Source organism: Amblyomma americanum, chromosome 5, assembly GCF_052857255.1.
Source record: "Amblyomma americanum isolate KBUSLIRL-KWMA chromosome 5, ASM5285725v1, whole genome shotgun sequence".
Taxonomy (NCBI): Eukaryota; Metazoa; Arthropoda; class Arachnida; order Ixodida; family Ixodidae; genus Amblyomma; species Amblyomma americanum.
Window position 1 is genome coordinate 158,881,307 of NC_135501.1, and position 144,179 is coordinate 159,025,485.

The window sequence follows — 144,179 nt, forward strand, 5'->3', positions numbered from 1 at the left end:
ACCTTGTATCTGGATAACTATTCCTAGCACAGCAGGAGGAAGCCCAACAGGAAGCGATATCGATCGTCGAATCCTTCGCCGCCAGTAAAGGCCTTTTTTGTGCTCCTAGTAAGTAAGAAGTAATCGGGTACATAGCTTAAATTACAAAAACCCCGAATCAATACCACTCTCCCAACCATTTTTGATAAAAAAGAGGTGTCTAGACTCACCCTACTAGCCATTTTTCCTGTCAGAAACGTCACGCAACCTTCTTCATTTCATTTAGGAAATATGAAGCTTTTGTCGATATCTACGAAGTCTGGTATCCCTCTGAAGAAAATGAAATTTTTTAAATCTTTTTTTCCTGACTGTCTGGTTACAGATAACGACACGATGTTCTATTTCCGCATCTCCGACGAGACGTGCCACAAACCCAGGGGAGACGCCAAGCCGTGAATGAGTTAGTCTGCACTAAATAACACCACCAATTATTGTGCACAGGATTCATATTGCCGCAGAGAGCTAATCGATACCGAAGTAGTTCTCTGGCCATTATTAAAGCTCGATCCTGCATTTTTTAGATTAAGGTCACAGACATAAAGAGATCATGGGAACGGAACTCTCCTTTGTGATGCGCGGACAGGACCGTGCTGTTTATTGATCGGTGCAGACCATTGTCCGGCTCACGTCTATTCAAGCAAATGCGACACAGAGCTGCAGAGCATTTCATGCATGGAGCGTGTCAAAACGTGGATCGTTTACGTTCTGTGAAGTGCATCGTCTCGCTGCGTTCCTTGTGAAAGTGAGTGAACTGCGATTTGCCCATGCTTTGCTATTTCGTGCCCGTCATGGTTACCCCAGTGCATCCACAGTGAATCCGGCCTAGCAAGACTTTAAAGAATCTTTAATAGTAGTACCGTTGAGGCCAAAGTGCACAAGGTGATTGAACGTATTCTTTCGACCTCACTATGAGAAGCTGCCTTTTCTGTATGCCTCGAATATCGGGACCTTCCCAGTTGCTGTGTCGCTCAGCCTTTACCCAGAACACCTGAAGGCGATCGCTTACTGCCGGATTAGCCTTTAGCACCGCCAGCCTGTCATCGTGAAAAACAGAAACTAATCCTGATCCGCATCTTCGGCAGCTCTGCCGTTTCTGCAGACTGATATCTCCTGGACTGAAACAATTTGTGCTCATGCGTGCGCTTGCGTGTGTGTACATAATAAGCACTCTATCACTCGAAGCTAGCGAACGAAGGATCCTCTTGGGTGTTATAACAATCAGACAACTTCTTACGGCCGTATATTCACCGGAGGCTTTCTCTCCGACGCATTGAGTCTGTGGGCCATTTAAATAAGTCAGGAGCACGACAAACAAGTATAAACTGATCGCTCTTATTGCCAGCTAAAAGTACGATAGCTGCATTTCTCTAAAAAACTCGAGAAGCAGAGGTTACTTTTTGGAGTCCACTTGACGCGTTAAAGCCGCTTTTACTTTTTCCACCTCGGAGAGGCTGTCTCTGCCATCCTCCGAAAACGTCAATGTCAATGTCATGATTGCTTCGCGAATTTCTATGTCAATTGCTCTGGTACTTCATTCTTCATTACGTGTAAACACAGGCGAAAAATATGGTGAGCTCATTGCCGACGCGCTCCTTTCACGCATTGCAAAAAATAATCACCTAGCCATAGCAACGTGCAATGGATTCTGGGAGCCCTCTGATAATGACTGGATGCAGCACCTCCAGTTGCCATCGAGTCGGTGGCAGCTACCGGATTTTAAATTCCAAAACATGATCGAACAGAACGTATTCCGCAGCGTTAAAACGATTGTCGTAGTACCAGCACTTGGGAGGCATGCATCAGCGTGCCTTGAGGAAACGTTGAGAAATGAAAGATCCTTTTACCTCGTCGACTGGATACTAATCGACGACGATGCCCACGTTAGAGCAAGCATGAATAGCGCCATGTCATTCTCTTATGGCAAAAGCTTCGCCTGTACGGAACGCGCTCAGGACGATTACGTCGACCGCGAGCCAATTAGACTTGCGTCGAGCACCAAGATGAAACTGTCGTTTTACTCTCAGGACTGTGCGGAAACCTATCAGAAGCGAGAAAATACGAAGAATCGCGAGATGGCGTTCAGGAATAACGTTGTGCATGCAGCCTGTTATGACCTAACCTTGACCAAATTACCTCGCCCCTGCGATCATAGCCAATCTGACGTCATTAAGAGTGCTCTGAATTTTTATAATGCCACGATTTCAGTGTCTACGTACGCCGATCTAGCCAGCCTCTTTAGAAGTATATCCACAGGGGATGCCGACATATTGTTGGACATTTGCGCCGCCAATGAACATGCCTCGCGCAGATGGGGCATCCCACCTGTGGTCGTCTACACCTACGAAACCTTTTACTCCCAAAGAGGCGAAAGACAACCTGTGTCATTGTTACACATCGTTATAGAATCAAAGTGCACTTTCTACCTAGTGCTCATAGTTCTATCGTTCTCGCTGTTTGTGATAGGCATAGCAGATGTTATGGAATTCCGGTTCTTTTCAGTCGCCACAATGATGGACTCCGCTTTGTTTCTCGTGGCTTCGTTTTTCGCTACTACGTCGGCAATACCCGTTACTAAGCGCTGGGCTTTGACCAGGGCTCTCGTGTACGGATTCTGGATAATCGCCATTCTGCCGCTCTCAAACTACATTCGAAGCGAGTTGACGTCACGGCTCAGTATCCGTTCACCACCGGGAAGTCTCGACTCGATCGGTGAGTTGGAAGATGCCCTCGACCGAAACAGTATCTCGCTATGTTTGGCTTCAAACTCAGCCTCAGAGCACGACCTGAAACAAAACTACACGGGCCACGTGCTTTACTCCAAGCTCAACTCACTCTTCTGGAAACAACAGAAGAAAAAGGCTTCACGCAGAATTAACGACATACAATGCCTCCACTGTGCCCAAAGGAAGGACCACATTTGCTTGATCGACCACTTCAGCGAATGGAAGGTCAACATGGAGGCGCCGACAGTTGTGGAATCGGTGGACACGTTGAAGCCCATCTTCGGCATAACGCCTGTTCGAAAGAACTACCCCTTTCTGAAGGCCTATGCAGATCTGCTACGAAGGACATTTGAAGCGTCACTGCGTATAGTTGACAAAGAAGACATCTTGAACGAGCTGCGGTATGGCACACCCAATGCCAGCTGGGCGAGCAGTCAGCGCTCGGAGCAGATTGAGGACTTTCGTATCTTTTTTTCGTGCTTCCTGGTCATCCTAGGAGTTGCGGTGGTAGTTCTGGTTATTGAGATCCTTATTGGTCGGTGTATGAAATATAAAAAGGTGAGTACCCGATTTGTCCAAATTTCAAGCTCCAGCTTGTCCGCCCCGTTGTTGCTGCTGAAAAAAAATTCCTTGAATGATGTGAAAGTCATCATAGGTGATGGCAGCGTGCATAACAAAAATTACAAGGACGGCAGATTGGGCGAGTTGGTGTTCCATGGTAACAAGAAAATTCAAACAGCGCTAGACAACAGGACCAGCTTAGACAACAGTTCGTCTCCTCCTCTTTCTGGTCCTGTTGCCTAGCGCTGTTGGAATTTTCTTGTAAAAATTACAAGATGTGTCGATGAAAAATGTTGAACATTAAGTTGAAATTTGACGGAATCACGTATGGCCAGATGCGTATATTTCAAACAGACACACCGACGCCAAGCGCAAGTGCCTTGTTTACAATATAAGTACAATCAGAAGCGTGTTCTTTTTAAATAGGCTTGGAAAACCGCGGCAATTGAACAAGGCCTCCGAGCTGTGTGCCGGAACGCCGAAGATCTTTCACGCATTGAACCGGAACGAGAGACATCTAAATAGATGTACGCACACTCTTTGCAGCAATTATTCAAGCCTGTTTAAAAACGACCTACTTCTGGCGATGCTTTTATTGCGAACAAGGCCCCCGCGCTGGGCGCCGAAACGTCAATGATATTTTTTACTGGTCGACCTCCCTGTTTTTGTTTCAAATGTTTAAGATTGTGTGTAATTTTGAGGCTTTTAATTTCCGGTTCCTTGTTACCCTAGTGATCCGCTACCAGGTGGAGGTGGTGGATCACTCTACAGCGTTACCGTCATTTTAAGGTGTACGTTATTTTTACGAGTACTTGTAGGAGAAACGAGTGTTGCACAGGTTGAGACTGTCAAGTTTGGATTAGTGTTGGCTACACAAGGAATTAGGCTTCCCTCAATTCTACCAGCATTTCTATACCTCCGAAAAACATTATATATTATTTAAAGACATTAGTTTTGGAAACGTTCTTTTGCCTTGCATTAGACGAGCACCCCGAACAGTCGTGAACTAGCACTGTTACCATCTGAAATCGCACTCGGTGTCCTGAAGAAATCACAGGCGACGGCGGTAAGTCTGACTCGCAATTGTACGGTGTCCACACGGGTAAACCATACCTAGCAGAGAGCCGTATGGCCCCCCTCTTTGCCTTGATCAGAGAGGCAAATAGGATGGTGTGCGCCAGTCCGTTCGCGATCTCGGTCACACGCGAGTTGATGATGAACACAACCTCAAATCAACAGGAGGAACGCAGCTGAGAAGATGTCGCTTCTGTCTTGTACATCCACGCCGGAGTACTAACAAAAGTGTGCGAACGAGTTGTACAGTGACATGAGCTCTTTTAGCCCCCTGGCGACACAAGCTGGTATTTCGGACGCCACAGTCGTCTCAAATTACTTACGAGTGTCTCTAAAGAATTGCTTCTAATATTAAGAGACACCTCTTGATGGCTCAGCAGAAAGCGCTTCTTCGGCGAAGCTGTCAACCAAACTGCTTCTCAAGAGGCCTCCGCTGCAAGCGCATAGGAAGTAACCAGCTGTACGGTTGTAGCACCGTGCACAGAGAAATGAGGCATAACTAAGGCAGAGCCCTTGAAAAAGTTTGAGTTTGTGTTCATGTTCATTTCAAAATGGTGAAGCACCAACGAACGTGTTTCCACCGTAGCAGCAGGCTTCTAGCGCGAACCAGAGGATTCATCACTGTGTGATCTAGGCTCTCAAATGACCAAGGCGGGCTCATGCGCCTACGGCGGATTGACATCTAAGTCCGATTTCAAGAACGACAGCGAGAAAGCGCATTTATCGAAAGTCGCAAATGAAAAAGGTGCGAATCTCGATCAATCTGCCGAGGAAGTCTAAGGCTTAAAGCAGGGCTCCTTGTGCGACTCAGTTGTAATCAACACTGTTGTTGGTCACTATACCTGCACGCCAAAAAGATTTCTATGCAGTTTTCGATCTATTTATAGGCTGAAATCGCCCGTCACATGCATAACTAAAGAGTGCTTTTCATACACTTAGGGCTAGAAAGCCAGAACTGATTTGAATGAAAAAGCTTGCTGCGTTAGATACAGCGACATTATAAAGTATTATTAATATGGTTTTAAGTGCTTTTCATACACTTAGGGCTAGAAAGCCAGAACTGATTTGAATGAAAAAGCTTGCTGCGTTAGATACAGCGACATTATAAAGTATTATTAATATGGTTTTAAATAAAGTGACATTAACATGCACAAACTCGTTTACTAGACGCTTATCGCATTAAGGAATTTCCTCGTCATGGTGAAGCGGTGGCACCTTTTTGTCCTTAGATAGAAAGCTTGTCGTAAAGCGACGGTCGAAGCGCCTCGTAACATACCGTAGAGGTGGCCGCTAAGAGTTTCTTTTAATCTTAACATAATGGACGTTTTCGTCTCTTATTTTCTTAGCCTCCTCGGAGCCGCACCGCAGAAACCTACACCAGACCCACGGCCTCCACCCAGCCTTCGGTGAGCCTCGTTCAGTGAGACCATCGGGTGAGAGACCACGGCCAAGTGGTGACTTCTCTGGGAGTGAGCTCGGTGGACATTCGGAAAATTTTCGGTTGCGGCTTTTCTACGCCCAACCGCCGAGAGAACCCATCACACTTTTGAGCAGCCCCTCTGCCGAGCCGGTTAGAAGTCTGAAGACTGCCACAATGGCGGGTAAAAGACGGAGCCTGGGTACTCATTGCGCTGACTCCAAATTGCGTCGACCACACACGGACCAAATCTCGGCATTCGGGAGCACCGTGCCCTTGTGGTGGAGAGGGCATCGGCTACAAGAGCAACAATAAGGTCATGAAGTAACGGCTTTACCGCGGCCTCGTGAACAAAGAGGCGGGAACGTCACTGGTGTCTACAGACTGAAAAAGAGGGCATTCTCCTCTCGGGAAGCAATAACCCTCGGAAGACAAGAGAGATGATTTGTTTTCAGTGCATGTAGAGGAACAGGTGCGGAAATGAGAATGATGAAATGGAGGTGCTGAGGAGTAAGCAGTTATGCCGAATCAATATCACATTGACAGTAGGCGAACGCCTGCGAAGGCTTAATTGCTATCAATGTGCAGCGGTTCTGTGGGCTACAAGGCTAAGGCATCTCCAAATCTCCAATAGACAGCTGGCAGCGTATGTCTTGCGTAACGTATTTATTGTTTCCGGAATATAAGGAAGCTGCTGTAATTATATAGAGTCCCAGAGGACCACTCCATAGTAAGATTGGCTCCCTTGAAGCCTCCTTTAAATGCCCCGATGTTACGAGTATACTCTGCAGTAATGTACGAGTAATAGCATTAATACTGTTACTAGAGAAGCAGTGGAGCGTTTTTACCAGAACAAAAGGGAAGTAAGCTGAAATATCGGCCCTGGTCGCGGCAAGCAGCACTAAGGCTTAAAATCCAAATCAGGGCGTCCGCTAAGTTCGAAAGGAGACCGAAACAGGTTCGCCGTAGTGAGGGTGTCGGTGACATGCACCCCTGCAAAAAATTTGGTATTCCACGGTGTGGAATTCCGCCTTTGGCAGCTGCGTAGCGAGCGTCCTGAGGGGCATGGGTAGGGGCAGGCAACGAATGCAACACCATCGAACTAAGCCAGGCTCTCAACGTGGAAGCACATCGAACGAGGAGAGAGTCCACGTAGGTGTGAGGCACCCGCTATGCGATGGAAAGGAACCAAATGCATGCGCATAGACGTACCACCATGTGTCTCTAGTGTATTTGGGACAGCCGAAGCATTGAGCGCAGAGCCTTTCTGTGGTTTAGGAGGACAAGCAAATCTAGCACATCGGCGACTCTCCGATCACTTGAATTGAAGCGGAAGAAATGCGATAGCATTGTTCTTTCATTTGTCAATCTATTCCATTTCGGATTCCAATATTCTGCACACACCAGTTTATTCGATATGTGATTTTATTATATTTTACAATTCTACTCCAATTCTGATTATATTGTTATTCTGTTTGTATTATTAGCCGCTTCTTTTATTCATTTTTGCTGAGTCATTCTTGGTAAGGCCATCTCCCTCCTCTCTCCTGCAATTGGAGAGGGAAACCTCCCTAAACGCCAGCTGCAACCTGCAGCAGTTGCCAGGCGGAGGGTTAACACACGCCAATGCCGGTCAGTTTTCGCCTTCGTAACGCTCCTAATGCTATCACATTAAAGCCATTCTATATCGCACGTGACCTGATAGCTTTCCGACGAAGCGAGTTTAATCAGAGGCACGTATCTGCATATTTTGGATCCCATAAACTGTAATAGATCTCTCCTCTTCTCTGAACGGGTCTTCTGGCGGTCACAAAAGACGACTATACGGTGGTGATGTCATTAGGCACAGGGTTCCGCTAATCGTGACGCAATTCGCATCTGATGCTCTCTACGACAGCGATGAAGAAACAGAAGGACACTAGAGCGCGTACAGGGGTTGAAGCAGTTCGAAAATATGCTGAAGACCTAAAGGAAAGGCTGCAGCGTTCCGAGAATATTTTATGCTTAGCTGAAAAGCCGGGTTGCCAGCGCGGCAAGGCTGTCTCTTCAGGGACCCATCTTCGCCGCTCGAAACGGCAAAGTCAAGCTGGTCACACAACTTTATGAGACTATTACACGTAAACAAGGGTGTTGTTTGTGTCGCGGTATAATAAGGCAATCTAAATGAACAGTAAACCGCCTTATCTTCATGCAACATGCTTGCAGTCAGGATATGTTGAACCTCTCAGATTTTGCCCCTTCAGAATTCCGCCATTTCTGTCGCAGAACTATCAGTGACATGACTATAGATGTTGCTTCGGCATCCTCACATCACCATGATGCTTATCTGCTGAAAATAAGGTTCCCTCATTTCTGCTTGCGTTCACGGTTCCTCGTCACCTTTCTTTGAAAGAATCTCTATATTCTATTCAGTGCGTATAGGCAGCCACGAAGCATCTCAAACATTTCTACAAAAAGTTGCAAAACGAGCTATCTCCGGGGATGGTTTCGACTCAGCTAACGCAGCCATTTTTCCTTCCTAAGAGGGGAAAGTATGCCAGGACATTTGTAGCCTGCACTCCGCGGTGCGCTTCAATATGTTGGCGGGAACGTGGTCGCGAAGCCCTATTCGTAGATTTTACTGTCACGCCGAAGCAGCGTTTGCACAAGTTCGCGGTAGTTGAAAAGATACGTCGCTTCTCTTAAAGCTACATTTATGTTAAGATATGTCATGTTCTTAGCACACTGCACTTCACGGACTGACACAGTTGAGTTGCAGCGATACGTCCATAGTATAAACCGCGTGCGTAGTTCCACATTGGGTGATGCCTGAGGTATTCTTAGAATTAAGACCAAAATGAATGCTGAAAGTCTAACTTAGATCACACTGTAGCCGCACCGCTAGCTCTACTTCCTTTAGGAACGCACTGCAATTAACATCCCTTGCTTCCCGTCTAAAGTATACACTCATCTTTGTTTATTTCACACGAGAACTTGCCACAACCCCCGACTATGAGCCGGTCTCGTACCCATCCGTCACACCGCAAGTTCATCATTCCCACCGAGTTGGCGTTTTCTTCTTTAAAATAAAATCTGCTGCATACTCTTTAATACCTCGGACAGCAAAGGACTGGAACGACCTGCCCGGACCTACGGCTGCCATCACTGATCATTAATGCTTTCATGCTGGTTGGCTAAAATTGTAAAATCAGGATTGTAAGAACCCTGTACACAAGCTCATTATATTTAACAGCATTCTTCATTCCGAAGCTACCGGCTTTGGTAACAAAATAAATAAATATTCGCCAAATATTCGAACTCTTCAAGTGTATTATCAACTTGAAAGAGCGTCTCGGTAGGAGTTGCTCTCCGTTTCCACGCAGCATAAAGGTAAGTCCCGATATTTTTATCGCACGATGCACTCCTTGCCGGGCAGTGCATTGCAGTCAGCTGACGCATTTGCACACTATAAGAAGGTCCGAAACCCACGTTTCGTCTCCCATTTTGCTGAATCGATTGCTACATTTTTTTTCGCAAACTTCTCTTCAACAAAGGGGAAAAAAATATGCGCGCTTTGAATCACGCGAGATCTTCATCGCCGAGCTCGTTTACCCGGGATATTTATGTCTTGAAAATCAGATCGCCCACCGACCACCGCCTTGTGTCTACGTGTTATGCGGGAAAAACCGGAATAACGCAAACAAAACTAGGTACAAGCGGCGACACAGATGTAATGGTAGCGGTAGAAAAGTGTGGGCCAAAGGCGTTCAAGTTTTCCATGGTTTGATAGCACCATGCCCCGTGCAATCCGTTCTTCCTTTCAGTAACACCATAGAGCCTGCTTTTTTTTATTTCACACCCCACGCAATAATGAACCAGGGTGTTGAAATACGCCCCTTTTCACAGCTTTGTTTATAAATCGCGTAGCCATAAATGTGCGACATCACTTCTCAAGTAACTGCAAAAACACGTATGATAAATCAGCGCCTCTATTTTTTAATGCCAGCCGCATCGCCCGCTTCGCAATGGGATCCGAAGGTACGCCTCGCTTCAGTAAGTTGCCGCGCTGCGGCGCTACCAAGATGGTTGGACTGCTTGCGTCACGCTTGCCAACGGTCACGCGGTGATGGCGTTACCTCTCCTACTCCTATACTACAGACCTACGTCACGCGTCTGTCAGATTCCTGCCTCGTACCCCTTCTTGCGTAGCTTTCGATTCATCCGCGGCGCAGAGCTTTTTCTATAACGACAATCGGCTGGAGCAGCAGCTTAGCTCGCCGTTTCCAGAGGTGGGCTCAGGCGTTCGCTTCGCCTGTTACTTGAGGATAGAGGAGGCGCTGGATAAATGTACACTTTCTGGCAGGCACGTCACCAAAGTCACGGTGAAACCGTGAGTGAATTTGCCTCAAATGGATTTTGCATTCGGCTTGTGTGTACAGCCCTATTCATTATCGCTGGTAGCTTGCCGATAATCAAAAGTGCTGCGGCCATTTCTAACGACAGCCGGTGCAGTTCATCGATCAGTGACAGACTCAGTTTACAACTCTGATTAATTAGGCTCCGACAGGTTGGTGGAGTTTATCTTCTCGGTGCAGAGGTTCTCGTAGCGAAAAGAGTTTACGTACGTCGCCTTTCGACCGAAGCAAGTACCAGGTAGAGGAGTAACCCACTTAGTGAGAAGGGCGTGCCAACCGCTACCTCGCTCACCTTGCTTGAAGCTGGTGTTCCCACCACATTCGTTGTGTAATTAGGTGAACCTCTATCCGTTGGTGACCTTCCCTAAGCGTATTTTGACCGCAGCGCCTCGAAGTGGAATGACTCCGTATGGCATAGGCAGTCGAGAATCTTGCCAGCGGGGTATGCTGAAACTCTGCAGATGAGCGCTAGGTGTCTGCAGGCTATCTTTTGAGCTCACTGGGCAAACGTACCGCTTTTCGCCAAGTTTGGACGACGGGACTTCTGTTGTTCTTGTGAGGCTGTACCCATTCCTTCTAATATTTGACCAATATCTCTTATTCTATGACGCGTCCTAATCGCCGGCATCATGGCGCTGCAAAAAATAGAAATTGAAAAAACCCTCGCCGTGGGTTTCAAATTGCTGAGAATTCTAGGATAAGTAAGCAAAGACAGATTATTGGCGAGAATTATACAATAGACAGGGCTACTTACTGTTCGCAATGCTATTCCCAGTTTTCAACTTCTGGCCACACAAAAACAGATTCGCCCTTAGACAGATTAGGTAATCCGTGTATACCAGCGATTTCCCTTTCGTAGCCGTTCAAAGTGCCGGCCGAAAAAGCATTACGACCCTTTTTCGAAACTGTCACAGAAATAAGTTTTTACCGCCTATGAGCTAACGGAGTAACGCAGTGGATTCCAAGAGAAAGCAAGCGTAGCAGGGGGCGGCAGAAGGTTAGGTAGGCGGATGAGATTAGGAATTTTGCAGGCATAGGGTGGGCGCAGCTAGCAAAGGGCAGGGTTAATTGTAGAGACACGAGAGAGGCCTTTGCTGTGCAGTGGGCGTAGTCAGGCTGATTATATTGAGCTAACCAATTTAAGCTGCGGCTGTGTATACTGCTTCGTGAGCCTTATTTCCTCAATCATTTCTTTCTCTTTATAGGACGGCCAGCGCTCGTCATAATGATTATTTTGCAAGTCTTAGCATCAGTGGCCTTTGCGGCGCATTTAGCACGTCTTGCAAACGCAGCTGGAAAAGACGGAGAGCGCCTTTTACAGGCGTTCCATTCTCGCATTGAAGAAAACGATCACGTGGCCATAGCGACGTGCAAGGGACTCTGGAACTCTTCTCATATCCCGTGGATGCAGCAATTTCCGTGGCCATCGAGTCGGTGGGAGCTGCCGAATCCGAAATTCCGAAGCATGATCTTGAGGAACATATTCAATCACGTCAAGACGAGCGTAGTACTACCAGCACTAGGAAAAAACGTCTCAAAGTGCATCAAGAAAGCCTTTAGCAAGGAAGCTTCTCTTTACCTGGTCGACTTGATAATAATCGGTGTGAGTGGACACACCAGCGTCGCCATAAATCGTACGGTGGTAAATTCTTACGACAAAAGCTTCGCATGCACGGAGACGGGCGCGAACGCTGACGAAGTCCACAAAAACAGTCAGCCCAATAATACTCCCCAAGAATCCAATGTGTTGTCATTGAGCGTTTATTCGCAGAACTGCGCAACATCATCTCAAAAGAAAGAAACAAGGGGTAAGATAGGGACCTTGTTCAGAAACCACGTGGTGCGAGTTGCCTGCTATGGCCGATCCTTGATAAACGCATCTCGTTCATGTAGCTACAGATCTGAAATTGTTGAGAGTGCTTTGAACTTCTATAACGCTACGTTTTCAGTAACGTCGTACGGTACACCCGAAGAAGTTTCGTCCGCTTTCTTGAGGGGAAGCGCCGATATTACGTGGGATGTCATCTCGGCTACGCCTTACGTTTCGGTCATATTCAGCATTCCACCTGCGGTTACATACACTTACGAAACGTTCTACTCCAAGCGCGGCAGATTGCAACCTGTGTCCTTGATGAACATTGTCATTGAATTCAAGCAAACCATCTCCCTAGTGCTCCCTGTCCTGTTGTTCTCGCTACTTGTACTGGGGATTGCGAATTTCGAAGAGTTCAGATTCCGCTCGACTGCCGCAATGTACGACTCCGCGATGGTCCTCGTGGCATCGTTCTTTGCTTCTTCGTCGCCCATTCCCTCCACTAAGCGTTGGTCACTGAGCAGAAAGCTGGTGTACGGATTCTGGATACTCGCTATTCTTCCACTCTCCAACTACATTCGCAGCGAACTGACATCAAGGCTCAGCTTCCGATCCCCTCCGCAGAATCTAGATGCACTGGACAGGCTTGAAGACGCTCTCGACCACGGAAGCGTCACGCTGTGCGTTGTCCAGGGCTCAGTTGCGGCGCGCGACCTGAAAAACAACTTGACTGGCAACATACTTTACACGAAGCTCCACTCCTTGTTCACAAAACAAACTCAGAGGACGAAGCTTGAGACGAGAGGCTACAGTGACTGCCTTGCCTGTGCCCGAATTGAAGGACACATTTGCTTGATCAACCAAGTCCCCAGATCGGTCATCAACATGGTAGCTCCTGGCATCGTAGAGTCGGTGGAACCGTTGAGGTCTATGTTCGGCGTAACGCCAGTGCGCAAGAACTACCCATTTGCGACGGCTTATGGAAAGTTACTGCGCAGGATCTTCGAAGCTTCACTGGACGTAGTTGGCAAAGAACGTAGCCTAAATGAGCTAGGGTACGGCACGATCGAGACCAGTGGTGCAACCAGTACGCACTCAGAACAGACTGAGGAGCTTAGCGCCGTCGTTTCGTGCTTCTCGGGCATCTTGGGTGTCACGGTGGTAGTCCTTACTATTGAGATCCTTGTTGGCCGTTATTTGATTCATAACAAGGTGAGAAGTTCTTTTCGATACACAAGAGGGTGGTTAAAGTCGTCGTGTTCGTAACAAAAATCTTCCTCTGATTGGCAACTGCGCTGTTGAAGGGGTGGCGGAAATCCGATACTTATCACTTGTGTCTTTGGAAAATGAAGAAAAATTGAGACCATCAGAAACTATAATGTCACGGGGATCCTTTACACTAATGCCATAATATAGAAGCATGCCTTCGTTTGAGGAAAGGCTGCAGCCATAATGACCTTTGAAATCTTGAGTAGAGCAACAAATGCATTTACGTATCTCTGTCCATGCCATTAGCGGCAGAAAGTTTTAGCCCGCAGAGATAGTACTGCACAGTATGCTCTCAAGGCTCAAGGGCTGAGAAATTCCTCGAGGCTCAAGGGCTGAGAAATTTGAGTAAGGCAAAGGAGGAAACCCAAAAGGCCCTAGAGACAGATGCGACAAACACAAGAACATATGTCGGTGCATCTAAGGCGTCAGTAAGGTGTTTTCTCTGCGGCAAGGTGGGACACCGTGCAGATGACTGTCGGACTAGTAACGTTGCCCAAAAGATACAGGTTGTGTGTCAAGGTTGTAAGAGGAGGGGTCATTCTCTGGATGAGTGCTGATACAAAACGCAGGACTGAGCTGCATGCGTTGTCGACTCTAGGGTAGAACTTCTCACGCCACCTGAAGTTCCACAGCTGAAAGGAGAGCAAACGCCGCTGGGAAATGAGGCGGTGAGTGGAACACGCAAGTCGAAAGCAGAAATGACGGTGGTGGTTGGGCAAATAGGGGACCGCCTTATATTGGTTCTTAGAGACAGCGGAACCAACACAGTTTTGGTTCGGAGAAGCCTGGAGAAGGACGAGGATCTTACAGGGGAAGCGTCGGCCGTCACTCTTGTAGATAGCACAGTAAGGTACCTTCCGGAAGACAGGATTCTAGTTTCCACGCCATATTATACTGGGCAGGTAGTGGCAGAATGCGTAGAGCAACCCGTCTACGATCTCATCCTGGGAAACATTACGGGTGCAAGAAGTGTCGAGGACCCCGATCCCGAGTGGAGGATGATCGACTTTGAAGAACACCCAAAAGAGGAAAGGCCCTCGACAGCTCAGGTGGGTTATGGGGCAGTCAGTTTCTCGTAGGCCATGGAGACAAGGAATCAAGCAACAGCCCGAGCAACGCAGCGTCCGGTCTCTACTCCCGTTACGATGTGCCTGAGCGTAACACCGGGCGAAATTGCAATTAGGCAAAGACAAAACCCGAGCACAGTGCAGGACGTTGTCTACCCGAGTGGAAACCAGACATGCAGAAGGGAGGCTGCACGCCTTCTTTTAACATTTCTGCAGAACACGGATCTTGTTTTTAAATGGTGACAACAGGAACGGACTATGGCCTACTGTGATTGAATGTGTGCCTAGATGGTATCTTCTGGAGTGGACTACTTTATACTGTCAGTGAATGTGTGTATGGAGTGTGGCATTACAATGGCCTATGTTCTACTGTGACTGAATATGTGCATAGATGGTGACTTCTGGAGTGGACTGTGATGTGAAATGTGTGGATTGATTGTGTGCATAGATGGTGACCGCGGGAGAGAATGTGTGCTATTATAAGAGACTGCGCTTAGCGGGGTAGATGCGGCATTGTTAATATCGAAGGGACGCTGCGGTGGAGCAATTGCCGGCAGAGAAAGCAAGGCTAACCCCACCTGTAGCATTCACCACCTCAACTCAACTCAACCCGAGCTTGAAGTCCTGCTTCGAAAGAGTCGGGGAAAAAGTGAAAAGAAAGAGGAGCCAGTACGTCATTCGAATATCAATTGGTAAACGTCTTCTGTACAGGGAATGCATATTTAGCTCAGGAAGTCGGGTCCAACAGCTGGTGTTACCGAAAGATATGAGAGAGACCGTGTTACGCTTAGGACACGACGCCATTATGACCGGACACCAGGGTGTTCAAAAATAGGTGTCTAGGATCACCGAGGAGTTCTTCTGGCCAGGTGTCCACAGTGACGTTAAACGTTTTGTTCGCTCAGGTGACGTGTGCCAGTGCACAGTTCTGAAGGGAAGAGTTGGTCCCGTACCTTTGGGCAAGATGCCAGCCGTTGACCTACCGTTGCAAAGAGTGGCTATTGACATTGTGAGGCCTACTCTCCAGTTTCCACCAGAGGCAATAGATATGTGCTTACTCTGGTTGACGTGGCCACTCGTTATCCTGACGCTATTCCATTGAAGGATATTAATAGTATCCAAGTGGCGGAGGGTCTTGTGGAGATGTTCTCGCGTTATGGGTTCCCGAGGGAAGTTTTGAGTGACCGGGGCTCGAACTTCACATCGGAACTAATGAAGGACGTTAACCGCCGTTTGTCAGTAAGGCAGTTACTGACAACGCCTTACCATCCCATGTGTAATGGGCTTGTAGAGCAGTTCGACGACACCCTCAAAAATATGATCAAGAAAATGTGCCAGTAGAGACCTACTGATTGGGATAGATATCTTCCAGCTCTTTTGTTCGCTTACCGCTAAGTACTCAAACGAGTCTTGGTTTCTCGCCTTCCGAGATGTTATATGGGAGAACCGTTAGAAGTCCACTTGCAATACTCAAGGAGCTGTGGGCTAATAAAGAGATTGAATCAGATCTCAAGACAACATACACTAACGTTCTTGAGTTAATTGCGGGACAGGTTGGAGGAAACATGCGGGCTTGCACATCAAGGCCTGGAAAGGGCGCGCGAACGCTATAACGGATATTATGACAAGAAAGCCATTCACAGAAGTCTTAATCCGGGCGACAGGGTTCTTGTCCTGCTACCCACAGATCATAAATTACTGATGCAATGGAAGGGCCCGTACCTTTTGACGCGGAAGAAAAAGGACAGGGATTATGAGTTATTGATAGATGACATTAAGAAGGTTTTCCATGTAAATATGTTGAAGAAATACGAAGAAAGGGGTCCCGTACGGTACGCATACAAGGTAGCATGTGCGGTAGTGGCCGAGGAGACAGATGATGTTGCCGAGGGGCCCACGTGCAGTGGGGAGAAAAATGCAGGAGGGGATGAGACACTAATGAAGCCCAATGTGTATGAAGACAGACGATCAGAGCTCTACTCCAAATCAAGGGGGAGATGTTTTCGGGCGGGCCAGGAAAAACAGAGGTCATATTTTGCAAATTAGTGCTCTCTAGAGATAGAGCCAACTGAACAGCTCTAGGTATCTCTGGGATGTATCTTGTGGATGTTGCTGTGCTAATGTATCTCTGGGATTTATCTTGCTGTTGTTGTTGCTGTTGTTGGTGTTATGTGATTATACAAGGAACTGTGTTGTGGACATGAACATGTGTATTAAGGGCTCTGTACGGACAACGGCAGTGGTGTGTTAATGTTCCGAAAATGCAGTTAGGCGTGTTGTGTTAGTGGTGTGCTTTTGGTGTGTGTCGGACATCTGCGGTGTGTTGTGTGCTGGGTCCAGAATCGCCACAGAAGATATTCCGTTGGCTGGATGGCTTGAAGATGAGGATGACGGGAGCAGTTTTTCATGGAAAAACTCTTGAGAGAGGGGGCCCTTGTCACATAAGATAAAAAGTCTAAAATGAAATTATGAAGGAAAGAGGTGTGAAGACGAAGAGGTTGGCGATAAGGATGACGTGGACTAACCGAAGACTAAAGAAGATGAAAAAACATTCGGTGAGGTGGAGAGAGATGATTAGTGGAGAAGAGAAGGAGAAGACGACGAAAAGGCTTACGTGGACTAGCGCCAAGGCTATAAAAGGGCGAGGGAGAGCGAGGCAGTGGGGGGGGGGTGAAGAACAGAGAAGCGGGGACTACGGCGGGTCAGGGACGCTTCGGCTGGAAGAGAGCGACGCCGGCTACTGATCCGGTGAGCTCGCGTTCTACGGCTTCGCATCGTGGACTTCCTGCCGTGCCTGAGCCCGTTCCGGGGAGTCAACGGAGGAGGCTACCACCTGTTACGGCGAGGGGTGTCTCCAGCGCTGTTGCCACCACGGTGTAAGAATACCATACTGAGGTGTTGACACTCTTCCCCCGCCGCGCGCGAGAGTGCCGCCCGCTCGCGGCCACAATATGTTCGGGTGGGGGGGCCTTGGAAACCGGTCCGACCGGTCACCAACTTAGAGGGCGCTGCGAAATGGGGTCCCACGCTAGGCGGCTCGGTCCGGCGTGGCCCGGCAGTGCGCACGTGTTTTTGCCTCGTTTTGGAGTATGCGGCTGCTTGCTGTGCTGTTTTAAACAAGTTCCTTTATTTTAGACCAAGACCTTGTGTTTGGCTATCGTCGGCAGAGTAGCCCACAGCTGGTGAGTGCTGCGCAATGGGACGAAAGTGCTTCGTGCCGAACTGCAATTCGGGCTACCGGACTTGTGCGGAGCGTGTGACATTGTTCAAAGCTCCGTCTGACAATGTTCGTTTGGATAAGTGGAGACTGTCTACTGGGACACAATTGATGGTGTTCTTGACACCTACACCATTACTTTTCCATGTGATGAGCACAAGGAAGAAACAGTGGCTCAGTTGCTGCACTGCTATGTTAGCATGCGGATGAGGCAGCACTGCAGGCACGTTAACATGAGCATGAAAAAGGAGACTCAAGAAAAAAAGAAACTGGCAAAGCTTTGTTCCTCTTAGCCGCAATTTTCATCATATGTTCCTCTATGCCAAAGTTTTTGCGACTTTTTCTTCTTACGTTAGACGGAAAACTGCTGTTACCGCGCAGTGACACTGTGTATATCTTGAATATTTCACCCAGTTACTGCATTTTTTGTTCGCACTGTGCATATGGTGTGCAATAAAGTTCTAAAATTTTTCAATTCGTTTTTTTATTGTGGGAGTACATGACAGTGTGACCTTCTGAGATGGTGATTTCCTTGTATTTTTTCACCTCGTGAGTTTCGAAAGCGTACTTGGCTGAACGTTGACCCCTGCATACTTGAGTCCTTCAAGAGCCATTTAGCCTCCAGTGGAAAGGAGCTTATTGAAAATTATGTCCGTTCTATGATAATATGCATCGGAATAAAAATGCCGTTTTCTCAAGCTTTCGTGTTGGGTTATGGTCCATGATCCGACGCGCCCTTGCATCCCGTCTGGTACATTTCCGGCGTGAGAGTTTTTACCTAATACGCAGCCTCTTCACTACTTCAGTCGTAAATAGCCGCGCTATACTAGTGCGCTGCATCTTGAAAATTAGCGCACTCAGCGAAACAACGTTTGAACGATCTTCATACAGAGTGAAAAAGCAACGATAAGCGTGAAGCAAAAACTTTCTGGTGCCATAATAATCTGCCCTTGTGAACGGAAAAGGGCACGATCACCCCCACTTATATTTATTATGCTTAGATCTATGATTAGATCGAATGATTTATGAATTGAACGAGAAAGCGAAACGTGAATGAGCCATCGCGCAAGATAATCGAGTGCTGCTCGACCGAGTTCATATCATTAACTGCTTTGCACGAAATAATTTCACGCAAACAAAATTTTAAGACTGGCACACTACTAATTTTAATTCCAAGCTACGAACTTCTTTAGCGTTCTCAATTCAATTCACGCCCACAAAGCGAAAGTCGAGCTTTGGCAGCGAAATCTCAAGGCGCCAGCACCGCTCAACTGGGCCCACTGACATCGGCGCCATCTGTCGGCTTGCAGCCGAACTGCAAGGCGCGCTCCGCCGCGGCCGAGCATAATCGGGACGCTCCAGCGGGCGCAGTGTCAACACCTGAGTATTCTTGCACCGTGGTTGCCACCCATCCGGGTGGTGCCCCAACGCCAACGTCACCGGCATCACTTCCACGGGCGCTTGGACCGGGAGCTTGTACGACGCAGCCAACGACGCCGCCAGCGACGTCAGCCCAAGCACGTCGAACGCCACCTCGACGCCGGCTACTGGACCCATACAACGCCGCAGCCGCACCGAACCAACCGTGAGCACGAACGCCGACCACTAACAGTAGAACGCCAATAGTAGACTCTGGTAGCAGTGTTCCCGGGTCAGGTGTATTTATAGTATTTGTGTTTTGTTTTAGTTTGTTAGTTTTGTGTGCTTGTGTGTATGTCGCGTAGGGTGTATTAAATGTGTGTCTGTGTGGGTACACCTATCGCCTAGTCCATTCTTTCGGTCCGAGTGTTCTCCGGCGAGATCGTGACAGTGACGTAAGCGCGCAGACTCCGTGATTTCGCGGCTCGCGGCTCGCGGTGCGGTCTAGCGCGGCAGCCGAAATGAAAGCTATCACCGCCGCACGTTGAAAGCATCTATCGGGGGTCGCTACGGTCACTTAGTTTACGTTTGCACCGGCGTCTTGCCAGCGTTACGATAGATCCCGTTCCCGAACCCGGCGACGAAGTTCTCGCAAAAACTCCGGCCTGCATTTCAGCGACCTCAGCCCCACAGCGCGTGCGATGCTTTTGAGGGAGCACGGTTAGGTTAGGCGCCGGCGTGTCGTTTCTCACTTCCGCAGTGAGCAACCGTTGCAAATTAATGGTGTCTTCGACTGGCCGCTTTAGATCGCTCTAGAGCGCTATGAGAGGGGACCGCACATTCGGCTGGTCGAAACCGGCCGCTCTGACTACATTCAGCTGGTTCTTTCTGAGCGCTCGCCTCCAGTTCAGAGCGCTCTGACGCACTCCGTGAAAAAAGTCGGAGCGGCTCCGAAATGAGTCCACGTGACAGAGCCACTTCCGCCATTTCGCGAAAGCGGTGCGAGGCCTCGGCGTCCCCTGCGCGTAGACAGAAGCAAGTGTAGGCTTTTGACGCAGTAGTAGCGTCCTTGTGTTGTGTTTTGCGGGTGCCGCGCTGTGTGAGGCAAAATGTCCAAGAGACGCCGGATAACTACGCTATGAGCGCGGTCTGTGTGGCTGTCGCATGACAACAGCGATTCCAGCAGCAGCTCAAGACGAGGACGGCAGTGCTATCCACAAGGCGAGGTTCGAAAAAATTAGCGTCTCGTGGGACGGAGAGCCGGGGTAGCGAACTGTGTGCGGCCACGTGCGGCTAAAGGTAATCAAGGGACCTTACAAGCGGCTATTGTTTACATCAGCAGCGGTGCCGCGTAGTGGTTCCGGAAGTTACGTCCCCCTTCTGCCCCCTCCTGCGCTTCCGCTCTAAAAACTCGCTGACCATTCGGCTTGACTTGTCTCGCTATGCGCTCGGAGCGAGAGCGGCTCCTACTCTGCCAGATCCTAACAGGATCGCGGGAGCGACCAGTCGATGACACCATAAGTATCATACCCCCAGTGCGGGGATTCGCGAGGGGCCAGGACAAGGTCGGCTCGTCGCGCCCATCGGAAGTTGGCCCGGCTTTGGGCCAACGGATTGTGATCCTTTTAACGGCGCGGTTGCACGGTGCAGCAGGCGGCGTCGAGGTCTCCCACGGTTGCAAGGGCCAGGTGATTTATTTTTTTTTTGCATAAAAAACGGATGGGTGTCAGGGCGCTCGTGATTAAAGTTGGCGGCTTGAAAATAAAGCCGACGCACGACGCTTCAACGGCTTCCGCGCATTTCCGGAGGTATGGGGTCCACTGTGGTCCATAGCATTGTCGGCGATGTAGCACTTCAGAATGCAGCTAAGATGTGCTAACTAGCAGGCTGCTTAACTAACATTGAATAATTAACTTTTTAACTATCACTGCAAGGCTCGTTAATTATTGAAAGGCGCCCGTCCCACCGTAAGTAATATCCATATCTGTTTTTAGAATTTCAAAAACGTGGTTACGCTTGCCGCTGTGGCCCAACAAATTCTGGCGACATCGCGGCAAAATACATGCACTTTCAAGAAGCTTGCTCGCAAAACAACTTCTCCAGCGCACGTAACTAGTCGAAACAGCCAAAATTTGTTTTGGCCACAGCGGCAAGGGTGACTGCGTTTTCGAAATTCTAAAAATTGATGTGGATATTACGTGCGGCGGGACAGACGTCTCTCGATAATTAACGAGCCTAACAGTAATAGTTAAAAAGTTACTCGGTGTAACGCTTGGCTAATGAAGCTTAACATTACTAAGTGCAAGTTCATGAGAATTTCCCGTCATGCAGCTAATGAGATTTTTGTGGTTATTTACTTAATGATACTCCGTTAACACAGGTTTCATCTCAGAAATACCTTGGTGTTCATATCTGCAGTAACCTTTCCTGGCAAACTCACGTGGACTACATAAGAAGTAACGCTAATCGTACGTTTGGTTACTTACGTCGAAATTTTTCCATGGCGCCCACTAACTTGAAACTTACACTTAACAAAACACAAGTAAGACCAAAGCCAGAAATAATATGCAGCATCAGTATGGGACCCTCACCTTACCTCAATAATTCTGAAGATCGAATCCATCCAAAACCGGGCTGCGCGTTTCATTTTTTATAACTATAATCGAACTGCCATTGTAACTGCAATGAAGTCTAATCTAAACCTTCCTGATCTCTCCATTCGTCGGAAAATTGCGCGTTTAGGACTGTTTCACAAAATCTACCATTACAACCCTCATCTCAGAGACTCGCTAGTTCTGCCACCTTCTTATATTTCTTCCCGCAGCGACCATCAGTTCAAGGCTGAAGTGCCAAGCAGTCGCGCCAACTTTCCTTTCGCCTCTTTCATCCCCAAGACAGCTAAGGAATGGAACCACCTTCCCGCTTCCATCGCATCCGTTACAAACTCCAAGTTGTTTAAGAATGTTGTTAGAGATTATATAATATAATTCTGCTGTACCAATAATGTTCTTGTATACATTATGTTATTACTACCAACACCTCTCTGTAATGCTTCGGCCCTGAAAATAAACAAATAAATTAATTAAATATTTATCCAATATTAGCTAACGAATCTACTAGTTAGCACGTCTTAGCTCTATTCTAATCTACTACACCGCTGACAGTGCTATGCCGGAAAAAGCGGTCTTCCAACTCAAAAAGCCTATTTTTAAATATTGCCTAAATCGTTAAGTGAAACACCCTGAATATCGCCCTCCTGACCGACTCTCTGCAATGCAGTGTACACGCTAAGATGCACGTTATATTCTGGTTTGTTCTGGCAGAAAATCACGCTCCGTTTCCTCAATGCCGGCGTCTTGAACGACAGCAAGCAACTGATCGTACCGAAGACATCGGATGTGTGTCTTGCTGCTAGCCGTGGACGGTGCTGTTCAATGTCTGCGAAAGCAGGCATCAGTACTGGACGGAAAGCACACACCATAGGCCCATGCAGCGAACATAAATTTATTGCAGCTGCACAAATCAACTTCTAAGATTAATCAAACTCTTGAAAATACATATACTTATCTTTCCCTTCGTGAAATAAAGCACAGTATCTTTTTTACACTCGACTGTTGGCTGCGTGGAGCTCTGAGACACCTCTAGTTTTTCTAACAAATGACCACACGCTGCAACCAACAAAGGCGACGCATGATATGCTCATGATCGAATTGCAGGGTTAGCAGCACCATATCAACGAAATCAACACAGCAGCTCGTTTGCAGATTACATGCCGCTGCTAAGTACCAATAATAGTTGACCTTTATATCTAAACGTAATCCTGAAATGATCGCATAAGCCTTCCTTTTCTGCAGGAAGCAGTCAGGGCCTCTGGCACGTCAATATGTCTTCTCCCTAGTGGTCCATCTAGGTGAGAGAAGCGGACCCGTGGGTATGTTGTTGGGGGCGCTATAGCCGGAAATGTTGGCCTCCGAAGCAAAGAGGTTAGCCTAAAATCCACTCAAGTACGCAGTTGTAGTCAGGACTTTGTCGAGGTTAGTGTCCCGGTCCTTCGCCTTCTTCCCTTGCTGCACAGTAAGCTGGGTGCAGTTATACAGCGCCTCGAAGGACACCTCGCACGCTTGGGACGCTTTCGTGGTGACCAGGCCATCTTGCATGCCGTACCAAATGCTGACTATGGCCAGAAGACCAGCGGTAGCACCACGAGCAGCTAGAACAACAGGAGGCGTGTCCAGGTGTAACAGAGGAATGCGATGCAGCTGACTGACGACAGCCCCTTGTCCATATAGCGACCAGCGCATCCATGCTGCCGCCGCGAGCCATGGAGCTCGATGAATTAGTCGGCACTCTCCGGTGTGCAGGTCATGCTGGCCCCAGTCGGGCGGCCCTTACTATTGCAATATGGGCTAGAGTCAGCTTCCTTGAAATCGATGTCCAAATAAACCAGGACGGGTTCTTTATGGCGCACAAAATAGTAATTGAAGCGTTCTTCAACGAAACTGCCTTTTTCTTTCTTGAGCACTGGTTCTTCACGATAAACGCCAGGCGCCGAAAAGCAGCACTCAGCTCGTATACCACGAGAATATGAAAGAACATCACGGACCGGAAGGAGCAGATACCTCGACCCGCACGAACGCCAGAAACACAGAAACAGCGAAAACGACAACGTAGAAAAGCCAGTGCTTCCTTTCTTACGACGTGCTCGAAGACGAAGGATCGGCGCCCAGGCATGTTAAGAAGGGGTGCTGCCAAGCCGTGATCTTGTTTGTTCGGAACACGAAATGCGCTTATGCTGCTGGCGCCGGTAATGGAGGGGCATGTGGCACCATCTATCGATTTAAAACGCATTCTCCGAGGGCCATCTGCGGCGCTGAATGACTAAACGTAATCGCTTCTCTAGCGTGTAATGGCCGCAACGCTAAGAAGATTAACTTAATAGGAACCATTTTGTTGAGATGTGTGGGGGTAACCAGATAATGACGTGGAAAACGGAGTTGCCGCCATTCGATTCATATTTGTCGTCACGTCAACGTGCAAGATTTCAGAAACCAATGGCTGACGCAGCCGTAATTACTTTTAGTATCATACTTCCGATCATACTTCTCATACCCCTCTCAGTTTTATGCTTCGAATTTTGTTCTTTCCCGGTGATGGGGTCCACACTATCAGGCATCATCCAGATCTTTCATGTAAAATAGATTTGTCGAAATTATGTGCGCAAGTTGAAGGGGCTTTTACCCTAACGAGGGCGACTGTCGGCTTTCACTGACCCGGCGAACTAATTCGCGATCACTGATGTCAAAGAAGCGTGAACACGCGGTGACGTGGCGCTTATAGTGACAAATAAGAAACGTCTCATCAATCTTGTTCGTAAGCAGACTGCTAATTAATTTATTTTAACGCTCACTTCTTAGTTTCGTCAATTTTCATTCCAATCTCTTCAAAATCTCTCAAAATTCGTTATTCGTTTTTCCAGATTCCACAATTTTGTAGCGGTAGCTACATTACGGTAGCATTCCGAGCCTTCGGCGTGGCGGCGCTGCCACCCTGTGGCTGCGCCGCCACGCTGTCACGTGGTTGGTCACGGGAAGTGGAGCAGCTGCCGGCAGCGCGGCGCCGTGGCTGATCACGTGGTTCATCACGTGGTTGGTCATGAAACCGAGTTCCACTCGGCCAGCTGTAGCTATCGCGTCACTCCAGGTTTAACTAGAGCTAAACCACCGCCAATTATTTTTTATTTATGAGCCGCTTAAGATAAGCCTGGATGACTTTTTATCCTGTTTGGATCTGCACCAAACCCTGGCCAATCCCCCACCGTGGGTACGTGACATCGCCTCTGAGGCAACAATAACACCAACGCTGCTAGAGAGAAAAGCCTTCACTCCGTCTTGCGTGTGAAACTTGCAGGAAATATGACCCACGCCGAGAAGGCCTCCGTCGACCCTTCGAACCTGCCAGTGACCGCGACAGCGGAAAGAAGCACCGTCGCTGCTGCCAGGCTGGCTTCCTGTTCCTTCAACTCTGAGATGGCTGCTTTTGTGCTGCCTTGTCATTGTCCCATGAGCCCAGACGGGACTCCTAACGCTTCGTGACTCAGCTGACTACCGTATGCGCTGTAACCTCCGACACCACCGTGTCACCGCTGTACCACATCCTCATCTACGGCCACAGCCTGTTCCAGAGGCTTACCCTGCTTGGCATCCAGCTGGCCGTCTCCTGCGCGGTCGTGAACGCTGCAGTCTCAACTAGCCTGGGGCTACCCGTGGACCACCGGTGCCCTCGCAAAGTCTCGTAGTCAGGCAGTAGACTTCGTCCTACACCAACGCCCCACTAGATGTGGGCTCAGCACACGGCAACTCCATTTATAAAGGATATATGTGGTATTGCGGCGACCGGGACACGGTGCGCAACGGCGTCATATGCTACCGCGCTTTGTGTTGGTGTTACGAGCTCAATCGACAAACGGACTACCAGTTGTTTGCGTGCAATGTTATTGTGCTGAGGTTGACTTTTTTTTTCAGGAGGTATCCTTCTTGTGACGCAAGAGTTTAGGTGAAGATAAGCGCCGTTTTCTGTTAGCCATGGTAAAGTAAAAGTTTTATTTTACGCCAACTCTACTCTACGTTTTTAAATTCAAAACAACTGACTGTCGGCTTCGAAACAAGAAATTAAATTTCAGTCTGCCACTTCGTGGAGGATAGGCAGAATTAAGAATTGGTTTAACAGTCGCTTGAAGTTTTATGGCTGGTTACAGACAATCGCATAGGCTATTTTTGTGAACAAATATAGGGCAAGGCTTTTTGAATGGTTGAAGTGTCACCACCGTATTTCCTCCCTCCTGTTGTTCGAGCAGAAGAACGCCCCCCCCCCCCCCCCCCCCTTCTCCTCATATAGAACCAATGCCGACCGTAATGTGTAACATGTGGTTGCTCAGGGCGTGTTGTGCTGATAGTGTGTTTGCGGCAAGCCAGCCATCCAGGCGTGGATTTATAAGGAAGGGGTGGGGGGTCGAAATCGAGTAATTTCGCTTTGAAATACCATACGGAAGCCCGTTTTCTCGACGAGAAATGTAGACGAAATGCGAGACTTAAATAATTCCGTCCCATTTCCTCCCACCCTCCGCCACCCTTCAAGAGAGATTTATAAATCTGCCCTGCATTCATCCGAGTTCAGTGGATGTGGACGAGGTGGGAAGAGAGCCTGTTGCAATTCAAGAAGGCGTGTGCCGTTGCGGCTTGCAGCGAGGAACAGTTGTGACAATGAGGTGCTTTCCAATCTCTGATGAGGTATTGCTTAAGACTGCGAGAGGGGATGCGCCGCAGCATTCCTCCACTGCAGCCTCGGCGCAGCCTAGACGCAGCAACGCTCACTAATTGAAAGTCCCCACGCAGAGGAGGACAAGCACACATACGCTGGCGCCCTCTGTCGGGCTATAGTCTCTATAGATATATTTATAGATACCATATATAGTCAGGCATATGAGCCCACACAAGCCAATCCTGGAATCCGCCTGTGTATAGATATCTGGATATTGCAACGATGATGGCGATTATCTACGTCGTTCCTTTTGCACCACTACAGTAGGCAACACTAGCTGCGCTTTCGCACTTAAAAGCGTACTGGTAACGAAGAAAAAGAAAATTAGCCTACATCTAGGGCAAGCCAGCGACTCCCATTCTAATTTTGTCCCCTCTCTCAGTCAGAACGACATTGAAACATTACAGGCATTGTGTACTATTATGCACATTAAGCAATTCTCCCGTCTTCGATCTCCAAGTTACCAGGACCCCTGTCCTTACGTCTTCCAATCTATCAGCCTGAATACTATTACCACTCATTTTCCCGTCAAAACTTTCCTGTATCCAGCAATTAACCGCCTATGTCTTGGCCACTCCCCCGCAGTGTGTATGTGCCAGCAATGTCTGAGGCTTACCTACCTACCTACCTACCATCAGGCGGCGTCCCGCGGACGCGGCGCGAAAAAGCGAAAGAAGTCGATGTTGAAGTGCCTCTGCGCCCATAACAGTTCCCAATTTCATAAAATATTATTTTAAACCTTCAATCCAGTGCCGTTCGAATTTACCCAGTGTGGGTAGCCCATCTTGTGTTTGAGCGTGCATCAAGCCCTGGCCAATCCCCGCCATGGGTTTGTGTGATTTCAAGTGCGGCAACCAAAGTAACAATTTGGTGCGCAGAAACCGAAAAAATCTCACGGCTAAGTTTTGGTACACAAGATGTGTACTTTTACAAATAAAATTTCAGCTTAAATTTGCCGCTTTGTTCACTTGTCTTCCGGTTTCAGGCGCTTAACGACGCGATGTTGCTCATGGCCTATGGGAACACCGAAGTGGAGGACTGATTAATTTCGGCCACTTGAAGCATGAACAGTGCGCAGCACACATGAAAGAGAGAAGAGTAAAGAAGAAAAGAAGAATTGTGTGCACGTGCCCCACGTTCTCTCGCGCATGCCGCGGCCATCTTGAGACGCTGTTGGCCGCCGTCGCTGGCTCTTCCTTTTCGGCACCGAGGACGCGACGCCATCCCCATGGAGCGCATCAAGTGCGGCCCCATCGTCGAGATGCCGGGAGACGACATGGCGCGCGTCATCTGGGACCTGGTACGCGACAACCTCATCCTGCCATTCGTGGACGTCGAGCTCAAGGTACGGACGGCAGCCATTTTGTTCCTTTCACAGCTGTACCTGCGTGAGAGACTCTTTTGCGAGGTTTGTGGCGTAACACAGTGATGCACAGCACGGAAAAGAAAAAAAATTACAACCGATTTAGCTTATTTGGTGAAATGGGAAGTGTGTGCGTTAGCACGTCGCGTTTCGTTTCGCTTTTGGTTCGAGGCTGGTGTTTCAAGTTCAGGCTTCAGACAAAGATCGGTGAAATCACTGATTGGGGACCTTAGTGGCAGCGCACTATAAAAATTGGGGACCGCTTAGTGCACCTTAAAGAGGGCTCTGCAAAAGCTATGTGTTCTGGATCCATTGTGACCGGATAGAAGTTGAAGACGACGACGACGACATGCAATGCACAGCGCGTGAGAGCAGCAATTGAACGCAAGGGGTGATCGGTTGCGGCGAAAGCATAATGCTTTCGTGCAGTGGCCCACGAAGCTGATCTGTTCTTTCCTCCGCGGGTTCGAAACCCAGGCGCGGCGAATATTTATTTCATTTCTGCAGGTGTAGCTGACCTCAGAAGGACCCAACGGGTTTTTTTTCGAGACCGCAAGTCTTTGTGATAGCGCACAAAAGTGATAGCCTGGCAGGACTAACTCGCTGCTGCAGAGTCAGGATTTAGAAACGCTAGGGAATGGCTAGGCCTATTACGTCACGGGGACTTTAATTTTCTTTCGACACACCTCGTACACGCGCCTGCGATGTGAGAAAATTGGGACACTAGTCTAGAGACATGCATGCACGTGCTTTCGTGAGCGCCCTTGCAGATAATGGAAGCCTTCAAGCACTACGCATGCTGAAGATTTTACCGAGGTTTATTGTTAACACGTCTAGAGCAGGTGGTCCATCATCGCTACACGCATAGCGCCGCCAGAGCAACGACCCGGATTATCGGTGGTGGTTCGTCGCGTTCGCCTAACCGGACTACACGGACCTGCGGCCTCTCTGCGGTGCGCTCTCGGCGTTTCCTGGTCTAACGCCAAGGTGGCTGGGCGCACACATTAAACACCAACTTACGGTCGGCTGACGCAGCTATACGCCCCAAACACGAACGGAGTAGAAAGGGAATAAGTAGCTGTCTTCTAGTGCACTCTCATTTATAAGGGAGTGCACTAAAGGACAGCTTACTCCCTTTTCAATCCCATATAGGCGTACTCGTGTTTACAGTGTAGGTTACCTCAGCATAGACACGCTGCTTTTGTCGTCCGCCTCATTTGCAGGGTAAGCAGAGGGTCTCGAAATCATGCGTTCGTGTGTGCGGGCTTGCGTACAATGGCAGAGAAGCACACAGTGTTGGTGCGGCAGCGCCATCTGTATAGAACGGAGAAAGTGTGTGGTTACCCGCAGCTTCGTAAACTGTCGCCTTTACGAGGGCGTTAGCACTTGTTACGAAAAAACTAAAAAAAAGAAAACTTCGATCACTATAGACTTTACTGGACGTGACCAAGAGGCGCTGACACTTTAACGCAGATTTTTTTTGTTTTTAGTCTTAGCCTAGTGTCTTGAACGTAATTTTAATTTTGTCCACGGAAACCGCAATGTAACGCAATACGCCACCGGTTGAGAGATGCGCAACATGCAGTTAGGTAAACGAGTGTGTTATTACTCAGTTTTTTTCAACGAAGAAATGCGTGTTTAGTAAGTGATGCGCGATCGAGCCGTCGTCTGTGAACGAGGCCGCAAACAGCGATATGTGTACTAGACGCCACATCACTCAGACGCGACGGGCGGCGCCAGTTATTCCGGTAATTTCATTTGGTCAAGGCGCAGCTGATTGCCTGAAAGCAACCGTCGAACATTCGCGGCGCCCAAACTGAGACAGTTCCCCTAGAGGTTTCCTATCTTCTTCTTCCTCTACCCCTCAAGCGCGTGTAGTTGCAACAGGTTGCAATATCTGTATGACAAAAGTTTCCAGGACGCGTGAATGGCAACCGAGGCGGATATATCTGATGCTGGCTTGTGGTTCCGGGCCACGTCTTCGAAAATGGAAAGCCGAACTCAAGTGCTCTGTTGAGTGGCAGTGAAGAGAGGTGACGCTGGCGTACGTGTCAGTAGCTGTAAAACGAATTGTAGCAGATTACCATGCATGTCGTATGTTCTAGAATCATAAAACATTTCTGTAGGTTTAGCCATGTTTGCTGCGTGCAAAAACAACGGAGGGAGGTATAGTGGATGCAGCCGTTAAAAGTACATGACTGAGAGGAAAAAAACGGCTTTGGGGAAGTGAAAAGCACAGTAACTGTCTCACTTCTCGATTAACACGTCAACCGTGCTGTGAGGGGAGGAATTAAGGTTAGAGTGATGGTGGTAGTGGTTGTTTATTAAAATAATAGTAAAAAGGAAAAGATTTTTGCTAGCCCCGTAATCTGCCATCGATACTGAAGCACCTGAGCTGGGGCAGCGGAAATGAAGGATAGCAGGCAGAATGGAGAAATGAAATAAAAGAGGTGAGGGGAGAGGGAGAGAAGATAGGGGAGAAGTAATATAGCAAGTCCAAGGTTAGAGTGAAAGGTTTGGTTTTATGGGGGCTTAACGCCCCAAAGCGACTCAGGCTATGAGGGACGCCGTGGTGAAGGTCTCCGGAAATTTTGACCACCTGGGGTTCTTTAACGTGCACTGACATCGCGCAGTACACGGGCCTCTACAATTTCGCCTTCATCGAAATTCGACCGCCGCGGCCGGGATCGAACCCGCGTCTTTAGGGCCAGCAGCCGAGCGCCATAACCACTCAGCCACCGCGGCGGCTGTTAGAATGAAAGGAGAGGTGCTGTAGTGGAGGACTCCGGAATAAATTCTACCACCTGAGGATCTTTAAAGTGCACCGATATCGCATTTCATGATGTGATGGGTATACGACGAAGGAGGTGACCATCTCACCAGTGTGTGCCCCCCTGCAGGTGTACGACCTGTCTATCAGCAACCGCAACGAGACCGACAACATGGTGACGCTGCAGGCTCGCGACGCACTCAGGCGCTACAACTGCGGCGTCAAGTGCGCCACCATTACGGCTGAGCGCGACGTGCTGGAGATGTACCAGCTGAAGCGCATGTGGCAGTCACCAAACTCGGTCATCCGCAACTCCCTCGGCGGGGCTCTTTTCCGCGAGCCCATCATCTGCGCCAACGTGCCGCCGCTCGTCAAACAGTGGCGCAAGCCCATCGTGGTAGCCCGTCACGCGTTCGGGGACCAGTATATTGGCAAGTGAGTGTTCTCCCAATATTCCCCTGCTCCCATTTTCCAACCCCCCTTTCTGCTGACAGCGAAGTTCACGTGTCCCCTCCGAGTACCTCCACAAACCTCCCCCAGCCATCTAACATCATCAAACAGCGCCCCCGTAACGCACCGAAGTAACCTTCCTGCATGTGAAACCTCAACCTTGGAGCGAACATATGAAAAGCAACACCACTGTCACAGTCATGAACAAGCAGTATCGTATTGCAATCACTACGCCGTTCATGGAAGGCACCATGTTAACATCGAATGGAAAACGCCTCTGTTAACACAAATCTAATTACCGACGCAGATCAGCCCAGCCTATGACATTAAAATAATAATAATAATAATTGGTTTTTGCAGGGAAAAGAAATGGCGCAGTATCTGTCTCATATATCGTTGGACACCTGAACTGCGCCGTAAGGGAAGGGTAAAGGAGGGAGTGAAAGAAGAAAGGAAGAGAGAGGTGCCGTAGTGGAGGGCTCCGGAATAATTTCGACCACCTGGGGATCTTTAACGTGCACTGACATCGCACAGCACCAGGCCGCCTTAGCGTTTTTCCTCCATAAAAACGCAGCCGCCGCGGTCGGGTTCGAACCCGGGAACTCCGGATCTGTAGTCGAGCGCCCTAACCACTGAGTCGCCGCGGCGGGGCTATGACATTATCAGTTCTTGGTTTTTAGGGGCTGCGAAACACCGCTTGAACGGATGCCGGTTACGCTTCAGATGGATTCTTTGTCACACAAATGCCGACTCAAAAAGAATTACGAGAATCGATGCACAGGAACGGGAGCTATTCAATGAAGAAATGTCAAAATACAAGCAAACAAAACGCTGCCCTCAACTCGATTTTAGCGCAGCTTCCAATTCCCCACTTCACTCTCCCAATGACGACACCCAGGGCGACCAATCAAAACAGCCTATCTTAGCACGTGCGGAAGTTTGCACTCCATGGTTGCCTGTTCTCTGTAACTCGTTCATGCCAAGGCTGGCAGCGCCGTTTGCATGGTTACAACAACCATGTGAACGCCCAGCTGACCCAGCGATGCTTCACCGTCACGTCGACAGCGCAGAAGGGAACACTGATCAGTGACGTTCCCTTACTTATGGATGCGGACTCGAGCGCGAGATACTGCGACGGTGTGACAGCCTGCGCAAGATAGCAGACACATTTAGCACAGCGCGTACCGCTACTGCTTACCGCCCGTCGCTCCTAGCGCGCTGGTTGGTCATAGCGTGCAAGGAGCGCGCGCTGTTGACGGGAACGTGGCGCCATCTGGTGGCACGCCCGGTGATTCTCCACAAACTGACGATGCGCACTGCCTGCAACTGATCCGGAGTTCCCGGGTTCGAATCCGACCGCGGCGGCTGCGTTTTTATGGAGGAAAAACGCTAAGGCGCCCGTGTGCTGTGCGATGTCAGTGCACGTTAAAGATCCCCAGGTGGTCGAAATTATTCCGGAGCCCTCCACTACGGCACCTCTCTCTTCCTTTCTTCTTTCACTCCCTCCTTTATGCCTTCCCTTGCGGCGCGGTTCAGGTGTCCAACGATATATGAGACAGATACTGCGCCATTTCCTTTCCCCCAAAAAACAGTTATTATTATTATGCCTGCTAAATGTGAAACGAACGCATCCTTCATTGGGACCGAAACGAACGCTTATAGAGTGCAATGGCTCGATCGGATCGATTCCGCAAATCCGCTGTCATGAAGATACATAGGCCCCGCCGCGGTGGCTCAGTGGTTAGGGCGCTCGACTACTGATCCGGAGTTCCCGGTTCGAACCCGACCGCGGCGGCTGCGTTTTTATGAAGAAAAAAGGCTAAGGCGCCCGTGTGCTGTACGATGTCAGTGCACGTTAAAGATCCCCAGGTGGTCGAAATTATTCCGGAGCCCTCCACTACGGCACCTATTCCTTTCTTTCACTCCCTCCTTTATCCCTTCCCTTACGGCGCGGTTCAGGTGTCCAAAGATATATGAGACAGATACTGCGCCATTTCCTTTCCCCCAAAACCAATTATTATTATTATTAAGATACATAGAGAGTAGCCATAAGTGTTTAGTGCTAGGTCGTAGGATGTTTACAGAGATGCGCAAAGTCCTTCGATGCAAAAAGTAGCCAGTGCCTCTGGTGCCATGTTTTTGTTTTACTTGATATACAGTGCTTTTATCTAGGGCAAACAAGCTGGTTTTGTTAATGTAATATAAAACACAAAAATTTGACAAAACGTATCTCTGGTTATTAACCCAATTTGCAGTATATTTACTCTTTGTCCAATCATCAAGCTCGCACTAAGTGATATCATATCCGCTGCTAAAAACCACCACTGTATGGTGACACCGTCAGCGCCACGAATTTGTTTTTGCGAGCTAATTAAAATATTAAAAACCACAATATACGCGGTACGACCGATGCTAATAGTATCACTATAACTCATTCTATGCAACCAATAGGCAAAACAATGCACTGAAAATGTGTTTCGGGGCCCCTTCAAGGTACCAAAACGACTCTGGCTATAAGGGACGCCGCAGTAGAGGGCTCCGGAAAATTTCGACCACCTGGGACTTTAACGTGCACTGACATCGCCAAGTACACGGACCTCTAGAATGCGACCGCCGCGGCCGGGATCGAAGCCGCGTCTTTCGGGCCAACAGCCGAGCACCATTACCATATGACCACCGCGGCGGCTTCATTATCACTTCTATTAGGAAGTGATGAAGCCCCAAATGTGCGATCATGCTGTGGTCGAAGAGACATGACTGCAAGGACATCGTATTTGCAGCAAGCTCACTTTTGAAGAAACAGCTCATGTCAGTTCTGGTTCAACGTTTTCGCGATGTCGTTGGCGTCGTTGTCTAAAGCGGACGAGGCGAGTTCAGAACATGCGTCAGAGTTTCAGTTCCGCGTATTTATCATTGCGTGCGTGCATGTTAAGCACAACAGAGTAAACACGACCAACCAACCGTTTGTTACTCCGAGCCCATCCCTGCTCGGTCAGGTCATGCAGGAGAGTGGAAGGAGTCAGATGAAATACTGGGGTTAGTTCGTTTGCATTCTTACGACAGAAATGGCGCAAATTTCACAAAAAGTGGAGAGGAACACAGGAAAGAAGCACGACCACCACAGTACACAGCGCTGCGTCCTGTGCTAGTCGCGTTTCATTTCTTTCTCCCATTGTGCCATTTAGCGCCATTCCGGTTATAAGAGGAAGGTAGGAAGTTGTTGATGATTAAAGAACTGCTTCGACGTGTTACTAGCGAGAAGAATGCAACAGAACAAGAAGGAAACAGCACAACAGTATCCCGTGTGCATGAGGCCCTCGTGGCGACGAAGCCGTCTAGTTTGGACCTATGAAAAGTGGCTGCTGCAATTGCTACATGCTTCATAGCGTAGCTGTGCACAGGCGGACAATGAGAGGGCTACAAAGTACGCGCCATTTGAATCGCACGCAAACAAGTGCACAATGCAATGGCTACCCTGCGGCTCCATTGGAACTTCTTGGGCTTGGGCAGGGTATGCAATGCGAAGGCAAGATAAACGATGATCGTTAACGGTAAAGGACACGATTCCAAAAGAAGGCAAGAGTAGCAGGTGCGGCGGAAAGTAAGGTTGGCGGAAGAAATAAAGTTGTTTGCGAGGATACGGTGGCCGCAGCTGGCACAGGGTTAATTGGAGAGACATGGGAGATGCCTTTGTCCTGCAGTGAGCGTAGTCAAGGTAATGATAAGAGCCTCCATCGCCTCATGCAAGAAGAAAACTACGACAAAATGGAACAGTCTTTGACCCTATATTCCATTGTGTTTGACTCGGAGCTGCCTGCTTGCAACCGCGTGGCACCTGCTCCCCACCATGGCGAGCTCAGAAATTTTGCGTGCTAAAAGATTCGGCGTCATCTTTTTTCTTTAATCGCAGGGACTTCGTGGTTCCAGGGCCGGGCTCTTTGGAGGTGTCCTTCACGCCCAGCATCGGTTCTCCGTACCACGTTCAGGTGTACGAGTTCCAGGACACGCAGGGGGTCGCCGCAGCGATGTGCAACACGGACAAGTCCATCACCGAATTCGCGTACAGCTGCTTCCAGTTTGCGCTGCACCGCAACCTGCCCCTCTACCTGAGCACCAAGGAGACCATCCTCAAGAAATACGACGGTCGCTTCAAGGACATCTTCGAGCGGCTCTACGAAAAGAAATACAAGCCTAAGTTCAAGGACCAGGGCATCTTCTTCCAGCACCGCCTCACCGACGACATGGTAGCAAGGTATATCGCGTTTTAAAATAATGCAACTAGAATACGTGCAGTGTACTTTCCGAAAGTTCCTGAACCATTCACATTCTACAATACGAGCTGTGGCTTTCGGTTTAGTGCGTCCACGCCTTCTTCGCCCTGTCATCGATGCGACATTGATGTAGATAGTAGTCGGATCCAAAGGAATAAAAATAAAACTGCACAGCCCACATCGATTGACGCACAACGGGCTAGCGACAGTGGCAACAGCAGCAAGAGTGAGGGCAGTCAGTCTTAAAATCCAGTGTCTACAGCTTCAAGAGCGCTGAAGTCCATCGGCCCGGCAAATGCGCTCGAAGCGTGCTGGGAGTTTATGGGAGGCAGTGTGCCTGGTAAATTAATTATGAGATACTATGCAGATACCGCGAGGCTAACACTGTCTGTTTGAAAATACTACGCTACTACCATGCAGATATGGGACTGCAAACGCAATGCACTAAGCATAGATTCCGTATGCGGTATTTAGGAGGCCATGGTGGAGTTGTCCCTTCGTGCGAGGCTTCCAAAAAAGTGCTCACCGAGATCGCGCGAAGCAAAATTGTTCTATTTAGCAGGTAATTTAAAATCGTCACTCTGATGCGAGCTCACATGATCATTTTAGTCCATAAACCGCGGAAAAACTCGTGAAGAAATATTTCGTACAAATCAGGAATTCATCGTAGCTGTGCAAGAAATGTGGGAGCCTGGGAACTGTACTATGGACCTCCTTCACCCCGCGACGTCACGAAGATGCGGTGGCGCTGATGTTAGCAGCGACTTTCGCATGGTAGGCAAAACAGATTCCGCTTGCCCGTGCCTACCGCAGCTGCCGCAGCTACCGGTGGCTGCTTCAAGCCTGTGAACTGCAGAAGCAGCATGTATTGACCAGCTGCGTCACAGCTGGATCCGCGTAGTAGCATAAAAAATATTAAATTAGCCTCGATAGGTTTCTCGCGCATAAATGCCGCATTCGGAAACTGGCTAACAGGCATTGGGCCACGGTAGTAAAGCGCGAAGTCTGGGATTCGATAGGCACTGCCACTCAATGCACTTAATAGCATGCAAGTTACTGCGTTCATTCACCTGAACTTCAGGATAGTAGGCTAATAATTGCTCAAGGAAAAAAAAGACATATGCAGCTGCACACGTACTTATCACCTTGAGCCGGTGTGCACGGGGCGCCGACAGGTTCACTCACCCCCAAGGAATGCGTTTTTTTTTGTTAATAGCACACCATGTTTTAATGGCGCGTTTTATGACATTTAATATTTACTTGAAACTGTTTCTTGATATGACGACGTAATTATTTCATTCGAGTAGAAAGAAGTCTGGTAAGTTGTGTCAATCTTGCGCGGTCGCGTTGGTGTGCTTAGAATAGCGTACCTTAAGTATGCTAAACGCCATATGCTTTTTCATTGCATCATGCATGTGTCATGTTTCATGAGGTAGTACATGATCGCGAAGCTTGTTTGGAAAGAAGCAGCCGCAGGAGTGCTACTAACAGACACGTGGCGAGATTGAGAGGGGACGCGGCAATGAAAAGTGTTTTCGTTATTCATGCATGCGATATGTAACTAAACTTAGTGCAAATACCAAATTCCTACGCTAGTTTCAGTAATTCCTTTTATTTATAGCTATACCTGGTGCAGTTCTGGGTAATTATAATTAACACCGTCGTCAAGTCCCCCCAAGGTCTCAAATAATTGAGTAGATAGTGCGCAGTTTTTTTATGCCAGCATGTACATAAACCCCTGTTCTGTACGATGACGCGATTAGTTCTTTTTCTATATGATCAGTACTTATGCATGCATAGTTACATGAAAACGTTTCTTAGAAATAACTAACACAGTACTGCACGTGTAGGGAAAAAAATCGAGAGGTTTATTACGCTCCTCAACGTCTCAGGAATAGTTTGCGACAAATGGAATCATTTGATTTTCATGCGAATTACGAAGGTGAGTGATCCAGTCGCAGAAAATGTGAGAGGTCACAAAACGAACCTTAAAGTTTATGGCATCTTCGCTTTCGCTTTGGTCAAAGAAATGCGGCACTGAAATCAAAGAAATTACCTCACAATTTTTGACGACCACACTTCTAAAAAGCGTAATTTATAAATTTGTACTCAATATTTTGCTATAATTTTTCGTCACGAAACTAGACTTCAGGGCTAAGAAAGAAATAATTCTAGAAATCAAAAATTTTCACCAAATTGACCAGCTTAACAAGAGGACAAGTCGGCCTGGCTGGTGCGTGGTCATGCGGCTAAAAACAGCGCTAAGCGAGACAGAGGAGATCAGGGACACGACGCTGTCCCCACTTTTCGCACAGCGCGACACGTACATATGTCAGCAGACGATGAGCGCACGTCTGCTCCGACGAAACAAGGCCAGCACTTCCCCTCACTATTGTCCCGAAGTAAAATCATTCCGGCTAGTGCAGAGTGTCAAAACTTGTTTTATTCAATGCCTTGCGCATAAATAAACGGCAGGAACGCTTTCTAGTCATGTTTACTACTAACCACATATACAATACAGTGGCAAACTATTTCTCTTTATAGGCCGCACGTGGCCAACGCGAGCTCGTGTACTTCAACAAATTACTAAGTTGGAAGCATCGACCATTGCTATGATTCGCAGAAACTGGAAACGCGCCTACAAGCCTTGAAAACCCGCGCTCAACACCTATCCGCGACGCCACTCCCCGACCTTTTGCCTACCACGAGCTCGCTAGCGACTGCAGCGCCACCTCGTTTGTTTACAAACATGCAGGAGGTCCATAGGACCGCTTGTCAGGACTACCAACGGCACTGGGCCCTTTACCGAAAGTGAAACTACAATAAGTGAAGGTTGGCAGTCAACTTCCCGTTGAGGAAATAAACCCCTAAAGAAAACTTAGGTGAAGGTCGCACCATGGCTTTCAAACCGCAACATTACACACATATTTTTCTCCCTTTTTATCACACAGATCGCTTAGGATGGAGGGAGGCTTCGTCTGGGCATGCAAGAACTACGACGGCGACATACAGTCGGACTTTGTGGCCCAGGGTTTCGGCTCGCTCGGCCTCATGACCAGCGTGCTCATGTGCCCCGACGGCAAGACGCTGGTCGCGGACGTCGCTCACGGCACGGTGACCAAGCACTACCGTCGTTACAAGGCCGGCCTCGAGACCTCGACCAACTCGATGGCCACCATCTACACATGGACTAAGGCCATACGCCACCGCGGAAAGCTTGACGACAACCTCAAGCTCGGCACCTTTGCCGCGACTCTGGAAAAGGCTGCCCTGGACCTGGTCGAGAGCGGTTACATGACCAAAGACTTGGCCCTGTGCGTCAAAGGGTTCGGGAATGTCCAGAGACAGGACTACCTGAACACCTTCGATTTTATCGACAAGGTGGCCGACAAGATGAAGACAGCGTACCAGCAGATCTTCTTGGAAGAATCTGCCTGAATAAGCCGTCGGCGCCCCGCTAAGCGGAGCAATCAAAATCTTCAATATTGCGTCTATTTTTTGCGTTTTATTTTTGTACTACGAGATGTCACCTCGGGAAAGTAACGAATTATGGCTGAGCCACGGAAAAAGTGCCGTAAAATTTAAACGTGCAATTAGTGACGGTACTAAGTGTTAGCCTTTTCACTCAAGTTGCCCTCCTTTACTCAGAAAACCCCGAAAATCAACCAGCTCTGGCTATAATGGTCAAAGGCCGCCTTCACCTTTAGACGATTGATGGACAGCCGCGAAACGAACGACGAGCGTCGAAAGAGAGTTGACACTTTTCATGTGTGCAGTGGAACTCTCTGCACACGACTCAGTATGGCAAAGTTACAAAAATTCAAAGCAGTGGGCGCGTCTTTAGAAAGTCGCAGTTGGCAACATCCCATGGCCCATAGGGTGGTGTACTATTCGCTAACCGTTTGTAGCAGTAAACGACATTGACATGTTTCAAGAAGGTTTTTCTGTATAAGCAAGCTGGAGACGACAATATTTCTGCGCTTATTATTTCATCATGTATATAGCATTTTGGTTTGGCAATAAAATATGTTTCAACAGCGACTATCTCTTTGCGCAAGGGAGCAGTGTGTGGCGGTCATGACTAGCGAATGTTTCCTACCGACAAACACAAAAATTAGTGTCTCCAAAGTTACCAGCTAAGCCACCACGTGCATGCTCAGGGTTCTTCAAGCAATCTTGTGTGCTGCGGCAAAATGGTCCTCTACAGTTATTGAAAGCCAGTCGCCTTCGCGTATTAACTTAGGAGCACCTGCCCATAGTCTATCCATATAATTCGCCTCGGGCAGGAATAGCTGGGAAATCACAACTATGCTGCATGTAGGTCAAAAGACAGCTACAGGGGCGTGGCATGAACTAGCACTTATTGGTGAAATGTTTTGGGGACTCCTCCAAGAGAATCCCTTTCCACCTCTTTCACCCTTGCTTCCGGACTTTCCATTCCATCATCCTTGATGCACCACATCTTTGGAAGGTGACAATCTTTCCTTTTGATTCCTTTAAGGCTTCAAATGGCCCCAACCACCCTCTGGTGTGAAATTTCCGATGCCCCAGCGGTTTCAAGGCATCGTCTCAGCAATACATAGCCGCAAACGTTTTTGAAGACTCATAAACTTTAGAGTTACAGAATTCGCAGTCAAGCCTTTTCGGCACTATTACCTCTGGTGTGCCTGCTTCCAATCCACTTCTCTCATCCGTCCGGACGACAAGCCTCCACAAGCGTAATGCCTGTCCTGCGTTTTTAGACAAAGGCGCGGCGTACGTCACATGCCTACATCATGGCGCTGCGCCAGGTATTCTTTTTCTTGTTTTTCGCTCTCTGCCGTCGCAGTATTCGTGAAACACCACTAGACATTAGATACATTTAGCAGAGCGTGCATTGCTACCGTTGCCGCTTATTAACGCAGCAAGCTTGCGCACTGTTGACGGGCATGCGGCGCCATCTGGCACCCCCCGGGGCGATCTGCGCATGCACAGCGAACAAGCACAGTACGCTGTAGGCGCTATGCTAAAAGTATCTACATTTAGTATAACGCTTACCAGTACCTCGGTACTTCAGCAACGGGAACACGCTACACGGTGGGCAAGATGGAGCCTAGCACCTGGCAGCCGTTCGGATGGCTGTTGTATCAAGACCAATCAACATGGGCACTGTCGGTGGATGGGTTCCCGGTACTGTCTACTAGTATTGAACGACGGGGACATGGAAACGCGCGGTCGTCTTCCTGGCTAGATGGTGCGACCATGCTCATAGTAACATAGCACGAAATGACCGAGGTGGATGACAAACGAAAGGCAAAGCAGTACCCATATGACGCAGAGACGTAACTTAAAAACAGCACTGATTCGGGAAGGAATCGTTATACGAGCAAATTTAAAAATGGCATTGATTCAGGAAGGAATAGTTATTATACCGGCAAGGTTGGCCTTCCGAATTCCTTTCTGAATTAATGCCACTTTTAAATCACGTCTTTTCAGTCGTATGGGTACTACTCTGCCCTTCGTTTGTGATCCACCTTATTTATTTAGGTTGTCGGTATAATATAACAATTCTTTCCTCAATCAATGCCATTTTTAAATTTCTCACCCTTCGCCATTGGCTGAAGCGACGCCACACCCTAGGCTTCAGCCAATGACCAAGCGCGAATGTGGGGCGTGGCATCACTTCGGTCAATGAGGAAGGGTGAGAAACTAATAAAATGCCATGGAATCGGTTTGGGAATCATTATGTTGTACAACCTAGCAGGGCACGAAACTACAATTTTTGTGTTTGTCAAAACGAAGGATGCAAAAAAAAAGCGTGAGCAAGTAGCAGACAACGAGACATCCTCCACCATTCACCCGTGAACCAGAACGATGGATCAATGAAACGCAGTTTGCTGCAGTGTCGTAGCGAAGTTTAGGGGGCAAGCGTAGAAGATGAGGAAGTTGGGTTCGTCGAAACAGCATGCGAACGGTTTTCGATTTAGATTTTTTCCACCTTTCAGGATGAGTGTGACTCTTATACTCTACCGAGACAATCATAACAGCTCCACACACTGTTTTTTTTTTCTTGTTGCTTAACAAATCAGCAAATATGTATTACAAAGCTGAATTATACCTTCAATGCATGACTCTCATCCGTAGTAAGGTCAAATTATGTCACATGTAAGGTCACGTATGTCATCTGAACTGCAATCTAGTAGGTGCCTGCTCACTCACTCTCATTGCAACATCTGGGGCAGGCCAGCGCCACAGTTCGAGCAAAATTAACCATTAGGGCTGCAACTACAGCGAAATTTTAAACATCAGTTGTTAAGTGCGAGGGAAAGCCTCGCTCAGCGCACAGCAGTCACTCGGGTTCTTCCCGCGCACTCTTCAAGAGAGAAACATTAGTGCATGCTAATGCACGTTGCTGTGCCAGAGCTTTTTCAACAAAGTTCATTCTGCTGGAATGTGTGTTGAAGCCAGACGCCGAGCTGTTGAGCGCATTACAAGCTCACTTCGCTGCCCTGTGCCCGGCGGCAATGCACCCAGACTTGTCCGGGACTAGCATAAAACATCGCAAAGTTGTTCGCTGAGTCACCCTCCCGGTGGAGCAGGTGATGCGACCATTAGACAGCAATCGCGGGTATAAAATGCGAGCGCGCAGGTTAGAGGGAAAGCCGAGAGCAAGACATGGTAATCGGGTCACCGCTGTTCGAGCAAACCCGTCTTGAGAACGCAGAAAAGAACGACAAATCGTTTACTGGGTGCAGGTATAATCCAGTGGTGTGGCGATCATGTGATGGATACGGTGTATGTCCATGTTTAGTAATGTCTTGCGCATCATTCCAAACACCGCACAAAAAAAAATTTGTGTCTCCGCCACATGTCTCTGCCAGGGACGCCATATTACTGCACTAAAGGCCAAGCAGCATGCCTGTGCTCAATTGCACAGCCTTGGTGAGATTGAAAGCACACAGTAAAGATGGGGGAAATTATGGCATTCAGCGCAAAGAAATCGCAGGGTGAGCGCTATATACAATGACAAAACAAAGTGGTAAAAAGTTACTAAGACCACATAGGCAAAATCAACTACGTAACTAGAAGTCTCAAAAGAAGCATCATGTTTCGGCTGCACAGGCTTTTGTAGTTCAGACGTTTCAGGCTACAGCCAAGAAGTTTGCCGAAGTTATTGAAACACGTTACCAAGGAATCATGGCATCCAAGACTAGATATGGCTTTAATGTGAGCGCCACTGACAGTATCAAGAAAGCAAAAAGCTCTGCACAAAATGTGTCTGAATTTTTATTTTCTATACAAATGCTTCTTTATGATGGCACTTTATGTACATCTATACCGAAGGGTCAATTTACAAAAGTGTGTGCGGCAACCAGGCCTGGAGGGGGTGAACAAAATAAAATGCACTAGGAAGGTGACCTACACCACGTCGCCAGACAGCTGGCTCAAGACAGGTTCCGTATAACATTTGTCGGGATAGCTTGAAGCACCTTGCGCGACAGGCGCATCTTGCCGCTCACAGGGTCACGGCCAAAGTACTTGACCGTGATCTCCTGGCCTTCTTCTAGCCCCAAGGCACTTGGATGGCTCACCTGCAGATTGAGATCAGGCTCTGTCAGTTTCCTTGCTACAACTGTCTTGTATGATCATCAAAGCTCTTTCTTTCAGCATTTTTGCATGCGTATGCATGCGAGTGCCAATATCAGACACCACCCACTTCAGTATGCATTAAGCCTGAACAAGAAGGCTATGGCAGATTGAGATAAAGAAAGTGCCATAAAACCTGCCTAGCCTGCCAGCAAACACCACCGATGCCACTCCATTAAACCCTTAAATGGGAAGTTCCCCTTTACATTGGCCACTATGCCCTGGGGAGATTTTTTGCGCAAAAAAAGAAAAGTTCATCAGATAAATTCATTAAAGTTTACTGCCTACTTGCCCAGACTTCAAGACGTGTTCATCATATGCTGAAATCACGCGATACCATATCTTAACACTTATTCTAGTGCAATAAAACACAGGTTGGTTTGGCGTCATCGAACCTCCGTCACAAGAGCATCCCTTGCTCTCCGACCGACAGAGATTTCCTATCGGTGTCAGAGTCATGATCAGTCTTGTTAAGCAGGGCTTCGACTTCCATGCTGTTAAAATTCCATGCCACTTTCAAGCACCCATTAAGGAACCTGGACTTTCCCAGCCTAAAAGATTTGATTCCTCCAACTAGCTACACCGAATAATCAGATCTGCACTTAAGTAGATACAGTTTGTGTCAGTACTGATAGGTGACAGAACGAATCGGCATGCCCTGCCTGCCCACAAATGGCAGGCTGAATCTTAAGGCACACATCCTGAGGTGGAATAACTTAGAGAGTTAATTTAAAGACACACTTGCAGGTTAATGAGTTAATCAACCAGGGATCCAACCTGGCTGTCCCCTTTCAGCAGCAGTTGCACTGATAACCTAATGCAATTAGTTAGCCTGCACTTTCTAACATGGAGTTGGCTTTCTATGGTTTCACTCACTGGGTGTAACTCTCACTACCGATAACAGCTATGGCAGGTTCTAGACATAGAAAGCATCTGCTTGATGCGTGAAAAGCCTACTTTCTACTCATGATCACAATAGCTAGCAGCTGTGTTGTCTGCACGTTCCTGGAATTCTGGACTCGTTCAGCTTTGACAAAGACCAGGACTATTGCAAAGACCGCAGTTTTGAAAAGTGCTTCGCATTGTATTATGCCATGTATGCTTCCCTCTCTATATGTTATCGTCATGCGGCAAAGTACTAGACTAGTTTGGCAAGCTCGCCACACAGGTTCATTTTTCGTATCGGCCAAAGCAAATCTGGTGCGTGGCATCAGAGATACAATCCGAACCCATGCCCACATTTGCAGACTACTAAGGGACTACTGGAATACTTGAGCAGAAGCATAGCTGACACAGCTACTGACACTACTGCAAGTGTCTCAGTTACAGGAAGTACGGTCGGATCTTGTTAATTAGAACTTCTGGTTTCCTTGATGTGTTAAATTTGCCCTCATCGCCACATGTAGATTAAATTGGCTCCTCTCATTTCAAGCTCTGCATAATTCGAACAAATTTTCACTCTCTATTGAGTTTGAAATATGGAGAGTCAGCTGTTAGCGAGATATGCAAGTTACTTCAATATCTTCTGCAAAGCGTGAACAAAGAGCTTTTCCTGTATTTCTTGACTCGGATATAACTATAGTAACCCACAACCGCAGGGGCAAACTGGTCCATTATTATCAATTACTGAATGAAATGACCTCCAATACAGCTCAACATTTACCATAAAAGGACCCATATCAGTTAATGAATACAGCTGCTCCCAATACGGTTTGACAGCCATCACAGGAGAAGCTCCAGCTTTAAAAGGTGCATAGAAGTATAGTAATCAGTTCCAGAATGGATCCCTTAGTAGTAAGTAGTATTAATCAGTTCCAGAATGGATCTCAGTATGTAAGACAAGATCAAGTGGGGATGTATGTTGTCCATGGCAAGCATGTTCTATACAAATGTACAGGCTTTGTGAATGATAACTCTCTCACATCAACTTCCTGCTTACGCGAAATCTGTAGGCGAAGGTCGTGGGATTGGACCTCACTGGCGGCATGTGGCCGTTTTTCTTCTGCTTTCTAATCAATTGTATTTAAAATAATTACCCTATTAATATGCCATTGATCAACACCACCAATTAAAACTAAAAAACAGTTCCCTATGCTCCTTGGTTTCGGTGACTGCTAGCTTCCATCATGTATGTCATAAAGAGCCCCTCTTTTCCCTTCCCTTGTCTTCTTATGCTAACAGCATTTTGAATGATGCTCAAGGATTCCCAAAGCTTTTGCTTACAAGACACTGTTGTCACCGAAGCAGCCAAGACACATACGACCAATGATAGAATGGCACAAAGAATTGTAGTGGGCTGTTCAAACACACACAAAAAAACTGACCTTTCTCTGGTCGAGCTGCGAGATGTGAAGAAGCGTCGGCGTCATTGTTGGGTACAGTGTCACCATCACACCCGACTCCCTGCAGATTGCATACAAGTGACTTTCAGCCGCACATGCTCCCACAGCTGCACACCCCCCGTTACACATGCCATCCAGAACTGCAGTTGATTACAAGCTACAGCCAAACATCGTACACGCCAGAATTTATCGAGGTTTCAGTGCTGATGCGGACAACCTCTCACCTTGTTTATTTCCCTCTTTTAGCTGTTTAAGAATGCTTTGCTTTCGGTTGCCAGTGCATCCTGAATGCTAAATGCCAGCCCTGCCACAATCGCCCTGACTACTTACCATGGCCTTATGCTCACAGCCATGTTTCTGACTTTCAGCATGCAGCCTAAGGAAAATTTGTTTCAAAGCCGACGAACTTTTCCACCGAAGTGTAAAAGCAGCCACCCTTTACTACTTATTTTATATGTAGAAGTTTCGGGACTGTTCTAACATCAGGAGTCAGTCACAAGCGGTCACAGCAGTCAATTTACAATGCATTTACTATATATCGGTTGATTCCATGCTAAGATTGTGACTTATATAGTACATAACATTCTATAATTCTTTACAGGTCTTCTATACGATATGTGCTGCAACAGGCTTTTCTAGTTTGTGCTACTACTTAGAACTGAGTATTATTGTTTATATTTTGTTTGACTTCTAACACACTGCACCATTTCTGGACCCTCATTCAGTGTAACCATGCCCCTCATGGCATGTTCCAACTTTGTGAACTTCTGAGGAAAACGAATTAAGAACAACACCGACACTCACCTGATCTCGACAATCTTGGCTGTGTACACTGCTCCAAACTCTAGGGTTGGCTCCCGCTGAGAAGTAAGAAGCAAGAGACATTCTGTTGTGCACAAGTTCAAATCTCTTCAAAGAAACGAGAACAAAATGTGTCTTTGACCCCAACTTGGCCCCACTTTGTCCACAAGCTATAGTCAGCTTAAGAAGGGCAGGGTCCTCACTCTCGGTGCCTTTCACAGGATGAAAATTAATCGAAAATTAACAAATAGTAGTTTTAAAAAGAAATCAATAAATTATTCACTGCATCCCACCTGTTCATTATGTTCAGTAAGAGCAGAGCAGCTTCAGCTTGCTTTACCACATGTACAGTCTTTGTCAAAAGTATACAGCCCAAGAGGTCTACTTCTGAGCCCTGCAGCGCGGCTCCTCTTACATACTCAGTGATCCTGATATCACAACAATGGGACAGACTTCAGTCCTCAACCCTCCCAAGCTAAGGACTGTCAAATGTGCTTAAGAGCCCCGCTACATGGCTTGAAAGCAAACCCCTTGGGCCGCATATTTCTGGCAGAGACTGTAGCTGCTGGCACAAATTAGCCATACCCTAATATTAAAGGAAAGCTGAATCATTTCTTAACAATTCAATGAGCTTCATGAGTATGAATGCAAGAAACATGCAGGTAAAGCGTGCCAACTTTTTCTTCTGCTCGCGCTTAAAATGATGATGTAATCACCCATACAAAGCCACAAAGATGTTCAGGCTTCTTCTCACACCATCATGCTCCACAGGGAAACTCTGCCCAACACCTACAGTGAGATTTAAGGTTTTCCACTGCCTTTGCCCATACCTTGTTGTGCCTTGTCAAAAGCTGCAAGCAACGCGCTAAACGCTTTACCTTTTCTTTCGAGCAAGCATTTCTGGGTAAGAAATGCATCGGCAACGTGCCGAACTGTGCAGCTGTCAAAGGCCAAGTTTGTAAACGTGGCCACCATGCCACGTGTATGACGCGTGCTGGCGTCTAAAGGGGTGCGATTGCGCAGAAGTGTCAGAACGCATGTAGGACCATCGACTGCTTCATCCAGCAGCTTATTTTCATGAATTCTCGAAGTTTGAAATACATTGAAAATATTTCATTTTCAAATACTGCAATTTGCTTTCAAGCCCGAATCAAATACTACATTATTCGCTTCGATATTCGAAATGTTCAAATATTCGCAACTTTCACCTATTTCAGCCCTTTGAGCTCACTAAATTTCAAAACCTGCGCACTTGCCCTTGCGAGCAGCCACTCAGCCCCATTCTCCCATTTTGAGAAAATTTTCCATGCACTGAGCCAATCTGTAGATTTCCTGAATTTCAACAGAACACAAGTGATTTGAAAAAAGCATGACTAAGAACACTGTTCATTCACCTGGCAGTGCCAGCCACCTCCAGCAAAATGCGGAGCGCAGAAATATGGTTTAATATGAGAAAGTCATAATTTTGTCCTTTCAAGGTTTGCGCGACACTGCAAAAAATTAAAAAAAGACACGAGTAGCACGCTCACTTCTTCCTTGAGAAACTGCTCCACCATCTCCTTCGCCTCATTCATGGCATCTTGGTTCGGTGCGAAGATCTCAAAGCACGTGTCGTCGATGGCCGACAGCTGAACGCCTGCATACAGAGAAGCATTCACCCAAACAAGCTCTCACTGCACTATGGATACAAATTTACTTTAAGAACATATCTTGTATAACGTAGAGTTGAACACAGACTTATCAAACTCGAGAAGCAGTATGAAATAGTTCGATAAATAAAAATTCAACATAAAAAATAGCAATAGATTACTGTATTTACGCGCATAATTTGCGCACTTTTTATTTAGAAATTAGGGCTCTAAGAAGGGGGTGCACAAATTACGCAGGGATTTCGTGAGCGCAACTTAAAAGACTCCACAAAGGTCATAACACGCAATATAGATATTGTGTATGTTGCTGCGTATATGTCAGCACCCACACTAGCACCCTACGCTGGCCGTCCCCCGAAAAAAAGTTCATTCTAAATGAAAGGCGGATGGCATGAAGGGATGGCATGCAGGTGCATGCACGAAACTGAATAAGATGCTAAAACAGCGTCATCGTTTGCGGCCCAGCCAATTGTTCCATAGTTCCGGATTTCGTAAGCTTGCTTTTGCAACTTCGTCCGGGAAAGCAACCGCGAATCAATAAATCAATTATCACACCACACAATTCTTTAACAGTACCGCGCGAGCGTCGACCAAACTCCTTGTCGGCGCCTTATCACGGCGTGGAGCTGAGAAGCCAGCGAGAATAGCCACATGTGCACAAGTTTGCCGACACAACGATTGTCGTCTATGGGCAAACTTGTGCGCATGTGGTTATTCTCGTTGGCTTCGCCGCTCCGCGCCGTGATAAGGTGCTGACAAACAGTTTGAAACTTGCCGCATAGTTGTGATATCCCATCGCAAGACACGACCGAACAACCGAACACAAGCCGTCAGAGCCACCAAGAAAAGCGTAGCCGGCAGTCGATTCACATGCACCAGCCAAACAAACAGCGGTGTTGGCTCTTCTATCAGCTGCCGATCCTCCCCGGAAGCGCTGCTGGCTGTTCCGAGCGGCGATGTCGCTGGTGCCGCCGCGATTGTAACAGCGGCATCTGACACCACCGTGAACGCCCAGTGCACAAAAGGTTCAAAAAGCCTTCCGAACAAACACGCGGAATCGCCGAATGCTACTGGGTAGAGCCATAGGGTAGAGCCCGCGTGCATGATGGTGGTCTAGCGCAGCACGGTGCGTAAAATATGCGAGTAAAAAATTTTTTTTTGTAAACCCGGGTGATAAGTTAAGGGTGCGCAAATTATGCGAGGGTGCAAATTACGCGAGGGCGCATATATGCGCGTAAATATGGTACCTTATTTGTAACCTTGGAGCACAATACATTGCACAAATGCCCGTGATGTGCCTTTTGCAGTGATCTGCTGCCCAGCTGCGTGTTGGCGGTAGCACCAATCGCTAGGCACAGTTAGGCCTAACCTACTTCGCATCAAAGTCGCAACAGACTGTGTTTTACGAACGTTAGCTCTTACTACTTACGTTTGTCAAGGACGCGTCTCTCTGCAATGAAGGTCAAATTGACCAAACCAAAACAGTGGCCACGTGACCAAACTATATATCACAAGCAACAGTGGGCACATAGTGCCACAATTGATATCTATACTTTCGATCTATTTTATATATATATATATATATATATATATGCATGCATGCCAGTATAGAGGCCATCGAAATGGAACCCCCCCCCCCCCCCCCCCCCAGGACCACCACTTGCATAAAATTTGGGGCCACCCGTTTGACGCAGAATGTTCGAAGTGGTGTCAAATGACTTGAGATGTTCGTGAGGATAAAATTACTACAATTGAGATGAAGCCCAAAATATATGCGGATTCGCAACGACGATCTTTCCACCCACAAACTGCGCATTTCAAAGACCTTCAGACGGCCTTTATAGCCGAACAGTTTGTCGCAGGGGGTTCTGAATGGTGTCAAACAATTCGCCGTGTTGTGATGTACACGTTTATAAAATTTATTAACTGATATAACGAGGAAATATACCAGATATAGCGAAGGTAGCCGTAAATTGCAGTAGTAGCGCAAAATCCGTGAGGTAGATGGCGCTGACTGTGTCTTGGAAAGAATGTTTCCAGAAAGGAAACATCCGCGGATGTTTGGATTTGGTCTTCTCCACGTTTGCTGAACACGCCGATGTAAACACTTGAAACTCAGGCAGCTAATGCTCTTAAATCGATCACTGAGGCAGTGTTGAAAGATAATTTTTTTGGAACTATAGATGACTTTCTACTATCTCCATGTACATTTTCCTCCCCTTGAAATCTACTCTGTTGCCCCCTGTTCACATTATATGACTTGCACAAAAAGACCACACTTCTTATTTTGTGCGTGAAAGTTTGACCTGCAAAGTTTCCGTGCAGTGTATACTATATAACATTTGATGAATGCCTGTTAGTAAGAACATAAGCATAAATGCAAAAGGCTATCACTAAAGAACAATCAAATAATTAGTGCCACCCAGGATAATGAGATTTGCTTTGTATTCTACAAAGCATGTTGTGCTAAAATGCTATAGGGCCAATGCAGACAAGAACAAAAATATATGTACACGAGTGTTCCGCTTTAAAGGAGTATAGATACCAAAATTTTGGGTGCGTGTTTTCTTGTTTGTAATGATGCGTAAGGCATTATTAATTATACATGGATTACCACCTGGCATTCTCCTAAGGCCACTAAATAATTTATAATCGCATTTATTTTTTGTGCTGTTTCGGTTTCAACAGCCAAATGAGGACTCTGACGTCAACGTGTACTTACAGGTCACGTGAGACATGAAAAAACTGCAATATAATCGCTGCTTCCTCATTCATTGTCATTGCGGCTCTTGAGGAAGGCTGGCTTCAGCACTGCAGTAAATTAAAACGATGAAGCAGAGATTATATAGACGTTTTTCCATGCCTCACGTGACACAAAAGCACTCTTTGATGCCACAGCCAGCGTTCGGCTGTTGAAACCGAAACCGAAACAGCATGACAGAAAAAATTCGATTATAAATTATTTAGCGGTTGTAGGCGAATATCACATGGTGATTCATGCGTAGTAGTGTCTTCAGCATCATTATAGAGAAGAAAACATGCCACCAGAATTAGGTGTCTATACTCCTTTAAGCAAGGTCTTATCAGTAGTGGTAACGGGGTAATGGAGTAACGGAGTAAACAGGATAGGGCCTGCTGCACCAGCAATAAATGAAACACGCTGGAAAGCATTCAATGCTGTATGATGAACAGGTAATAAAGGCTTACCTTCCAGGAAACTCTTAAGAACAGGGTCACGAACAATAAGCCTGCACTCCTCTTTTCAGATGGGAATAAAGAACTGCGCAAACAAGACGCAGATGGCGAAGAGGCAAAAATGCACACAAACGTCGACTAACAACTTAATTACACAAGAGAACACAAGACATTATTGTTAGTCTGCATTTGTGCGCATCTTTGACTCTTCGCTGTCCGTGTATTGCGCAGTTCTTTCTTCGCATCTACTGTAATGAACCAACTAGCTTAACAACAAGTTCTACTCCTCTTTTCAAACTGTCCAACTGATGATATTCTAAGAACCTAGCTGAACTTTGGAGAATAATTTTAGCAGCAGAGTCACACCTGTCTCAGCTGTCAGCTTCTTCAGGTTGTGTCCTCCGAGTCCAATCAATCGTGCTCGATGATGCGCCGGGACTTCCAGCCTCTCTGCGCAGATGAATCATGCATGTCCGTGAAGCACATATGGAAATTGCACAAGAAAAAAAGGCACAGCGCCGGATAGGGAGAATCTCATGTGCCACATGAACGGAGTGTGGCGTGCGTCCAAGAAGTGCACTGTCAACAGCGGTCAACAGTGTCAAAATGTATAACCAGCTAGCCCAAGAACCAGCTCTGTTTGACGTATATAATCAGTAAGAAGTTAACTGCAATTAAGCCATCATTGTGAAATTAACATACGTGCACAAAAACTTCGTCAATGTCAAGATGCGATAGAGCTCATCTCGGGTTCCAGCCTCAAAGCGATCCAGGCCGTTCGCAGGAAATTTCCTCATTGCATGCAGGAGCACATCGACTGGGAATGGCGTATTCACACCAGAAACTGGCTGAACTCATTTCAGTGAGTTCTGCTTAGCCTTGCTACCAAAAATGTTGTTTTTTGATTTCTCGCAACTGCATTTTTCACACAAATGAAATTTTGGAGGAACAATATCTTTGGTTTCGTATAATTATTACTATAACTTCCTTTTTTTTCCCAAAAGGTTAAGCTCACAAGTTCTGCAGTAAGAGTGATTTTAAGCCCCTGCTGATTTCAGAAAATTTTGGAAATCAATCACTTGTCTCAACAGCCAGAAATGAACTTTTCGTCGGATAAGTTTGGCAAGCTGTAATCTTCGTCCAAATTGTCCAAGAATGCTCTCGTATGTCTTGTTACGCACTAAGGAGATTTTCGATCATTTCTGTACAGACATCTATTCCACCAGAACTTTTGTTCACTAAACAAGGCTTCTCCAAACAAGACAAAACTTTTTTTTATAAATTTAATACTGCTTGCTTCAGGAGAATAATGCTTGCATTTTTTTAATTGACGCATCAACATGCACAGTACAAATATTTGGTGTAAATCAGTCCGTAAATAAAAAAGTTGTTTAAACACCCATGATTGATAACTGATAACTTGCTTAATTAGTAAATTGTTAAAAGGGGTTCAATGTTAACGGTAGCTCCAAACAAGTGGCAAGTTAAGTGCCACTACTGTTCATGGCTGTCAGTGATAACCTCCTGCTCTCCTTGCATCCTCCACCTATGGTAAGTTTCAGTTCATCTCTCGCAAGATGCAATTGTGAATGTTTTTGTGGTAACACTCTACAATCCTGCCCACAACTCACCATTGACAGTTCATTTTTGGACAAATTAGACAAGGAATAATGTCGACTCAATACGAACCGATTGCCAGGCGCTACTTTCGCATCCAACACAAGCTAACCAGAGGCCAAGATATGAGGTGCACTGATCCTTTAAACACCGGCAATTACAGCATTCAATACATGACCTGACAAACGGGACACTGTTACACTGAAAGCATATTCTGTACAGACCCGATACAGGCCAGTTGTCTTTCTTTTGTGCTCTTGGCTTGCTGATGACTTCATTCATGATCTTGAGAATTTCAGACTTCCCTTCTGAAAATTGAAAAAAAGAAAAAGGAACATTGCACATTGGGTCTCAGTTTCATGCTTGTTTATACCACTGTTTTGTTCTTTAACACTTTCAGACATGTGCAGCTTCCCCACTGACTACAGCATCAGTCAGAATTCTTTAAGGGCCTTCTAGCCTCTCATAAGAAAGAGTGCCACGCCACGACTTAGATAAACATTTATTTAGAGCTTTTTCTACTTTGCTATGTCTTCAACGGAACTTTTTCACAGTGTTATAGTTCTTGAGGCACTTTAGCACGTCTTCATACCTGTAGGTTGCGCTATGCCGCACTCCTTCTCAGTTTCACTGTCCGAAGTTGCTGTTGACGTCAACTTTTCGGTTGAAGGAGGCAGATAGCTTTCTTTAACACTGAAGTTGTCTTCACTTTCTAAAAAATCGTTTAGCAACTTCCTGTAAACCGCAACTGCACAATGAAAGCAATGCCGCAGTGTTTTTCAAAAACACTGCGGCAAAAGGCTTTCAAAAACCACGTGATCGAAATATATTTCTTTGCCCGTATGATGCTCCTGCTCCTCAGGAGAAAAAAAAGAAATAGCTAGCCTATAGACAACAACCATTCCTATCAGATGGCTCGTCTTTCAACAACAGAAATGGCTGGCAAAATTTTTTGTCAACAATGCTCGACCGCTGAGTGGAAAGGGTCCGCTATAGGGGTACCCCTTTCTTGAAAGAAATGTCCCTATTCAATTGCCCTTCATGACAGCTGCTTATTTTTTTTTTAGCATTAAAGGCTCTCATAGACGGACTCACCAGTGGCTTGCTGAATGGCTTCCATGACTACTTTCAGGGGAAGCCCAGGGATCTTGATGTCAGCCTGTGTGCCATGAAAAGGAAAAAATAAACATGCAAAAGAAACTGTAGGACATAAAACAGCATTGATATTGCCAACAGCCACAACCTCTTAACAGGTACAGTCTTGGTCAAAAGTCTTAAGGCCACAGCATTCAGCTGCAGTGAAATGAATGTTCCTAGAATGCTCTGTGTAGTAGATCACTCATAACACAAGTCAAGCAGGAAGCTTCTCTACCTCAAGAAGAAACCTTATGCTAGCATTTCAAGGTCATTCGGTCTTTAATAGTGCTGTAATGGCACCGTTATACAGCTGAAGCGAGACGCCTTTGGTCTCAAGATTTTTGACCAAGGCTGTACATTGTAGGTCAATACATACAACTCAAGCTTGTTATAGAGAACTACTTTAGTTGTTGAGAATTTATTTTTTTTTAACCTCACGCAAAAAGACGTGCATCTGACCATCAGGACTGCTATTCAGCATGTTCGGTTTATCTTGCCGCGATTGGTTGATGCTGTCAACTATCGCAAAACCATTGGATCACGCCTTAGTACAGCAAACATCTTTTGAAGAGAATGACAGTAAACACTGGCCCCACACGAACACTAGTGATGCAGAAACGCAATTTATCGACCGTGTGCTTTTGCTGATGATGGATGGGTGGGTGAGCGGACGGGTGGGTTAGCCAATGGGAGCAGGGGATGATGAGCCGTGAGCCGTACCATGGGCTGGTTTCTGTGCCTGGTGTCCCCGAAAGGCCATCACTTCACCAAGATTTCTGGTGAAATTGGGATCAGGCATTGCCGTATAGCACCACTCATCTTTGAATTAACAGCACTGGCGCAGGCCGCTAATTCAAATTATCTGTTGATATTTACGCTCAAAATTATGGGGGCCGCAGAAATTCTTTTAATTATCCGAATTAAGAATTGACTGACTTCGAATTATCAAGGTTTTACTTACTGGCTGTGCAGCCGTCTATATTAGAAAAGACGGTTTTGCCAACAAACCTGCAGAGCTGTAATTCCCTTCTTGGTGCCAGCCATCTTAAAGTCCATGTCTCCCAGGTAGTCTTCAATGCCCTGCATTGAAAAATATTCATTACAAATCAGGAAGACAGTTAAATAGTGGTTCAGTTTTATTTTCTAAGCATTTCGAAACTATACATTTCGCATGGCTGCTGTCTCCACTAAAACATGTGCAACTCCATAGCATACTAAATAAAACAAGCATAACGATGTGCAGTGGTTCCCTGCGAGTTCCCTGCATTGTGCACCATGGTGTACACATTGCCAAAGTTGTCTCTGAAATGTGTGGGCACAGATTTGTCACCAGGCAGCAGTCAGAGTGCATGCTCCCTGTATTCAGCCCGTGGCATTTTTGCAGGCTGTCACCTCCAAAATGATGCAGCGTCTGAGAGGAGTTTAAAAGCATGTGGCGGCGTATTACAAGAACTGCATGTCCACTCAATGATGATAACGGCAAGAAGAAAAGCGAGGCTTAAGGTGTATGCAGGAATTGGCGGCATGCAGGGGGAGTATACGCCCCAACCAAAGAGATTGAACGTAACGCCAGGAACAGCTAAGCGTGATCAGTGCTGGAAAAGTGTCCCATAAAAGGTTGTCACTGTGAAAAAGGAAAACGGGCCAAAGACTTTCAGCCCCCCCCCCCTCGTGAAGAAGTGGCACCGTACTACACACCCTACCCTACTCTCATTATGAGTAACCAGGGCCAGCTGACTCCTTCGACCTCATCTAGCTAACATTCTCAACAGCCAGTAAGCAGGTCAATGCGAGTGTTTTCGGTGATTGATGACATACTACACCAACAGTGGCACTGTCTGTACCATGGAAGTCCTCACACAATACCATCACAACGATATCCTAGGACAGCACCTTTATTGGGCAGTAGACAAAACCTGTGACAAAAGATACTTCAAGGCCCCCTGTAAATGTTTGGTCTACAACAGGGGTTAGCAAATTGGGTTCCGCAGGTTGCTTTTAAAAGTGGGTACCCTGAGCCCCTACACTAGCCTGCCGCACCCCTCTCTCTGGTAAACCATGAGGACGCGTGCTGACCACACAAAGTACTACAGTCAAACCCCACCACAATGAATGCTATGACAGCGAAAGTCCACCACAACGAGGTATTTTCAATTTCCCATCAGCAAACTATGGAGGGCAATGTATTTATTTACCCCCTCAACGAACAGTTTTTGGAGTGAGGTTGCGCATCAACAAAATCTTTCCGAGAAAGCGGCCGATCTTTTTTTTTGTGCATCTACATATGCCCATGTACAATGCATCTCATTAGGTTTCACGAAAAACGGCTGCTGAAGACAGTTTGCACTTTTAAAAGCACAGCTGACATTCCCTGCAGAATCAGAATTAATGTGCGCATAAAGATGCAATGTGGCGTAGGACTACTTGCGAACCGCGGTCGTTGGTGCAAGGTGGCTTTTGGCTCTTTCGCTCGCTTCGCTGATGCAGGCAAAACGGAAGTGTTTATTTTAGGCGGCAAAACGGAAGTGTTTATTTTAGTGTGAAGCTATCGTGTGAAAAGAAACCGGTGAAAACGCTAAATGTCTTATGAAAAGCAATGGCTAGTCCCAAAGCACTTTTTCCCGAAGGTTCACTGCAGAGCACGTTAGGCCTAGCAACACTGAGCAAGCGGCACGCAACAATCTGCTGTCGCCTGGTGTGACGGTGAGCGGCACTTCGTTGCAAGAAGCCTGCTGTCGGCTAGGGTGCACTCTAGTGTCGCTTTTATGCTGCAGGCGAGTATCGTGATAATGTTTTTTTTTTCCCTGTCTGCAGCACCTGGACACTGACCTAGTACAGGCACTGTGTGTGACGGTGGTTCTAGGTGGAGGCTCAGCAGAATGACACTCCGCCCATTTGTTTGTACTAGGCATTGCAAAATGTCATCAAAGGACTGGAGCAATCACATTTCTGGCAAGCTGTTTAAAGCATCGATTTTGAGGTGCATGCCACTGCTACCAAACACACCATGCAACAAGCAGTGACGCGGGTGCACGCGCGCCTAAACAAGGAACACCGTTGACGCTGCAACAACTCTAGGCAGCGTGGTTTCAGTACGGGCTCTTGCAGGATAAAAGCAGGGACGCTTTTAAAATGCGTGCGAAAAAAATGTTAGTTCTGACACCAAATTAAGCGGGTGCGTTTATTACGCAAACTTTACCATTGTCTGAAATTTCCAGAAAACCGAGAAAATCGCTTCACGGCGCCCATTTCGAAACAGCGAAAGACTGAAGCTGGCAGATTTCTGAAAATAATGCTGTTCATATTAAACTATCCAGTCCAATCTATCAATATTTGGGCCAGATTTCACAATGAAGCTTCCGCTTCAATAAAATTTTTCGCTGGTCCCGTGAATTTCCTTGAAGCGGGATTCAACTGTACCTGCAGTGGTTTGCTAAAAGTCATTTTTACTGTTGCTTGACTTGGAAACCCTAAATTATCTATCATGTCGTGCCAACAGCGTAGTGCCAAGTGTCGGCAGCAGGAGCATTACACCTGACATCATTTTGCAAACAAGCTTTCTCTCATCGGTATCAGCCCTCATTTACACTTCTGTTCCTCGTCAACAAATGGTGCCGCAGAGCGTCAGCCGCAACGCCGCGCTAGCCGAGCCAAGCCATGGCTGGACTGAAGCAGTGGCAGCGTTCGTTCCAAGACGAAAAAACAAAAAAAAAAAAAAAAAAAACAGTGTGCATCTCCGCTGGAGGTCTTTAAGAGTGGACCACATGGGAGGTTTTCTGGATGATTGGAGGCATCAGTGGCTCTGGGGTGCAGTTTTGTCGCCAGCGAGCCCATTTGCACCGAAAAGCCAGTACCTGTTACAAATGAAAAATATGTTGACGCCGCACTGCCACAGCAGCAGGGAGCAGCTAATAGCCAATGAAAACCAAGCGAGCCATCATGAGATCCTGTGCGCAGCCCAGCCAATCGAGCATGTGAATGCGGTAATGTGCTTGTCTTACGACTGTAGTTTTCTGCGTTCTCGTCTTGAGGTCAAAGATCTGAGCATGAGTCAGAGATGGGCATTTAATGAGAAACCGATTACTGAAACCAAGAAATAAAACAAATGCTTACAAAAGCGAATGAAATGGTAAAAAAGCGCTAAGGGTCCATTCACAAGCAACACCGACCGATTGCACTGCTTTGCATGTGCAAGCACTGATACGAGAAATGAGGGGGGTTCCTTGACACATATTGAAGGGTGTTGGGGTTCCTTGGGGCAAGAAAGTTTGCGAACCTCTGGTCTAGAAAGTGCGAATGTGTTGCTCCTCACCAAGATGTCGGTGAGCAGCCGATAGTCCGACAGCTCGTAAGAACACTCGGGATCTGGCACTGTCACGAGGCCAACGGCGACACCGGCAGCAGCTGCCGAGATGGGCACTCCAGCGTCCATCAGGGCCAGGCTCCCGCCACAAACGCTAGCCATGGACGACGAGCCTGAAGGACAATCAATGTGCAGTGTACTGAATGAGTAAACAAGTGAATGGCCTGATGGCCGGATGAATAGTGTAGCATGCAATGCATCGTCATTGACCCTTCCCGACAAACTTCGCAAAGGGAATCAGAAGAGACTGTTAAGCCCACAACAAAAAAGACAATTCTTTGCCAACAAGAAGTGTGACCAGTCATCAGCACTTCATTATGCCTGCTCGCAGCTTATTTGGGGTTCCAAGACTGTGACCAATCAATCAAAACTGCTAGCGCAGCATCCATAAGATAACGCATATGACTGTGCGCTAAACTTTTGTCTGCATTGAGCTTAGCTAATGTATTCATAGGAACAGCATCACATCAAATGTTTTCCACCTTCTCACAGACACCTTCACACCAAGTTTATCACTCTCTCTCTATATCCATGGCAAAAGCGGTGAGCATGAGCAACAACCCACCATTAGATTCGAGCACCTCAGAAGTGAGCCTGATGGTGAAGGGAAAATCCTTTGGCACGAGTGGCCGGAGGGCATTTTCGGCGAGTGCTCCATGACCGAGTTCCCGTCTTCCGATGGGTCCCGTTCGGCCAATCTCGTTGGTGGCATATGAAGGAAACTGTCAGGGGAAAATAAAGCCAAACATGTCACGCTGTAGATTAGGGCACTAGGGAGCACTTCTTCACTGTCCCGATTCAAAGCAATGCTGATAAATATTACAGTCATATGTGCAATATGTCAACTAGCCCCCCCCTGCTAGAAAACAGAGGCCACCAGAGACCTATACATGCACATATTTGTCGATGCACATCTCTATCTCTGTGCATATTCCAAGCTACCTGCACAACTATATGCCTATGTGTGCACACCTAGATTAAACAAAAGAACATGCATGTAAAAGACGAAGTGCTTCTATCCGACCATCAGTCCCTTCATCAATCACCAACATAGGTATTGATCTACCTACAGATTCTCCAGCGTTTTAAAAATGGCACACCCTTAAACACATTCCGCCTTTCTCTCATCATCAGGCGCATGAGCTCTTAGTCAAGCAGGGCAGCACAAACTTCAAGCAGTACCGTCTCAAGAGTGGTCATTTCGTTCCTGGGTGTTCCAATCTGTCGTGAAATCACTTACTGACCACCAATAAATTTCACACTGACATTCAGCAATAGATAAAATGCATGGGACATTTCCAGAGAACCAGATTTTTGCCTCTATCAAAACGCCACTGGTACCGAACTTGCGAACTTTGCCCTCGGCAGACTTCCACATGGGCCCCATGACGTGCATTGCTCCCACAAAGATACAGCATTCAAATGCGTTGCAAGAAGAAGCTTTGTGCACAGAAGCCATTTGACACTGGAAAGATGCACTTTGTAAGCAAGGAATGCAAAAATAGCCCAGCAATGCCTTTTTCATACCTCGTAATGAAGCATAAAGTTCTTCTCCTTGATCCCACTGGCAGAAATGAATTCGAGAATAAAGAAGAATGATCAAAAAGGAAACGAATTAGGACACTTCCCTACAGGCAAACGAGAAATTTCAACATTCACGCACCCACCGCTAAAATGTATCAATATACAACAAAGGGAGAAAAAGCAACTCACCCAGTAATCACAGAAATGGGGTCTGACCTCAAGGCAGAATGCAGGGAGTCGAAAGCGACAGCTGCAGAAAACCTGCAATCATAACCAAGGCAGTTGAGTGAGTTAAAAAGTATCACAGTAAAGTATCCCATTCTTTAAGAAGCAGTGCAATTATGGCCAATTATTGGCAGAGCCAGCAAAGGGAGCAATATCTTTTTGTTGAAATTAAACTGTGACCTTCACTGCAGACTCTGTATAAACTGACAATGGTGCATGGGAAACATGGCGCATTGTGATTTATGCCGTTCTTCATCATCATCATCAGCCTTACTACACCCACTGCTGGGCAAAGGCCTCTCCCATGTCTCTCCAATTAACCCTATCCTCTGCCAGGCTGCATCCACCCTTTGCCTGCAAACTTCTTAATCTCATCCGCCCACCTAACCTTCTGCCGCCACCTGCTCCACTTACTTTCTCTTGGAATCCCCTCCGTTACCCTTAAGGACCAGCGGTTATCTTGCCTTCGCATTACATGCCCTGCCCAAGCCCATTTCTTTCTCTTGATTTCGACAAGGATGTCATTAACCCGTGTTTGTTCCCTCACCTACTCTGCCTGCTTCCGATCTCTTAAACGTTACACACCTTCCATTTTTCTTTCCGTGGCTCGCTGCGTTGCCCTTAACTTAAGCTGAACTCTTTTCGTTAGCCTCCACGTTTCTGCCCCGTAGGTGAGTACCGGTAGGATTATGCTGTTGTAACACTTTCCTCTTGAGGGAAATTGGTAAACTGCCACTCATGATCTGCGAGAATTTGCCATATACGCTCCACCCCATTCTTATCCTTCTAGTTATCTCCCTCTCATGATCCGGATCAGCTGTCACTACCTGCCCTAAGTAGACGTATTCCGCCACAATTTCTAGGCTCTCGCTGCCAATTGTGAACTGTTGTTCCCTTGCTAGGCTGTTGAACATTACCTTGGTTTTCTGCATGTTAATTTTTAGACCCATCGATCTGCTCTGCCTGTCTAACTCGTTGATCATGATTTGCAGTTCACCTCCTGAGTGACTCAGCAAGGCAATGTCATCAGCAAATCTCAGATTATTTAGGTATTCTCCATTTATTCTTATTCCCAACTGTTCCCAATTCAGGTCACATGGGGCAGGGGCATGCAGGGCTCCTAAAAATAATGTTATGCTTTTACCAGTACAAGAGCTTTTTGTATGCGACAGCATTAAGGGTCCCATTGTGCAGAATACCAGACAGCAGCGGTAGTTTGAGCAAAAAATCCCGACAGAACCATCCTAAGTAGGCCACCTAGATCATGTGACCTTGTGGCATCATCACAACCTGCCCACCTGCCATCGCAGGGCAGTGGCAACAAAGCCAGCCTCCAAAGTTCTGTGAACTTAAGAGGTTCATACTTGTGCTAATGCACCTTCACATGGACGAAAAACAGAAGGCTCCCTCAAGTTGAAGTTCAAATTGACTGAATGTTAAGACAAGACTGAACACGAGAAGTTATGGTATTCTAGGAAGCCCCATGAGTGAAGCATTTAATGCAAAGCAAGACAGAATCAACATGATAGTGAAGTACAAAAAAAAAAAGCAAGTCCCAGGGAGCAATCACCTGCGTCTGCCCACGCTGGAACAGGGCCGACCCATGAAGCGGCTGGAACAGGTCGATCTCGCACGAAATGTTCCGGAGGGCAGTCAGGCTTCGGCCATCAAACCTGCACCACAGAGACAAGTTTTGCAAACTCTGAAGCACACACGAGAACTCAGTTTTGGCACACTACATATCAAGCGCACAGCTCTTGCCCAATAATGCCACTTATGTCAAGCTGCCAACAGCTACCACGATATGCCACAAGCATGTAGCACAGATACGCCTCCCACCGCTTCGAACTATGAAAACAAATAAAAAGACACCTCGCTTAAGTTGTGAATTTAGGTCTTGCCCTCAACGGCCACCATGTGGACCTGGGACTTTTTTTGGAGTAGCTATCCTAAGGCAGAGCATGGTGATATTTAGTTTCAAAACGCTTCATAGGGGCCGTGTACTGAAATCTGGTGGTCTGATTGGAGCATTTAGCCACACACTGACACCTGATCGCATAACACACTTACTAGCTGTATAGTGTAAGTCTAATGAATGTGTATATAGCCCTGTATACACAGCCCTGATGTATGTATATATAGCCCTGTCTCATGTGCCCGATAAACACTTTTGACGATTATTTTTCCTAATTATGCGCACCTCGAATTAACCATCAGGTGAAATAAACCAGAAGTCTGAATCAACCAAATCGTACTCAACAAAAGTCCACAGCTTTTGATAACATCTCGAGATGAATATTCACTGTTATCATGTACTAGCAGTTCTGGGCACACCACATTCACAGAAGTACATTTGCAGCGCTCAAGGGTGTTCGAGGTTTAATACAGAGCTCTGTGCTTCTCCATTGGATCAGCTGATGAAATGGCCACTGGAACCACCCTTACCACAGCAGCCAACATACACTTGGGTCAACAGGCAAATCAGTTTAAAGGCCTCTGAAAAGGTCACTGCGGCAAAGGTACCAAGGAGACATAAGCACCTCTGTTCCTCTGTGAGAACTCGCTGCCTGAAGACTTCCTTGACAACCGAAGTGAATGCTTCGTTTAGGAGGTAGGCCTCAGTCCCCGGGAAGCTCTCTGGTGGGGAAAATAAACGTGAAGAGCAAAAATTCTGCATCAGCTTGCCACAAAGACACCTTCATCAGAAAGCAGTGCAGCCCCAGTTAGTTTGAGAAGGGTGAAGATGAGTTTAGACTGCAACACTGGCCCCCACAAGAAAAATAAGATCCCACAATGCTGTCATGCCTCAATGCAGTAAAACAATGAGGGAAGTAACAGACTGTGCCAAAGAACTGGAAATTTCATTAAGTGACAAACAAAAAAAAAGGTCAGAGATTACGATTTGTTTGTCAAGCAAGAAAAATCTGGGGTCAAATGTAACCAAATTTCAGGGTCAGATTCCACAGTCAAATCTGCATTGTTCAGAGAAACTGCACCATTCAGGAAGCCCAAAAAGTGACTTCCAACATCTTTCTGAATGAGCCGACTTCGAAAAAAAAAGAAGAAAAGAGCATGCGACTGAGACTGGCATTTCCCATCGAATGAAATTGGGCACATATATGTAGAATCACACTTGCCACATTTGTGGTAGGCACACCAATCATGTTGAACCACTTCACTCGTTGATACCAACAGGAGCAACACACTGATGGCTTCATAGATGCTACGAAACACTTGCACACAAGTACCACACACACTGCGAATTCTGCAGCAACATGCTGCATCAGTGCACATAAGGCTAATAATCATTGGTCATCCAGTTTGTTTTTATTGTACTGATATGATCGCACTCACCTTGGAGTTTCTCCACCACATCCTCCTTCACCGCACTCAAGGCCTCGTCTCTGGAAACCTAACCCGGCAGGCAACAAGAGTCAAACATGTTAGGGCAATGCAATTCCTTTAATTCACCATGTAGTAGGGTGGTCAATTAGGCTGGTTGGTACAGGCTTATCTTGGGTGGAACGGCACAAATGAACGAAAGGCAGAAAAGGTCTCTTGTTCCTTTCCTGTCTTTTGTCCGTTTGCGCTTTCCTGCCTGAAAAACATTTTGACAGATTTGCCTGTCTGGTTGGGTTTGAAGACTTATAATAAACTGTACATCTCCAACCAAAAATTTTAACTTTAACCCAACATTTCGAAGCCGATTCGGCTCCTTCATTAGGGGTGACTGAGGGCAGTAGCTAGCATCTTTTAAGTATTGAGGGGAGGAGGGGGTCAAAGGAACGACAGCTCTGATGCGAAAGGCGTGGGGGAGAGGGGCAGGGGGGGGGGGGGGTTAGGCTGTTAGTCACTCTGGCGCACTGCAGAGAGGTGGTGAATGGCGACTTTTTTTCCGTTCAGTTGAAGAGCGAAGTCCCTGGGCATATACTGGGGGCAGGTTTCCTTTTGTGCGGTTGATGTCCGCTTTCCTGCCCAAAGTGGTTTACCATGGCTGCAGAAGCTCAAAGTCTATCAGTGACAAAGCCCTCATCTTGTGAGCCATGAGCTGCCGCTACATGTCATTCCCATACACTTGGAGAAGAAGTACAAATTCAAGTAACGAAAGAATTGGAGTGGCTGGGCCAAGTCAAGCACTATTACAAGATGATTGGCACAGTGCCGCAGAAGATGTAAGTCTGGAATTGATATTTGGCTTTTCAAGCTGAAATGCACACTCAGGAAAACTTGACCACTCAAAGCAGCCGCAGCTTTGCGTCATTGCTTGCCTCAGCTCCCTTTCTTTGCGATAAACGTAACAGCAGCAAAAGTATGTATAGTCGAGCCCGCTTATAATGAAAACGACCGTCAAACATCATTTGTTGTGCTACTACAACGGTGACTGTCATTTGGTTTCTGCCCTTTCACCTGTCTGGGTCATGTGTGCACTCGTCTTTGTTTGAGTCTTCTTTTGCCTCGTCAACAAAATTTCAGTTGATTGTACGGCATGTCATGTTTTCTTCTCTTTTATTGTGCTGCGTCTCTTGGCTGGTTTTAAGATGAGCCACGTGTTCGTTATAGTATCTGGATGTTTGCCATAAGTGCAATGGTAATAATATAGGTGACAACTGCAAAGCAGACTTCTGTGCCTCGTTGTCTACGTGGTAACTGCCAGTAGCCATCCAAATGGCCAAGTTTTGATGCCAGTTGGTGTGCTTCTGCGTATTGCAGTCAGCAGGGCTATCGGCGCCATGCGTTTAGGCCTAGCGTGTGACGCGATGGGTGGCCACTTTTAATTATGGGGCACGCATAACCCAGATGCGAAATTCGTGCCCGGAGGTGTGGCCATTTCTGCATCTTCGGTGCGTAGGCTTTGTAAGGACACCGTCTTTTCTGAGCGCTAACCACTAATAGCCCTTTGCAGATGGATGCTGCGTGTGGATGCAGCGGTGGCAGCTGGATTTCACGTGCAGGAAACATTCCACAATGTCTCAGTTTGTCTTAGCTTAAGTCAGTTTTTGAGGCACAGAGGCAGTTGGTCAGCTTAGCACGAACACTGTGCAAGAGAAAGGGCCGTAATCGGACACTCGTGTGCAGAGCTGAAGTCCGCGAGGTGTAACCACCTATCTGTTTGGCCGGACAGGTAAGCACACGGATCTGACCAAGTAGGTGGCCAAGCTCTTTCATCCTGTAATGTTTAATTTGCCTGCTGAGAAATCGGTGATCAGTGCATGCAGCGAAGGCAGCAGGTGACGAATGCGCCCCAGCGCAGAATGAGTTCGCCTCTCTTCCCATAGTTCTGTTCAGGCGCGATGAGATCCCCCCTTTTCTTTTAAAGGGGCCCCGAAACGCATTTTCAGTGCATTGTTTTGCCCGTTGGTTGCATAGAAGGAGTTATAGTAATGCTATTAGCATAGATCGTACCATGTATACTCCTGTTTTTAATATTTTAATTAGCTCGCAAAAACAAATTCATGGCGCTGACGGTGTCACCATACAGTGGCGGTTTTTAGCATCGGATATGACGTCACGGAGGGCGAGCTTTATGATTGGACAAAGAGTAAATATACTGCAAATTGTGTTAATAACTAGAGATACGTTTTGTCAAGTTTTTGTGTTCTATATTACATTAACAAAGCCAACTTGTTTGCCCTAGATAAAAGCACTGTAAAGCAAGTAAAACAAAAATACACCACTGGAGGCTCTGGCTACTTATTGCATCGACGGACTTTGTGCCTCTCTTGTAAACATCCTACGACCTAGCACTAACATTTATGGCTACTCTCTATGTATCTGAGAGCGGCTTTGCGAAGTTGATCCGATCGAGTCATTGCACTCTTTAAGCGTTCGTTTCGGTCCCGAGGAATGATGCGTTCAGTTCACACTTAGCAGACAGTGCGCATCATCAGCTTGTAGAAGATCACTGGGCGGCGGCGCCAGATGGCGCCACGTTCCCGTCAACAGCGCGCGCTCCTTGCTCGCCGTGACCAACCAGCGCGCTAGGGGCGATGGTTGGTGGTAAGCAGTAGCGGTACGCGCTATGCTAAATGTGTCTGATATCTTGCGCAGGCTGTCACACCGTCGCAGTATCTCGCGCTCGAGATGGGATCCATAAGTAAGGGAATGTCACTGATCAGTGTTCCGTTCTGCGCCGTCGTGGTGACGATGAAGCATCGCTGGGTCAGCTGGGCGTTCACATGGTTGTTGTAACCATGCAAACGGCGCCGCCAGCCTTGGCATGAACGAGTTACAGAGAACAGGCAACCATGGAGTGTAAACTTCCACCACGTGCTAAGATAGGCTGTTTTGATTGGTCGCATAGTGTGTCGTCATTGGGAGAGTGAAATGGGAATGGGAAGCTGCGCGAAAATAGAGTTGAGGGCAGCATTTTGTTTGCTTGTATTTTGAAATTTCTTCATTGAATAACTCCCGTTCCTATGCATCGATTCTCGTAATTCTTTTTGAGTCAGCATCTGTGCGACATAAAGAATCCATCTGAAGTGTAACCGGCATCCGTTCAAGCGGTGTTTCGCAGCCCCTTTAAGGACCTGCCGTAAGATTAACGGGGTCCCGCATCAGGAGGGGTAGACGTGGTAGTGCTGGCAATCCATGAGTGCCACTCCTCCCCGGCCACGAGGTCTCTTCCTTGGCCGAGTGCATGGAAGCTGTGGTGATAATGCGTAGCAGCGGCAGACTTTCTTTTTTGTCTTTCTTTTTGTTCGCATAACCCGCGCTCTATTTAGGGTTTTCATGTGAAAAGTGAAGAAACATGAATGTTCATGTAGGACCGCAATGTAAGATTATGTAGTGTCATCCGGCAGGCGGTTTCCTGGTGCCTGTGTATCCACTATAAATTTTGTGTCCGCGGATGTTTGCTCTGAGATTCGGCACCACAGCTCCAGTAAATTGTGATCGCTACGTCACCTTTTGAATATTCGTTATAAGTGGGCTAGATGGTACATGAAACGTAAACATGACGAGCCCTACCTTGTCGTGGTTCACATCCGACAGGATGTCCCGAACACGAATTCCAGCCAGCCTGAAAACAAAGAAAAACAAAGTTCACATAATCAAGAACTGTAGCCCTGCCAACAAATGGCATGATGAAGACTCAAGAAAAATCTGCAGTAACAACAGTTTCTTCATCTTCATTAAGAACAAAATTTAAGACAAAGGAGGGGGGGCTACCTGGCTGCGGTACTAAGAATAAATTTTAAGAAATAACAGAAAATTCAAGGACTGCTTGCCTAGCATTTGTGTTTGTATGATTTTTCTTATGCTTAAGAACCAGTGCAAGTGGCACATGACAATGTCTAATCTTTGCTGTTGCACATTTTCGTCAGATCAAAGCAAGGGGCATTGGCTCTCCAAGGTCCTGATCAACAAATAGATTTGCTTCTGCAGAACAATGCGTCTAGTGGATTTCATTCGCATGTTTAGACCATGATATTGGGACGCATTCAATAACTACAAAAAAAGGAAAGCCAAGAGCGTATGTGGACTAATTATTTTTCAAGCCATAGCATACTCAATGAAAACCTGGTGAGCACATGGCTGCACTATGCACAGGTTGTTTCCCAAAGAAATGTTTTCCTACGTAATCTTCACAAACACAAGTCACTCTCATTTTTAGCGCAAGAAAGCTAGCTAACAAAGGCATGCCTTAGCTTCCATCCCTCTGCCTAACATGCATGAAGAAAGGAGCCTATAGACACACCTCCTCTCACAAAGAAGAAAGCTCTAATTGAATTATTAATGGCCGGCTGTCCGGTAAAACCGATGTAAGCGACCAAACTGTGGTCAGCTCGAAAATGAAGTCAGTAAATGGAAAAGCAGAGGTAGAGGCCTGCATGGATTTAAAGAGCAACTCTGAGGGCTGTCTTGAACATTCTAAGCCCGTAGTAGTATCACATTCCTTAGAGCCACCCCTCTCCACTGCAAGAAATTGCTTTACAATGTACTGAGTGAAACAATTTTAAAGCAGCAAAAACAGCAAACCGAAATTCAGTCCGAGGCCAAGGATGATGCTTTGCATGATGCAGCAATGATGTCGCAAAGATTACTAGAAAACACTCGTATTCACGTTGAATGGCTTGAATAGGGACTGAAAACGATGAGTCCTTTCATTAAATGCTTGAGTTGATCTAATAAAAGCTTCACAACCTTGTTACTAAGCGGGCAGAGGGTATTAACGTGCATGGAATGTTCGTGACGCCAAAAATGCAGCCATGCGTGTAGAAATAATCTGAAGGTTTCGGAAAAGGTGGAATTCAAAATCGATTTTCACCAGAAGAAAATATAAAATGGCTGCAAAACTTGGCGGAAATAACGAGCAAAGAGACAAGAAACTATAGTATAAGTTTGTTAGAATATACCATAAAAACCCACGTATGATACGAACCTGAATATAATACGAGGTGAAGTTGTAGAGACGCGAAATGGAAAAAAAAAGTTTTACCTGCGTACAATATGGGTGATGAAAGCTTAGAGAAGACATTTATCCAAATTGTATCCCATACTTCATTTCAATCACTTTCATCTTCTGTAGTGCTTTCTTCGGACATTTCTTTGTCCGACAAATCATCGTGCCATTGAGGGCATTCAAGATGCCACACTTCTTAAAAGGACAACGCACAAGATCTTCTGGGATGGCCGCCCACGAGTCCACGATCCATTTGTACAGCGTGGCTGGCGAAGCCCGCTTCAGCCGCCCGGTTGGTGTTGCTGCAGGCTCACCTGAGCACATCCACTCTGCGTAGCACCATTTGACTGCGTCCTTGAAGGGTTTGTTTACACAGACATCAAGGGGCTGTAGTTGTGACGTCATCCCACCCGGAATCACAATGAGTTCAGTGCCGCAGTCACGTAGCAGCCTCTTCACCGAGTCAGCCAAATGGCAACGAAACACATCCAGCACAAGGATGGACGGCAGAGACAACAGTGCACCAGGTCGCCTACACCAAACGGACTTTACCCAGTCCAAGACTAGGTCCTCATTCATCCACCCTTTCTCATGACATCTCACAATGCCATTTTTCGGCAGCTCCTCACCTTTCGTCATTGTTTTCCTCTTGACGATCACGTAAGGGGGGGGGGGGGGGGGGGGGAAGCTTCCGGCCATCTGCCGTGCACAATAACATGACTGTAACTCTCATCTTCTCGTTGCCAGTGGACCGGATGCTAACTTGTTTAGACCCCTTCTTGTGCATGGTGAGGAGCAATGGCATGTCCAGGTAAACCAGTGTCTGATTGGTATTGCCTATTTGGCCCAACAGAAAGTTCTTTGACTTGTGCAAAGAAATAACATGGCGCTGAAAACTCACAAGCAGCTCTTTGAATGCTTCAGGCAGCTTCTGTGAAATCGAGGTCCGCCAGCGCAGTGAAAAGCCAGCACGGCACATGTAGCGATGGATCCAGAGCTTGCTAGCTTTGAAGGCAGAGCGCAGTATCCTTTTTTCTTTTGCAAGCTCTCTAGGGACGATTAACAGCTGGGCGCCCCACCCCAGCTGTTGTGTGCAAAATGTTGTGCATGTGCGTTTTTTGTTTTCTTTCTTGACTGTACACGCACGCATCTTGGACAATAGTATTGTTATCTTATGTAAAACTTGTATATATCACCACTCCCCCTATACTCTCTTACTGTCCCCTCACCTCTTTCATTTCAATTGTTCAAACTGCCTGCTATCCTTTATTTCCGCTGCCTCAGCTCAGGTGCCGCCGTCGCAGTGACGGCAGATGCCCGGCGTTAAAAATCTTTTACCTTCCTTTTGTTATAATTTTTGAATTAAACACTTACTACTACTACTACTTAAGCTCCATGCTCAAAGCTATATGCATGGCTTCGCTGTTGCCATACGAACTCCGTCAGGCCAAGTTCAATTTCTGGGAATGCACCATTCTTCGGCCGTGAAAGCTTCATCGAGTTCCGCTGCACGCGAAAAGGACTCCTTTCTAGCGTCGCCATCCACAAATGCTTCCCTCCACGACAGCAAACTGCCTCTCGGCTGCACTGTTGCCGATGTTCTCCGCAGCTAACATCACTTTTCGCTTGAAAGCAGCCGAGTACTGTTTTACGAGACCCTGACATCTTGCTCCCAAAAAAACATCCACTTCACGAAGCGTGGCTTACATGCGAGCATATGCGTTGTCAACAGGCACACGGCACACAACGACCCCTCAGCACACCAAACTGATCAACAACAAAGAAATGACATCGTGACGTCGTTTGTTGAGAGTAACGAAGCCAAGCCGTAGCCACGCACCAATAGCAAATCCAAGCCGTAGCCACGCTGCAATAATGAAACCAAAACTTCGAGCAACTTCGAAAATTTTTGCTCAGATCCGCAAATAGTACGGGGCGGAAATTTAGGACGCTAATAATGGGAAAAAAAACCTTGTATTATACGTGGGTTTTTACAGTAGTAAATTAAAAAGAAACCACTGGAGCTGCACTCTAAGTGCTTGGGGAACAAGAAAAGCACTCTGAGGAATCAAAGGATTCTGTGTAATGTAGCTTGAAAACTCCTAGTCTAGTTGCAACAAGTGCATGAGAGGTTTATTTAACAGAAGCCACAAGCAGTTAAAAACTGAGTATATAAGAGAGCCAAGAGAACTGTTTCAAGGCTCCTTTGAGCACTCTTCTTCAGTACTATGTGCAACTGAGCGACACGGAATGTGTCACGCAATAGATAGAGAAGAGGAAGTACTTTTACAGTCAAACCTCAATACAACGAACACGAATATTACGAATTATTGGCTACATCAAACTCTTAATAGATGTTTTTGACAAACGCATGCAATTTCTACTTTATATATTGAACGCAGTTGGCCATGAAACGGATATATCGAACTTTCCAGCGCCAAACTGTGCCCGTTCGGATGGCAGGCGGCGGGCTTCGCCGCACTGCACAAGTGACTGGTGTTGATGCGGCAAGCGTTCGCGCCACGGTTCGCACTTTTATCTCGCTCTCGCCAACTTCGGTGTGCAGGCGTTCACGACTCTGGCATCCGCCGACAGCGTGCTGGATGCAGCAGCACAGGTGGTTGTAAGCTTGCAGTAACAATCCTGCTCCAACGTCGGCTGTCGCGGAGGTCGTGAAAACGGCGATAGCTTTCGCTCTGTCTTACCGCTTTCCACGCGACACGGCTGTGATGCAGGGGAGCCATCGTAGTCGGCGCTTATAATGCGCTTGCAGTGCTGTGCGGAGAAACCAACCTAAATGGCGCGCGGTTTTTTGCGGCCTTCGGAATAGCCGCGAGCGCCTTCGAAATGCCGCCAAAACCTGGGAAAACGTTTCTCCGTTCCTCTAATAACGATCGCCAGAATTGCCTCCGTTTCAATGATCAAATTTCGCTGCTGTTGCGCGCGTTTCAGACAAAATTTTATGCTATGAATTCCGCCTATAGCAAACTGTTTTAAAATTTTTCACTTGTTCGCTATAATGAGGTTTCACTGTACACGCCCCAACTCACAGCCTGGCTGCATCGACCAGCTCTGGTGACGGCACAAAGTACCGCTCCACGGTGCGTTTGGGGTGACCACATGCCTCCTGGAACTCCTTGATGTGGCGCACAATGTGTTGCGTCTCCTTCACGCCACAGCGGACAGCCTTCTGGAAGTCCTGGATGAGGACATTGTCTGCCGATGCCTCCAGCATAACTGCGATGCAAGGCATACACGTCCCAAGGATGTTTGTGAGATGCCCCAAGGACATTTAAGGGACGGACTTCACATCCGCCCAAAATCAGCAGTTTGATGGGCCAGTTGGTGACCCATTCTTTGCAAGTTGAAAGCGTGAAGCCGAACACTGGAAATCAGAGGCGATAAAAATGGTGGGGCAAGAGCTCTCCTGCATTCTCCTCTGTTCTACATTTACTTTTCTCACTATTTTGAAACCTGGCACTTCTTAAAGCGACCAGACTTGCAGTGATACAAACCTAAGGTAAGAGATTACTTGAAACAGCTAATTGCAATGGATTTAGACTGAGTGATGAATATGATGCGAAATTTTGAAAATGCTATAGATACCTTTGCTGTCAACATCCATTGTTGGCACTGTTAAAGCTCTCGGTATAAGAAAGAACAAAGGTGCTCGAGATGCTTAGCCCAGCCGAGACACACAGAACTGTGCGGGAAGAGACAGTTCTCTAATATGGCAGAACGTGCGTAGTACCCAGTTGCTGGTACTACGCAAAAGGTGAGCCCATTCCGAGTGAAATACGGGCAGTCCCAAATACGACTGTGTTGTATCCTTCGATAAATCGCCCACTTATGACCACACATTGGCCCACAAAAACCTTATGGCACAAGCCCACCTTGGGAACACTGCTACTGGCCAGTTGGTGAACACGAGCGAGTTTTCAGTAACGACATCCGAAGCAGATGCCGGCACTGAGAATAGAGTGTTCGCAGCTTCCCTTAGCCTTCTGATTAAGCCATGAACAATGAAAGGGGGAGAGGTATCGAAATCCACACGCAACAATTCCTCTTTCTGCTCATTGTTTACAAAGACAAGAAGGCAACAAGTAACACAAGGCAAAACAAACGGCTACTCACCAACCTGGTTATGGTCAGCTCCAGCTACAATGAGGTTCAGCACGCTTTGTGTCATCTGCCGTCTCGTTGGGTTGATGACCACGTCACCATCTATGAGGCCCACGCGGACTGCCCCGATAGGTCCATTCCAGGGCACGTCGGAGAGGGACAGGGCAGCTGACGCTGAAATAGCAAGTTGATCTAGGTAAATTAACGCCCCCGGATAGACCCATGCTCCGCTCAAGGCAGTGTCAGTATTTGCAACACCCGCCAGAAATCCGCGGTGCCATTTGTACCACCGGTTTAGTTAAAACATTTAGCATATATACACACTCTGGGCCCAGAACATAACTGATATTTCTTTTGCTGCATATCAAACTCTTAGCTGTATGCTGAGAAATGTCCACCATTGAGAAAAAAAACACAGAGGAAAACGAGGTTTTGTCCAAGAAATGTGTGCTATATGTCCTGCTAGAACTGTTAAGACTGCCAAATGTCAAAAAGTGCACTACCGTTTGCCGAAATGCACTTGAATCCATCAGTTCCTTTGAACTGCCTACAAAAAACATGTTCACTGTAGCTCCAAAATTTTGAGAGCTCCTGAAGAGGACATAAACGATAAAAATTTAACGATATTCACTACAAGGCAGTCATCGTCAGCAGCCTGTTTGCGCCCTCCGGGGGCAGTGACGGTCCTAAATGTAGCCGAGAAAGAGCTTTCTACCGCACTATACCTCCATTCATGGCTGCTGCACCTGTGAGATAAATTTTTCACAGCTGGACCTCAGCAGCAGCTGATATGAATGCCTCTGCTGTGAACTTGAATTTAGAAATCACAAGGACAACCAGTTCCAATGCAATTGTTTACATTGGCAAAAAATGGAGGCATCTAAAAACTTCTCCGGCATGCTATTTGTGTAAATTATCGGACACTTGTCATTACATGGCATTTCAAGCAGTGGGTTCGATCCCGGCTGCGGCGGTCGAATTTCGATGGAGGCGAAATTCTAGAGGCCCGTGTACGGTGCGATGTCAGTGCACGTCAAAGAACCCCAGGTGGTCGAAATTTCCGAAGCCCTTCACTACGGCGTCCATCATAGCCTGAGTCGCTTTGGGACGTTAAACCCCTATAAACCAAACCGAACCTTACCTGCATTAATGCTCACAATGTCGGGGTCGTTGACGCCATCCACTGCAAGCAGATTGCATACAAGCTGAAATGCAATGGCAACAGTTAAAAAGTAGTTAACACTTTATCCCCTACTTTAGCACAATGATCCCTCATACAAGTGCTCGAAGACCTTTGCCTGCGAGAAACCTTTTATACATGCTGCCTAAAACAAGGTTCCAAAAATACATTGTTGTCCACAGCTTAGCCACAGAAAAAGGGCACCACCCTTATGCAACTGTATTTGGTGCTTGCATTGCCTTAAAAACACAATGTTCAAGTACTATCTTTGTTTTTAACGTCTCCAGAGGGCAAATACTTGGAGATTCATATGCTCTCATAGTCAACAGTGTCCACATCATTCCACTATGGCTGTGGGATGGAATCCCATCTATGGAAGCCCCATTTCAATGGAGGGCAAGATGCAGAACTTGCTCGAGTACAGTGTGATGGCAGTGAACGCTAAGAACTCCAGGCGGGTGAAATTAACCTATGCCCTTCTACTGTGGCATGCTCAACAAAGATGCTCACTTTCGGGATGTTAAAAGAAGGCATGGAAAAAAACGTATTATCCGGGAAAATGTACGAAACCATCTAATCTTAAAAAACGTAACTGTTGAATGAGGTACAAAGACATTTATTGACAACTTCACAAAAATGTCAATTAGCATTTCTTGACACAAGAACTGAACACATCCTTTTGTAGTGCTTGCAGAATTCAGTCCACGTTTCCGGTGTCTTGAGCACGGAAGGAACTTCGCAACGCATCCGGTCCGTTGACGACAATGACGAAAGTAACCAAAATCTTTCTTGTCATTTTCATAAGATTCGGCCCTTTGCACCAAAATACAGCAGGGAAGCCATCACGGCAGATGACTGTCGATTGTTCTAGTTCATAGATACTTCGCCCCCTTTCCCTTATGAACCACAAGGAAACCTCAGTATTTTTCTTATTCGTGTTGCGTCCCCGCAAAAACGGCTCTCTGGAATGCTAGCACACCGTTTTAATTTTCGTTGTTATTGGTGATCGTGCTTCGCCTGCTCGCACCTAGGCATCGCAGGTAAGCCACCAAGGCGGGTGACTGCCACCACATTCCAGCTCTCCATGTCCCGTGCCCTCACGTTCGGCCCATCTGCATGTTTTCTCATGTGCGGTGGGTCAATAAACGTATTACACGATTAGAAACTGTCGAAAATTTTAAACATTGTAGCCAGGAGATCGTGTTATCCGGGAACGCATTAACAAGGAGAAATATAGTGTAGCTCTATGGGACATTTTTAAATGTCCGCGATTTTCAGTGTACTTACCGGAAAATCAAATCAACCGGGAATATATCAACAGAGTTTTGCTGTATTCGTTCTTAGCAACAATCAATTCTATGGCTGCTTCATCTGGCATCAAAGGACGCATTTAGGCATTGCACTCAATTGAAACTTACGATTTCAATGCCAAAGACGACTTCGTGATCACCATTTGAAGTTGAATGGCGATGTGACCTAGTCTCGGGGATCCACGTGAAAGAAAGCTACCTTGATAAACTGCGGATTGCTCGAGAAAATACCCAGTGGTGGCGATATTCGCGCTTCATTTTCCGACATTTTTTATTTTGTAAGAGCACCGTTTTCAGTGCAAGTAGCACCTTTGTCAAAAGAATGCAGGGACATAAATTATACAGGTTGACTTCAGTTTCTCCTCAGCGTACCTTCATATTCCATGTAACAGTTGCACGAGATGAGAGGTGCACACAACGAGCACTCACCTGTGTTTCATAGAAATAACCAGCAGGGAACAGAGGCCTCAGTGAGCGGTCTGCAAATTTTAAACAGAAATGAAACACACAAGTAAGCGTATCATGCAAATTGTATATTTTGCCTTTAAACTGTTTGCAAGTGTATTTGAATATCTGATTTCACCATGGGCTCCTCGAGGGTGCGTGGTGGGCGATAGGTGGCGCGAGGCAAGCATGCACACATGACCGCACTGATTTGGAGCAAAAAAGAGGGTCATATTCCTGCAGCTGAATCCGTATTTTTCACGCAATTACTAGCCAATTCAGATGGCATGGAGATCACACTTTCTGACATTTCTGAGGCCAATGAACAATCTCAGCACCAGCTCTCTCCCTAGGGTTAGGAATTTTCAAACTGGGTTCTGTGGAGCTCTTGGGTTTCTCTAGATACTCTTTACACTTACCAAGCATCCAAATAGATCCACGCCTGAACGTCAACCTTTCTTTCACCCACTTTATTCTGGGGAGAGTACAGGGTTAACTGGAAAGATTTGGGAGAGGCCTTTGGTGCAGTCAGGCTGCTGCTGCTGATTATTTTTTTAAGCACCCTTATGTCTGCAATTTTTTTTTTTTTTGCATGCATGCATGTTAGGCAAAATGAGATAGAAGTCAAGCCATGTGGGCTATTTCGGCATCTTTTGTATGAAACCCTATGGATTACATCGCATTGAATTAGCAGGAGTAGAAATGTGTGCCTGTCACTCCAAATTCGGTTTTTGCAGCATTTGATTATACTCCTTCCGATTAGGGCCAATGATGAGAGTATAATGTTTCTGGAGAATAACCGTTCGTTAAAGCAGACCCTCTGTTGTCAAGAAACCCAGTTATCCTCCAATAAAAACCTTCATCAAAGCACCATGTGCATGTTAATCACTGGCTACTAAAGGGAGCTTCATTTCAGACGCACCAATCACTCGGCTCGTCAGTATCTCCTTTTCTGTAGGACCCAGCTCTCTGCGTAGGAAGTTGGTTGGTATTCGGCCAGCTGCAGCAGCCTTTTGTCTGTAATCAACCTGACAAAAAAGGAAAAGAAAGCATTGCAAAGAAAACAATCGTTTCAAGTGAGCTGACACAAATGAGAGAAAGCAGCTCAATACTCAAAAAGACCGGCGTAAATAAGACTGCTCAGAGCACATCCTTAAAAAAAAGAAGAAACTGAGCCACTTCTTCTGCATGATGCTCAAAAGTGGAAAAAGAAAGTTACCTTGCACTAATGGCTGAATGGTCCGAGTAACCAAGTAACTGCATTTTAAAAAAATCCTGATTCTCTGCGCATCAGCTTCCCTCATAACGCTAATCACTTTTGTCCACGTACACCTGCCATATGGGTGCACAGATATGGTGCCTACATATAAAGTCAATAAAAAGTAAATTGAGGCTTTTTGAAAAACGAACTGGAGAAGGAATATAACTTTATGAGTCCCTGCACGGTCCTAAATGCTTTTTCAATTAATTGAAAAGTTTACAAATGACATGGCGTCCAAAACACGGCAGTCATTGTGTCACCAGTACATTTTCATCGAGACAATCGCATTTTGTATTGGCTTCCGGGCCGTAGTTTGGAAACCCCAGCTTTAACGTGACACGGTTGACACCAATGGAAAGGATTCACTGTTAAGGTTAGCACAGACACTGGTGGAACAACATCAGGGTGTCTGCAACCATCTAAATTCTCTTCACTCATTCTTTAGGGTCACTCTTTCCCAACGCAACAAGCCAAAAATTCTTTTCTGCAAGGAGGAATGCTGAAGTGTTACATACCACAAGCGGTAAGAAAGATGCCGATGAGGAAGGCTTGTGCTTGCTGACTACAGTGACCATAACCGATGTGTCACCAATCTGTGCGACCGCGGAGCCATCAGCAAACTTGGCCAGGCGCCCCGATGACAACTGGAGGGTTTGACTGCGAGATTTACAAACAGCATGAAAGGCAGCGTCATGTGCAGGAAGTAAAACAGCCTGTTTGGAAGGTTACTGAGTACACGATATTCAACAATTTCAAACTCTAAAGCTATGCACATTAATATAGCAAAGAATAAGGCATATACACACACACTATTGCCTCCTCCTAAATGAAAACATTATATGTGTGAGTAATGAAGCAAACAGGAAGATGTTTTGTTTTATTACTCACAAGCGAATCTTTTGTGAGCAACAAGAGAATGTAGGATTGTGCTGCGCACCGCAGGAGTTAAGTGGGACCAGAAATGTGACAACTTTTCTTTTTTGGGTTCTCAGTAAGCACATAAGGCTGATCAGTTGACGCCTAGATCCTTGTTGAACACCATCGATAGCAAAACGAATGCACAAACGAAAAGCGCGCACGTAAAACCAAGCAAATACGAAAGCGAAAATGAAAACACGGAAACGACCTGCGAGACATGGCTCGTCATTCATAAACCACATAATGGCACGATATGCGTGTTCTAATTAAACGCGTATCAGCTGGAATGCAAATAGTTAAAGGTATAAACGAGCAGTTCATCTAGAAACGACGACGCAACAAAGCTGTTGCGTCATACAGCAAAAGCGAGTCCTACGAAGCTTTGAGGCATCAGCAATCTCCTAGTGCTGAAGTTTGCACTTAGCGCAAGAAACAATGCCCGTAAGGCGCGCATTCTGTAGTTATCGCCAACTCAATTACTGTCTGTGGATTAGGCTGAGAAGTTAATAGGAACGTTGTTACAAATGGCCAAAAGGTGCATTTCCGTGTGCTGCACAGTCAAAATTCACACAGCTTAGGCAGGTACAGACAACACGTCCAACTGCATTCTCCCGAATATATTTGAGGCGCCACTACGCAGCTCACCGAAATGCACCCGAACACAACGAAACTAGCTCTAAACCAAGAACTTCTCCACTGAACAGTAAAGCGATCAGGCACGGTTACGACGTCCTAGACCTAACCGGCCCCCAAGAGAGATAACAAATATAAGACAAGCGGCATCACATTGCTCGAGGTAAGCATATATGCGCCTGAGACCGCTAAGTGAGCATGGCTCGTAACCGCGCAACTCACTCGTTGGAGAGCTGGACCTCGGTCCGATGTTCACCGACTGCGGATGCTCCGTGAGCGTGTCTGGCGCAGCCACCGAGCCTGTAGAGCACGCAGGGACGTCTTCTGCCACCGTAGGCCAAGACATGCCCAGCTCCGGACAGGCACAGGCGCCGTGAGATGGACTTGACGCACGCCGCGGGCACCTCCATGCTCTCTCCAAGAGGTCCGCCTGGGCGCCGCCATGTGTGCCAGCGCTCAGCGTCTATCAAGGACTTTCACAAGCACTCCTTTTCTTGGTGAAAAGCGCTGCGTACAGTTCAACTTTTGATAAGCTCTAACAAAACAAAAACTGCGATAACTGTCATTTTATAAGAAACAGTCTTCATTATTATGTAAAAAAAAATTTCAAACTTGTTTTTTAACAATTACGTCAAATAACAAGTGCATGCATAAAACGTACCACAAATAAAATAGAAAGAAAACAGTGTTTTTTTCAAGTGGTGAAGAAACTCTTTTTTTGTTTTGCTTCTGTTTATTTGTACTTTCGAAAGGTACAGGCATTTAACGTAAGGCTCAATCTCAACCGCAGTGTGGCCACGTGACAAGGTTGAGACCGCGCGTAATTTGAATGTGGCGGTGTTTCAGCAGATCAGCTCGAAAATCGAGATAGACCACGGCAGAGCCTGCAACTCTCCTACCATTCTCACTGGGAGGCCGCAGTGCACAGCTCGGACCCGGGTCACAAGAAGGGCCGATGAGGTCGCCGGGCAGCATCACCGGTCGGCAACCTGGCGTCCGACCTAGGAAGAGGCCCAACGTGGAGATGGGAGGTCAACCCCTTTTCATGACCACAATCTTTCTGAAAATGAAGTTGTATCTCTCTAAGCTCGTAGGCAGTCAGCTGCCAGAAAACGGTGACGCAGCATCTACATACATCGTGGTGCGACAGCAAAGTACAGGCACGAAGCCAGTATAGAGGCGAAAAGTGCGTTTATGTAACACATTGCATCTTCCTTCGTTTCAGGTTAAGCTCGAGCACATAGTCCGCGCAATGAGAAACAACCATAACGACGGGAAATCCACGGTCCAGCACTGCTCGGAAGTATCCGTCTTTTAATTTAACGGCTGCCAATTCCAAACGTCATCATGCATAGTCCCTTGGCTTAATGGTTTCAGCCAGGCGTCAATGAATGAGCGTTGAAAAATATCATTGCCGCACAAACCACATTTTTTAAATGCGAAAGCATTACGAGTTTCACTACAAGAAAAGCCAGTGGCGTTTGTTGGTGTGTGTGGTCACAGATGGTACAGAAAATCCCAGCGATGATAAGTAGGGTGACGTCATCAAGCGTCCGTATGACGCACACAGTAAGCCAAGCACTGTAATTTAAGACAATCAAATGCACATCATTCGTCAATATATACTCCCTACTGGCCGAGCTCAACGCAGCGCCAGTTTTCCCGACTGCATTGCTACTAATTGTTACTCAACCGTTTGTCGTACAGCGCTCCGGGTGGTGTCGTACGATTTCTCGTTGCATAAAGCTTACATGTGCTAGTCAAGTTGGGGGCTTGCTTGCGACAGGGATTTTGAACAGACGACATATGAACGTTCACTTGTATGCCTTCCCAGACTACCCCTTCCCTTAATGTGTGATTGAGCTGTCCACCGAGGTGTGAGACAGTTACTGCGCCGTTTCCTTCCTTTCCTCAAAAAACAATTTTCGTATCAAAATTGTGATGTAACCAGACGTGGGAGACAACAGCCAAGCGAGCAATGTGGCGACGCCCAGGGAGCTCTAAATGTAAAGGTCTATATCTCCTGGACCTCGAGACTGTAGAGTGTATTTGCATTTTGGCTGCAGTGCCAGGAAGTACTGAGAAGCGTGATAGTCGCCTCAACCACAGCGCGCTCAGGTTGTGACAAGAAGCTTGTAGGAAACTGCTGTGCAAAGAATTTATTGTCAAATGTTGTGAAAGAGCCCGCGTTAGACGGCACAGGAGATTTTTTTTTTCAGAGTCAGGTATCGTTATGGGAGATGAAGGCGGCGGAGCACGTCGCTCGAAGAACACGCTTGACGCCGCAGCGAATGCGATGTATGCCGTTCATAGCAAGAGCACGTTGAATGCAGAAACGGTGCACATTCCAGATGGAGGAGGACAACAAGATGCCTCCATGGCCTATCGCAGTGCCCGTGAGGAACAGAAAAATCTTGCACGACACGCGGCTGTCTCTTCAGGGCTAGATCCGAGGTCAGAAGAGGCCGCGCCCGGCACACGAAACAGCATGTCCACTTGGCGTGTGCAGTACGGGAAATCCAGCGCATCTGCAGACACAAAAGGCGATGTGAACAAAATGACACAAGCAGGGAATTCGCGCACGCACTCTGACAGCCCCAAACGAACGTTACTATATGCCCGGTAAATTTATTTTGCAGCAAAAACATTAAGTCCCCCTGACATTTGCCTTTGTGGAAAATTGAAAATTCGTTTTTTTTGGAAAAGAAATGGCGCAGTATCTGTTTCACCACGGCCGGTCTCGAGGGGAGCGCGCGGTTTGCCACCCTCGAGACAGGCCGTGGTCTCACATATCGGCGGACAGCTGAACCGCGCCGTAAGAGAAGGGATAAAGGAGGGAGTGAATGAAGAAATGAATAAAGAGGTGCCACAGTGGAGGGCCCCGGAATAATTTCGACCACATGGGAATCTTTAACGTGCACTGACGTCGCACAGCACACGGGCGCCTTTTTCGTTTCGCCACCATCTTTGAAACGCGGCATAAGGCGAATTTCATGGATAGCTGGCGTGCATAGCAGACGACGAGTGAGCGGACGTTTCCCCTGTGACAAAGGGTAGCGGTCTGTTATTGGGGTACGGTGGTCATAAGTCACGCACGGTCACTTATCCATCCATAACATGTATCTAGGGGCATAAACGGGTGTGGGAATGCGGCGTTCACAATGTACGGGTGTGGGGCTTACGGTTGCGGGGTTTGGGGTTTTATGGTGCATCAGAGGCATTTGCGCCTCAGGTTGACCTTGAATGTAGTGGCTGTGCAGGCTGCATGTACAGTCACGAACAGAATAAAACGGACCACGGCAAACACGGCTCAGGATTTAAAACACAGATCAGCGCCATCTATTTGCCGAGAGGACAACTTGCGCACGCGCGTCCTCTCTTGCGTGCAGCCTGCCTAATCACTGGATTCCGCTCGGTGCGCTCTTTGAAGTTAGCGACGGACGCAGATGGCGCCACTCTACAGACGCCCGGCGTTTGCACTGACACAGATGCTTGCTGCGCGGGCGATCTTGCTCCGCGCACTGCTCACGCGGCAGCTGTGGAGTGTTGCGTGAATGCGCCGCGCAGTTTTTGGACTCACGAAGACGTCCCTTCGTAGGCAGCCTAACGATGTCGCGGCTCGCCTGCTGGGCTACGGTTCTACGACTAGGCTCGTGTTAGATCGAGCAGGATGATGGCGCACAGTCGACGGATTATATTTGCGGCATGTTGAGCACTCCTCGCCCCTGAGCTCTCCCTGGGGGCTTTGAGAAAGTAGACAGCAGCTTATCATGTGCTGTTCGTGAAAGAAGCTCGAAAGCATGCCGCATATATATATATATATATATATATATATATATATATATATATATATATATATATATATATATATATACGGCCCCGTAGATAATGCGGTACGTGGATGATTACCTGATCCTATACAAACCGAACGCCGCTAACAAGCTCGCAACACCGGAAGGCATCATAGGCCTCTTTAAATCGAAACTGCAAGGTCTCACTTTAACTTCAGAATTTCCGGCAAACAATGAACTCAGGTTCCTTGATATGATCCTCAACATCACTCCAGGTCACATCTACTTGAGATGCGCGCCACGCTCAAAGAAGAGCCTCCTTCCCTTTTCGTCAGCACACTCGAAACTTGTGAAGCGCAGCACTGCCACATCAGTGCTAAGGAACGCACTGGAAATATCTTGCTTTCACTGCATCCCGACCAGTTTCCAGGTGCAAGTCGGACGGTTGGCAGACGCGGGGTTCTCACTCTCGCTCCTTGCTAGCTTCGCAGAAAAACTACTTCGAGTGGAGGGCTCCGGGATAATTTCGACCACTCGGGGATCTTTAACGTGCACTGACGGCGTCCGCGTGCTGTGCGATGTCAGTGCACGTTAAAGATACCCCAGGTGGTCGAAATTATTCCGGAGCCCTCCACTACGGCACCTCTTTCTTCCCTCACTCCCTCCTTTATCCCTTCCCTTACGGCGCGGTTCCAGCGTTCGCCGATATATGAGACAGATACTGCGCCATTTCCTTTCCCCAAAAATTAATTATTATTATTATTATTCGCCACTCTCATCGCGCCAACAGCAGCCCGGACCGGTTAAGAACAGCGGTAATTCCCCTCGTACACGAAGCAAGCCACAGACTCAAGAAAATAGCCGGGAAGCACGGAATACGCTTGACTTTTCGGCGCCCAACGAACTAGGAGTCCTATGCAGATGACCCAACCAAGAAGATCTGCCGAAAAGCGCGTGCAAGATTAAGGACAGGACGCCATTTTTAAAACCATGTGGAACCTCCGCTGTGTATACGAGATACCGCTATCGTGTGGTGCGTCTTATAATGAACAAACAGGAAGATGTATAAATGAGCGTCGGATGGAACACTCGACTTCACTCAAGACCGGCACAGGCAGCAACTTGCCCATTCACTGCAAGAAATGCTCTTGCGTGCCAGCCCTGGACAAGACAAAGATCTTGAAAAGATACCACGAGAAGCGCACACGTGAGATACATGAAGCTTACTTAATTCAAAACCGGGGCGACACGTGTGTCAGCAGTCCATCCATTAACCTGATGTCTAAGGAGACTGCCTATCTAGACAAGTGATTTTATCTCGCTTTTTAAGTTCTTAACTATTTTACACAAAATGTAAGCCACGTTCCCATTTTTTACCTGACCGAATGCCCATCATCCATTCTTCACCTGCATCTTGTTGTTTGCTTTCTCTCATGTCACCCTTCCCACAGGCATCGTTTCTTGTTAGAACTTTCATAGCGTTTAAGACTTTATCGCTTTTATCCGGCCCTTTGCACCGCCCCTGACATTGACTCAGCTGACAGCTTGCCGCGAGACTACTTATATGTGTGTGCACCTTTCGAATAAGCATCAGTTGTAAGTCAGCGCCTGTGTTGTAGGTTCCTATCTTCGTCCTGTGTTCGCGCTGTTCCCTTTTCAGCAATATTATACCATCTAGCCCGCAACAACACCCTCGCCACATTTCCGCTCCGTAGGTGAGTACCGGCTTCAAGGGGGGGGGGGGGGGGGGCAACCTTGAGGAGACGAAGACACGGCAGCTGAAAAAATAAATAAAAAAGATCTATGAAGGAAGGGTGTTGCAAACGACAGATTTTATGCAACGCGTAACTCGCAATGAAAGCCCATACATACACGGCACACGAAACGGAGGGCGAGTCCTATCAATAGCTAATGAATTTGGCCTAAGAGAGGATACCAAAGTGCGAAAGCCGCTTGCTCACTTGGGGTGGACACTGAAGGCCTCGACGCGCCACCTCGTGTCGTTGATGGCCGCGGGCAGGGACAGATGAAGCCGGCAGCTCATACACCACGTCGACAGTAACTCGGAGCTGGCACACTGGAGCCCCAAGCAGCGGCGACGACGGTCCGGAAGAATCAGATCACAGTGTTGACATCACAGAGGCGCTGGCTAGGGGCCCTCGTCGCGTTGACGGGAAGCAGCAGCATGGAAACCATTGGTGTTCACGCCAAGTAGGTATAGGCTTCGGGAAGGAGACGACGAAGCCCGCTTGCCGTGTGGCACCAATGGCCATTAGAACGTTGTTCTGCCCATGCGCCAAGCCGTTGTGCCATGTTGGTTTTTCTTTTGCAATTCTTCCTTCGCCTTTCTCTTCTGAGCACATTCTACAAGTCTCCTTGCTTTCTCTTTCTAGTATTTCTTATTTCATCCAAGCTTGTGCACTAATAACTCATGACAGGAGGAAGTACGCTATGCACTCTATATACTCGAATAAAATAGTGAAAGGCTCAGATATAAACAAACAGGTGAAGTACGTAAGGAAACAAGAAAGCCAGGTAAATAATAATAATAATAATAATAATAATAATAATAACAACAACAACAACAATAATAATAATAATAATAATAATAATAATAATAATAATAATAATAATAATAATAATAATAATAATAATAATAATAATGATAATAATATTAATAATAATAATAATAATAATAATAATAATAATAATAATAATAATAATTGGTTTTGGGGGAAAGGAAATGGCGCAGTATCTGTCTCATATATCGTTGGACACCTGAACCGCGCCGCAAGGGAAGGGATAAAGGAGGGAGTGAAAGAAGAAAGGAAGAAAGAGGTGCCGTAGTGGAGGGCTCCGGAATGATTTAGACCACATGGGAATCTTCAACGTGCACTGACATCGCGCAGCACACGGGCGCCTTGGCGTTTTTCCTCCATAAAAACGCAGCCGCCGCGGTCGGGTTCGAACCCAGGAACTCCTATCAGTAGTCGAGCGCCCTAACCACTGAGCCACCGCGGCGGGTGGGAAATAAGGAGAGAAGTACACAAATGGAGAATAAAATATTTGAGAGAAGAAAGCAACCTTGCAAACCGCAAAAGAGCCGGGCTGACGCCCATCTTGCCTAGTCAAGAGACCCCTTTGAAAGTATGGAAAAGTTGCTAATTCACACGTACGGGTGACCAGGAATGACTCCACTGATGACTGGGCCTATTTTTATAAATTGCATAGGCACAGGTAAAACACAATTTGCATTAAATGAGGTAATGAGAAATTTGGGTGAAATTTTTGGGCAGTTTGTAAAGTAACGACAAATATTTGGGCATTCGACTAAACGTGCAGAAAGGAAAATTAATGGCGGAGCCAATGAAAATGGAAAAGGAAACACTCTTAACCCACAATGACATTAACAAGAGGCTTTCGGGGAGGAAAGAATTCACGGATATTAAGAATATTACGCACACAAAAGTAAAGCTTGCCATGTGGATTATGGCAATAACTCCGGTGTAGGTACAATAAATGTAAGACATGTTCGAATTTGGGGAAGTGCAGATGAACTCTGAAGTGTGTGGCCATAAATAAGGGTACTAACTGCAGCTGGATCGGGTGAAGTTAGTGCAGCATGGCTGAAAGTAGCATTACGACAAAGCAAGACAGAGAAAAATGGGAAACGAATTTATATTGAATGAAGGGTGAACAGACCAAGTGTTACGTGCGCTATCAACTGTAGCAGGTTCCTGACACAGGCTTGTAAGTAGATAAAGCTCTTGTGGTGTGAGGATACTGCCGCATGGACACTGGGGCGGGCCAGAGACCCGAGCTCGCATTTGCTGAGGTGCTCCGAGAACTTAAGTCGGCGTATCTGTAAAGGCATGTGGAAAGCATGAATGTCGTGCCCATGCTACACCACTGCACACGAACACGCCTATAAGGGAGTAAAATGGAAGGAAGATGTCATCTAGAGCACAACTTCTCCATTTTCACTCTTTTCTGAGACGCTGCACACTTTCCCTACTGTCGGGAGCAAAAGTGGCGTATACCACGTGAGCTTCAGTTCAACTGTGATTACTGGTATCAAGACGGCGAACAAAAGGGAGGAAGGCGCTTTCATGTGCAGCCATGTCGATTATCTCTCTTGTGGCACACCGCTTGCGGCAGGAGGCAGCAGCATACACGAGGCAGGAAGGGAACATTTTGCTCCGTGCATGGATGCCGGACTGCATGAGGTCAGACACCTGACCTCGGACTTCGTGAATCAGCTCACTGCTGCCCGCGGGCACCCTGGAACTTTTTCTTGAGTGGAGGGGGGGGGGGATGGCAAGATTTTGAGCTTATTTTGTTATTTAGTTAATGTTAATTTACATAATAAATTTTATATTTTTGCTATTATTTATTTTTCAACGTTCAAAGGTTGATGCAAACTGTCACGGTGTAGTGACGACATCCGAACAGTAAGTAAGACAAAGAAAAGGCTTACTAAATAAACTGTTTCGCGCCCACTAAGAACTGAATGACTCGGCGGCCGCGATAGCCACAAGCGTGCTCGGCGGTCATCGAACTGAATGCCTGCAGTTCTTGGCCGCGCTCGGTTTAAAGCTTGAAAGGAACCTTCGAGATAAAGAAGCAAAAGAACTACAACAATCTGAGAAAATGAGGAAACATTTGCACGTGGCCACGATCAATGGAGATGAGCCTGATCGCATCTCGCATTACAAAACAAAATGATAAAGCCCTGTGCCGTCGGTTTTGAGTGCGACCAAGCGGTGCAAAGATTCATGGAGACATGAAACGAACTGAAATGGGCAGCTTTATAGATGTATGCACAAGGAGTGATCAATTGCATAAAAAAGTTTGCGCATACTTTGTTTAAATTCCGCTAAATCATGATCATGTACAAGTGTCAGACAGTCGACTTCTGTTGGGACATGACTGGTTTAGATCACTCATATACGAAATACTTTACAACTGGCTACGAAGCAAAGTAGCTCAGCTCCACTGTGCTTTGCATTAAAAGAGTCCTCCAAGTGCAAGAAATTGGAGACTGGGTGGGAAGGGGGGGATGCTGCCCCCTCTGGAAAATTGTTGGGGGGTGGGGGAGGCGGCCGACGGCTCTAGGCGCCAGTGTGCTGTGCGATGTCAGTGCACGTTAAAGATCCCCATGTGGTCGAAATTATTCCGGAGCCCTCCACTATGGCGCCTCTTTCTTCCTTTCTTTCTTCACTCCCCGCTTTAACCCTTTCCTTACGGCGTGGTTCAGGTGTCCAACGATATGTGAGACAGATACTGCGCCCTTTCCTTCTGCAGAAACCATTTATTATTAAAGGCGACGGCATGTCAATTGACTTCGCTAGGCACACTTACGGGGTAGGCTAGAATTTGCAACGCAGTCTGAAAACTTTTCTCCCTACTAAACAGACAGAGTAGACAATTTTGCATTTCGAGAATATAATTTTAATGGCCATTGATCACAAACATACGAGTACTATGATTGACGAAATACGCGCCGATCTTTGCCACAACGCCAATGTGACAATAATATCCGAAGATAGATGTCACTGCGGATTAAACCACGTTTTGTAGTCGACACACCTGTCCCTCTCATCGCTTGAGCTCGAAACGCTAGCATAGGACGCAGATCCGATGGTGTTGCTGCGCAGTCTCCCGGTTACCACGAGTCTACGGCGGCCCGTTATAAAGGAGTCGCCGAAGGCCCCGTCCGCATCGAGGGACGCATTGGTGTTGCCACACGTTTCCTGCCTGCCCACCAGACTGCAGGTTGGCACCAGTGGTCCACGGGTCGCCCTAGACTCGTCGACAATGCAGCGTTCACGACCATGTAGGATAAGGCCAGCTGGGTGTCGAGCAGGATGAGCCTCTGGAACACGCCGTGGACGAAAATGAGGATTTGGTCCAGGGGCGATACGGTGGTGTTGGAAGTGCCGGAGGTCATGGTGCCCACGGTAGTCAGCTGAGCCGCGGTGTCTGAGCCCAAGGGGCAACGTCGAAGCGGAGGACGCACTAAAGGCAGCCGTATCAGAGTCGAAGGGGCAGGAAGCCAGCATGGCAGCAGCGACGGTGCTTCTTTCCACTGTCGAAGTGGCTCGCATGGTCTTCAGGTTGACAGAGGCCTTCGCGGTATTGGTCGTGTCCTGGGTCTTTTCACGAGCAGAATGGAGTGAAGCCTTTTCTAGCCACGTACTGCGTACGGCAGAAAAAGGAGGGGAGTACTGTCTTCTTTTTCAGTGCACGTGCCACGCGGTCGCATCCTTCTTCTTCTTCTCCTTAGTAAGCATGGCACATACCCACGCAGGGGGATTGGCAGAGGTTGAGTAGATAATCCCAATGAGGTATTTGCGCGGGGAAAAATAGGCGTGAGAAGACTGAATCATGATAAAAATTGGAAGTCAAATGAATTAAAGAAATATGAATTACCAGGAATAGATTCGAGCGCTCGCATGTTCGCGCCTCCTCTTTGTCATCAGCTAATAGATACGTGAGTGGACACGTCGACACGTTGTTGCAGCAGTGGGCACCTTAATTTCCGGTTTCGCCTCCCAATTAGTTATACAATTGTCTAAAACGGTTGTTTAGGCGATAATGAGTCTCAGAATTAATTAATTGATGAATTTCAATCAATGTTCGCATACATACGCGTAAATGTTGGACGTGTAGTCGGAACTATTATAGGTCCATTTTTCAGAAATGTTCGGCAGTGGGAGCACGCCTGAATGACATGACGAAAATCACTATGATAAATTGTACTATAATACAGAAAAAAACATGAAAAATACCTATAGTGAGAGGAGTGTACAGATATATATAGGTACACACCTTTCACTATAGGTATTTTTCACACACACACACACACACACACACACACACACACACACACACACACACACACACACACACACACACACACACACACACACACACACACACACACACACACACACACACACACACACACACACACACACACACACACACACACACACACACACACACACACACACACACACACACACACACACACACACACACACACACGCACACACACACACACACACACGCACACACACACACGCGCGCGCACACACACACACACGCACACACACACACATCAGTTTATCGAGAAACTAGAAAAATTGCAGGAATTCATTGCTGTACGAGAAAAGACAAGCAAACATGTTACAGATCACTAAACAGAATTCAAGCATTATCGTTTTCTTATGAAACAAATTTTCCAAATCTGAATTTTCTCATAGCAAATATGAAGTTATTGGCCATTTTAATTTCAAGAGGAACAACATTCCAAGTTTTTGTGCCATGAATTGTGAAAAACATTGAGCGTAAAAATTACGAGTGACAGTTTGAAATTTATATTATTAGCTTTTCATAAGTTTCCAGTGGGCGAAATAAGTCCGGAGCCCTCCACTACGGCACATCTTGGTCTTCTTTCACCACCATATTCCCTCCTTCCCCCAGGGCGCGGTTATGGGCCATCACGAAGGGAGACGGTTACTGCGCCATTTCCTTTCCTCAAAAAACAGTTTTCAAATTACGTAGACGAAACTAAAACGGTCAATTCCACTAGGGCGGGGAGGGGAGTAGAGTCGGCGGGCGAGGCTTCCACGCCTCGGCTTCTATTCTGCTTCCGCCCTGTTTCCCCAGAGTGCACTCTCTGCGGAGAATCGCATGCCACCCTGGACCACATCCTCTTCAGCTGCCCTGCTGATCCTCCCCAGTAAAGACAGCCCGCCATAGGATCATGGAAAAAAATGGGAGGTCCTCCTTGCGCAGCACCCGGACACCCAACTTGGCTGTGCGAAACGCCGTGTCAGTTCCATGACCCTACGTGGCCTGGACACATGCGCTTAATGTGAGGGCTGTGCGGTGGCCCTGAAACCTTGAAGGGTCCAAAATCGCTTGCCAATAGTTTTCCATCCATCCATTCATCCACTAGGGCACCTCTTCATTTATTCTTTCACTCCCTTCATTTAAGGCACAAGCTTTACTGGCATAGCGGAGGAACTAAACCCGGCTCCTCCGCTCTATTGTTTAATTCTGGGTCTTGGGGGGGGGGGGGGGGTGTACCAGCCTACGTCCCAATTTGAAATAGTCAATTTCCCCGTAACTTTGCAGGCGCTCCTCTTTCTCCCAGTGCTCGGGGGGTTCTAAGGCTACACGGAAATAGAGAACACGAGCCAGCTCCTGAGCCGCCTCGTTTCCGGAGACGGCGACCTCCCGGTGACCGATTCTGGCTCCACGTCTGCCGTGTCTAGGCGGCGAGCGCTGGCCTTATTGATGTGGTTAGTCAGATGACACAACTGGTGAGGGCGAGCGGTAAGTTACGTGGTATGACGTCACAGCCACACCTGCTGCGAGCCTCCAGTTTTGGGGTAAAATCCAAGCCTTACTTGATCATCAGCTTTGCTTGCCAGAAGAGATTTTCGCTTTAAACCTACCAATCTCGGAAAGGAGGAGACACACTTCAAGAATGCGGACAACGGTGCGTTCGAGGGAGGCTTCAGCACCATGTTATTGAACGGGAGAGGGTATTTGTCGTCTTAATGCAATGAGTTCGTGCTGGGAACTTCATAAAATTTCATGACAAATGATGCGCCAACCGTTCTATTTGAACGCGGCTGTAACAACACTTGCGGAATCTGCTAAAGCGAGTAAAGGATCCGAATACTGAAAGAACACTCGGTCTGCAGCAGCACTGCGAATGGAGTCGCAGTATCGGCACTTTGATACATCATGTCTTCGTAGCCAGCGCGCAAATATAGAGTGGTTGAACTAGAAAGGCTTGCTAAGTAAGTTGCAAAATATAATCAAAGCGAAATCGATCTCCATGCATGACATTGCACTGAACGAGTGGCAGCTGTTTGTTAACTATTTAAATAGGAATTGCGCAGTTATTCTGAGGCTATGGAATAGCTCAGCTAATCCAGGATATACAAAGCGAAAACTGTCAGCGTTCGCTATATTCATAAGCTTTGGAGTTGACAACGTTCTAGACTCTGATGATTTTGAGGGAAGAGGTCCATTTTTCAGACGTGTTCGGCAGTGGGAACACGCCTGAATGACATGACGAAAATCACTATGACAAATTGCACTGAAAATACAGAAAAAAACATGAAAAAATACCTGTAGTAAAAGATGTATATATATATATATATATATATCGGTTTATTAAGAAACTAGAAAAATTGCAGGAATTCAATGCAGAATGAGAAAAGACAAGCAAACATGTTATAAATCACGAGACAGAATTCAAGCATTATCGTTTTCTTTTACACAATGCAATTATGAAATAAATTTTCCAAATCTGAATCTGCTCATAGCAAATATGAGTTATTGGCCATTTTAATTTCAAGAGGAACGGCATTCCACGTTGTTGTGCCGGTGTATTGTGTAAGGCATTGAGCGTAAAAATTGCGAGTGACAGTTTGAAATTTATATTATTAGCTTTTCTTGAGTTTCTGGGCGAAATTATTCCCGAGCCCTTCACTACAGCACATCTTGGTCTTTCTTCTTTCACGCCCATCTTCCCTCTTTCCCCAGGGCGCGGTTATGGGCCCATCAAGAGGGGAGACGGTTACGGCGCTATTTTCTTTCCTCAAAAAACAATTTTCAAGTTACGGAGACGAAATTAGTCCGGTCACTTCCACTAGGGCGGGGAGGGGAGTAGAGTCGACGGGCGAGGCTTCCACCCCTCGGCTTCTGTCCTACTTCCGCCCTGTTTCCCCAGAGTGCACTCTCTGTGGTTAGCGCGCTCGGCTACTGATACGTAGTTTCCGGGTTCGAACCCGACCGCGGCGGCTGCGTTTTTATGGAGGCAAAACGCTAAGGCGCCCGTGTGCTGTGCGATGTCAGTGCACGTTAAAGATCCCCAGGTGGTCGAAATTATTCCGGAGCCCTCCACTACGGCACCTCTCTCTTCCTTTCTTCTTTCACTCCCTCCTTTATCCCTTCTCTTACGGCGCGGTTCAGGTGTCCAACGTTATATGAGACAGATACTGCGCCTTTTCCTTTCCCCAAAAAACCAATTATTATTATTATTCTCTGTGGAGAATCACACGCCACCCTGGACCACATCCTTTTCGGCTGCCCTGCTGATCCTCCCCCGTAAGAACAGCCCGCCATAGGAACATGGGAGAAATAGGAGGCCCTCTTTGCGTAGCAGCACCCGGACACCAAACTTGGCGGTGTAAACCGGCGTGTCAGTTCCATGACCCTACGTGGCCTGGAAACATGCGCTTAATGTGAGGGCTGTGTGGTGGCCCTGAAACCTTGAAGGCTCCAAACTCGCTTGCCAATAGTTTTCCATCCATCCATTGATCCACTAGGGCACCTCTTCTTATCTTCTTTCACTCCCCCCTTCTAAGGCGCAAGCTTTACTGGCGTAGCGGAGCAAGCAAACCCGGTTCCGCTCTATTGTTTAATTTTGGGTCTGGTGGGGATATCAGCCTACGTCCAAATTTGTAATGGTCAACAATTTCCCCGCAATTTTGCAGGCGCTTCTCTTTTCCCCACTGCTTGGGAGGCTCTATGGCTACCCGGAAATAAGAGAACTCGGGCTTGGTCGTGAGCCGCCTCGTTACCGGAGACGGCGACGTGTGCGGGTGTGCAAATTAAATGAATTTTCCAATCCAGCGGTTGTTGGCTTAGGATCTTCAGGCGGCCTTCCTTTCGGATTCAGACGGATTCAGGCGGCCGCCTTTTCTTCAATATTATCGGTCTTCAACGTTGCCAACGCCAACGCCAATGAACGCAATAAATGGCGGCAGTTTTCGCTTTGTATATGCTGGATTAGCTGAGCAAATCCACAGATTGATTTTTAACGCGACAGCGTTAAGGAGCTCGTGTCGCAGAAAAGCCGCTGTCGTAAGTGTCGGCGGCGTTGGCCGTTAGCGAAAACTGGCGCATCTCTGAGGACAATAATAATAATTGGTTTTTGGTGGAATGGAAATGGCGCAGTATCTGTCTCATATATCGTTGGACACCTGAACCGCGCCGTAAGGGAAGGAATAAAGGAGGGAGTGAAAGAAGATAGGAACGATTAGGTCCGTAGTGGAGGGCTCCGGAATAATTTGGACCTCCTGGGGATCTTTAACGTGCACTGACATCGCACAGCACACGGGCGCCTTAGCGTTTTTCCTCCATAAAAACGCAGCCGCCGCGGTCGGGTTCGAACCCGGGAACTCCGGATCAGTAGTCGAGCGCCCTAAACACTGAGCCACCGCGGCGGGGCTCGGAGGACACCTGAACCGCGCAGTAAGGGAAGGGATTTTCCTTCCCTTATGGCGCAGTACGCGTATCCAGCGAGAATTGTGAGACAGGCGTCATTTCCTTTCCTTAAAACCAATTTTCATTTCGTTTTACTTCCCTTACGGCCCGGTTCTGGTGTCCACCGATATTTGTGAGACAGGCGTCCTTTCCTTAAATTATCTAACGGGCCAAGCGTCACGCCTAACGGGCGATGGCGTTCCGTGCACCCTTTGGCAACGCTGCAACACGCTGTCGCGGCTCTCTCTGAAAGATAAGCTTAAGCATCCTCGAAATTTTTATTCTTTCCCTTACGGCGCGGTTAGCGTGTTCCCTGAGATACGTGAGACGGTTACTGCGCTATTTCCTTTCCTCACAAACCAATTTTCAAATTACGGAGACGAAATTATTCCGGAGCTTTGCACTACAACATTTTATTCTTTCACTCCCTAGCCACCGCGGTGGCTGAGTGGTTATGGCGCTCGACTGCCGGCCCGAAAGACGCGCGTTCAATCCCGGCCGCGGCGGTCGAATTTCGATGGAGGCGAAATTCTAGAGGCCCGTGTGCTGTGCGACGTCAGCGCACGTTAAAGAACCCCAGGTGGTCGAAATCTCCGGAGCCCTTCACTACGGCGTCTCTCATAGCCTGAGTTGCTTTGGGACGTTAAACCCCTATAAACCAAACCAAATCTTTCACTCCCCCTTTTATCCCCTCACTTAAAGCGCGGTTCGGGTGCACACCGAGATGAGACAGTCACTGCGTCATTTTCATTCTTGAAAATCAATTTTCAAGCAGCGTTCTGTTAAACGGGCCGCAGCTGTGGCGAGTACAGCAGCGCGATTTATTCCATAAGTCACAACCGATGCGCGGCTTGTCATTGGCTCCATCTACGAACTCCTTCCGGTACCGGCGATGAATCGCCAGGTAACCTACCCCTTCAACCTCTGCGGTGGCTCAGTGGTTAGGGCGCTCGGCTACTGATCCGGTGTATCCAGGTTCGAACCCGACCGCGGCGGCCGCGTTTCGATGGAGGCGAAACGCTCAGGAACCCGTGTGCTGGGCGATGTCAGTGCACGTTAAAGGTCCCCAGGTGGTCGAAATTATTCCAGAGCCCTCCACTGTGGCACCTCTTTGTCTCTTCTCAAGCGAAAGCTTTACTACGCCAGCCAGCGAGCCATTTCGGCTCGTCGCGTACTTCAGCCGTATGCCATATGCCGTTTGCCGTATGTCGTGTGCCGTGGCCGACGAACGACCTTGAGCCGCCGTTGCCTAGCAACGCCGCAGCCGCGCTCCAACAGATGGCGCCGCCGTCGACGGCGCTGCCGTGGTAGGGGGTCACAGGGAACGAAGCTGCAGAAGCGGCGTCCCGCGCGCTTACGAACCGGGGCGTTCCCCGATCCCACACTGGTCAACCACCTGGTGAGGCGCCCACACTTATGACTTTTAAAGAAACACTTACCAAATACCGTCTAGAACATCAATGCTTCCCGCCCCTGTGCAAGGGTCTCAGCAAATCAGAACGAATTCTAATCTGCATTTTCACTAACACTTATCTAAATCTTGCGATCCTAAAATTTTTGGATTCCAGCATAGACGGTACCTGCCCGCTCTGCGATGCAGAACAAGCTGATACTTATCACAAGGTATGGGCTTGTCCTCCAGTCCCAACACTACCCCAACCACAAACATAACAAAGGAGGCATGGGAAGCTGCCTTGCTCAACTGCACTGACCTTACGACCCAACGTGGCCTGGACAGCCGGGCTCGAGCTGCAGCTGCAGCTAGTGGTCTGCCGGACTAGGCAACCTCCCCGGCCTCTTCTCAACTCACCTTTTTTTGTAATTAAAGTTTTTTTCCCTCTCTCGCCGCTCGCTCCACCAGATGTACTCCGCTGGGGTAGAGGGAGAGGAGGTGTCACCTCGCGGGGGGTATATATATATGCGCTTCGCCTCAGTGTATTGTAGTCGTTATGGAGAGCGCGAAAGAAACGCAACAACGACATAACGAAGTGATGAAGAGACAACGCGGTCAAGAGACGACAGAAGAACGCACCGCACGACTAGAGAAGTGTTCTAACAAAGCTGCGGCTAGAAGTCGTGCCACTTCCCGGAGTGACTCCAACTGCGGAAGAGACCGGTTTGAGGTCTCGAGACCGTCGGAATGAGACGCTGCGTAGACGACGTGCCGAGGAAACGAAGCTTTCGCAATTCAACTAGGGTTAACCAGAGCTAAACCACAGCCCATTTTTTCCCCTAGTTCCTCCTTCATCCCTTCCTTTACAGCGCGGTTCAGGTTTCCGCCGATGACACAGATATTGCTCCATTACCTTCCCTCAAAAATTGGCAGTTGCTGAGCTCGGCATATCAGGATATACGTAAAGCTAAGACATCGCATTGTTAGCCTTGGTTAATCTTGATTCAAAGTCCAGGTTAGAATGGCTGTCGAGCTTTGTTGTTGTCGCATTAAAGACGACACAACTGTGGTTGCGGCGCACGCGAGCTCTCCTTTTGAATCCTACGACATGTTATCAGGCATGCGACGCAGGTGGTGAAGCGAGCGGAGGCGAGCGCCACGACGAGGAACGTAGTGTGACGTCATACCAAATGGCGGCGGTGGCGAGCCACGTAGTGTGACGTCATGCCATATGACGCGGCGAGCGCGAAAAGCACAGTAACCGTCTCACATATCTCGGTGGACGCCCGAACCGCCCCGTAAAGGAAGGGATAAAGGAGGGAGGGAGAGAAGGAAGAGAAAACCGAAAGTTGCATTCTGAGGAAAGGCGCGGCACTGCGCAGCGGCGGAACAATTGTGGCTCGGTGCTACGAGTGGCGCATGCGCAGTTGTGACTAGGGAGCGAGATAGAGAAATATCCGCGGCGAGGCGCGCGTTGTGACGTCATGTGCCTCCTCGGAGTGCGGCCACGGCGAAATCGCAAGTTCGCGGCCAGTAATGCTTCCGCTTTAAAACCAATTTTCAATTTTCAGTCTGAACCACCGACGCCATTAACCGCGGCGGCCGCGTTTCGATGGAGGCGAAACGCTAGGGCTCCCGTGTTCTGTGCGATGTCAGTGCACGTAAAAAATCCCCAGGTGGTCGAAATTATTCCGAAGCCCTCCACTACCGCACCTCTTTCTTCTTCCACTGCCACCTTTTGTCCCATCTATTACGGTGCGGTTCAGGTGGCAACCTATATGTGAGATAGATACTGTGCCATTTCCTTTCCGCAAAACCGAGTTTTCATTTTCACTTAATTTTCAGACCACCTGTTCTTATGTCTCCTATCTCTAAACGCTGTAATCACGCCTCCGGCGACTTATCCTGAGTGCCCGAGTTCGAACCCGACCGTGGCGGCTGTGTTTCGATAGAGGCGAAACGCAAAGGCACCCGTGTGGTGTGCGATGTCAGAGCACGTTACGATCCACATGTGGTTGAAATTATTCCGGAGCGCTCCACTATGGCACCTTTTTCCTTTCTTCTCTCTGTCGCTCCTTTATCCCTTCCCTTACGGCGCGGTTCAGGTGTCCGCCGATATGTAACAGGTACTATGCCAATTCCTTCCCCAAACAGTCAATTCAATTCGACGCCGGTAGCAGAGACACTTCTCCAAAACAGCGTCTACACCAGGGAACCCCGCTCACCGGTATATTGTTTGGGCTCCAGCTCACATGGGCCTTGAGGGAAATAAGGCAGCCTATGTCGCCGCTCTCGCGCTCTCCCCCCGGACATTCTCCTCCTACCCCGACGTCCAGGAAATCAAATTCACTCTGGCTTTCTCCTTCAAAGACATTGTTTTACTCTAATCAATCTGGCCACGGCCTTTATACCCGCCCGTGTAAAGGTCTCTCAAAGGCGGATGAGCGGCTTCTGCTCCGCCTGTATGCTAATACTTTGCTGTGTCCAGCAGCTCTCACACTTCGACCCTTCTTTCACAGGCAGCTGTCCGCACTTGCGGAGAAGCCTTCGGACATCTACCACATGGTGCGGGCCTGCCCCTCCAACCCTGCTATCCCCTCTCACCCCAACCCCACCCAGAAGGACTGGGAGGTGACCCTGCTCCGCTGCTCTGACCTAAGGGCCAAAAAGACTCTGGTTGAGCACTCCCGGGCAGCGGCCGACGCCACCGGGGTCCCGTACTGTAGGGACCCCACCTAGTGCTTGTGAGGGCTGGCCCCTTAAGGGGCGATCTAATCATACCTCCCTGCACATACTCTTTTCAAGGCAGTTAAAGTCTTTCACCACCATCACCGTGACGTTCAAGAAACCCTGCTTTGTGGTTCGGCCTTTTTATTAGGACGTCGCCTCGACCAAAGGAACAAGGTCATCTCGAAAAGCTTTGTAGAGCTACCGCTTTTATGAGTTTTCGTGACATTAAAGAAAATATGTGTATCCAGGTTTAGTGGCCGTTCAATGAGTTTTTTTTGCGTTATACGAAAACAGTGTTTTAATTTTTAACAAAAGTTTGAATAAACTGCCAGCAAATTGATGACAGAAACGGTTACGATAATCATGATGATGATGGATTTCAATGACACAAGGGCAGCATTGACCGAAGAGCGCAGTGGCAGAACGTATTTTTGTCCACTCAAAGTGCGGTCAGAGACCCTGTTCCCAAGCTTTTTACCCCAGATAGGCCGGGCACCAGGTCTGCCTGGCTTGTGAGTACCCGGTGGGAACCAGGCAGCACAGGGGATCGAGCCGCGCGCCTACCTCATGTTAAGCAGACGCTCAAATCACTATCAACCGCGGTGGTTTGACGGTGGTGTGTATGCGCTGTTGTCTATATGTATGGCGTAGCTCCATGCGCTTGAAGCACTTTATGCAACGGAATTGTATGCGCTACATATAGAAAAGCCCGTCAGCGGCACTCGACGCGTCAGTATCATTTTGTATTGTAGGTACGCATAAAACTTGGCAATACCTAAATGCGTTCGAAGAATATTTGTACTAGTAGAGTTCAGACAGCAATGGAAACTGGTGGATCAAAACAAAATCTTAGCAGTAGGTTCAAAGGGAAGTCCATTGCGTCGAAACCTTGACGTGGTATGGAATGTCCGCTTGAGCCATCCCTTGGCGGTCAACTGTAAACGCTGCGGAAAGAAAAAAAACAAAAGAAGAGGATCGGTTTATGGTTTATGTGGGTTTAACTTCCCAAAGCGACTCATGCCATGAGGGAAGACGTAGTGAAGGGTCCGGAAATTTCGACCACCTATGGTTCTTTAACGTGCAGTGACATCGCACAGTACGCGGACCTCTAGAATTCGCCTGTCGGTGATATTTCAGTCGCTCACTTTCGGACTATATAATGTTATCAGGGAAAACAAAAAAGCCTTCTTCGAGCTTGCTTCCTTTCCATCATTTTAATAAAAAATGCCCTTAGGTGCAGATACGGAGGCTTCACGCGGTTCTCGAGGTGAGCTGACCGCTCGCCTAACTCCGACTTGTGTTTGCACACCACCGGACTAAACGGCGCTGCACTTAATTCTGAGCAAATTGCGAGGAAAGAGCTACATGCCAAATTGAAATTCTGAAATTATCAGTCTTATTCTTGCTCAATTAAGCTCCCGGTTCATACCTCCTGTAGAACCTTTTTCCGCGAAACATTTACTATAGAAAAAGTTCCTGCATTTTCGCCTTTTTAGGTTTAGGGGAGAACACATCCCATATAAGCTGTGCTGGCTGGGATTCGGGGTTTTGGATTGTATTTACAACATGCTTTGGTTTGGTGTATTGGGTTCAACGTTTATGAGTTTGACATGGTTTATGGGGTTTAGCATGGATATGTGATGGAGCAGAACCTGAAGTGGGGGCTTGCCCGATACAATGTCTTTGCATAAGTGTAGCCGCAGCTAAGTTGTGCCCTAGGGAGGGTGCAGAGGCTTTCCAGTTTTGCTTGAACAACTGACAAGAGGCGTGGGACTAATCACATGCATCACGTAGCCAGTCATTTCTAAAGAAATTTTGGAAAATGCATTATTAGACTTGTCGCAATTTTTATGCCTGCGGACAATCTACAAGAGCACCAAAGGCCAAACCTTTGTGAGTGCAGCCATTTAAGCCACGCTAGGGTCCTTGCTTAACGTGGCGAGGCTGTGGCACTCAAGGAGGCAGGGTAACTTGTAGTCGAGCCGATATCACCGGCGCTGGCTGGGGTGGCAGAGCGCGGAAGCGGCACAACACCAGCGCGTTTAGCAGTCGCGCGCCTCTGGACGCGCTCGTGGGCCCGGCGCATGGATTGTTGGCCGCGGTAGACTGTTCTGCACGGAAACGTATGCTCTTTAGGAAGATGCGCCATTTTTGCAGCGGTGGCTTCTTATCGAAGACATCCGCCAAAACTCACCATTTGGATTCCCGCATTGCCTAAGCTTAGAGGCGCGCAACCTTGCACTAGAATCACTGAAAAAAATTGACTCTGCACAACGAACCACCACGGATGTTATGGGGAGGAGGGTGAAAACCATGATCAGACGTACACGTATCCAATTCGATTCAATTCAATGTTTATTTTTTCCAGAAAGTGCTTGGAGGGTCTCCTTGGCTAAAAGCTGCTCCTGCAGCTTGACTGAGGCCAAGAAGACCTACGCCTCGCGCAAAAAAAGTTACAGTGGGCCTTTAAGGTCCTTACTTGCAGTCAATGCGAAAGCATCTTTTGACCTTAAGACTTTAACCTTAAAGGGATTTAACCTAAAGGTGTTTACTACAAGAGCCCTTACTACGAAAGCCTTTGACCAGAGGCCTTCATTCGGAAGGTATTTACCTTGAAGGCTTTAACCCTTCAAGGTATTAGCTATTGCTAGTGTCATTAATGACCGTCATCATTATTTAGTAATATCATTTATCATTACGAAACTGCCACTATCACTGCCACTGAATATAACAATCATTCACTATCACTAACTGCTACTGTTTCGTCTAATGTCTGGTCTAATGTCTGGTCTAATGCCTAGTGGTAACAGTCCTGCTGTGGGTGGACAGTGCTGTGATAGTAGGGACTACGGAAAAGATGGAAGGAACAGATATTTCAAACAATTCAGAAATGTTATGGTAGCTGCAGCTAAATTTAGCGATTCACACAACGAGCTTAAATGTAATTTATTTACATTTCACTGAAGTGTTTCCAGAAAAAAACGCCAACGAATGGTAAAATGTGTAATATTAGGTTTTTTACTAAAACATTTTCGCATGTGACTCACGGGATCATTTCTCCAGATATATTACTGATTCCACTTCGGCCTAAGGCCAACGAATGGCTGCATAATAGCAATCCAATTTTTTTCAGTGTCTAGTTCGAACAAACTACGCGGCCGACAGAAACAACGTATGGGTGAACACAACGAAAGAGGTATGTTTTAGAAAAAAATTCAAATGGACACCTAATTGAATTATTTTTTGGCAATGTGGCAGCATTAGAAGCTGGTGAATACCTTACCAAATCGGACGTCACTTTCCATTTCGTGACGTCACTTACCTCCAGCCAATAGGAATTTTCCGGTGTTGCGAAGTCGCCTCCCTCCATCCAGTGAAGGAATTTTACAGGTGCCAGGGCATTTCTGCCCTATTGGACTTCTCGCATTAATGAACTGTTTATCAGTACTAAGGGACGCGCTTGCTGTGATTGAATATCACTTTAAAGTCAGCTAAAAATGCAATGAAGGTGCAAAAAATAGGAAATATAACGGAGAATCGTGAGCGTCAGAATCTCGAACGCCCAGCTTTGCGATAACTACGAACGCGTACAATACACGCCGCTGGTAAATCGCACGCACTTGTAGTACTTGTCGTATATCTTGGTGAGCGCCTTGATCTGCGACCGCACGGAGCCGGCGAGCGAGGACAGGAGCAGGATGAACAGGGTCAGGAGGATGAGGGCCGCCAGTATCTCGAAGTTGTGGGCTCGCAAGGTCTGGAACATGGCGTCTGCGCACCCCCGCAGGTATATGACCTGCTCGCTTGCGGTCAGGTTGAAGCGACTTAATTTACGGGCAGCATGACGTACGCTCTGCAAAGGTACTAGGTTAAAGATGTCGCTTAACGGAGCTCGCTGAGTAGGTAGAAGACCCGGCGGCCCGCGATTAGCTGAGACACCTCAGACGGGCCAACTTTTTGTAGCTTTCTAGAGCGCCTCTACAAGGCATTTAAACTCAAAAGCTTCTTAGTCATCATCAGCCTCTCCTCCAAAAGCTGGCTCAAGTCTACTGGAGGACAAAAGCGTCCCACATCTACCTCCTATAAACCCTTGCAGCGCTTACCCCGACCCACCCCATCCATATGGACTTCCGTATCTTTTTGAAACTTGAGGCACATAAATAAAAGCTGCACTACATAATGGTGGTCACTTTCAAAAATGAGTCACCGACTACCCAAGTTTCTGAAAATAACAAAAATAATTGGTTTTGGGGGAACGGAAATGGCGCAGTATCTGTCTCATATATCGTTCGACACCTGAACCGCGCCGTAAGGAACGGATAAAGGAGGGAGTGACAGAAGAAAGGAAGAGGTGCCGTAGTGGAGGGCTCCGGAATAATTTCGACCACCTGGGGATCTTTAACGTGCACTGACATCGCACAGCACACGGGCGCCTTAGCGTTTTTCCTCTGGAGTCCTCCACTACGGCACCTCTTTCTTCCTTTCTTCTTTCACTCCCTCCTTTATCCCTTCTCTTGCGGCGCGGTTCAGGTGTCCAACGATATATGAGACAGATACTGCGCCATTTCCTTTCCCCCAAAACCAATTATTATTATTATTTTCAGAAACTTGGGTATTCGGTGACTCATCTTTGAAAGTGACCACCATCATGAAGTGCAGCTTTTATGTATGTGCCTCAAATCTCAAAAAGATATGGAAGTCTATATGGATGAAATTTGGTTTTTGAGGAAAAGAAATGGCTCAGTATCTGTCTCACATATCTGTGGACACCCGAACCGCACCGTATGGGTGGAGAGATAAAGGAGGGAGTGAAGGAAGAAAGGGAGAAAGAAATGCCGCAGTAGAGGGCTCCGGAATAATTTCGACCACCTGGGGGTCTTTAACGAGCACTGACATCGCAGAGCACACGGGCGCCTTTTGCACTTCGCCTCCATCGAAACGTAGCCGCCGCGGTCGGGTTCGAACCCGGGAACTCCAGATCAGTAGCCGAGCGCCCTAACTACTGAGCCACCGCGGCGGGTCTCAGTGCACGTTAAAGATCCCCAGGCGGTCGAAATTATTCCGGAGCCCTCCACTACGGCACCTCATCCTTTCTTCTGTCACTCCCTCCTTTATCCGTTCCCTTACGGCGCGGTTCAGGTGTCTAACGATATATGAGACAGATACTGCGCCATTTCCTTTCCCCCAAAACCAATTATTATTATTACCAATTTTCAGTTTTTTTCTTTCTTTCCTTGACTCCTTTATCCCTTCCTTTACGGCGCTGTTCGGGTGTCCACCGAGATATGTGAGACGGTTACTGTGCTTTGCGCGCTCGCCGCGCCATCTGGCATCACGTCACATGGCACGGCTCGCCACCGCCGCCATTTGGTATGACGTCAGGCCACGTTCCTGGTCGTTGCGCTCGCCTCCGCTCGCTTCACCAGCTGCGTCGCATGCCTGTTAAGTCGGAAAATTGAAAAGGAGAGCTCGCGTGCGCCGCAACCACAGTTGTGTAGTCTGTAATGCGACAACATGCCTAGACAACCAGTCTAACCTGGACTTGCAATCAAGATTAACCAAGGCTAGCCATGCTATGCTTTAGCTTTCGCTACGTAATTCTTGCATAGCCGAGCTAAGCCACTGCCAATTTGTTTTAGAACGACTATGCGTTCGTAAGTTATGGTGGGGACTAAAGGTCATGATGATATGTGAATGCGGAAGCACATGCTGAATACATATTCTTTTAACTAAAGGCCTTTACCATGAAGGCCTTTCACCTGAAGGCCTTCAACCTAAATTATTTTACCCGGAAGGCGGTTACCCTGAAAGCCTTCAGCCTAAAGGCCTTTAGCTTACAGGCCTTTAGCCTGCATGCCTTTGACATAAAGGCCTTCACCCGGAAGGCCTTTGATCAAAAGGTCTTTACCCCCATTGTCATTAATAACCCTCATCATTATCCATAACATCCCTTATCATTCCTAACTACCATTACGACTATAACTATCGCTGTCACTACCTATTCCTATCACAGTTACTGTCTGGGCTAATGTCTTTGCTACAGTGACTATGATCATTCATTACTACTTTATGGTCTACTGCTGATGGCATGCGTGGCAATAATAAAATCATGATGTTTCGGTATCGTTTTTCTTGGTCAACGCCTGCGGTTTCGTCGCTGATGAGGTTTACTGTAATGCTTTCGCATGAGTAAACTCCATTTAGGACTGCATTATTTCACAAAAACGATTTCTTTCTTGCAATAATTACGAGACGGAGAACTTTTGTGCTCACTAGCATTCCCCAGGGCTTGGTTGGTACGTTTGGTTTTCTATTTCAAGTACTTGATATTGAGAAAGCTTTTCACGTAAAAATCATGTCTGCAGACGGCCATCTACTGTGCTCTTGAGTACAAAGTGGGGTGGACGAAGTATTGTCAAATAATAAATTCAGAACGCTGCTGGCTTGCGCGAGGATTCGCATATTTCGGTTAAATTTAAAAAAAAATTATGTACCTTACTCACCTGAAAAATTAGGTGGTTTAATTACTGCGCTCAAAGATATTGTATGTCTGAAAAAAGTTAATGCTAAGCCTTGGACTTATAACTCACAACATCAAGTATTGTCAAATTCGTAAAGTTAGCAATAATTACCGGCGAAATTGTTTTTACATTAAAACTGCCGACAGGTTCCTTTAGCTTTGTAGATGATAACGCTATCGTAGGCAGAGTCCTGGATATGCAGCAGTTATCCGCGGCCCTTTCATAAAAACTAAGATAAAAGAACTTGAAAAGGCACAGGAAAAGACTGTTCGGGATATGTATAGCAGCTTCAGGCTAACTTCGGTAGCAAAATTCTTAATACCAGCTATATCGCCTGCACTAGCACAACGTTTTCGAGCTCCTTAAGTGAAATTAGCTTTTAAATTCGCGTTGAGATTGTTGTTATTTCTCATATAACTTTCCTCTAGACTTGTCACCATGGAGAAGCGTCAAAAGCCAGTGACGCGGTTCAACGTAAAAAAATGCAGAACAACGCTAATGAAAAATCCATCCCCACAGGAGGAGCTGCGAGGCGGCGACAGTATCGTCATTGCTAGCGGAGAGGATAAGCATACTGCCAGGTGGTAGGATGATGTGATAGATTAGACAGACAGACAGATAGATAGATAGATAGATAGATAAATAGATCGATAGATAAATAGATAGATAAATAGATAAATAGACAAATAGATAGATAGATAGATAGATAGATAGATAGATAGATAGATAGATAGATAGATAGATAGATAGATAGTGTTGTATCCCGTACCGTTGGGGAACTGCCGGTCCGACTCCCGGAGCAGCCGGAGCACCACCACGTCAAGCACCCGCCACGTACATACTTCGACCAACTCCCCCTTTTATTCCATTTCAATGATGAATATATATACAGATGTGCGAGTCAGCTGACCAGATAGGGCGCATGCCTAGCGCCACCTAGTTTATACAAACATAACTACAGAATACAATACCACATTATTCCCCCTCAAAAGAGTTAGCAACTAACACTGGAAAAACACAATAAACACTCAATGTCTTTCATAGTCTTTAAACCACACTGGTGGTCTTCTTTGTCTCGTCGAATGCCTCAGTCCTGGAACGTCCCTTTCAACTGGCGTCTGAACAGATGGCTGCTGGGGTGGGTCGTGGTTCTCCTGCTGTGGTTCGCCAAGTGGTTTTGCTGATTCAGGCGAACAACTTTTCGGAACTGTAGGTGGTGGAACTGGTTGGGGGCAAGGTACCAGCCGACTCCGATTCCATGTGCGGCCATCATTGAGCTTGTAGGTATCTTGACCACATTGGTCCACAATGGTGAATGGACTCGAGTAGCTCAGAGCGCCCTTAGGCACGTGACCAGGCAACTTGACTCTCACCGGTTGACCTGTTGTTAATGGAGAGTACTTTGCAGCTCGTCGACGGTCAGTGTAAGTCTTACTTGCTTGTTGCCTTTGTGCTACTCTGCTGTGGATGGACTTCATCGCTGCCTGCGGATCTTGAAAAAAACTCTTTACCTGGCGCTCCTACAAGATCAAGTTTTGTTCTGGGATGACGGCCGTGAAGAAGGACGGAAGGCTTCACTCCTGTGGTCGCATGCGGTGTGAAACGGTAGACTCCCAGGTATTCGGTGATAGCTTCCTTCAAAGGCCGATGTTCTTGTGCGCAGACTTGAACGTACTCTTTGAGTACTCGATTAAACCTCTCTACCTGCCCGTTAGCTTGCGGATGATAGACTGCCGAATACGTATGAGCGATGCCACGTTCTTTGAGGAAACTGTCAAACTCCAAGGCTGTAAACTGAGCACCATGATCACTCACAATCTCGTCTGGATATCCTTCCCTGCTGAAGATGCTTCGCAGAAAGGAGATGACTGTTGCAGTTGTCACCCTTGCTGAGAAACAAACCTCAGGCCACTTGCTGTAGTAATCGATGGCTGTAATGGCAAAACGGCAATCTGCCGGCACTTCGGAAAAAGGGCCCACAATATCGATGCCTAGCTTCTGCCATGGTGCAGATGGGAATGCAACTGGCTGCAGAGGTGGTGTCACGGGTTTTGCAGACTTGTCAACAGATTGGCATACCGCGCAGGATGCAATGAATTGTTCTACTTGCTTGCACATAGCAGGCCACCAGTATTGCTCACGCAGTCGCTGCTTTGTCCTCGTTATTCCCGGATGAGACTCGTGGGCTGCGTCAAGAAGCCGTGCTACGAGGGACGAAGGTACTACAAATTTGTCACCACGAAGCAGGAGGTCTCCAACGACTGAGAGCTCAGTTTGCACCCGGTAGAACGGAACTGCTTCGGCAGGCAACATCTTCACTGCGGGCCATGCCGATGTCACCCACTGTATAACCTGCTGCAGCAACGGGTCCTGCATCGTTTCAATGACAAACTCTTCATGAGTAATGCATGTTGAGACAACACAAACAGTCTCTTCTTCCTCTTCCTCCACACGACCTGGAAGGGGCATCCTTGAAAGAGCATCAGCAACAGTATTCTTGTCACCCTTGTGAAATTCAATCGTGAAGTTGTATGCCAACAGCCTGGCGTGCCACCTCGCAATCCGGAACGGCCGGCGACCTACTCCCTTTGTACTAAGGAGTGTGACCAGAGCCTGGTGATCGGTGCGTAATATGAATGAACGACCCCAAAGGTACACTCTCCAATATTCGCATGCCCACAAGCAAGCAAGGGCTTCCAATTCCCCTACAGAATACTTCTGTTCCTGTGAAGTAAGCCTGCGAGAAGCAAAAGCAATCGTCACCAGTTCATCATTCCTTGTCTGTTGCAACACTGCTCCCAAGCCAATGGATGAGGCATCCGTAGTGACAATAATGTCACCCGCAGGATCAAATAGCTGTAAACATCTTGTGGCCAGGGAACATTTCAGTTGCTCGAAACAAGCTTGTCTTGCAGGGTTCCATGTGAATGTGGCATTCTTACGTAGCAACTCTCGAAGAGGCTCGACAACCACCGCATAGTCAGGTATAAATTTGGCGTAGTAGCCTACCATGCCCAAGAATGAGCGCAGAGTACCGACATTTGTTGGGGCTGGCACAGCCTTGATGGCGTCAATGTTACTTTGTAAAGGGCGTATTCCCTTGTGACTGATCCTGTGACCAAGGAAGTCGACTTCTTGCACATTAAAAATGCATTTGTCATTCAACTTCAATCCAGCCTTTGCAATCAAGTGCAAAACTTGTTTCAAATTCTTGAAGTGCTCTTCACGTGTGCTTCCGTACACAATGACATCATCTATGTAGCACAAAGTGTTTTTGCAGTTCTGCAAAATAGTGGCCATCATTTTCTGAAACGCAGACGGTGCTGATGCAAGACCGAAACAGACGCGCTTGAATCTGTACAGTCCACTATCGGTTATGAAGGTAGTCAGTTCCCTGCTTTCAGGGCTTAGCAGAACTTGGTGATATGCAGCTGCTAAATCAATCTTTGAAAAGTAATTTGCGCCATGAAGTTTGTGCAATATTTCTTCCGTGTGCGGCAGTGGAAATTTGTCAACGACAATCGCTTTGTTTGGTTCGCGCAGATCGACACAAATTCTTATCTTGCCGTTTTTCTTTGCTACTACTACGATTGGAGACACCCATTCAGACGTGTCAATCTTTTCTATGACATCTTCTTGCTCAAGGCGCTGCAGCTCTTCGCGTACTCGGTCTCGCATTGAAAATGGCAAACGCCGCAACTTAGCAACAACAGGCGTGATTCCTTCTCTTATCTTGACCTTATGGACAAAATTTGTTGCAAGCCCTAACTTGCCATCAAACAAGTGCGGAAACTGGCAAAACAGTTCACGGTCAAGGCCTTCTGGCGCTTGCGTAATATGGGTGCATTGCAATGACGTACCGTTGATTCGCAGACGCAGCGTTTCGACAGCGTCGATGCCGAGAATGTCAGTACCGTCCTTGACGACGTAGAAGAGAATGTCGGCCTGCCGATCCTGGAAGATGACTGGCGCCGTGAAACACCCCTCGATGGTTATTCTGCGGCGAGAGAAATCGTAGAGTGACGCTGATGTTGGCTGCAAAGGGAAGCGTTTCAACCTTGAATACGTGGCGTTCGACAGAATGGAGACAGCAGAACCCGTGTCTACGAGGAAACGTATAGGAACATCTTGTACGAAGACTTCTGTGTGTATCCCTCCTTTGCACTGCCGGTCGAGAAGCAACACGTTGAGATCGCCGGATGCACTGCAGGTGTCGACTTCTCGGACAGCAAGGGCCCTTTCGTCAGGCATGCCGCTTCTACAGAAACGCTGAAAATGTCCTCGTTTGCCACATTTGCTGCAAGTTTTACCCCGCGCCTTGCATGTCTTGGAATCTGCAAGATGCCCTGAAGACCCGCAACGGAAACAGGACTTCGGCTGCTGCGAACGCGGTAACTGCGTTTCTGAGCGGCATGGCATCCGATGTTTTTCGACCTTTTGAACGCTCGCAGCCGATGACTGCAGCTCAAGTGAGTATTTCGTGGCTTCTTCGATACTGTTTGCAATAGCCAGTGCGCGTTCAAGAGTGAGCGAAGTGCCTTCAAGCAGTAAGCGTTCCCGAAGAACAGGGTTGCACGTTTTCGCTACAAGTTGGTCACGAATAAAATCGTCAGCCTGCTTACCGAAGTCGCAACTTAATGCCAGCTCACGCAACGCCGTGACGAACGCTGTTGCAGTCTCCCCGGGCAGTTGGGTGCGTTGTCCGAACCGATGCCGCTCCACGACGACGTTCGTTTTAGAAGTGAAGTAAGCGTCCAACGTAGCCACCGCTGCATCGTACTCGTCGCTCGTACCGCTTCCTTCCTTTCCTTCTGTAGGCGGCGTCGACGATTTCTCCTCCGGCAACGCGTAGTACAAGCGTTGGCCTTCCACACCCAAACAGTGTAGCAGCAAAGCTTTACGGCGCGCAGGTGGGTGAGCGTCGCTCCCGGACGCCAGGAGATAGTTCTTGAAAAGGCGGTGCCACTGCGTCCAAGGAATGGCGGGCTTCCCGGGCGTCGGCAGGAACTCGGGCGGTTGATGCAGGCTCATTGCTTCCGCGTTCGGTTACTTCACCACTCGTCGCCAACTGTTGTATCCCGTACCGTTGGGGAACTGCCGGTCCGACTCCCGGAGCAGCCGGAGCACCACCACGTCAAGCACCCGCCACGTACATACTTCGACCAACTCCCCCTTTTATTCCAGTTCAATGATGAATATATATACAGATGTGCGAGTCAGCTGACCAGATAGGGCGCATGCCTAGCGCCACCTAGTTTATACAAACATAACTACAGAATACAATACCACAGATAGATAGATAGATAGATAGATAGATAGATAGATAGATAGATAGATAGATAGATAGATAGATAGATAGATAGATAGATAGATAGATAGATAGATAGATAGATAGATAGATAGATAGATAGATAGATAGATAGATAGATGCTACAAAATCTTGAGTCGCCAGCGGCATTCGTGCCCATGGCGGCAGGAACAGAACAGCTGCTCTGTCAACTGCATCGGGCCACTAGCCATCGCAGCAGCCAAAAATCTTGTGTCTTTAACTGCCGATCTCTCTAGCTCTGCTCTGGATTTTGTTTCATCAAATTTCATCCGTGCGCAAAGGAACAAGAACCGCTATCGCATTGTTCTGTTAAGGTGACTTAAAAGGCAGCTCATTTGAGAGCGTTAGCTCTACTCGCGTTTCGGGTTTCAGCGTCATGCGTTACAACGCAAATCGTAACCCAGTTATTGCCATGGTAACCGAGGTGGTTCCAGATGATGTCATAGAATTCAGCGGTTCGTGCAGATAGACTTACTAGCTAAGTAAGAGCCTAGCTTGCGGCAGGGATTCGAACCGGCGACCTACGTACCACAATTCACGTTTTTACGAATCTTAATGTGAACATTGCGGCTCAGCCGTTGGTCTGAGACAGTTCGGGGTGGTGGCAACGATTTCATGTTTTGTGCAGCGTAAACGTCCTAGTTCGGTTGAAATCTATCTCGCGGCAGGGATTCGAACCGGCGACCACTGTTCGGTGTGTTAACGCTCGCTGCCTCGGTGTAGGCTCATTTTTTTTTTTGTAACTGCTAGCCAAAACCCTCGCACCTGCCAAGCGTCTCTCTCCGCCATTTGCAGCACTCCTCGTCCGCAGAGTCTGCTGTGTGCCAGAAGAGGTCCGGAAGGCTCCTTGGTGCCGTACTTGCTTACACTTTCCTGGGCCTGGTTTGAGGTGTATGCCCTGCAGCACGAGTACGGTACGCTGCACCTTTCCGCGCTGGGGTTGCTCTTGTTGCAGGCGAAATATGGGTTGGCGTCCCAGTCTCGGTAGCCGTCTGTGGACATGCCGCAGCATTGCAAGGTCTTCTGCAGGTAGTCGATGACCTACATACCAAGTGGCGTCCATTGGTGCGTGAAGTACTGTACGCGTGTAAGTTTAATGTGAGTTTCTGAACTACTCCTTTGTATTTAAAAAATTCTGACGGCACTTACGTCTGCTTACGTGTAGGAATGCGAAAGCATGAAACTTTCTAGAACGCGGGTTGTTTTCCACGCCGCCCGTACGTGCTCTATGTATTTATCTATCTATATATGTATTTTTTATTCTGTTTCATAGTTTTGAATTTTATTTATTTTAGCTTTCACGTCCAGGTGCTAGCTATGTCGACGCCCATGGCTGTTTTACATCCAGGTGCTATGTCGATGTCCATGGCTATTGTGACGTCAAAGTGTAATGTTCGCGCTTTCCAACAGCAAGATCTCATCACTCAATACCTAATACCAGAAGCTTTTGCACATTTATCTTAACCGAACGACGTAATCGTGCGGAGAAAGTTTTGCTGGCACGAATCACGGGATATAACCATCTTATGCTTTCGCATTAATAATTAGCAGCCGCCTGTCTATTTGTGCATGTGCTATTTTCAAAGTGTATTATAAAGTACAGCCCCTCTGTTCCCCGTGTCTTCCGTCCTTCCACCGTCTGGTTGCATGCTACACGTCCTCACCCAAATAAACATGTGCTTCAAAGAAGCGAGGTTGAAGAGAAGGAAACTGACTTTACTGGCGGACAGCTGTTTGACGTCTGGAAATACCCACAGAAAGGCGTAAAGTCGAATTCTTGTCACTTTTCGTTCTACATGACAAAGACAAAACGTGTGGAGACAGCCTCCAACATCTCTTTTTCGCAACATCTCTTTATGTATGCCATAGTCGATGATTTCAGCGCTTTGTCATTGGCAGGCGGCGCCTCTGTCCTTAGACAATGTTAGCAAACAATTGCTGGATCTGCTTTTTTGTTTAAATTAAAAATATAGCGGCACAATATAATTAAGAGAAAAAATTAGGGATTACGAGGAAGCATTTGACTCAGTGGAAAATTCAGCAGTCATGCAGACGTTGCGTAAGCAGGGTGTAGAAGTGCCATGCGTGAAAATACTGGAAGAGGTCTGCAGCAGCTGCACAGCTACCATAGTCCTCCATAGAGTCAGCAATAAAATTCCTATAAGAAAGGGCGTCAGGCAGGGAGACACGATCTCGCCAATGCTATTGACCACCTTTTCACAGGAGGTATTCCGAGACCTGGATTGGGAACAATTGCGAATAATAGCTAATTAATGAAGGATAACTAAGTAACTTGCAATTCGCTAATGACATTGCCTTGCTAAATCACTCTGGAGATAAGCTGCAAAGCATGATTAATGAGTTAGACAGGCAGAGTAGAACGGTAGATCTTAAAATTAACACGTAGAAAACGAAAGTAATGTTCAACAGTCTAGCAAGGGAACGGCAGTTTACAATTGGTAGCGAGGTGCTGTAAGTGGTAAAGGAATACGCCCAGGTAGTGAGAGCTGATCCGGATCATGAGTGGGAAGTAACTAGAATAAGAATGAGGTGGAGCGCATATGGCAGGTTCTCTCAGATCTGGAATGTAAGTTTACCAATATCGCTCGAGAGAAAAGTATACAGCAGCTGTATCTTACTTGTACTGACCTAGGGGCTGAAACGTGGAGGCTAACAAAAAGGATTCAACTCATGTTAAGGACAACGCAGCGAGCTATGGAAATAAAAATGATAGACGTAGCGTTTAGAGATCGGAAGCAGGCAAAGTGGGTGAGTAAACAGACACGGATTAATGACATCCGAGTCGAAATCAAGAGGAAGAAATGGGCTTGGTTTATGGTTTATGGAGGTTTAAAGTCCTAAAGCGACTCAAGCTATGAGAGACGCCGAAGTGAAGGGCTCCGGAAATTTCGACCACCTGGGGTTCTTTAATCTGCTCAGGGCATTTAATGCGAAGGCAAGAAACCCGCTGGTCCTAGAAGGTAACGTAGTGGGTTCCAAAAGAAGGCAGGCGTAGCAGGGGGCGGCTGAACATGAGGTGGGCGGATAAAATTAATTTAGATGGGATACGGCGGCGTCAGCTGGCAAAGTATGGAGGGCTAACTGGAGAGACATGGGGGAGGGCTTTGCCCTGTAGTGGGCGTAGTCAGGCTGATGCTGCTTATATTTTTTTGCGGAAATTATGGGTGAATATAACCGTCAGCTGCTCGAATCTTCACACTGGGTACTGAATGAAAACATGTCATTTCCTGTCTCATCGAGCGTCTCTGTAGGATTATGATTGAATTTTTGGGAACCAAAGCCAGTTTCACCAAGGAGTGTTGTGGCTTTGTTGCCAGCACGGATGGATTGCAGCCGCAATTGGCCACGTGCATTAAATCCCAGAGATGTGGGGTACCAGGCAAGGGGAAAGCTGGCGCCCATCGAAAGCCGGCGGGTACCCGGCGGCACTGGTGATTTATTCCCAAGAGCCGCCGCTGTGGCTGAGTGGTTATGGCGCTCGGCTGCTGGCCCGAAAGACGCGGGTTCGATCCCGGCCGTGGCGTCGAATTTCGATGGAGGCGAAATTCTAGAGGCCCGTGTACTGTGCGATGTCAGTGCACGTTAAAGAACCCCAGGTGGTCGAAATTTCCGGAGCCCTTCACTACGGCGTCTCTCATAGCCTGAGTCGCTTTGGGACGTTAAACCCCCCATATACCATATGCCATTTATTTCCAAGAGACTGAAATCACCAGGCGACTGCTGCGCTGTCTTAACAGGCAATGTTAAGCTGCTCGCCTTTTTTTCTCAAGACTCAAGTGCGTACAGTGGGAAACGAACATCCTACAGCAAGAAGACACAATTCATATGAAATCGCTTCGTGCACATTGAATGGTTCTGCACTCAGTGATTTCATCGAACAATTTACCCAATTATGGCGCATGTCTCACCCGCAGCGGGTAACGCACGCTTGCCTGATGGTAGTCTGCCTTGTCTCTGTAGTGAACGACGAAGTCCTCGGTGACGTGCGTTGTGAGGATGCTTCGAGCCATGAAGGGAATCGCGGCGACCAGCAGAGCAGCAAAGAGGGCCAGGGCCGCAATGCCGGTCATCACGATGGTGTAGGCTTTGAGCAGGCAGATGTTCTGCCGGAGTGCGCCCAGGAGTCCGACCGTACCCGTGATGAAGAGCGAGCCCGAGACAACCATGAGCACGGTTTCCAAATGCAGCAGCAGTGTGGCTAGCAGCGAGCTGCGCGCCGACGAGGGCACCTCGGTCTCGTCCTTTCCGAACGTGGCGTACAGGCTGGCCAAGAATGCCACGGCGGAACCTGTACCAATAGGGCAGTGTTGTCGATCAACATCACCGTTTATTGCTTCCCACTGAATATATTGCGGTGGCCTACAGGGCGCTGGGCATACTCCCATACTCGCTCAAGACGCTATTGTGGCCGCAGGGCAGTGCGCGCAAGCGAACCATGGTGAGCCTCTGTGCATTTTTCAAACAGACGGGCTTGACGTCCCGTCTGTTTTGCGCCAGGTAGTGACGCGCCGTGACCGAACGTTCCGCGTGCACTACCTAGGACGATTAACAGCTGGGCGCCCCACCCCAGCTGTAGTGCGCAAAGTGTTGTGCGCGTGTGTTTTATTTTTTCTTTCTTGACTGTACATGCGCACAACCCGGATAACTTTATTGTTACCCTTTGTAAATAGTGTATATATGACCACTCCCTATGTCCTTTCTTGCTGTCCCTTCACCTCTTTCATTTCACTTCTTCATACTGCCTGCTATCCTTTATTTCCGCTGCCACAGCTCAGGTGCCGCCGCCACAGTGATAGCAGATGCCGCGGTTAGCAAAAATCTTTTAACTTCCATTTTATTCTTATTTTAATAAACACTTACTGCTACATATATTGCGGCGAATCTTTGTAGTGTTTGTTCATTCTTTAAAGCTGCCGGCACGCCGCTTTATCGCTCTGTTTGGGATGGAAGACACGACCAGATTTATCTCGATTCATCCCATCCAGGCGGAGCCGATTCTACATTATTCCAGAATGGTGTGGTAACCATGCGCGCGTATCTCGAAAGTTCGCTATTAGCTTTAAATTTAGTGAACCTGAGAGCGGCTGGCATTCTGTTCGATGACCGCCGAGCACGCTTGTTGCAAGGCTACCGTCGAGTCACTCATTTCTTTGTGGGCGCAAGTAAGCGTATTAGAGTTTCATTTGGAAGGCTTTTCGCCGTATTCCTGCTAGCCGGACTGCCGTTACCACTACGTGACAGTGTATACGTACCTCTTTATAATTTCACTCTCAGGAGACAGGTGAAGAACACATCTGGGGCCACAGTTTGTAACGTGTCGCTACGTTTCCCTTCGGTTCTCTTTCACAGGTCGCTTGTCACGCCGTGGGGAAGAACGTCGCGTGGGTAGCGGCGAAGACGTGTCCACGATTTCACTTCTTGCGTAAACGAGCCCGACGCTCATCTCGCCCTGGCAGATCTGCGCCGACGACGATGACTGAAGGAACGTGACGAATACTTGATAGTGCTATCGTATTTTTGCGGAGATTACTTCCGTTCCTTGATAGAAACTGCGCGGTGAGTCTGGGACGAATTGGTGGAACATGGCACCGGTGGCGCGGCCGGACTGGTTGCAGTGGCCGTGAAGTGGGTGTCGGTGGCGCGGCATCTTGGCCGCTCGCGCCTGTGATATGTCGTTTACTTCTCCCCATCTTTTTCCTTTCGTCTATGAGGGACGTCGCAATAAGCAGTAAGGAAAACACAACGAAAGTTGCAAAATGCGCACCCTGAAACTAAACTTCGAAGCCATCCTTTTACCGTGCCTTATCATTAGTCAGCGCCTTCTCGGTTACCTGAGGTGACAAACTATATTCCTTATTTAGCTATCAAACTTGGCGCCACATGCGGTATAAAATAGCGAACAGGGCGTCAGTTATTGACGACATGAATGAGTACCGCATACTAGTCCCGGCTGCCTGATTAGGAAACTTTTTCTCTTGGCGCTGTTTAAAAGCAGCACTTGCCAATAAGCGTTGTTTTTTCAATGCTTTCTTTAGATTTTACAGACAGATAAAAGTCTTCTTCCTTTTAGGCTCGTGTGAGAAGAATTGTCATTTCCATGCTGGCGAGATGTGTCGAGATTGCGGTGGGAGAATCGGGACCATGCGCGACAGCGCTTCCGATGGTCCGGTCTACTGGCGGCATTGAAGGCGCATCATCCGGGAGGTTTCAAGTAATCCATATACTGCGGTCAAAAGCGAGGCGCACTCACTAAGTACACTTGAGATTTTGCGGTCTCCTGATATTACAGCGATAGGTTGAATTCTCATAAAAGAAAACAGAATTGGGCATGATAATCTGCTGGCGGACGATGTTTCACGGGCGTGCGTCAAGACCCTTGACCGTTCGCTGCGCTGAAGTGCCCGCATATTTTTTTAATGAATTAATATACACTTCGCGGCGTAATTCGCATTATAAAGTGAAATCCTGAAACGTCACCGTCAACGACATTTTCGAGCCTGTTTTCTGCAACTTTTCCCCACTATTGTAAAGAAGCATGCGTCAGAGATTTGAAATTGGCAGTATCGTGCGAGTCAGAGCAAACGTACCGACAATGAGGAGGAAGTTGCAGACGCAGAGAGGCAGGAGATAGATGGCGCTCACATCGTAGACGGTGGTGGTCGAGATCTCCTTCAGTTGTCCGCTCATGGGCGAGCTCTTGGGCGAGCGCGTGGACGCCTGCTGCCGCTTTCTAGCCGTCTGTGCCGGTGATGAAAGCGCGTAATCTGCAGCCTTAGCATAGCGAGGAGGGTGCGGGTACGACCTGAACGTTGCCCACTCAGGATATTGAGCAGCTGCGAACGGTCACGTTCATTAGGAATGACGTTGTATTGCCTATGACCAAGAGCGAAATGACATCACATGTTCTGATGAAAAATAATAAGCGTTGGGAATACCAACTAACGTTTAGAGCTGGACGAATTATTTTAGGGGAAAAAACTGCAGCTTTATTCCCAGAAAATGCTGGCAACCTAGGCCTATGTCACGTACTACAAGACATTGTTTTTGCGTTTCGATGGCCCGGCGCACGTTGCATCAGTGAATTTCATGAAAACCTTTTCTGTGTGTGTTCGAACCCGACCGCGGCGGCTGCGCCTTTATGGAGGAAAAACGCTAAGGCGCCCGTGTGCTGTGCGATGTCAGTGCACGTTAAAGATCCCCAGGTGGTCGAAATTATTCCGGAGCCCTCCACTACGGCACCCCTTTCTTCCTTTCTTCTTTCACTCCCTCTTTTATACCTTCCTTTACGGCGCAGTTCAGGTGTACAACGATATATGAGACAGATACTGCGCCATTTCCTTTCCCCGAAAACCAATTATTATTATTATTATTATTATTATATGCTAGAAGACTTGCGGCGGAAGACTTCGCCAGTGTTTTGCTCAGCTTGGGGTGTCAAACGAGAATAATTTGTTCTGTATAACCGCATTCTGTGAGCGCCAGATAAGGAGAGAATGAAATTTCACATGGGGCAGAATATTGCTTTGTAGTGTGGGACACATCAGATGACTCGCAGAGTCATATTTGGCTTGAAGTATGGCGTGTTGCGAGGCTAATAACTCGGCTTTCTGCATTCTGTAGATTGTTTTCCCTGAGTGATCTCGTGATCGTTATCCAATTGGTCCATGTGCGCAGTAGCTTGTGTGCTCGTCGGGTGGCCAGTGTTTCCCCTATTAATAACACTTAGCCAGGGAAGTGCGAAATCTCTGAGAGTTTCATAGTGCTCCAGCAATGAGATCCCAACTCGCCGATTTCGCCAGCGTCTGTCTGGCATCGCGGTTTGGTAATTTCGCCACTGTCTGCCTATCTGTCTGCGTGTCTGGCTAGCAGCCCGTCTAGGTCACAGGTGGGCCACATAAGGCACGTGACCTTCTGACGTCATCACAACGTACCCACCAGATTGTAATCAAACTGCCCACAGTGGCAGGTGGCTGTTCGCTTAATGATTGGTCGCAAAAGCTTGCTCAGGAAGAGCAATCTGGGTCTCACCCACCGGTGGCAGCACCTAATATAGCATCGCATTGCCACGTCGCTTAACCGCTACATCAAGGCACCTGAAGTGGTATAAGAATTACCTGCGATCTATGAATGTAAGACGTCAAGCATTCTTGAACAAAAAGTTTGAATATTGGAACGTTGAATTAAGGCCCTGTTATGAAAATTGTGAAGTTAATGGCCCATAATTTTTTTCCGTTAGCACCGAGTTATTAATATGACTGCCATAGAAAAGCAATGTGTAAGGTTTTAGAAGAAAGAAAAAACATTAACAGCAAAAAATTTACACCCTGCATAGGGGAGATCTGCAGATATATTGATCCTTACAGTGAACAGTGAAATCTTACGATATTGGAAAAGTTTGCGTTCAGAGATTGTTCCCCGTTTAATAATGCGTTTGTACAGAATTTTTGGGTACGTATGGAAATTAACCCATAACGCTATCGCGTCACAACCTTGAGCTGGAGGTTAAGTGCGCCGTGCTGTTTCAGTGCGCAAACACTAAGACCCCCACGCACCGATTTGGGCATTATTTGTCTGAAGCATGCCCGACCTTTTAAAGCGAGCCTACAATCGAAACCGAAACGGAAATGAACACTAAAGTACTAGAACCCATAAATGACATTTCGCCTAAGCACGCTGTATCCTCCGTCATTTTTCAGAGATATATAATTGGGGCGGACAGTATCTCTTAAACGTTGACTGAGTAGACCCTCGCGTCGTATTACATAGAGAATAAACAGCACCAGACATGTTTATAAGCTCCGCGTTATGTCGGAACCTTAAATTCCTCTAGTTACCACTTGTACAAAGATGATGTTCCTTGGGCGGGTACGAGAAATTAGGAAAATGTGGGTCCGGGAAGTAATCATCATCATCATCATCATCATCATCATCATCATCATCATCATCATCATCATCATCATCATCATCATCATCATCATCAGCCTGACTGCACTCACTGCAGGACAAAGGCCTCTCCCATGTCTCTCCAATTAACCCAGTCCTTTGCCAGCTGCGCCCATCCTATATGTCTGCAAACTTCCTAATCTCATCCGCCCACCTAACCTTCTGTCGCCCGCTGCTACGCTTACCTTGTCTTGAAATCCGCTCAGTAACCTTTAAGGGCCAGCGGTTATCTTGCCTTCGCATCACATGTCCTCCCCAAGCCCAATTCTTCCTCTTGACTTTTTATTCCTCTTGGTGCTGGACATATCGAGCGGCTTGTAGAGTGTGTTATCTTCTCTGTTATGGCCATGCTTGGCCCCAAAGTGCGTGCCTTCATGCGGGCGGGATGACGAGTGGCGAAGCACCCGCAGTCGCTTCTAGGCCTCCTTTAGAGGTGGAAGTATACTCAAGTTGCTTGTATAATCAAGTATACTCAAGTTGCTCAAGTTTTTGTTTTAATGAGAGCATAGGTAAGGACAACTCAGCGAGCTATGGAAAGAAAAATGCTAGGTGTAACGTTAAGAGACCGGAAGCGGGCAGAGTGGGCGAGGGAACAAACGCGGGTTAATGGCATTCTAGTCGAAATCAAGAGGAAGATATGGGCTTGGGCAGGGCATGCAATGCGAAGGCAAGATAACCACGCTCTGGTCCTTAAGGATAACGGTGTGGATTCCAAGAGAAGGCAAGTGTAACAGGGGGCGGCAAAGAGTTATGCCTTTGCCCTGCAGTGGGCGTAGTCAGGCTGATGATGATGAGAGCATAGTTGCGGTGAGTTCTCTAGATATGAGGTGAAGTCCACAGGTACATAGTCGGGCGTTCGCTAGCACGGTGGCAGCGCGTCGAGTAGTGCCATTCTTTCTAGCTCACCTTCTCTGGGCGAGAAATGGTGCAAGGGCGGGAAGTGCACCAGCCAAGTGAGTTTGCGACCCCGGTACAGGTGGCCTGACGTCACGAGTGGTTGCAGTTCTCCCTGCGATGCTCTCATGAGCTGGACCTCGCTGCAGTCACCGGCCGACATCGAGGACGCCCCGCAATGAATGAGCAAGAGCAGGCTCCGCAGCACTGGGTGCGAATTGTCCTAAAGAGGTCAAGGATACGGCCGCTGGGAAGGGGAGCTGCATGCGAGGACGACCGATTACATACAAGGGACAGCGACTTGAAGCGACGGTCGCATCTTTAACCAGCCTTCTTCTTCTTCTGTTCCTGCTGGAATGACATGGGATGAGAATGATGATCACTGCATGAATAGGTGAATGCACTGACGTTCGGCACTTTGGAAGAATTACAATAAATAATCTTTTTTCTTCGCAAAGTAAAAGCGAATATTGTTAAATTCGAGAAACGAACAAGTGATTGAATGCGCGTAAAAACTTGAGAGCAGAGTAATATCCAGTAGAAATGCCCAGAATAACGTGTTCAGCTGGTTGGCTTCGACATACTCATACTCATACATCCACTCGAAGCCTTCTCCAACAGGTAATCACAGAAAGTCGGACATTTGATTCGCCTCCGAAAGACGGGGGCTGGACGAGCCCTGTGCAGTAGACTATGCTACCCCGTGCCAGAGGCCCCCTTATCCCGAGAAACCGTACCACTGGCACTTACAACCTCGGCCAAAATACAGATAGCTCCAATCACAAAAAAAGCACCTAGGACACAGCATGTCCAAAAAGCGCGCGCGATTAAAAGCCCTCACTCCGGAATTATTCCCGGGCCCTCACGTCATGTGTACGGACGCGGCACGCGACACAGACACCGTGAGCATCGTGGGTACGCATCAAACAGGCGGAATTCAAATCACCGGCTCCATCAGGGGTGTGAACTCGAGCAAGACCAGGGAAGAGGCCGCAATTACACTTGGTATGCGACAACTGGACCACAGGTACGCTAATACAGCGGAAAAACAAATGCGCCGTGAAGACGACGTCATAGACACTATCATCAATGACTGGCAGGCAGCATGACGAGCATTCGCATTCGGCTTCCTATCCCCACAGGCAAGACATATGCAACAGCATAGCGACGCCAGCAACCTTACGCTTATTCGCATAGTTTGGGCCCCGGACCATGCATATCTCCGTGTAAATGAGCGCCCACACGCTTTCGCCCGAGATCTGACCTGCTGTTGCCAGCTGAACATCCGGCATAGCCCGGACTGCAGACCAAAAAGGCAATGAGGAGGCTCAAGACCAACCCGCGGGGCATCCAAGCTGAAAGCTACTCACACGAACATAACCCAGTACAACAATTTACAAAGATGAACACTTCCATCCCCCCCAAAGCCTTCAATAGAAGCGACATCATCGCCTGGCTTAGGCTCCAGACTGTCACGTACCCTAAAATTTTTCATAAGCACCTTTTCTTTCCCTCGCAATACCCCGAATGCGGTCCGCAGAGCAACAACCGAAAATCGACACTCTATCACTCTGCCTGTGGGTGCCTGTATCCACAAGGAAACCAAACACTCAACTGCCATCCTCCATTTTACTCCTTGGAAGTTGTCCTGTTTGGCTCGGACCCGAGCAATCTCAGTCGCTGATCAAGCGGAAGCGGCGGATCGCCTCAGCCATCGAGGTCTTGAACTGACGACTCCGCCCATCATAGAGGGATGCTTTTATAACTGTTTTTACCACCACGTTTTCATACTGCAGGATAAAAGCGATAGAAGAAGACCTGAACGCCCCACTAATGTATCGCATGTAATAAAAAACCCTAATTAAACAATAGAGAATGCGGCATAATATCAAAAAGATGAATGAACTAAATTTTAAATAAGATGAAAGGGGGAAAAGGTTCAGGAGATGAAAGCATAAAAGAGACAAAGTTAGGCTTCCCACTAAACGTCCTATGGGAGCTTAGTGAAGTATATTTTTGTTCTTCTATCTCTCCCATCGTCGAAGTCTGTTTATGCGTAGTTAAATTTAGTAAATGCGATATGCGTCCTGTTTGATAGTCAAGGTTTCCTGCGTACACTGGAAAATCCTGTATATGCCGTTGGTCCTTGCCTGGTTGTCTTGATATGTGGGCACTTGCTTCTACTCCTTGGCGAGTATGTGGTATATAAACACTGGTGGTGTTTGTTGACGCCTAAGAAGGCGTAAGCGCTTCTAAATAATATAACCTCAACTGTGGTGCATTGCAGCAGCCTCCAAATGTTTTTTTTGTGGACCGAACATCATCGTAAACTGAACATTTGAGTTTCAGTATTGAGGAGCATATCTGGGGTCATCAGACCCCTCCCTCAAGCGTGTATCAGATGCTGACAAGCGAACTCAGTCTCGGATGCCATCTCTTCATCAGATCGCAGGGTAAATTGGGGGAGCGTAAATACCTATGCTTTGAATGGAGATGCATAAAGAAGTTTTCTGTGACCCTGGTCGTTAACAGCAGCCTTTTCGATGAGTTAGATCTTCGCGACACTGGCAGTGTATGTCATCTTCAGATGCTTCTGCAATCGTGCTCAGTACGCGGACACAGGGAAGTGAGAGGCACAGATGGTAGCTCAGAGGAGAGTCTTTCCTTCTATATACAGACCCTTTGTTTTGTAGCTTGAAATCTGGGGTCGTGGGTGACCTTGTCATGATTTGCCCCGGCTTTTGACGAGATGGTTTTATGTCTCTTCATACAGCAAACTTGCTGCTGACGCCCAGAAATAAAAAAAAATACTGCAACATAATGGCGATGGAGAAATTTACGAGGATGTGAGTGTTGGGTAGCCAACGACTATAAAACAGATTTTCACACTCACGACTTCTTTCTGGGAATTCTAGTGCTTTATTACGGGGAAAGCAGAAGGGTTTGGAAAATATGTTATTCTTTATTACTAGAAAATATTACGTCTTCAATGCAATCCAGCCCCGCAGTATTATTGGGCCGTTAACATTGGTCAGAGCTACACTATCTTCACTCTCAGTTAGCAAAACATGTACGTACCAAAATTTAAAGAACAAATTTCAGCATGTCCTTGAAAAACACTTAGGTTCACAATTTAGGTGCTTGCAATCTTCCGGCTTCCTTGGTCTTGAAGGCACAATGTCAATCAAGAAACTGTCACAGCAGAAAAGCGCTGTTTGTTTTACGGAGCAAAAAGTTGGCCACTCAATACACAATTTAAAAGTATAAGCTGCAGAGTTCACAACTTTCGCACAGAACCAACAAACAGTACCACTTCTGGCTCATTGGTCTTGATAAAAAACATGAATGGGTGGTCTACTATGAATCGGGTAGGATGAGAAGCAACCATGGCGCCGCACATCATTAATGTCATCCCTGTCGCGGCCGCTGCCTCCGTGCCCTCTTCGTCAACTTCTACAAAGGCCTTGTGGACAACGTCCGAGACCGCCGGGCTGCCTTTCTCGAAGATTCCTGAGAGGTCTGCAATGCCAGGTGTGAACATCTCCCTAATTCCGAGGGCCTTTAACGTGTTGCTTAGACCGATGCTGTGTTCCAGCTTGAACTTAGGAACAGTGAGCTGAACACTGTTGTCTACCTTGAGGCTTCCAAAAAGTGCACTCAGCTTGCTTGGAGAAAGTTGCTTCTCCAGAAAACAAAGACCTTCAACCTCATCTGGAAGGAGTAAAATCATGGACATCTTCTGACCCCTGTACGGCATCTCCAAAGCTCTGGCCTTCAACTCCTTGGAGTGGCCTAATTTGTAGCTCTCCCTTTCCTGGTACATCATGTCTATTCGAACACTTTTCTTGGAGTCTAGATGGAAATCTTGTGGCCTCGTGTTGTTTGCCTCGAAGGGAGTCTCCCAGAATCCTTTGAAGTAGATGGCATTCAGCAGAATGATGGCAGTTGTAGCGTCAACGCTCCCTGGGGCTAGAAGATCTTGGATCTTAGACGCAGTCTGTTCAGACACCCATGCATTGGCTTCAAGCCTAACAGCCTCGTGGCTGTTTTTGAAGTCAGCAGACTTAATAGTTGCCCCGTACGAATTTTCTAGAAGAGATCGGTACGACTTGCGCACCGAGTAGTCTTCAGCACTGTAGATCCGGTTAGCGACGTGAAAGACTACATGCGGCGCAAAACTTGACAGGTTAGCTAGGAACTTGGAGAAATTTTCGTGAACTTTATCCTTCTTTCCCTTGACGTCAAGCAAGGCGGAGATTTCTTCGGCTGTATTGTTGCGTGCCCCGACGAGAGCCATCGAGAGGGCCACTGCGATGCTGAAGGGCGAACAGAAGATATTTTCGCCCTGCATGTTTTCTGTTTGCAGTTGCTTGTAGAGGTGCAGAGAAAAGGTGAGGACAGAGTCTCTGAGGGCTCGTGATATGTCTGGAGGGGATCTAGAGGGGAAGAAAAAGAGGTAAATTATGTGCCGGTAACAAAGAACCTCGTAAAAAGGGGGAGGAGAAAAATAAAAAGTGGAAACGCAGTATTTGGAGGAGATTGACGTCATTTAAAGGAGTTAGAATGGAGGCTAATGCAATCGGAACGAAGGAACGCTAGTGCAGTATGAAGTAAAGAAGGGAGAAAAATTGCGACACATCTGGTTGTGTTCTAATAGCAGACGAAAACGGGCAGGAAACACTATATTGCCTTAGGTTATACTACAGCTGGAGAACAGCTGTCTTCACATTTCAAAAAAAAAAATTGAAAAATACGGTAGACATGCGTATGTGTTCCGAGAACACCGTATGTATACATATCACTCAGTCTTAATTTTTAATTTAGGAATAGCGCGTACTGGAGACGTATCCGGGCTTCAGGAAGAAAAATTAGCAAAAAATGCTCATACCTAATGCCCGATAATTTTGTCCTATAAGAGAACGACCACAACGCGAGTACAGAGCTTGTCGCAAACAGCTGAGCTGAACTTACTTTCTGCATGAATGTTAGTACAGAGCCAATTTTCAGCACTAATGGGGATGTCAAAATACTTAGCGACATAGTGCCTAACTTATAGACCCTATAACTGGTGCGTTACTCGCGTTGTTTCTGTAGAGATCATCGTGGGCAGGGTGGGCAATCTGATATTCTTTAATTTTGCTCGCTTAGAATGCTTATAGGTTGTATTAGATTAGACGGATTAGATGTATTCAATCAGTCTGCATAGTGAAGCTTGAAGCAACCGATTACATTGTCGTTGAATTACAACAGACGCATCGTTCTGCATTGCCTGTTTAGGTCATCAGTCATGCTTTGCAATTCGTCCGCTGAGTTATTTACCAAGGCAATGCCGTCAGCGAACCTCAGATTACTAAGATACTCAGTATTAACTCTCAACCCCAAATGTTCCTTACCCAGGTTTCTGAATACCTCTTGTAAGGTACACACGCTACGAAAGCGCTGGAGAGATTGTATTTTCGTGCTTAACCTCATTGTCTATAAGGATATTGTTTCTTTATTTACGAGAGACTATGGTGGCTGTGAATCCGCAACAGATATTTTTGCACTATTTCTACATATTGCTCTCCTACACCCTGTTTCCGCAATGCCTGCATGACTGCTGATGTTTGGACTGAGCCAAATGCTTCCTCTTAACCTATAAACTCTGTATAGGGGTGCGTATTGCTCTATCTATCAGCTGTCATCACTTGTGATAATGGGATATTTTCGAGCATTTTTCAGGAAAACCTGCCTCGTCTTCTGGTTGGCTGATGTATAAGGCACTCCTGATTCTATAGCGACTACCTTAATGAACACATTTTAGAAAACGGAGAGCAAGCTGATCGGTCAGAAAATTTAAAAGTCATTAACATCACCTTTGCCATGGATTGAGATACCGTTAGCATTCCTCAATTATTCCTGTTCGCTCGAGGTCATGCTGCACTGTGTATACTTGGTGGTCACGTCTTCTTAACTGACGAGTCAAACCACTCTAACATTTATGTATGTAAAGCAGTTCAACCGTCTGAAATGAAGTCATCGGGTTCCTTTTTCAAGCCCAATATCTAATGTAGTGGCACAAGCATCGCTCGAATAGAGAAATCTATGATGCGGAAGCTACATTGAATCTCACGCGTATTCGAAACTGTATGCCGCGGGCGTGTTGATGAGAGCGCTCAATGAGGGGGCGTATGAATCCATAAATGGCGTTTATAGCACGACTCACCTTGAACGTGAAGGCCGTTGCTTCTTGCATGATTCTGCTTGCGTCTTAGTGGCCATTTCTCACAACGATGTCGATGCCGTTTGTAATGCATGGTGGAGTACCCCATGACAGGAAACAAATACGATTATTTAAAAAAATTAGGGGCCAGAAAGAGTCAGAAGCAGTGGAACATTTTGTCAAAACTAGTAAAAGAATTACGAAAACGAAGCAATTGGCAGTAATTAATTGGAGTGCGAGAATAAAATAATAATTTGGCCGTTTTTGTCGTCGTCTTGTGTGGCTTGTTAAAATTTGGATGATTTATTAATGCTTTTATTTAGCCTATGTTGCCTATTTTGTAAGAATATTAGCCTATTTTGTGAGAATTTTTATTTTCCAGTCCACTATTTTTTGTTTATCTTTGCTGATGACTGTGGATTGCGTTCCTGCTGTATCACCGCAGGGAAGACTAAAAACCTTGGGAAAAATCTGTGAATCTAACTTTCCATGCTTACGAGATTCAATTTCGGGGGTGCGCAAGCAGTTTCGAAATAGAAAGCTCTCAAATTTCTCAGCACTTGTTGATTACCTGTTTACGCCTGTCACGAGCGTTGCTTGTATTCCGAATACTTCTTGAAATTGCTAACGGAAACAGAAAATATTTGTCGAGATATATTGTTGAACCTTCTGTTGTACTGATTACTCACCTGCTAGGGTCTCGTAGTGAGAGAACCAGCACAGTAAATAAAACATAATTTTATCGGTAGGCTATTCTGGAGGAAGTGTTAGGGAATATGTCTAATTTATAAAACGCCGACATCGATTGCAGCTGCTCCCCTGTTAAAAAGAGAGCGGCAAAGCTGGTTGAAACTTGCGATAATATTATAATAATTGGTTAATAATTCGTTTTTGGGGAAAGGAAATGGCGCAGTATCTGTCTCATATATCGTTGGAGACCTGAACCACGCCGCAAGGGAAGGGATAAAGAAGGGAGTGAAAGAAGAAAGGAAGAAAGAGGTGCCGCAGAGGAGGGCTCCGGAATAGTTTAGACCAGCTGGGGATCTTTACCGTGCACTGACATCGCACAGGAAACCGGCGCATTAGCGTTTTTCCTCCATAAAAACTCAGCCGCCGCGGTCGGGTTCGAACCCGGGAACACCGTACCAGTAGTCGAGCGGCGTCATCACTGGGCCGCCGCGGCGAGTTGATAATTATTATCAAATTTCGATTTTGAACATGACCTTCTGTTTAGCTGTACAAATCCCAAAAATCATAATGCCCCGAATTTAACACACGAGCTCGTTGAAGGCGGCAAAATTACTTGAACCTTTTCTTGTCGTGACGGAGGCAGTGTTTCAAAAAGTGATGCCGTCCTTGTGTTTTTTTTTGCGCTATGTTTACGAGAAGCCAAAAGGTTGCTTACGGTAAAGGCGTCGACTTCAGAGATCGCACTTCACTAAGCTTACAATAAGCGTGGTGAGATCTTCAACTTAACTCTATGCACACGATATAAGTTGTGGTATGCTCGCCAACTATGCGAGCTGCTTCTTTGTCTGGTACTTAGTCTGAGGGACAAGTGCAGGAGGAGTAACTCTGGCCTTAGGAAAAACCTACGCTTCGAGGAAATAAGCTACAACGGCATGTGAGCGCGTGAGAAACCACAGATTTTACTGCTCTCTTCTGAGTTTTTCATGAACTGCACCACTACACATTCGAAATAGCCGCGGAATTTTGTCAAATTCGGTGTTCTCATTTTGGTAGTGGATAGTATTTTGCCCAAAGACTACGCAGTAGAAATCTAATTGAGCAAATTAATTCGAAGTTTTGCCGTTTTCATAGTTACGTGGCGGGCCCAGGGTAAACACGTAGCATAGGTGTTTGTCAATGGAGTTTCAAGGAAGAACTTGCGCAGCAATCTATGACTACGCGATCGATAGACAAAGCCGCAGAGAGGGCCTACGTATTTATTGTGCCGTAAGGGGTGCATGGTGTGATTGAACAAACGTAAGGTTGCGTGACGAATGAAGCGCAGGTGGCCACTTATTGCCAAAACGCGGTTAGAGTGAAACGTTTTAACGCACGTGCTTCTGCCGCTACTGTCAGATTGAAATTGTAGCTGATAGGTGGTTTATACGCTGTCACACAATCATCACAAGGAAGAATCAGCATCAAGAAGGCATATTGAAGGAGGTTTCGCATGTCTCAAATTGGCCCTATTTGTCAATTCAATCTGCGAGAAAAATTTTGGAAGTGCCACAGTACACAATAGAAAAAGCTGACCTGGAAGGCATTTTTTCTTTTGTTTCCAAAGTGGAGTGAATTCGAGAACGCAGAGGGCTGGCGTTTCGAGTATTCCAAATGATTACTATGACAATCACTTTTAATGGCAATATGGTGCTTGAGGTATGACGGCACTATTGAAATTCCACTTCTCTTAAAACAAGAACGTTTTGCAGTTATGTTTGATTTTATAACCTCAAACACTCTTCAATCTTTTGAAAAAAGGATTATGATTATACATTGCGCTGCTAAAAAGTTACTGGCTACATTGCTACTTGCACCGAGCTAAATGAAACCGAAAGAAAAACAAAAAAGAAAAGGCAAGCTGCTGCCCGTGAAAAAAAAAGCAAAGGAAACGATCAAGGAAAACTTTCCACATTTGTGGCATTGCCAAGATTGCCTCGAGGCCAGTCAAAGTATGCGTACCATGTGTCGGTACTATGACGCTTGTCTTGATATTGTAGAAAATATTCCTTTGCAGCCTTTCATGAAATCTCTGCTTTAGAACTGCCAACCGACTTGTTAGCGATGGAAGCTGATGCATCCAGATAATATCTGAGGAAACCCAGAAGCCCTTGCACGTTCCTAAGGCCACGTGAGCATTTTTTTCAATGCGAGAACGGAGAGCCTGAAGAACCGGCTCACTGTATGTCTCAGCTGCCTCCAAAACCAATTGATAGTGTAAGACCATGACTGATGACGTAAGCACTGACATAGTAACCATTATGAGTTACCTGGACCTTTGACTATTATAATGTGATCGATTTTGCCGGTTCTGTGAATTAGAATCGTTGCTCTGGCGGTATTGCCTTCGGCTCTCAGCCTTGAACACTGAAGAAACGTGCACTTTCGAACGTCGTCAGGCACATATTCACTAACGGGTACCGAGGTTTGGTAAGCGCTGTGAGGAAGCTTGAGTATGGATCCAAGCGCCCGTCGTTTCCAGCTCAGGAGAAAAAAAATGAAGTTGAGCCGGAGTCCAGCCTTTCCTCTGGTTACCGTAGTGCAGAGAAATGAAAAGCCAGCCAGCGCGTTACTATCGTTTTTTTTTTAAACAGATCGCACTGCAATGAGCTTTGCGAAAACTATTAAGCGTACTTTAGTTAGTTTCTTGAGTGGTTTTTTTCAGGACGAGCAACTTTCTACGCTGTAGTGCTAACTTAGATTGCGATCACGTCTCCGGAGATACAAGCTTTACTCAGTCCACCTGCCAGCTCCTTGAAGGGAAATGAGCAGAAAAATTACTCTTCCGTATAACGAATAATCTATGCATCTTGTAAACAAATGATTCGCCCTGTCTACAGGGCAGAAATAATAGTTCGCATCCCTAGTGCTGGTCCCGTAAGCAGAAGTGTTTAACTTTGTAAAGATGCATGTTTCCTATGAGGGTCGGAAGTTCCTCTTGGAAATGTCCAATGTCGAATAATGAACGGTGGTAATTTAACATCCAAAATTGCCGTAGGTCTTGAATAGCGCTAAACTCGTAAGGATAACCTAAATGTTTCGGCACGCAACCTACGTGGAAGGAATCATTTTTGCAAACTCGTTGAGGGCTTTGCCTTCTGCTTCGCGATGTATCGGCCACAAAGTGGACAGAGTGTTCCTTTGTGACGCTACAAGTAAGCAACACGAGCGGGCATCTTTCACCGGGTGGTCAATACTGAAAGCTGCAAAAAGGGTTTGGTTGTTCAGATAGGTGGCAGAAGGCACTAACAGCGACAGCTTGTGCAGACGACGCGAATAAAAAGGCGTGTAGCGTGACATGGTTGGTAAGAAGAACGGATCTTGTGGCAGCTTTAAACATGGATCGAAATGTGCTCCTTGAATTCAGGTGCTGTTGCTGCAACCTTAAGATCGAACGAAGCTCTTAAGCGAGGCTTGGTAGACTTGTTCCTATTCATCATTAAGGAAAAATAGACTTGAGGAAGTGGTTGCTTGGATGTTTATCATTGAAAACATTGAGCCGTGGGTGAATTAAACGCGCTATAAGAAGTTCGAGTGGCTCCAAGCGCTTTTATTTGTTTCTTTGTGCGAAAGAAGTTCCGAGAAAGGTACAGCAAAAGGTTTTACAAACAGATCTCAAAATAGCAGCTGTCCTTTTTCAGCCGAAATGCGCAGATGTCTATCGACGCACGGCGTAAATTATAGGTCGTCAATGAATGTCTTACTGCTTTTTGGCGGTTGACGTGACGCAGCGTTTTCGCTTTTGGTTACGACCTTAGTGACGGATTAGGGTGGCTTGGCTACCCTGACTTTTCTGTGCGACTACAGAAAGGTGTCCTTCTTGGCCTAGACGACATTGTTTACCTCTTGAAAAAGCCGGCACACTCGAATGGCCACTGCTGCATCAGCATTGCAGGCGACCATTTCAAACCACAGGACGCGCATATGGCAGATGACGAAAACATGTTTGATCGCTAGAAAAGTGCATATGCCAATTTGGACACGTAGTGCGAGCTGACGCGCCAACGGTCGAACGGTCTGACGCATTTGAAATCTAAGCTGAGCTCTGTTCTCTCAGTTGTTGGCCCCCCGAATAATGTTCGGAACGCTAGGATAGGAAAGTTTTTTGAACAAGCTAACATTTAAATAGAACGTATCGTAGTGTTTTAGAGTTTCCCCACTGGCTTCCCTAACTGTCTACCATGTGTTCAACTGGTTTCGGCTCTTGAAGCTTTTTCCTACAATTCTTTCATATGCTGTCTCTTTGGCTACACTTCATTATTTCTTTGATTCAATCCATGCAAAATGATTGAACAAATTTTCGAACAAAGAACATTAGGCAACAATGCCAGGAGCTCACACTAGGAGGTATTCCCCGCTTCCGATTACTGACGCTACTCAGCAATTAAACAAAAAGTAGAGGCGCCGAAAGGATACACACTGCGAAGCATGGAATATCAGGGACATTGAAGTAGAAAAGGCTTTATTTTCAGCTCGAGTTTTGCCTTGAGCTTCCACCTCAATTTGGACATCGTGACGAATGCGACATCATGACGAAATGTGACATCAGAAAAGAATGCTGTCGCATTTCCTCCGCATCAATCTAATTCATCGGCGTTCACTTCTTTTGTACTAATATTTGTAGTCACTACAGTTAGGGCTCCAAGCTGAAGCCAACAAAATAGTATTTGAATCTACAGTTTCTGCCATTGCTCCAACGATTTTTGAAAGCGTTGAGAGTACTCCAAAAAAGAACAATATTCCTTGAATGTGTTGCTCCGGCAAACGCAAAAAAATGTTGTGTCATGCTAATAATAATAATAATTGCTTTTAGGGAAAGCCAATAATTATTATTATTAGCATGACAGAGGAATTGTACTGTACTGCGCTCACCAAGGCTGATGATGATGAAGTGCATGCCAGAGGCAAAATGAGATCGCTATTATCGTCCTCAAAAATTCAAGCCAATACCATTACCCGTATTGGTCAGTACTGACAAGCTGGAAGTGAAGTAAAGAAAATCTTCGGGCGCTTAGTCATGTAGACCCACAAAGAACCACCAACTAGTCCACACTAGAGTTCTTCTTCATGTAGACCAGCGTCGATAGGGAATCTTTTTGAACCCGTTCGTGGGCTTTATCATGAACCGCTCCGACATTTCGTTTCTATCTTTTTTCGTGAATGAAGGAAGCGCGTATTTGGAGTGGGAACTTTAGTTGTAGAGGTCCCTCAGAGCTGTCTACGTCTGGTCAACTCTAAAGATAGCTGAAGCCTCCGTGCATTTACATTTCGCCTCTAACATCCCAAACTTTTAAGCTGTGTGGAAGCATTGGAGTATCACGTGGAATTCTAAAGGACCAATTTTCAACACATTCGTTCATCAGTAGACTTGTCAGCGCCGATGTATCTGGAGCTTCGCTTGATTCTTGCTGAGGTTTTAACTGCACGACACAACTGCTTCGATGTACGCTCCCCACGACTTCAATGGGCGCAACTTTTGTCCCACTTTTGGCTGTCCGTTGAGGCCTCTGGCCCATCAAGCAAATGTGACCACGTTTTTGGGTGCAGACGAGACAGTCTGCGAAAGTTCCTTTCTCCGGTGGGTTTTCCTGCTTCTGTTTCCAGTACAGTGAGCTTAACTTCGCATAAAGGACGTTCGAAGTTTTATTTCTTTGCAGATCTGCTTTACTAAAAGAATGTGAAGTCAAATACAGATGAATACGTCCACCATCGAGGCCATCTTCCAGCTCATCAAGGGTGTCTAAATTTTTGGAGGTAACCGGATGCTAAGCCGGGATGTTAACCCGCTCCAATTGCAGTTAGAGAATGGAAGAATGGCGAGTAGCAAGAATCTATACACTAGGTTTCTGCTTAGAGCCCTACGCTTAGTCTCAGGTATGGGCGATGATGTGGCAAAGAACAACGCCACGAGGAATATCGTGGAGTTCAGCGTCATCTGGATGGAAAAGGACCGGATTTCCATGGCATCTATGATTCAAAGCACAAGCAGAGATGGGGCTAAGACTGTGAAAACAAAGTAGAAAGCGTTCTTGGATTCTACGAGTATGCGGAACAGCGACACAGCTTGCCTTTCACCGCCTTGGGAATAAAACATTTCATGTGTGTAAAGAACCACGGGTGGGATGTTCACTGTCCACAGGAAGTTGTCCATCATTCCGTAGATTTCAAACATGATATCAATGTATCCTGCTGAGATACCCCTTGAAATGCTTGCTTGACTTTGGTAAGGGTACACTGAAAGGGTAGCATTATAAGAGTGCAAAGCGCTCTGAATGCCTCAAATTCTCTGCAGAAAGTAGTAATCAGCTTGTTTGTGCAAGAGAGCTTCATAGCAGGCCATACGAATCATGCTGTCCTGGAAGGATGCCCTGATCCCTTTCCTACTCTGTCGCCTGTGATACAGTGTCGGGCATTCATGAGAGAAAATTGACGCTCTAAATGGTCTGCTAGACCCGCGACAAGTTTCGGTGCGTTCATCATCGATGTCGTCGTTGTAAGTCACCTGCGTGCACTCAAAACTATCGATAAGAGGGGTCCACATTGAATGACTCAGTCTTTTCCTATCGTGTGTAGCGTCGCCAATCAGGGTCCCCTCTACGAGGTAAAAAGAGCGGTTGTCTGTGAAGATTTCTTCGAGGCACCATGAACTGTGCCTGGCGTGTGTTGGTACTATGAAAATCGTCTTGACGTGCAAAATATTCATTTCGGGCATGGCTCAAAATCTCAGATTCGATAGCCATATAAACTATTGAATCCAGTGAATCTCTGAGGAGTCCTACAAGCCTCTACACGTTGCTAAGTCTACGTAGGCATCTTTTTCAATCCGAGAACAGAGGGCTTGGAGAAAGGGCTCGCTGCGTGTCTCAGCTGCCTCTAAAATCAATAGAGAATGTAAGATCACACCTGCTGACGTAAGAACTACTGTAGTCACCATTATTAGATAGCTGGACCCTCGCTTTCGTCAGATGCACTGCTTCAAGAAGCACAATCCCGAATTACCACCTCAGCGCCTTTGCGCGCCGTTAGAAGCCTTCTTGCTGAAGGTTTAAAGTACTGCATCAGCCATTTCTTACTAATGCGCGGAGAGTAGTTTGAAGAAGATATAACACTGAGTCCTCATAAACACGGGTTTATGAAGCTGTCCAGATTTTAAGGAGAGTTCTCTTCACAATGCCTACGTAGAAAGAATAAATGTTTGGCTATCCGCTTAGACTTTTTCTTTCTCCATTGTGACATCACGGGCCCTAAGCAAACACGTAAGAGAAGTGCTTTTCCATGGAGGAAGCAGGAAGGACTCTTTCAACGATCTATCACTATGCGATCAGTAAATGTGCAGAAACGATATACTACTTCTGATAAATTCCACATGGCATGCAAAATGACGAAAGGGACTCACGGAGCGATTGAGGAGGATTGAATGTGGGTAATATTAGGAGTAAGGAGGGAGTATCGCAGGGCTCTTTTCCCGGTAGTCATTGATGGACGGACATTGACAGGTTTACCGCAAGAGATTTCGCCCCTTCTGGGAGATGGAAATCGCAGGTCAGGTGCTGTTGCTTTCCAAGGTAAGTGCTGAACACGCTAGGAGCGAATACGTTCGAAGGTCGTCGCGTAGCGTTTCATTATTGGGTACCGGCGTTTGCTAAGTAGGGGCTGCTAAGTCGCAGGAAGCTCCGGTATGGATTAACCTTCCGTAACTTCCAGTTCTGTGTGAGAAATTTTTAAAAACTGCAGAAAGGAAATTATAAAGTTTACCCGGAGCCGTACCTTTTCTCTGATTCCCGAAGAGCAGATAATTCAGAGAGATCGAACGCCACTGAACGCCTTACTCTCTCATTTTTTAACGTATCACATTAGATTGAGTGATGCTAAAGTTTTCCGACGTACCACAGCCAATTCTGTGCTATTTTTTGTCGCGAGATGAGGAACTTCCTAAGCTGTAGTTCTCATAAAGATCGCGATCGCGTCTCCGGAGATCTGGGCTTTACTCAGGCCAGATGGCGCCTGCTTGAATGCAAGTGAGCACGAAAATTGCTCTTCTATAAAGAAAAATCTATGCTTCCGGCAAATAAGCAATACCACCGTGTCGAGACGGCAGAAATAGTACTCGTCGTTTACAGTGCCTCTTCAATTTGGAAGGGGTTGAAATTTGCAAACGTGCATATTCGCTATGAGACACGCCAGTTTCTCGCGTTTATGTTCAGTGCTAATTAAGGAACGATATTTACTGACATCGCAAGACTTGAATATCTGCAAATTCGCGGAGGTAACTAGATGACTATGCACACAAACTGGACGGAGCTAATTATTTCCTGCAAACTTTTTGAAGCCTTTGCCATATGTTTTGCGCTGTGTCAGCCACAAAGTGAACAGAGAGTTACTTGGTAAAACTAGACACAACAACTCGTGCAGGTATCTTCCGCCAGGAAGGTCAATACTAAAAGCTTCGAAAAGGGTCTGTTTGCTCAAATTGATTGCAGACCGCGCTGCTAGAGAAAGAAGGTGCATTCGGCGCAAATAAAACGGCATGTAGCGTGACATCGCTGGAGAAAAGAATGGTTCTCGCGGCAGCTGTAAACATGGATCGAAATACACTTCATGAATTCAGGTGCTTTTGTTGTTACCTTAATATCGAGCGGAGCTCTTATGTGGGCTCTGAGGAGTAGTTATTGTTGATTTTCCTCTAAAGAGTCTTGAGGCAGCCGCCGCGTGGAGGTTTGTTCATGAAAACATAGAGCGGCGGGCAAAGCAAACCCACCAGCAAATATTCGCGTGGCTCCAAGCGCTTATCTTTCCTACTGTGTGCGAGAGAAGCTCCGAAAAATATACCGGGCAAAATTTTACGATCATATCTAGAATAAGATTAGGGTTTTGTTGAGATGAAAGGCATTGATGTTGATCGATGAATGGTGTGTATTTTAGGGCGATTAGATGCCTTACCGCTTTTTGGTGGTTGACACAATACTGCCCTAAAAATTAACCAATATGGAAGTAAAATGACAATAAGATGCCCTCAAGCACTCTTTTTTATAGGTAGGGTACGCTGCCAATGTCCCGGGGTATATTTTTATCGCTAAATATACGGAATACTTTCTGTTGGCAACAGAGGCTTACGACAAATCCCACCGGTGGCAGCACATGCTACCGCAGGGCAGTGCCGCATCTCTTAACTGCCGCAGCATTTTGCAAGAAGTGGTATGACTCCCCAGGTTCCTACGGATGTAAAGTTGAGAATGACCTGAAACAGACGGTCGGCGCATCTGAGTGCAGCCTGATCTGGCAGCTGGTGGGGGAGGTAGGCGCTTTCCGTAGTAGGACGGCAAGTGCCTTCACAAAGTTAGCGCGCAGATCAAAAGGGGTGCAGCGGCGGCTACATAGAGCGATGTAAAGGAAAGAATTCCCAGCTGCGTGGCATCAGGTTACATCAAGCTACAGTGCGCGCCGACTTCGTTAACGCCATCTCATATGTGAGCACTTTTATGTGTGTTTGCCGACTTTTTTCGTTATGGTTTCTTTGAGATTTTTGTTTGCTTATACCTGGTTCCTTACACGGGTGCGAGCGCGCATGTGTTTTTGGGAAGGCTATATACGTCCAGCCCTTGCGCGTCATTAAGCAGTTAGAGTAAGCGCCTGTGTTGCCTTTTTATTCTGTGTAGTCTTGAGGCCAAACTCCTTTTATAATGTCGACCAAAGGACTTGAACAAAATACCCTAACCCTAAAAGGGAGTGTGTTAAATGTACACCTTACTCTATTGTAGGCTCATTTCTGCTTAGAAAGCGGCTTGGCTACACACAGTTTTGTGTGTGGCTACTGAAAGCTGCCGTTCTTGACATAGGCGAACTTGGTCACCTTTTGACAAAGCCGGCTCACTCGAGCTGGCACGTCTGCATCAGTGTTGCAGGCGGCCATTTAGAAGCACTGGACGAACATATGGGAGATGATGAGGATTTCAATTTAGTTTCCAGAAGAGTGTAAATTTCGAATAAGAAAAAATACTGAGAGGCGTTCCACCGACGATTGAGTGATCTGACGAACTGGGAATCGAATCGGAGCTCTGTTCTCTCCGACCATGATCAAATCGTGCTCGAGACGCTCGGATAACAAGTATTTTTCAGCTGGCTAGCGTTCCAATAGAAAGTTTCGGAGTGTTTTAGAAAGTTTCCATAACGCCTTCCCTAACTAACACCAATGAGATCACTGGATTTCGCCATTGAAGCCCACTCCTATGGTTATTTCTTAGCCTCTCTATTTGGCTACTCTTGGCTACCTCTCCCATTCATACCATAGAAAATGGGCGAACAAACGTTTCGTGTCAGTAGTCTTATAGGAGCGTTCGACAACGATGCCAGGAGCTCGCACTGAGGTTTTCAGGACTTCTGAATACTGGCACCTCTTAACGGAGAAGCAAAAAAATAGTGAAAACTAGATAGAGAAACCGAACCTGTTCCGAACTCAAGCAGAAAATAAAGCGAAGTATCAGAATAATTATAGGCATTGGCTTCGACAGGGCAAAATTTCCTCGATTGCAATGATTGAAGGGGCTGTCCAATGGTCACCTAGAAAGTCGTTTCCCTGGCTATCAAATAAATTTCGGGACATTTAGTAGGCCGAAAACTATGACAGAAAACCCTGAAAGAAAATATATTGTCACTGAGAAACGGTTGGCGTAAGCAGAACTGCTTTACTTGCTTTAATTAGACGCGCAAGACGTTGAAACGCGCAAGGCAGCAGGCCGCACGAGAGATGAAGACGAAGCGTCTAGCCCCGAGATGGCTCAAGGCTTGCCAACTGCCAGGAAATGCAGTTTAGCCGCTGTATGGCGCCACTAGAGAAGTTAGTAGCGTAGCATTGCTCCCCCTCACTTGAAGACACCGGCTCGGTGTGGTAGCAATTGCAGGCAGGACCACGAGGGTAGTCGCACATGTCTGGCGAGTGGTGTAGACACGCGCGAGGGGCTAGCGGGCGTGGTACGGCTTCATCCGAGCGACGCGGACAACTTCGGAGGTCGGCCGTCTAGAAGAGCGAACTGTTCCTTGGGAGAGAACTTCGTAAGTAACTTGACTGAGCTGGCGGAGCACCTCGTAGGGGCCAAAGTATCTGCGTAGAAGCTTCTCAGAGCGTCCCCTCATGCAGATTGGTCTCCACACCCAGACTTGTTCGCCGGGCAGGTAACGCACATTTCGGTGGCGGAGGTTGTATCGCTGAGCGTCTTGAACTTGCTGGTGCCGGATGCGCTGGGCAGGACCCATAACAGAGGGGGTAGCGCTAGCTGGAAGCAGCACTGCATCCAGCATGGTTGTGGCTTCGCGACCATGTACTAAACGAAATGGAGTGAAGCGTGTCGTTTCCTGGACCACAGTATTATAAGCAAAGGTGACGTAAGGGAGTATGGCGTCCGAGTTCCGGTGGTCCGCGTCGACATACATAGAAATAATGCCGGCAATCGTCTTGTTTAGTCGTTCGGTGAGGCCGTTCGTTTGAGGGCGGTAAGCGGTTGTTTTGCGGTGACTGGTGCCACTTAGGCGCATAACCTCCTGCGTAAGGGCCGAGGTGAACGCTGTTCACCTGTCAGTTAAAACGATGGTGGGTGCACCGTGACGAAGCACAATGTTTTGAATGAAAAAGTTCGCAATTTCGTCAGCAGTACCACGGGGAAGAGCTTTAGTCTCACAGTATCGGCTGAGGTAGTCGGTGGCGACCACAATGTAGCGGTTACCCAGAGAGGACTCCGGAAATGGGCCGAGTATGTCCATGCCAACTTGGTGGAAGGGAACCTGAGGCGGATCAATAGGCTGGAGTAGGCCGGCTGCCTTAGTCGGCGGAGTCTTGCGACGCTGGCACTCGCGGCAAGTTCTTACGTAACGTTTCACAACTGCAGCAACCCTTGGCCAGTAGTATTTTTGCCGTATTCGTGCCATAGTTCGACAAACACCCAGGTGACCAGAAGATGGGTCGTCATGGCTCGCCTGCAGGACTTCGCCGCGAAGGGCCGTAGGCACGACGAGTAGATAGACAGCTTCTGTTGGACTGTAGTTTTTCTTATACAGGACGGCGTCACGTAAACAGAACGACGACAGCCCGCGCGAAAAGATTCGCGGGGGAGACTGAGCGCTTCCTTCTAGATACTCAATGAGTGGCCGTAGTTCGCTGTCGTCCCTTTGGTGTTGAATGAGGATGGACGTGGATATGGCACCAAGAAAAACAGAATCGTCGTCGGGGTCAGCTCGGTTGTTCTCGATAGGAGCACGAGACAAACAGTCGGCATCACTGTGCTTCCTACCAGACTTATAGACGATGGTGACATCGAATTCCTGAAGTCGAAGGCTCCAGCGTGCAAGCCGTCCCGAGGGATCTTTGAGGTTCGCCATCCAACACAGCGAGTGGTGGTTGCTGACGACCCTGAAAGGGCGGCCATATAGGTACGGGTGAAATTTTGTTACTGCCCACACAATGGCCAGGCATTCTTTTTCGCTGGTGGAGTAGTTCGCCTCAGATCGTGACAAGGTGCGGCTCGCGTATGCGATTACGCGTTCGAGACCATCCTGCCTCTGCGCAAGGACCGCACCGAGGCCGATGTTGCTGGCGTCTTTGTGTAGTTCAGTGTCGGCTGACTCGTCGAAGTGTCCAAGGATGGGCGTACTTTGGAGACGAGTGCGGAGGTCTTCAAAGGCTTGCTGTTGCTCGAGGCCCCAGAAGAATGGTTCGGAATCTTTCGTGAGTCGCGTGAGGGGCTCAGCGATCTGGGAGAAGTTCTGCACAAAACGCCGATAATAGGCGCAGAGACCCAGAAAGCGGCGCACACTGCGCTTATCGGTGGGCACAGGAAAAGCAGCCACGACAGCAGTCTTATCGGGCTCTGGGCTAACCCCTTTAGCGCTGACGATGTGGCCCAGAAACTTCAACTCTTCGAAAGCGAAGTGACACTTTTCGGGCTTCAGGGAAAGATCGGCCGACCTAATTGCTTCGAACACAGCACGCAGGCGTCTCAGGTGCTCTTTGAACGTGTCAGAAAAGATGACAACGTCATACAAGTACACGAGACAGGACTGCCATTTGAGATCGGCAAGAACGGTGTCCATCATCCTTTGGAAGGTTGCAGGAGCCGAGCACAGGCCGAAAGGGAGCACCCGGAATTCGTACAGACCGTCCGGTGTAATAAAGGCGGTCTTTACCCGGTCGCGTTTGTCCACCTTGATTTGCCAATAGCGGCTTCGTAAATCTAGCGATGAGAAGTACTTGGCGTGGCGCAGCCGGTCCAGGGAGTCATTAATACGCGGGAGATGATAAACATCCTTTTTAGGGACTTTGTTTAAACGTCTGTAATCAACGCAGAACCGCAGGGTTCCATCTTTCTTTGGCACTAGAACAACAGGCGACGCCCACGGGCTCGTCGACGGCTGTATCACGTCGTCCTTGAGCATTTCTTGAACTTGGCGGCGAATGGCATCACGCTCCTTTGAAGAGATGCGGTAGGGCGGCTGACATAACGGCCGTTGGTTGGCGTCAACTATAATTCGGTGCTTTGTGAGCGGTGTCTGCCTAACCTTGGAGGTCGAGGCAAATCAGTCGCAGAAAGACTGGATAACGCTTTCCAAGCAGCGTTTCTGGTTAGTTGGGAGGTTTGGGTTCACGTCAGTGTTTATGGGAGTGGTCGGTTCCTCCACTGATGCCCTGTGCTCCGGACAAAGCGTGCTGTCCCGCGAATTCGCTGAGTTCCTCGAAATACGCAATAGCTGTTCTGCCAGGCAAAAACTGAGGTTCACAACCAAAATTGGTCACCAAGAGTTCTGTTCGGCCCTTGTCCAGTTCAACAATTCCTCGAGCAACACACACTTGCTGACCAAGGAGCAGCGCCATATTGGTTTCAGCAATGCCACGAATTTTGGTGCTGTTATCGCACTCTACAGTAACAAACATGCTGGATCATGATGGGATCAAAACGGGGTCGTCACAGACGCATAACTTTGCCCTGCGTGGTTCGGTATCGTCGTCGACAGGACCTTGGGTGGAAAACGACATGATTAGCTCCTGGAGGTTGATAACGGCACTGTACTCTTGGAGGAGATCCAAACCGAGTATGAGGTCTTTGGAGCACTCGGGTAACACAGCAAAGCAGCCAGGGAAAGAAACACTGCGGATCTGGATTCGCGAAGTGCAGACACCGATCGGAGTTACCACGTGGCCACCAGCTGTCCGGATCTGCGGCCAAGACCAAGGGGTCAGACCTTCCTCAAGACTGTGGCTAACCGTCTGCTCATTACCGAAAAATCGGCGCCGGTATCCACGAGTGCGGTAACGTCGTGGTTGTCGGCGGATACCGGAATTTCTGCGGAGGCCAGTCGGTCGCAGCGCGTCGTCGAGGTCGTCGGGTCAGGTCGTCGGCGGTCGGAGCGTCGCGGCTAATCGTCGGGTGGAGGCTCTTGACTCGGTCCAGTAGCGGCAGCCCTACCCCCGGAGGAGGCCGTCTTCAGTTTTCCCGACGTGGGGACGTACCACTGAACTGGCCAGAGGATGACGGGCGGCCGGGCGAAGAGAACCGCCTTGGGGATGGCGATCGGGACTGGCGTCGCTGCGAGGTCGAAGATTGCACGTTTTCAGTCAAGTAGTGTTCGATATCCCGTGGTCTTTCACCGTAGCGTGGTCGAGGTGCGTCAGGTGAAAACCCCCTTAAACCCATCCTGCGGTAGGGGCAGTGGCGGAGGATGTGGCCAGGCTCTCCGCAGTGGTAACAGAGCGGCCGATTGTTTGGCGTACGCCAAACGTGCGCTTTGCTCACGGGGGGCCTGAACTCCTGCGGCACGGAGGGTGCTGTTGCGATTGGCTCCTGCAGGTATTGCACAGGAGCGATGGGGGAAAAGGCTCGCATCGCTGGCCCGGGACTTCGTAGCGCCTCGCTGTACGTCATAACGGAGGGCGCCGGGTGTGGAGCGGGGGGTGGCTGCACAAGTCGTCGGATTTCTTCGCGGACCACGTCCGTAACGGCAGCGACGCTGACCTGTGGAGCTTCAAAGGGAAGTTTCGCCAGTTCCTCGCGCACCAGGCTTCTCACAAGCTCCCGAAGGTCCTCGGCGGGCAGCGACGTAGGCGTGTACTGGGACTGGGAAGCGGCTGCTACAGTAGCCTGACGTCCGTAGTGGGCGCCCCGTTCCTGTAAAGAGCGCTCGATACCCATTGCCTCCTTGGTGAAGTCGGACACTGTGCGTGGCGGGTCACGGACCACTCCGGCAAATAGCTGCTCTTTTACGCCACGCATTAAGTGGCGTACCTTCTGGGCTTCGGGCATAGCCGGGTTTTCCCGATTGAACAGTCGGGTCATGTCCTCGATGAACATCGCGGCGCCCTCGTTCGGCTGCTGTGCTCGAGCGCAGCGCGATTTCAGCTTTCTCTTTTCTTTCGCTGCTGGTAAATGTCGCTAGCAGCTCTCGACGAAAAGCCTCCCAGGTGGTAAAGGAAGCTTCGTGGTTCTCAAACCACGTTTTGGCCGAGTCCTGCAGCGCAAAGTAGACGTTGCGCAGCTTGCGCTCGCCGTCCCACTCATTGAAACCCGCCACTCGGTCAAAGCTGGCCAACCAGTCCTCGACGTCCTCGAACCTGTCCCCGTGTAACGGTGGCGGCGATCGAGGTGCGTGAAGGACAAATGGCGGGGCATTCCCGGAGTGCTGATTTGTCTGGCTAGCCACGGTGGATGTCATGGCCCTTACCGGCGCTGTCAGTTGGCCGAACTCGGGTTGTGGGCCTCGCAGGCGGCGGCTCGCCTTGTGGACTGGTGTTGTAGCCACGCGTTGAGAGCTGACGTCAAAGGTGTCCTCGAGGTCAGCGTACATGGGCCGTAACCCAGCACCTCCACCAAATATGTCACTGAGAAACGGTTGGCGTAAGCAGGGCTATTTTACTTGCTTTAATTAGACGCGCAAGACGTTGGAACACGCAAGGCAGCAGGCAGCACGAGAGATGAAGAAGACGAAGCATCTAGCCCCGAGATGGCTCAAGGCTTGCCAACTGCCAGGAAACGCAGTTTAGCCGCTGTATGGCGCCACTAGAGTAGTTAGTAGCGTAGCAATATCATTATTTGCCAACCTTCTGCGAATCAACTATTGCTAAAAGAGCAGAGGCTGCCCTTTGAGGGTTTTGCGATTAAATTTCTGAGTAATGTAGCGATCGGTGCACGACATTTCCATAGTGAACATTAGCAGCGTGAACACGCAGTTTAGTTTTACCACGAAGTCCTCGTCACTGGCTTGGCGTTTCTACACGACTCTGTGAATTCTATCGCACAGGAGCTCTTCACGGCGCACTCACTACACAGAAGAAAGGATTGATAAACAGGAGCTTCACCTGCTGCACTGGAGTTTTGCGAGAAATGTACAATGACTGATAGACTAGGCTGAGGTCGAGAGAACGAGATCTCGCCGACTCATCTAATATATCGCGGGACAAGTATTGATGGCGACGAAGAAGTTTACTGAGGTCCCTGGTGGCGTATTTGAAAAAAAAGAACTGGATTTTTTACTCGTAAACTGTAAAAACCCAGTTCTCGTGGCTGGGGACTTCAATTCTCACCATGTGTCTTGGGGTTTTAGGACTAATTCGTGCGGCAAGCGGCTTTGGGACTGGTCACAACCTGATGTGCTTAAATTCAGGATCGGCCACTTATCTTCGCTCACACACTCAATCTGTTTTAGATCTCACGTTCATTAGGCCTGGAATTGGCGTAACGAATTGGTCGACAGTTGATAGCGGCACTTCAAGTGATCATATACCTATTCATTTTGATATCATTTGTCGTGTTACTCCGGCGTCTTCTCAGTTGCGGTCACATGTAAATTATGACAGATTTCAGACGGCGTTGCGCTCTGCCTTGCTCCAGTGTCTAACATCGCCGAGGTCCACCAGTCAGCAAGCATATGTCTGGCTATTGAGGAAAGCCGTAAAAAGTCGGAGTTCCTGGTGAGGCCAATAAAAGGGAATTCTTCTAACTGGTGGAATGCGGACTGTACAAGAGATTACAGGCGGAGGAAGGCAGCATAGAAAAAGCTTCTTCATAACCAATGTCCGAATAACTGGAGTGATTATAAATTTATTGCAGCCACCTTTAAACGCACAGTTTCTCGCGCAAATGAAAAATATGACTCAGAACACTTCGATTATCTTTCAAAGGCGGGCAACCGACGTGCTCTATTCGGTTTTCTACGGTCTAGGAAACAGCTCATGTCCTCTCATAATTTTCAGTCATTAGTTATGTCACCTGTAGAAGCTATCCAGGCGGTTGAATTAATAGCCACAGGCCTGCAAAAGCGGTTTTCGTCTTTACTACCTATGCGACCATTGTTGTTTGCACCAGTCGAACCAAATGATAATGCCTCACAAGTAAATCTATCAGAGCTTTCACAAGTTGTCCAGAGATTGCCAGCTGCTGCTCCTGGCCCTGATGGTGTTACCACAAAGATGCTCAAGATTCTATTTGAAGAGTCTCCCAACTCCTTATTGCACCTAATAAACTACTCTCACAAACACGCTTGGATACCTTCTGAGTGGAAGCTGTCCAAGGTGATCCCTTTACTTAAAAATCAGGGTGGAGGCTATGAATTGGATAATATTAGGCCAATTTCTTTAACATCAAACGTGGTAAAGTTGATAGAAAGGTTGTTACTAATTCGGGTGTCAGCCATTGTGGACCGCAAAAGTATACTCAGTCCGTGCCAACTCGGTTTCCGGCCACGGTGTTCGATATGGAATGTACATGCTGATCTTGAGAGCAGAATTCTCCTTGCTCGTCGTCAACGCCTGGTCGCGGCTTTGGTTACGTTAGATGTCGCCAAAGCTTACGACAGTGTAGAACACTCCATCCTGATACATAGGCTACAGTCTCTTCAATTTCCAGATTATATAGTTGCATGGATATCTGCATTTCTTCATAACAGGGAATTCTGTTGCGTCCATAATGGTGTTCATTCAGAGAGGTATAGACAAACGCGAGGTGTACGGCAAGGAGCTGTTCTCTCTCCTGTGCTCTTTAATATTCTGTTAAGCTCAATTCCTCTCCACCGCCATGTACGCACTTACGTCTATGCGGATGATATTGTGTTTTTTGCTGCTGCGCCGGATATACATTCTCTGTATGGTCTGTTACAGTCATATTTGAATACACTTGAGCACTGGTTGAGCGCATTACACCTGAAGTTAAATGTTGGCAAGTGCGCTACTCTTGTTTTCCCTCTATTCACTCCTGTAGTGGTCTCTCTCACTTGCCAGTTAAAAATAATACCTCAGGTTCAATCCCTAAAATACCTAGGGGTCATTTATGACAACAAACTCACCTGGCGACCTCACATTGATCATGTCGCGGCGAAAGGGGCTCGTGCCGTGGCCATGTTACGGAGATTATGTCATCACCGGTACGGCATGCGCAGAGATGCGCTATTAATAATCTACATAATGTATGTCAGGCCAATTTTAGAATTTGGATCAGTGTTGTTTTCAG

At 47.3% G+C, this 144,179-nt stretch overlaps 4 protein-coding genes across 6 annotated transcripts; 1 reads left to right on the forward strand and 3 right to left on the reverse strand.

The window, feature by feature from the left end:
• The first annotated feature begins 27,410 nt into the window (after positions 1-27,410).
• Positions 27,411-39,011, forward strand: LOC144132850 (isocitrate dehydrogenase [NADP] cytoplasmic-like). Its single transcript, XM_077665552.1, has 4 exons — positions 27,411-27,595; positions 30,514-30,818; positions 34,744-35,085; positions 38,056-39,011. Exons 1-4 carry the CDS (start codon positions 27,479-27,481, stop codon positions 38,540-38,542), a joined length of 1,251 nt encoding a protein of 416 aa, XP_077521678.1. The 5' UTR covers positions 27,411-27,478; the 3' UTR covers positions 38,543-39,011.
• Positions 39,012-42,357: 3,346 nt separating this feature from the next.
• PNPase (polyribonucleotide nucleotidyltransferase 1) lies at positions 42,358-78,311 on the reverse strand. The gene is made up of 25 exons (XM_077665553.1): positions 78,075-78,311; positions 76,817-76,958; positions 75,963-76,068; positions 75,026-75,075; positions 73,248-73,311; positions 72,119-72,280; positions 71,035-71,221; positions 66,550-66,601; positions 62,938-62,995; positions 62,124-62,220; positions 61,154-61,256; positions 60,167-60,168; positions 59,770-59,777; positions 59,548-59,608; positions 59,362-59,398; positions 58,400-58,556; positions 57,784-57,947; positions 54,480-54,551; positions 53,430-53,493; positions 52,559-52,642; positions 51,084-51,167; positions 47,403-47,509; positions 45,877-45,932; positions 45,055-45,133; positions 42,358-42,675 (listed from the first exon to the last, which is right to left on the reverse strand). The coding sequence occupies exons 1-25, from the start codon at positions 78,260-78,262 to the stop codon at positions 42,529-42,531; spliced, it is 2,331 nt and encodes a 776-aa protein (XP_077521679.1). The 5' UTR covers positions 78,263-78,311; the 3' UTR covers positions 42,358-42,528.
• A 20,643-nt stretch (positions 78,312-98,954) lies between these two features.
• Positions 98,955-119,130, reverse strand: LOC144135195 (tetraspanin-33-like). 3 transcript variants are annotated; one of them, XM_077667935.1, is made up of 7 exons: positions 119,058-119,130; positions 118,782-118,976; positions 115,520-115,765; positions 112,841-113,220; positions 109,677-109,952; positions 100,682-100,857; positions 98,955-99,172 (listed from the first exon to the last, which is right to left on the reverse strand). In XM_077667935.1, exons 1-7 carry the CDS (start codon positions 119,086-119,088, stop codon positions 98,992-98,994), a joined length of 1,485 nt encoding a protein of 494 aa, XP_077524061.1. In that variant the 5' UTR covers positions 119,089-119,130; the 3' UTR covers positions 98,955-98,991. The 3 variants fall into 3 exon arrangements, 2 of the variants coding, with proteins under 2 accessions (XP_077524061.1, XP_077524062.1); XR_013315406.1 differs by having other exon boundaries at positions 99,040-99,172; positions 100,682-100,832; XM_077667936.1 differs by having other exon boundaries at positions 118,782-119,117.
• Positions 119,131-121,775: 2,645 nt separating this feature from the next.
• On the reverse strand, positions 121,776-125,047 carry LOC144135193 (iris-like). The gene is made up of 2 exons (XM_077667933.1): positions 124,975-125,047; positions 121,776-123,205 (listed from the first exon to the last, which is right to left on the reverse strand). The coding sequence occupies exons 1-2, from the start codon at positions 125,028-125,030 to the stop codon at positions 122,047-122,049; spliced, it is 1,215 nt and encodes a 404-aa protein (XP_077524059.1). The 5' UTR covers positions 125,031-125,047; the 3' UTR covers positions 121,776-122,046.
• Positions 125,048-144,179: the final 19,132 nt, after the last annotated feature.

Coding starts and splice junctions, on each gene's coding strand:
- LOC144132850 (XM_077665552.1), top strand. CDS start 27,479: ATGGAGCGCATCAAGTGCGGCCCCATCGTCGAGATGCCGGGAGACGAC. Junction 27,596..30,513: donor TCGTGGACGTCGAGCTCAAG/GTACGGACGGCA, acceptor GCCCCCCTGCAG/GTGTACGACCTGTCTATCAG. Junction 30,819..34,743: donor GGGGACCAGTATATTGGCAA/GTGAGTGTTCTC, acceptor CTTTAATCGCAG/GGACTTCGTGGTTCCAGGGC.
- PNPase (XM_077665553.1), bottom strand. CDS start 78,262: ATGGAGGTGCCCGCGGCGTGCGTCAAGTCCATCTCACGGCGCCTGTGC. Junction 58,557..59,361: donor ACTTTATGCTTCATTACGAG/GTATGAAAAAGG, acceptor TTCCCCTGACAG/TTTCCTTCATATGCCACCAA. Junction 45,933..47,402: donor AGCAGTTTCTCAAGGAAGAA/GTGAGCGTGCTA, acceptor CTTACTTCTCAG/CGGGAGCCAACCCTAGAGTT.
- LOC144135195 (XM_077667935.1), bottom strand. CDS start 119,088: ATGCGACCGTCGCTTCAAGTCGCTGTCCCTT. Junction 118,977..119,057: donor GCTTCAAGTCGCTGTCCCTT/GTATGTAATCGG, acceptor ATTCGCACCCAG/TGCTGCGGAGCCTGCTCTTG. Junction 113,221..115,519: donor CAACTTCCTCCTCATTGTCG/GTACGTTTGCTC, acceptor CTATTGGTACAG/GTTCCGCCGTGGCATTCTTG.
- LOC144135193 (XM_077667933.1), bottom strand. CDS start 125,030: ATGGCCACTAAGACGCAAGCAGAATCATGCAAGAAGCAACGGCCTTCA. Junction 123,206..124,974: donor CAACGGCCTTCACGTTCAAG/GTGAGTCGTGCT, acceptor CTTCCCCTCTAG/ATCCCCTCCAGACATATCAC.